Here is a 144,179-nt window from a genome sequence, read left to right on the forward strand (position 1 = left end):
CTGTGGTTTTGTTTTCATGTTCTAAAGGAAGAGCCAGGAAATCTCTCTGCTTTTACCTTAACACTGGGACCAGACATCATCTAATGAGGACAGCACTTCTTTTCTTTTTTGTGCTAGTACTATACCATGTACAATCGTGTAATTTAAAAAGAAAGCAAATTGAAGAATAACACCTTGCTTATTCTTCCACCATACTTCAAACCATCCTTGCTCCAGCCAAATCCTTCCCTTCCTCAGAACCCCTACAAGTGACTGCAGCTGATTTGTGCATATGGCAGACAAAACAGTTACACAGGTTTCTGCACAACCCTTTAGTGTATCTTCAGCTGGAACTGAACTTGGCTATGACACTCAAAGAGGCTCATTCATATTTTGTAATTTTTCATATGGTTTGAACTGGGCCTTGGTAAATTTGTCAAGACAAAATCCTTTAAAAAAAAAAAAAAAAAGAAGTATACTGATATAAATTGTTCAGTTACCTGCATACATCTTCACAACACAATTCTAGTTTCTAGTTCTACTAAATTCGTCCCATTTTTCTTTAGATGAAATTGATTACTTTTACTTTTGTGCAATAACCGTTGTAAGCAACAGTGTTTTCAAAACTGCTGAATTTTTACTAAGTTCCGCTCCATCCCCAAATCCTCATAATTTTAGAATATAAGAGAATAATTTAGGAGCAAAATCACAACACATGATTACCCAAAGATAGGTTCTGTCTATTGATATATTTTTCTTTTAAACTAAAGATACATTGAAATGCATCATAAAAATCTGAAAAGAAAAAGAAAAAAGTGAGCCTTTTTAAAGGTTATCAATATTCTTATGGTTGTATCTTCAAAATATATCTAATCTTTAAATTGTTAGATTTCCCTCCATCTCCCGGCCTCAATTTGCTTTATGCTTTTAACACAAGCTTCAAGAAATGGATGACAACTTCTTGTGCCAGTGTAAAAATCACACAGACAAAGAACAGGCTACTTATATCTTTTCTTGGTGTTTTTTTTTTAATTAGGTGATGCTCAGATGATGAAGTAGTATCATTTTATTAATTAGGCTTATATATCTTTCTCTAAATTATTTTTCTGCACATTGAGAGGGCTATTAAGTCTCTTCAACAGCCCACCCCATCATTATATGTTGAGGGGAGAAAGAGAGAAAGCCTTCCCGAAAGAAGAAATTGCAGGACGATATATTAAATGTAAATGGAATTCCATTTTTAGCATGCGGTCAGTGATGTATGAGCTCAGAACTCAACTCATACTGCATGAAAAATAGGAATGGCTGGAAATCAGCTGCACTACCAAATGGAAAATCTTAGAAGAAAGCACCACTATTGCTCAGCTCAGCTGATTTACATAAGGAAGAAAACATCTCTTCCTTTACCAACTTGCATCTATTTTGCTCAGCCTAACAGTGTGCATTAAATATTTCAACCTTGGTGCCAAAATCACTTGAAATAGAAAACATGGATGATAAAACAACAAAAGGAAATGGAGAGACTGAGGTCAAAGCAGGAGCCTATCACATTTAAAGTCAATCAAACTACCATCTGGAAATAAAAGTATGCTTACTGGGTAAATGTGTATTGAGGTATCTCAAAAAACATAGGCTTGATTTTTAAAAAAGCTGTAAGGATAACCTATCTCAGTTAGAAAATTATAACCTAGATTTTGACCTTTAATTACTCAGTGTGAAAAAATCATGTGTCCATATTTATTGTAATTTTTGTTCTAAATAGAATCAGTTCATAACCATTTTTCTCTCAATGAATGAAGATTATTTTAAACCTTCAGTTGAAAGAATACTCATAATTCTTTGTAAAATTAGTCAGTACTAAGGCTTCCTTATTACTGTTTCTTGTTTTACTCTATGAAAGCTAATGACAATACCAAGTTTTCTCTTTTCTTTAAAGGTTATAAAATATAATGTCTAATGAATCCTCTTGGCTGTTTTATATTTGACCATACCTACATTTGTCCCTATTTCGGTACAAAGCTTGAAAGTCCAAACAGGAACCTCCCTCAGTTCAATTTTAAACTGAATTGCTGCCTTGGGTTTTCACTGTAAAACTGACAACTTGACTCATCTTCAGAAGCCAAAGTTGAGAATTTATTTTATCCCCTCTAGAAAAATTTGTCTTTTCAAGAACATTTATTTTTCTGGTTGCAGTCATAGCTCTCAAATGAGTTTCAGTATTCCAGGCAAAGGACACTTTGCTGCACTCTCACCTCAACTAGAGTGGATGCAAAACCTGTTTTCTGTCTGAAGCAGCAGAATGTAAAATATGTGTTCATTTTATCATATAAATCACATGACTCATTACCTCCCCAAGATTCTACTAGAATCTAACCTCTAAATGAAGTTTATGACCTTTGTATTTCCCTGTAATAAGTCACAATGTCTTATTTTTATGACTATAATTTTGAATTGCATCATGACCTTTAATAGAGGGCACTGAAAAGTCACGTGGCCCTTGAGTAAGTATGAGTTAGGAGTTTATTTTAGCCCCTTGAAAGTGCAGAATGTATCAAAATACTGAGATGATGTAGGATATATGTGCCTGTGCAGTCCTCCAAAGGGAAGATCATCACTTCCTGTCACTTGCAGTAATCAGTAACTTGCAGCATCAGTGATTGCTAAGTATGTAGAAGACCTAATATAAGAGGAGCTAAAAGACAACAATGGCAGCTAATTGGAACATGAAAGCACAAGTGAGGGTTTTGGGTTTTTTTTTTAATATTTTCTAGGCTTTTACAAGGGCTGGTTGTCATCATCAGTTTCTCTGTTGAAAATGCCTCAGAGGAAACAGGCAATACTTTAAAATTATCTTTTAAAGGAGCAGAAATAAGGTATACATATTTTAAAATTCTAGAAATGAAAACATTTGAGGTAGCAGAACCTCAGTTTAACTGAATGTACTTACATCACTTTACACAATTATATTGTAGTAGTCTGTTTCCATTACACAACTTACATGTTACGGCACTGCACAAACAAAAGCTTTATTGGAGGGCATCTATTTTAATATTTTTAAAGGACTTTGATACCTTTGTAGGCCATCACTTTTGCTATCTCCACAGACTGAGAGCCCATTTTTCAGTTATGCATCGTGCTTTCACTGTCATAAAAATGACTCATGCCAAGTCATCAGAAGTAATACAAAGAAATGTTGCACATCACAAAAGGGAATACTAGAAAAAAATGTTTATTTCTGAATTCTTACACTGCTTGACAAAAAAACCCCAACTTTTTCTCACATAAGAAAAAAAAAGAATTCAGTATTTACAATATCTTAAACTGCTTAGGATAAATTCCTACATGGAGAGAAAGTAGAAACCAAATTTGATGAAATTTTGTAAAAGCTGTGTAATATACAGAACAAAATAGATTGTAATGGTTGTATTCTGGTACATACGGGATCATTTAAAATTTACTGTTCAGCTCTGCATTTAATTCACTAAGTTATTTGATGAGCAATCTAAGTCACAGATCAAGTCATTCCATCAAATCCTGCACAGGTTAATAAAAACTAAGTATTAAATGCAGGTATTCTGAAACCAAGTATAATCAATCCTAAACTTGGTGAACAACAGAGATGGAGTCAAATCAAGAAAAATAAGAAATAGTTAAAGTTCTGATTTATTTAGAAATTATCCTTCCATTATCCTGAATAAAATCTTTTATTTGTAAATTATAATATTAAAATAATCTCAGCACAGACAGAATACACTATGTCAGAAAATTATACATATTCACAATTTATAATGTATTTGTAGTTGTCATGTACTTCACAAATTTAATAGCTGTAGTTTCTCAGTTTTCATTTTTCTCTCCCTTTGTATAATTTCACATTTTTTTCCCCAGTTCACTTCTCTGATCTGTGGCCCATCCCTGCTTTCCACTCTTCAATAATTAAATTCCCGCCTTCATGACTGAAGCATGACTATGCTTTTCATTAGTGCAAGTCCTAACTTTGCTTTTGTTGCAAATTCATGAAATGCCTTTTGAAACTTTTCAAGATGACACACACTTGAAGAACAGATTAAAAGCAGAGGAAAATGAACAGTAATGAGCTCATTTTCAGAGAAAAGCGCTCATTAGCATGAGGTCTTTTTGATTTCTCAAAAAAACCCAAACTGGTCTTGGGTGCAGCTCCTTCTCTTGCATTCAGAGGAGGGGGATGTCATTGCAAGGGAGTCCTGTTTTTGGGGAGGGTGATTGGAGACAGGGGGAGGAAGAGGGTCTAGTTAGTATTTTTTTATTAGAATATCACTGTATCACTGAAAACCCAATTTAGAGGTGAATTAGGGGAAACAGTTCTACTAATGCTTCCAGTTTCATTTTTCCCTTCCTGTTTCCAGAATTGGTTTTAAAGAATGGTGTGGCAGAGGGTTTCATCAACATTCACAGTGGGACAAAGAAGAGCTAATGTTTCTATTCTGCTTCTGGAAAAGTCATGATCTCTCAAAAATTTCATTACTGTGTTACTTCAGATCAGTCAAGGATCTAGTTGCTATGCTCCTTAACTCAGATGCAAGTGCAGTGCCTGCCTGATGTAGGTGGATTTTGGGGGCCTCCTCTTTTTCATTTAGATGAGAAATTATATCTTGGATTAAAAAAGCTTTCCAGTGAAAGCTATTTCAAGACATACATTTTTATTATTTGACAATGGAGAATAAAAATACAGCAAATAATATGGTAAAGTACTTTTTCAGCCACAGTTCCCTTGTGGTGAAATAGTCCAACCAGCTTGTCTAGACTATTCAGTTGTCTTTCAATATAAATCTGAAGACATGTATAATATACAGTCAAAACATTTTTATGACAGAGAAAAGGGTTGAATCTTATCTCCCTCTCATTTACATTGGTGAAATCCAGGAATTACCCCAGTTTGGGGGGAAAAAAGTGACTGAAATATCTCCAATTAAAGTCCAGTTTTTCATAAAATAATCATGTGTATTATAAACAATAACAATGTGAATTTTTTCCCTACAAGTAAATTAATAATAACAATATTCTAGAAACACATTTTAAACTAAATTTCAACTGTATGTAAAGTTTACTAACTTCAATGAATTCAACTTCAATGTTAATATAGAAGATTATGATTCCTGGCATCATGAACAAACTACAGAACACAGTACAAATTCATAAATATTCAACGAGGTCAGTCTCATATGAAAAAAAGCCACCATATTTGCCACTCAGCTTGCCTACATAATCACTTTTAGATTGCTCCTATCGTTGCAAAATTAGTGTGTCACTACTAAAACAACCACCTAAAACTGGTGAAAAAAGAATCACATCATAAGAAAAATATTGTTGACAAATGTACCCTTTCATCTCAGCCACCTAGTAGCATATCCAAAACATGCACTAATTTGCACTTTTGTGGTCTATTCCCTGAAATAATTATTGAGTGTAACACTTTTTGTTCTGTCATTCAAACTCAGTGTCCTAAAAGACAGAGTAAAGATTACCTTGCTCTTATTCTTGCTTATTATCCAATAATTTACTGTTTGTTCATTATATATGCTTCTTTAAAATACTGTTGGTTGCATAGTATACAACAAATAAAAATGTGCCTTTTTTATTTTTTGAGAATGCAAGTAGCAGACATTTGCAAAACTAGCTTTATTAGCCCCACAAAGTCCTGTTTTACAAAACCCAGTTATTTTTTATTCACTTTGCTCTCCGTATTTAACCATGCAAATAAATTATGAAAATTAATAAAATAGAAAATTAATGTAAAGGTCAGTAGGCTATCAGAAGAAAAATTAACCTTTGATGCTGGAAATCTTTGGAGATTTCTCCAGCTCTGCATAGATATATTATGCAGTGGTTTACTCCAGACATTTTAATTCTAAGTGTGTGGGGGGGGTTAAAGAAACAAAAGGCTCATATGAATGTCCATATCCATATAAATCTTTTATATATCACTGTAAAAGTACAGAAGTGAAACACACTGATGATCAAGACTAAACCTAATTTTACAACACAAGAATGAATTACAGAAATGAAGTTTAGTGTTTTACAAAACGTATTGAGTATTGTTCTATCATTTTATCAGTCTCCAACAGAAAGCTTACTTGAGAAGAGAAATGAGAATCTTCAGGATTCTGCCCCCCACCCATGACATCTTCAAGAACCAAATGAAGAATAGGATTTTACTATATATCACATGAAATACACTCTTTGTTCACTTGGTAATTCCTTCCTTTTATCTTCTTGCCCACTCAAAGCAAAATGAAACGTTTTTTTTAAAACACAAAATTGAAGTAACATCATCAGTTAGTCACTTGAGGTCAGTGCTATTTTCCACACCGGTTTATTTCCAGCAGCTTCCCATTGCTTAGTCAAGAAGCCGAGATGGAATACATCCTTTTGTTTCTCCACTGCCCCGATTTTGGAAGACAAGGTGTCTAGGAAAAGCTCCAGCTATATCACTAGGGATATCCAAATAATTGTGTATCATCTAAAATCACAATTTTGTAGGAATCCTTTGTGTTTATATGCAATTTTTTTTGTAATGTGTATTTTTACATTGTTATGATGGCACATGTATTTAAAGAGCTTTCAAAATATGTTTTCAATTTCGACATATCATATAAATAGTGATTGCATATTAATAACTATTACTGACAGTGACAGCACAGCAATCAAATTATGTTTTATGAAATGTTAAGATAAAAAGAGTATTGGTAGACTTTCCTTTAAAATAAGTTTAAGTCCTTCAAACCTCCTACCTCATTCATTCTAAGCCATAGAAAGCAGAGTTCAATGTTTCTCATTTAGTCACCCCTTTCTGGCTTTCAATAGTACATGGAGTTTAGAAAAGCAAGTATGAATGGAAACTTAGGACAACAAAATACTCTTAGGAAGAAAGAACAGTTAAAAAGATTTGTTCACTTAGAAATGTTCAGGTGACTTATTTGTGGAAAATATAATAAATCATAGAATTAACTTGCACTATCATTGTAACAAATAGCACTTCAGTTTTTTCCTTAAGATTTTTAAAGTGTGGGTGATCTTGTTGAAGGACAACATGAAAACCATGAATGAAGTGGCTGGAATAAAACTAATGCCAGTGCACCTTACAGTACCAAGGAGTCCTGACCTAATCTTTAATTTTTTATACAAAATGAACCTGATCTTCAGTTGCCTTCCATGAATAATTCACACATTCTGCAATTCTTTCTATGGAAGGAAAGGTGTTTCTCAGAAATTATTCTAACATGTAAAAATCAGTGAATTCAATTACACAAGATCTTTCAAAACTTCACTCAAAACTTCCAGTAGGCAACACATTAGGTCAATCTGTCCATGTCAGAAAAAGGTCAATAAAGTCAGTATCTCGAGACTGCTATTTCCTGACTGATGTTTCAGGTTAAAAATAAAACCTGTTTTACCAAAGCTGTGACACCAGGAGTAACCAAACTCATGTCATGGAGACCGTTAGTTTGCTGACCATTTTCACTATGCATTTTTAGTTTACTGTACCCCTGAGTCTTCTTTGGTACTGAATGTATTATGAGGTTCATTTGTTATACTCTGATTTCTCTCTTCCTGTCCATCTTTTATCAAATCTCTGCTGTTTTTCCTGGTTCAATCAAATTTCCCATGCCTGCATACAGCCTGTTACATTGACGTTGCTTATGCTAAGCTCATTAAACTGCTTTTTCCCCTAAAACTGTCCAGAAAACTGTCAAACCCTTTAGCTTGGCTGCAACTTCAGTGGGTTTATTACGAAAGGTTCTAAAAAGAGAAATAATTACCTAGAAAGTTGTTTTGGTTTTCTATAAAGGTACAATCTCTTTAGTTACTGGCTACTTTTCTCCTAATTTTTCCTGATGTTTATTCCAGCTCTGAAGGAAACTATAGAAGACTGTTAAACTCCCATAAGCACTAGCAGGGTCATCAATTTCACTCAAAATGTATGGATCATATCTACTTGTAGAGCTACTTTGAGAAGCTGGCTGTCAGCATTACAATGCACAGTGGCCCCATTCACTACCCAGACTAATTTAATTATGCTGCTTGTGTACTTCCTTTGAAGCCAGTAAACTGAGGAACTGACAAAAGACAGTAGGTAGGCAATTACACCATCAAAAAACTGATAGAGATTATTTTGCCTTCCTCTGAGTCTGGGTACTTTCTAGGAATGTAAAAAACATTTATGGTGGAAAGATAAAGGAAGTGCCATTGACAAAGAGTGTTCCACTCACATTCAGTCAAGCCTCCATCCGCACAATTTTCTTGGGCCTTGGATTCCCCATCAGCTGATGTGTGAGCTTTCAGAGCCATCTAACCAAAGCAGCAGCAGCAGAATTTAGGCACCTAGTTATAGAATCACAGAATCATTTGGGTTGGAAGAGACCTCAAAGATCATCCAGTTCCCACCCCACTGCCATGGACAGGGACATCTTTCACTAGATCAGGTTACTCAGAACTCCCTCCAACCTGGCCTTGAACACTTTCATGAATGGGGCATCTACCACTTCTCTGGGCAACCTGGTCCAGTTCTTCACCACCCTCACAGTAAAAAAGTTTCTTTCTCATGTCTGAGCTAAACCTATTTTTTTTTCAATTTGAAACCCTTTCCCTGTCAATATCTATTCTTGTCTCTCCCCATCTCTGTTGCAGACTCCCATCAGGTACTTCAGGTACAGGTATCTGAAATTTGGTGCCTAAATATTTAGTACCTAAATATGAGTGGGGGAATTTTGAAGATTTTACTGTACACATATCAGCCAAAAATTTAATTCCTGCCTCATTTTAAGATATGAACACATATAAACAAGATTCATTGCTGCTATTGACTTCAGTAGCACAAAGTATGCATTGATATTTGATCAGAAAAATTATTTGGGTGAAACCCCAGACAACAATGAATTAACTCCCAACACATTTTCATGGGGGAAAAGGTTGTTTTTGGGGTTTTTTTAACCTCATTGTGTGTGTTCATTTTGAATGTAAAACTAAAACAACCAGAAAAAAAATCTATAGCACCAGACCCCAGCAGATGTTTTCCTCCTAATTCCACATAGCAGTTCCCTCATCAGCCTATATAGCTGTGGGATCATTTTTCTCTAAGGAAAGGAACATCCTGTTTATACGGAAAAAGAAATCCCAAGCACCCTATTTTGATTTCAAACCCAGAAACACTCTGTTGAATTCTTCTACCAGTTTTTATGCCAGAGGGATATTTTTTTCTCCAGGTTTTAAACATCAGACTGCAGTCTTTTCTATTACCAGCAGAGAGCAATGTAATTAAGCTGTTTATAAAAGGCTTTTCAAGGCAATTGCTGTGCGAGCTCCTCCAGAATGCCCCAGGTTTTTTTCTGCTTTGGCCTTGGGCTCCCATGCTGAATGTTTTAATAATAAAACTGCTATTGATCTTGGAAAGGTTCACAGTTTATTTCTGTTTTACTGCCCAAAATGCAAGGTACCTTCTCAATGCCTGAAAATACCTCTCAGGAAAATCAAGACAAAACCCTCTTTGCTACCATACTTTTCTTGACCTCTGTCCTCCATCTGAACATAAATGTGGTTATGGTATACCTCACACCCATAAAAAATATGCACATTAATGAATAGTTTTAAAAAGAGTCTCAGAGGTACCTCTTGAAATTAATTAATAGGCAAATTGGAAGGAAATCAACTGAAAGTACATGAAAAATGTAATTTAGTTCTTTCTATGGCTTTGCTATTCCCTCACATTCATCTGCGCCGGCAGATACTCGCATACATATGAAATGAAACCTCACTTTCAAGGTGTAACTGCAGGGAAATCTGCACTGAGAACACACTGTAAAGGGTTATTTTACAGTACACAAGTTTATGGGTCACGAGAGCCCATGCAATGTTTGTAAAGATTATCCCAGCGATAAGGCTCTGTGGTTTTATTTGCTGAAATCTAGATATATTCAGACACCTAGGAGTTTTTAGAAAGATAACCAAGGCTCAGAAGAACAGAACAGCCATCTGTCAGATTTCATAAAATCTCACAATACTACAAACTGTATTAGAGTTTCATAATTCATGAAGGAGCAATATCCCCTACTGAGATTATAACCCGTCAAGACAACACCAAAAATAACTGGTAAATCTGTCAGTGGGAGTTCCCTCTCCTTGACTGTAAGGAGAAAAAAAGTATGAAACAGCTGGAAAATAAATTCAAAGTATGATTGGCACAGAATAAAAGAGACCATAAACTGATTGCAAAACAGTATCTTTTATTTATTTCTCACCTAATTTGCAACAAGATTTGCATGTGTATGGAAACAGTAAATGCAAAGTGATAATTCATTTCTCAGTATCTATACATAGATTCCACGAAGGCAAGAAGAGTAGTCTTATGCCAAAGGTAACTCATTGCAGTGCTAAAAAAAATAAATATAAATGTTTGAGTCTTTTCCTCATTGCTTTTATGGGAAAGTATTTGGTGTCTTCAGTTCACTGTGTAGGAAATGGTAACAGCGTTTCCTGTACACCTGTATATATGTTGATGGTTTGGGCAGGAAGACGAGATTGCAAGTTCTGCTGTGAGTCAAACGCTCACAATAAAAGGCACTCCTCACCTGCTTATTCTGCAGAGAAACAAGCAGCTTATGCTTTATTAATATATCCATAGGTATATATATACATATATACTGCAACAAATACAATTCAAAGTTCAGCTGAGAGTTTTCAACAGTACTGTAATACAACCAGTAAACAAAAAAAAATATCAGGAAATCAATATTGTTAGAAAACAGAAAAACCTTTTGTACAAAATGCACATTTTCTAGTAGACTACAAAAATCTGAGGGTGAGTGTTCCTACTGGTACATCACAGGATACATGAAACCCCACAGGAAACAGCATTCTCTGTCTCTTCGCATTTCCAATTAATTTCCTCCTAAGACTCAGAACAAAGGCTTATAAAGAGAAGACTGGTATCATCTACTTCCATTTCACTCATTTGCAGCTCACTTCCATTGCAACTAGAAAATAGTTTCTTTATTTCCACTATTATAGAGGCAAAATTTCTTCCATACCCCTTGTATCTGTCATGTTCTGCTGGCTTTTGTTCACAAGAAGAAGTCAGAAAGGATCAGATGGCTCGGCACATTAGAAGTTCATAGTGGGGAAAAAAAATTTCATCTTCTTTTACTGGAGAGTGGCTGACAAGAAGCCAAATTACCAAAATGCTTATCAGAGTACCTCTATAACCAATAGGAGTAATGGTGCCGGAGAGTTAAGAAGTTTTTGTCATTTGAGAAATAGTGAAGCACAGGACGGAATGGTGAAGTTTCTATTCTTGCAGTCTATTCAAAGGTGCAACAGGTTAAACACATAACTGAGAGGAAAAAAACCAATATTGGTTTAAATCATCCTTTTCATGGACAAGAAGATAAACGTGTTCTATAGAGGTCCAGTTATATCTATCAAATTGCCATAGATCTGTGTCTTCCAGCTGGATTCTTCTTTGGTAAGATGCTAATTGAATGAAAAGCTTTTGGTTTACTTCTGTTGCTGGGATACTCACAGTCTCACTCTTTCACACAGAAAGATATTCTAGTATGTGTGAGACCTGAGACAACAGCTTAGCCCAAATCAGGATTGCTAATAAACCTTTTGGAAACGCAGTAATAGTTCAGACTTTAGATACAGCTGTGTTCAGTCAGCAGAGACTCACATTTTCAAGTGTCATTCCTTTAGGAAATAAGACCAATTTTTTCTTAGACAAAATACTTTAGATTTCAATTGAGTTGACCCTTTCGTTTCTAATATTTACTCTATGCTATCAGACACAGTAAAAGCTAGTGTTAGATTTGGTTGCGTATACACAGGCTGCACATAGAGATGATTAATGACTTCTGTTCATGTGGCATTGCCAAAACCACTTTCCTGTGCAGTGCAGCAGCAAAAAAATGATATATTGCAAGGAGTTCATAGTTCACAGAATGCCATCTAAATTAATTACCACTTTGGAGGGACTGATTCATTAAAAAAATAGAAATAATTAAATGTGTACAGCTATGCCTAAACAAGAATTACTACCAGAGGATAAAAGAACAGTCAAACACATTTTAACGTCTATAAAGTCATCCCAATCAAAAAGTCAATGTTTGCATATCTTGACCACATCATGGCATCATAGGTTGTGACATTTGGTTATACTGGGATCCAGCTGCAGCCTAAAGTCTAGAACAGTGCAGAAATGGACTGAAAAAACATCATTTCAGCATTAAAGAAATGATAGTGCAGTTCTGATTGGTAGGAACTTGGAGCTGTTCAGCATGAACAGTCACACAGCACCTGCCCATGCTTGCAAAGAGCAGTGGCTCCAACTGAATTTCAGAAGCATTAAGGACAAAACTCTCCCTGCCTCTCTCAGAAGCAGCAGGGCGTATGCTTTAAAAAGCCATCCCATTTTCAACATTGTAAAAACACTGTTTGAATAACAAGGTAGAAAATTCGCCAGCAATTCAGTCTGGACAAGGGCAAAACCAAAATATCTCTCAAGATGGATGCCAAAAAAACACCAGAAGCCCCAAACCTTAAAGAGCTAGTTAAAGGTTGACAGACTTTCTTTTCTCCAGGTATGGAACACTGCTCTGAACTCAGAAATACGAAAGATGATGAAAACAGCTATTCTACTATAATCAGTGATTTGCTTTTTTTCTGAAATAAGTTTCACGTATTCATGCTGCAGTTTACTTTTTATTAACCTTAAAATATCACCTATTTGAACCAATATGCTGATAAAATCATCAACAACAATGGTAAGAAAGAAATACACTCCCAGACACATCCTTTTGGTACCATGGGAAACCATCCATCAACATTCAAGACAATTAGGTGTTTATCTGATTTGCTGCTTCATTGCACATTTTTCCCCCTTGTTCATGCACAAAATGTACTTTACTCATGTTCATTTAAGCAATCCAGAAAATATAATTCTGTTTTCCACTCCCAAAATGGCCTAGGCAACTAGTGATTTTGTTTCATCAAAACCATTTAATTTAGAGGATTAGATATTGTATAGTTTCATTGCATTTGATGTCCAAATATTTTCATTTTAAAGGAGAATAAGTTGATCATTTTTTCATGTTTTAACCAGCTAATGTAACTTGCTGAAGTTTTATATTTTGTGGCTTTTTGCATAAAAGAAATTTGTTTCTTTTGAAGAAAGGTCTACCCTCAGTATTATAAAGACACATAGAAACAAGAATACTAGTATAGTTTTAAACAGAAACTTCAACAGTATTTTGAATGTTAAAGTTGCAAGATTTGACTGCCTAATTACACAGGTATGTGGTAGCATTAAAATACTTTATTGGGAATGTTATATGAATTTATTTTAGAACATAAATTATGTAACCTTGTTTGTCTAAAGCAGTATCAAGATATTCAGGGGTCCAGATAGAGAGATCTCTGCTCCAATATATCCCCCATTGCATTGCTCACAATTGTTAAAGCATTACCTAGACAGACAATAAACTCTGTGTTCCATATATGCACACACATATATATGGAATGTCACCTGCTGAAAGCAAGAGTTTGAACTTAACAATCATAGACATCAGTAGCTTTTACTCATTTGCCCAAGTGTTCCATAAAATGGCTGATAAGAGACACCTTTTAAACAGCATTCAACCCCCTCCTAAAGTAATAAAGCTTTGTTTCCCTCTCAAATGATTTTGAAGTTTATAGAAAGCAGTTTATGCTATGAATTTCCCTTCTCTATCAATTATCCACTGGAATGAAACAATCTACTGGAGGGAAAGAAAAGAACAGACTTCAGAGTATTCTCCCACCATCTGGTCTTTCAAAGAGATGCTGTCAAATCACCTTCACTGAAGTACTGAGATAGATAGTAAAAGTGTCATTTTTTTTTTTTTTTAATCTTCACCTGAGATTGGAATAAGGAAATCTCAGAGGTTTCATCAACAGAAAACTCATCTCACAGAACTCCTCTGACAGCATGGGTTTTTCTCCTTTTCCACTGCTGAAGAGCGGCATATTTGTTGATATCATTGTCCTTGTGACAATAACATGACTGAAACTTGTAACACCATTTTAATAATAACAGTAGTGCTTTGGCTGTAGTTCTTTTAAGCATCCAGAATATGGAGAACTGGGCCAGGGCAGGCAAAGTGAAAATTGCTCTTAGAGATTAAGATTACAGAATGTCATTCTTTTGATGTGTTTCAAAATGGACAGATAATAAAGTATGTCTCATAAAGGCCAGAAAAAGATTGGGAAGACAGGAAATCTGAGGAAGAACAACTGCTGACAGTAGAAAATCATTCAGAATGTCTAAGAAAAGGCAATATTAGATGAAACACTCTGAGACGATGTCAGGTTATAAAGCGGAAGAATTAAATAAAATGTAGAATAAACAAATACAAGGCAAGGAACACCTACAGAACTATTTCAACTGTTTCAACACATTAAATTAGATGAAGCATTTGCCTATGGCACATGGAACAAAATGATGCTATATTAAAAATCAGTGAATGTTATCGACCAAGTAACAACAGAATGCCACAAAATGGTCAAATTCATATCTGAATTATAATTCTGTATAATCTGGGGTAAACCTCATAAGCCAAATAACCCCAATAATTGTGATTGCATTTAAATGAGTCATAACTGAGCATAAGTATTCAATCAGCAGTGATAGCTACTTGAAGATATCTGCCAACATACAGCAAGAGTTATAATATATAATAAAGTGATTCAAATGTTATTGAGAAGAGATTGGGAATGACACAAATGCACTAATTTAAGTAATTTCATGGGCCAATTCCCTTCATTACTATAACTGAAAAGAAAACTGTACAAGACATTAATTTATTTTTGGGTTTAGCTGTTGTTTCTGGAACTGCAGTTACATGGTTATTGCTACCATTCTTTAGGAGGCTTGTTGTCAAATGCATCAGCTTTGACAATAAAATTGACAGGGGACAGGCAGAAAGGGAGCTCAAGGAAATCTTCCCACACCAAAAAATTACTTTCTTAGCTCCCCTTCACTACCAAAAGTCAAATATATCATTCTGCCTTATTCAGTGTTTCTCTTTTGATTGCCATTCATCTCTTCTCTTCTAGGTAGGAAAACCCATAAGTGGATTGCAGACCATCATATTCCAGTAACTCTGTCGTGCAGCCACTTATCATCTTACAGCCTGCATTGGCATTAAAGTTCCATTCTTATTTCTGTGACAGAGACTGTAACATGAATAGGATTGGCAAACCAGGAAACTGTTATGATGGTGATTGTAAAGAGGAAGGAAAAAAAAAAAAAGGCAATTTTCCCCTATTCTTGTACTCTATTACACTTGTGCTCCTGCAATGAAATCAGTGATGTTGGTAAGAAGCAGAAATGTCTCAGAATAATAATTTATAAAAATATCAGACTTCTCTTGAGCACAGATACATATGCAACCAAACTGATTTTTAATTAAAATTTATATCAGAGCTCATCAGAACAGTCAAAGTGTTACTAATGTTAAACTTTCTCCAAAGAAAATTCAAAGCAAGGCATCATCTGTGAAACTGTTGCAATGGAGCAGAAACAGGTTGGGTATTTTTTCCCCAGTGCAATTTTCTGCCTTAGTGAAGAAGCACACATTAAAAGCTGGTTCATAGCATTCCAATATCCTTTGTAATATTGTAAGTTCTTTTAAAGTTGATGTGATAGTTCTTACGTCTTTTTTTCCAATGTTAACAGAAATTATTTTCAGCCTAAAAAGTAATCAGATATTATCTCACATCTTTTCACTTGAACTAGTGGACTAAGACAACACACTAACAAAAATCAACCTGTAAGAGAATCAAAGAAGGATGTGTGATAAACAACTTTGTTACCAGTTGGACCATCCCATGTAGCATAGAGGTTTTCTGTCTGTTAAAGAACGATAAATCATTTTCACTCAATATATCTTGTTTCCTTGGTGGTTCTTTCTCACTTTTTCAGTTTATAGAACTTCATACACTGCAGTTCTTTCCCTGAAACAGAGCAGTTAATCAAATCCAGCATGACTGGATAACTGTTTTCTAAATGTAAGAAACAGATCATGAACATTTGAATTACCAGCAAAGCAGTTGCATTCATTTACCGTCAAAAGTTAGAAACATCCATTCTCCATCAGGTAATTAGCAGCATGAGTATCAGAGAGTTGTCAGCTGCACTTGAAAAATGCAACTACCCCTTTAGGTGTCTACAAAAGGCTGGGAGTCTCATGAAATGAGAGGTGTACATAAAAACAAAATACCTGATTCAATTACCACCTTTAATTAATTACCAAAGTCAGGACTTTTAGACTTGTCTTGACAGATTCCTGAAAAAGATTCAAAACAGTGGGAGTCATCAGAGAATCCAGCCCTGCAACATGGAGAAGATCATGATGCATCGTTCATGCTTTTAAACCCTGTGTTCTGAAGTAGGATGCCTACAGCATTGATTTTGTGCATGTAGCTCTAATTTATGCCTGAATTTTGCTGGGTTTCCTGAATGAAAAACTGCTGTCCCTAGGAGCTTGATCAAATACATACGTCTGTAACCCATCTCCATGACTCCACAGAAACATTTAGCATATCATCTAAAAAGGGTTTTGAGCTACTGTCTCCCCACCTACCTAGTTTTGCTCATGATTTCTCAGATGATGGATATAAGTATAGCCTGGATATATGAGATCCCACGTCTCCACTTCTGCAGGAGGAATCGTGTTTCCTACCAAAGATCTAAGGCAGAGACTCTGTAAGTAGAGCCTATATGGAATTACTAAAATACATGGAAATCTGGGAATAAATTTGGATAATTTTCATCTGATGCCATAGGATTAGTTAACATCGCTGTTGACAAACTACCTAAAAAAATTAAGATATAGTATAAAAAAATAATATCTGGGTTTTACCCGGATGCCATCTTTCCAAATTAGTTTGACTCTGCAGTATCACAAGTTGGAAGAAGCTTATTTTTTTTGTTAACATTGAAATCATCCATCAGATATCTCTTAAAGCTCTCAAAATTGTTACATTAAATACTTGTACCTTTTTTTTTTCAATCTCAATGCATAATACTTCTTGCCAAAACAGAAGAAAAAAAATATAGTGGCTTTCAAAACATTAACTCTGAAAAATCCTCAAACATTTTTGAACTCTGTCACCTCCCCACATTGCCCTGAGCAACTTATTTTGAACATGGCATCTGTAAGAATGTGAGATAAAAAAAGAGAATGGCTTCAGCTGGCCTTATTTTGGCAATTACAATATAGCAGCAGGGAAAGTTTGAAACTGTTCTAAATTATGTTTAAGACAGATGATCACATTTTTGTTCTCTTGTGTCTTTATTTTCCCTTCCTCAGGTATATTAACCAGAGCTTTTTTGAAAGTCTAGACAGAGATTACATAATAATTCATTCCAGTATCTATCATAAAAATGACCATATTTTTTATTTTATTATACATTATGAGCTGTTGTGTGTACATGAAAGTCTTTTAGAATAGATTTTACCTCTCCTGAAGTTACATGTTACCTCTCTTAACCTTACTAAAGTTATATGCATGTATCTCAGAGAAAATCAGAATATATGACTTTGGAAGCACTGTAATTAGAAAATTACAGTGTTTTTAAACCCAGAGGCCCTATAATTAATGACTGTTCTCTATATGTTTGAAAGTTTTATTGATTTTTTCTTTTAAAATGAATAAATGCCTGGGGTTTACCATTTCAAACCTATATGAAAGTACCTTAATTTTTGAATAATTAGTTATCTTACCCAGAAATGGCAAAATTTTCTGGGGTAAACATGTTTTGTGCAGATATACGATAGAAGCAATGGTGTACCTGAAATATTTCAGTACACGTGGAGACTGAGGGAAAGATATTTGAAATGAGGTATACTTCACATGGAAGATCAGTAATATTTTGCAGTGCTCGCTTACACAGAAATAATATTGCCATGATATGTTGCTAGTGAAGTTAATAACTGGCTTATTATATCTGGATTTTTTTTTCCAGATTTTTCGTTAGACTGTGACTTTCAGAGGTTTATAGAAAACTATTAGCCTTGCAGAAGCTGTCCTAAAACCCAAATTGTATTACAACTAGAGACAAAAAGAAAACAAAATGAATGCCAGAAAGTAGGTTTGCCACTCTTCTGTATATGGAGCTATTTGATTCTAATGGCATTCATTAAGAAGACAAAATTTCATTGAATGGAACAAGAAACAAACCAATGAAGATATATTGCCAGAAAACTTCTGTATCTTCACAAATGCTGTTCCATACTTGTCTGCCATTTTTTTTTCTCTGCAACTATTTAAATTAAAAAAAAAAAAAAAAGTGATAAAAACTGGTTTGGTGAATAAGCTAAAACACGAAGGAGCAGGACATCTATCTCCATAAGGTTTTATCTAGTCCTTTTAGAGGTGTGAAGATCTGTAGTGTCTTGCCACACCTAGTGACAGGGTAAACAAGGAGGACAAAATAAGATCATTCATTTATTATCACTAGAGTTTCTTTCCAGAACAAGATTCACTAAGCTTAAGTGTATGATTTATGCTATTTTTTTAGCTTATGGGTCAGTACTTTCTGATTATATTACAAGAAGTTTAGAGAGATACATGATACACCTTGAAAAAAATTAAACTGTCAGACCTGGTGCTTCTAAGGCTTTTTGACCAATATCAAGATTTCAAAGACATCAAGATTTCAAACACTGCTCCTCTAAATATAATTTTTTTCAATACGATATGCAATCAAATAAGCGCAGGCTTTGTTTCTTCTTTTCTCAAGAGAGTTAGAAAATTAGGACATCAGAAATTTAAATCAAATGTCTGTTAAATTTGTGCTTGCATTTTAATATTCACTGCATCTTAATGTCAATGCAAGGGGGAATTTCTCACCTACAACACCACGTACACCATTTTAGTGTAAGTCTCCCTTTCCCATGCTTTATATGCCTCAGCCTTTTACATTCACATCACGGGTGACTCAACAGATTATGCAGTTTACTGCTCCACTCGGCAAGATTACTAGAGCTGTTCTCATCTGTCTGCACTTTATCTGAACTAGAATAATGAAGGGGAGCTGTTTTTTGTCATAGAAGCTGCAAGCTCCTCCAGACGCATTTCATACAGTTTAAGATGTCAATAAGATTTTAAAAATAAGTGTTGTGACACAGAGATAAAACAGTCCTAGAGAAAAAAGATCAGAACTTGACAGACTGCTGGTTAAAGGTATTTTTCTACAAATATAACACCCACTCCACGTAAAAATTATCTGTGTGTTACTGAAAAAAATGTTTTATTAAAAAAATATATAAAAGATTTGTAAAATCTTTTCTTATGCTGAGACGCAGAAGATCTTTTCTAGTCCTCTCTCACCTGTGAAAAGAACAGTTCAGGGAAAATTAGTGGACAGTGGAAGAAAAGTTTGTTAGTTAATGAGCCTGTCTTCCAAAACTGAGTCTCATGGCCTCTTTGCAAATAATTTAAAGCATGATTTAAGAATTTTTTCAAGGCAAGGCATTAAAAAAACCCCAATTCCATAAAGTTATTCAAATTGCGTTTAATCTTATTTTCATTAGGGAGCACAAATAGAACAAGTCCTATCTCATAAAAGGCTGTAGGGCAAACCTGTGTGATATTTAGAAAATTGTGTAGAGGAAGAGGATTTTATCTGTCACTCTTTTAATTTCTGAGTAACAATAACATTACAATGTTTATTTTGTAACAGACATGAACCAGGATGGTCATTAAAACAGCCTGTTGGCACCAAATCTTATTAAGAAAGAAAAATCCAGATATTTTTCTTTTATTAGGGTCATTATTTAATTTTTTTTTTTTTTTTTACATGCTTCTTTTGGTTAGAGATAGAAATATCCTGTGAGTTTATAGGCTTTGGAAAGAGCCAGACAATATCCTCAGGTGGTTCTAAAGAAAACACAGAAGCTCAATCAACAGTATTTTTCTCCTAGCATACTAAGTAAATATAAAAATGTATTCAAATAGACAGAGAGATACAAAGTCACTTTTGAGAATGAAGGTTTTACTTGACAAGGGAAAATAGAAACTTTTCAAGTGCTTACTAATTTGACTTCCCCCTGAAGCGTATTGGTTTACCAGAAATTTTACCCACCAGGTATTTTTAATGAGCTACTCAGAATACTTTTGTGCAAGAGAAGTTTAATACAAAGGCAATTTGTCTTAGTAATTCACATCTGTTTTCTATACACTAAGACCGAATTCACTTAAATATTTATGTGTCTTTTATATTTCCTTTTGGCTAGGAATAAAATGGGCTAAACTTATCTAAAATGCAGCTTTACTCAAAATATGGGTTTCAGCTGTATGTAAATGTCTTGTTCCAATATCTGTTCAGAAATTGTTTCCCAACTTCAGAGTTAAACACTGTGAGAGAGCACATAAAAAATAAATTTAAAAAATAATAGTGGAGAGACAAGGAGACAAACTGCAGTAGGAAAATCAGCCCAGAAGAGACATTTCTGGCTGCCAGGACACTGTGGAACTGATACTCAAAGAAAACATTTAAATTTTTAATACTAATGCAGATGCAAAAATGGGGCCATCTGGAATAAAACAGTAAGTAAGAGGATGTAATCTTTATTTTTTCACTGTACAAGTTGCAAGAGAGAAAGAGTAAAAACATTTATATTGACCAACACAGAAGCTTTCTATTTTATCCTGTTCTTTTGCCAACAAATTTGAGACAGGAAAGCCACACTAAGACAATTCAAGAACTTGCTATTGCTCTGGTAGACTGAGTCTGATCAAGATCAATGGGTTCTAACACCACAGAGCATTTCAGAAAACTATAAAGACAACTGAATTTGCTCCTCTTTTAAGTTAAGAACAATTCAGAGGAGTCTGACCAATATAAATAGAAAAATTTTGCCAAAATAATTTTTAGAAAGGAGCCTCCTTCAATAGAGGTAGGGATCTTCTGCACATCCAATTAAAAAAAGAAAGCCATCAAGCCCATAGCATTAGAAGAATATTTTGGAAGCATTATTTATCAATGGTAAAATTATTTATAAAGTGTAAAATGCACATTAAGCAAATTTACCAAGCTGTAAAAATTAAGGAAAAAAACACAAATCATGCTGATTCATTAAGCTTTATGAATGTGCGAATATTTTGGAAGCATTATTTATCAATGGTAAAATTATTTATAAAGTGTAAAATGCACATTAAGCAAATTTACCAAGCTGTAAAAATTAAGGAAAAAAACACAAATCATGCTGATTCATTAAGCTTTATGAATGTGCATGACAATTTAATTATGAGAGATGGAAGTCATCATACTAAAACAAAACAAGTCATACAGATAAATTGCTGTCAAATTAACATGTATAAACATGTTTTGAATTTATGCTATAGGTCCATTCAGTTTCAAGTTTACCCTAGGGAAACTCTTGAATTTTGAAGCCTGAAGATAAGATAACGATTTTCAATGCATGTGCACTGTGAAAATTTCAAAGATAAGGTGTTAGTTTTGCTTCAAGCTTTACTTTGTGTTTTGGAATTTAAAAGACAAAAATTAATTTGTCTTTAAAATTCAGTAATCCATAAACATGAATGGTCTAATGTTTGCCATGTTAAGAGGAAAAAGCCTGCAGTTCAGTTTTCAATGAAACTTGCAGTAATAGTCAATCAGCAGCATTAGTTTTGCATGAAAGATTATTTTAGGAAACTAATAAAGTTCAATTAAAATTCTCAAACTCTTCTAGATAAAGCTGGTAACATTACTGAGGTATAATCAAGATACATTATTTAATAAAGAGCCAAGAGAAAGTGTATTTTTTCCAGATTTTTTAGCAAAGTACACACGTAATAATAATTTATCCTCTGCAATTTTTCAAATTAAGAAAATTTAGATATCATAAAACGTAGAAAGAAAACTCATCTTTTTTGTTGGATTTTTATGGTAAATAGAAACAATCAGAAAGGAGGACATCTAAGCCTATATTTTGGGTCTCATGAATTCATCCCTGTTTCATTTGAGCAGCATGAATCTGAAAATATTACTAAAATTCTACAGATTACCACATTAACATATTTTCTTTATAAACCATGAGTCTTACCACAATATCTGAAACTTCTTAAAATGGCAAAAATGATTATGATTATAGGCAAGTAGATCAGGTGTTCTAGAAAAAAGCATAAGGAGCATGAATACATCATCTGAGGTAAACAGAGGACTAGAAGTATTTGCAACTGCACATCCATATATGTAACAAGAATGACATGAAATGAAATGAAATGAAATGAAATGAAATGAAATGAACCTAGTGCTAATCAATTAAATACTCCAATTATATGACAAAAATACCCCAGAAATGCAGACCCATATATGAAAGGCTTTCTAAAAGATACAGTAATGAGTATTTTGGACCAAACCACTACAAGTGCTAAAAAGATTACAGCCTGTGCAAGAAAGCATAGTTGACCCTTTCTTTGGTTTAGATAAAGAATGTCAAAGGATCAAAGATCCTGGAAGGTTTTAATGGAATTGTAAAAGATCTGTCAAATGCCACAGAAAAAAGCCAACTTCTAGCTGTTCATCAACAATACCTGATTTTTAAGGTGGTGACAGACATGTAAAAACTCTACCTGCGACCCTACACATTAATATCAGTATCCAAATATCCTAGACCAAACTGTCCTTTGATATTTATGCCACCAGACACTATCTTGTAAAAATAATACGTGCGTGTAATCCAGACATATTTATGTAAATATAAGCAATAAATATCTTACAGTGAAGATAATAATAAACTAAATTAAATCCCTATGGATTACCAATAAAGACATCATTTTCATCTCTGGAGAGGTGTTAAGATATTTATGGCATTTAGAATGCAACTGACTATGCACTCAAGGACCCCAAACCAACCTGATCAAGCTGCTCTATTGATTTATTTTCTCATCTTCAGAAAAGGTTTGCTTCACTGACTTTGTTCCAAGTCATTAAAAATTACTGGGTGATATTATGGTTTTTTTCATCATAACGGTTATCAGCCAGCAGTTCCACCTACCTGGGATCAATCAATACCCCAGTTTCTATAAAATCCTGAAGTATATTAGTCTTCCCAACTACAGCTAGACGCTGGGCTTATACACCCTTACATACCTTCCTAGTACCCATCTAATGATGATAGCGTTACTCATAATTTCATCCTTGTGATGCTCATTGATGCTGACGAAGCCAAGAACAGATGATATTTCTTAAGCTAGAGAGCCAACACAGGCCTTTGCTTCTTCTGACCCGTGGGTCATCTTAGTGAAATGCATCAAACCTTCTTTTACTGACTTATCTGTACTATTTGAGACATCAGCAACTATGTCTCTTCACTACCTTGCAGTGCACATATCTGTTTTACCTTGTCCTTTTCTGACCCTTTCAACTTTTGATAAAGAAATACTGTCTTATTTTTCCTTGGGTTTTTTTCAAATGAGACACCACCTGCTTTTGCTTCTTTTCCTACCTACCACAAGGTCTTGCCTAAACATACCTCCCTTACCAGCTCTAGGATATGACCATTTTATCACCCTTGGAAGTCTCTGAACCCAGTGCATTCACAAAGAGAAATAATACAACTAAAATTGGCTTCAGCTTCTAATGCAAACAAGGCTACAGGTGTCTCACAAGAGCCATTCTGCTGTGAATCCAATGCACTGTACTGCCCTTCCTTTAACTCACAGCCTCTCCAAACTGGAATTATCTACCAGGTCATATTTCTTTCAGGCATTGTGTATCAGCAAAACAAGAAGCCCTTTACACTGCATTTTATACTTGTGTTTAAGGTATAGTGTTTTTGTGATCAGTAGAATACAATTTACGGTCAATACAGCATTTGAAACTGAAAAATTCACTATGCAGAAGTTAATTGGTCGATATAATCTGACTTTACATCTGGAGCTGAGCAGATTGCTGAACTAACAAATGAACTAACTTTGATTTAGAGTTTGTGGTCTTCCAGCCACAAACTACTTGTTTGAGTTTTGCTCATATTCAGTAAATGTCCATGGAGATGATTGACTTCCAGTATCCATTTCCAGCCTACAAGAGATGTGAGTTTCTTTACTCAATTTCTCAATGCAGATAGACTGCAATGTGAATAAGCTATCTCTTCAAACTCTCTTCTAGTAACACATAGCAGAGTATATTGTATTTTCTCCACTATTTAAAACTTTTGGTGTTTTCATTGTCTTTTGCTTGTATGAGTGCAACAGCTTTAAAAAACAGAGCTTCTGTAAAATCAGATGCAGCTTGGCCCTACTGTTAGTTCCACTGTACGTCATACAGTGAGTACACAAGACAACAAAAAACATGAAGCTTGATGTGTTTTCACAGATCATAAGTCAGAGTCAGGGGAGGTTTAGGTTGTATGTCTGGAAGTGTTTTCACCCAGAGGGGTCCAAATTCATGGGGGAGAAAAACACACTACAGGAGATTCTGTGTTCAGTAAAAGACAGAATAAGACTATGTTTCTTTATCCCTCTACACCAAATGCCTTTGAAATGTGCACATAGTATCTATCCTGTTTGAACTGAGCTGATGCCTTGATAGTCAGAAGCATTCTTCTAACTGACACAAACAGATCAGACAAAAGATCGATCTTGCACGTAGACTTTCTTACCCTGAAACACAGTTAAAGATGCTTGCAATGAAACTGGATGTCCCCCACTGCTTCTGATGCTCTCTTCTTGGATGAACCATTGCCATTCTTTGCCGAAAAGGTGTAGTGATACTCAAGCATATTTAACCAGCACCTCTCACAAGCATTACAGGCATTCAAAACACAGGTCAGTATCTCTGCTATTCAAGAAATGTATCTTATGTGATAGTTTTTTTATTATGTCATTTCCTGTTCTTACTATTGCAGCAAATGAAATATTTAGCTCAGAGTTTAAACAAACTGGTACTGAAAAACTAAATGCTACAAGACTAGAGTGTTTTCTTTCAGGTTATCTCAATCTACAGTAGAGAGAATGGAAAAGAGAAAAAAAACCAAAACAGTATCATCCACAAAGTGGAAACAAAACACAGATCTAATATAAACATTGGAATACTCATGACTTCAATAGCTGCAGGTTTATTCAAGCCTTCATTTCACCAGAGCTGGCAGTTTGTCCTAAAGCAAAATTTTATCCACATTTTTTTCCATTGTTTATCTTAAAAGGTACTGGTGATAAATATCACAAGGGCACTGAAGCAGTTCTGAACTCTGCATTATATTATTTGCTGGTTTTAGTAATAAAAGTTTCAAGATAGAAAAAACCTACCTCTAATGCAGAGATTGAGGTCAACAGCATTATACTTTGTACGAGACTTGTGTAACACACAATTTCAATTATTCTCTGTTGTCTGACAAAAATATACAAGAATGATGAGATTTTTAAAATTCTGTCTCAGAAGGAAATATTGAAGCATTTCCCACGGCATGGGTATTTCTCTATGCTACAGTTGAAAATAGTTCTTTGCCTTCCTCACAGAGATTATGTCCTTTAAGAATGATAAACTTGAAGAGATGCAAATACACTCACAGTGACTGAGAACAGGTTATATTCCTTAAAAGGTCTTATGGTTTCATTAATACTTAGCCTTAAATTTAAAAATTACATAAATCAAAACTTTTAATCAGAATAAATATTAAACCTTAAGTTATTTGAAAGAAGTAATGATGAATTAGTTGGTCAGATATAATTTCTATCAAAGACAAGAACAAATTATATGGGAGAAGTTTTCATTCATTCACTATTCATTACCTTTCAAATACCTGACATCTGTTATTGAGCAAACAAAACTATCTTGACTCTGCCACTTTTAAAATAAAAAGAGTCATTGCTCAGGAAACTGTAATTTTAGGAAGATTTTAAACTTGCCAAAATCTAAACATAATGACAATTACTCTAACAGAAAAATGAATACCAGGAAAGTTGATGAGTGTCCATGCTTATGATGCCTTTTCCTGGTCTTAAAATCAAGAGTCAAACATGGTTAGAAGGGAAAAAGGGATTTTACCTCGGTAGTTATTTTAAGGATCTTTAGGTACACTACGTCCAGGTGGAATGGGCCGAAATGCACACTCACAACAGATCAGGTATAACATTATAGGTTTTACTAATTAGCATATCTATCAAAGATTCCCCAATGAGAGGCTCAAGTGAGCCCCCCCCCTCCTCAAGGAACCTTCCCCTGGATGGTTCTATCTTAGTTTACAGAATGTGTTCTGGAGAGGACCTTGGGGTCTGGGGCACACTGATCCCTAGCTACGAAGCTTCTAAGATGTTTAGTCTTCTAGCTTGACAAACAAGTCCAAGAATGTAGGCAAAAAACAATAAGAATACAGAAGTTATAAAAGGTATAAAAGAAAAGGCAAAAATCATCATGGCATCACTTACCACTGCAAAATAATTTAATGTCCTTCCTTCTAATTTAGTGTGTCATTTTCTCAAAGTTTGTGCAATTAAGTACAATCAGTCTGCTCCAAACATTCCCACACAATTGTTGGATAATGATTCTTGCATAACTACAGGATTTTTTTTCTATATTTATGAGTACTGGGTTTTAACCCAAAATTATTCTCTATTTTTCGTTTAAAAGAAATACTTATGCTGATTTCAAAAAACTGAACAGATATGGAAGCCCATTTCATATTCACTGAATAGCAAACTATTTCTCTCTTGAAGGAACACAAATAAAACTACAGCCTTTCCCCTTTGCCTGTTCTTCATGGATTCTAGCATGCTGTGAAGTCAGCTGTACATTTATTGTGAAATACAAAAGTCTTCTACAGCACTGTTTCCAGGCATCTTTTAATAATTGAAGTATTTGTCTGGAGAGGCACTGTGCCATAAACAGTCCTTTCTCTTCACCTCCTAAGTTAACATACACTTTTCAACCTTAACCTACACTACTCATGAAGTTTGGTTTAATTGTAAAGATATACATGAGACTTCATGAGCAGGATTTCATTTTAAGAGTTAATATTTAAATGAATTTTATAAACGAAATTAGACTCTTACTAGCTAAACATTGTGCTGTTCTAAGAACAGAGTGGCAACACAGACCTCTCCTTTCTCTTCCAAATATTGTCAAGGGCTCCATCAAACATACTTTATACTAACAAAGTAGCTGAAATTAAAAAAAAAAAGTACCATACATTTCTCTATTTTATAAAAATATTGTGAAGTTACACTGATTGATATTTACAAAGCAATTCTTTCCAATGATAGTTTTCTAGTATCTTAACTTATAGAACCTTATTCATAATTTATATTACTATTCTTCCAATACAAATTGTAGTGACATTTCTAGGTATGTTTGTATTTTAAATAATTATTAAAAAATATAACTGTACAGAAATATTTTTTCAGAAGCAAAAATAATTTGTAAGAGTATTTTATATTTCTTACTTTTCTTAACATTCTGCAGTGCAGTAATTAGAGTTCTTCAATCTCTAATTATAGCTACAGTCATTCTGGACAGTTAGAATTAGTTTTGGTGATGTTTAAGAGACAATATACAAATGTTGAACCTCTTAAACCACTATGAAAAAGGTCATTCCATACAATGTATACTATAATGTATCCATATAGTTCATCCTATAATGTAAGGGGGTTTTTTTGGATTGGGATGGGTGAGGGGTATCTAACTTCTCCCATAATTTATTTCTCTTTGAGATGTTCCCATTTCCTGGTTTCTACTTTATATCAGATACTCTGATAGATGTTCTTTATAAACTCTACTCTGTAACTAGAAGTTAGTCCTCTAGAAACAAAACCACTTCAGTGAAATAACTCCATTCATCTGTCTGTGTTTATGTACTGATGCTTAAGATTTGTTCGGTTGGTTTTAAGTTTTGGGTTTAAAACTGGATGTTCAAAAAACCCCACATCCCAGCAGTATTTTTAAAAAGTACCAGCAGAGACTGCATGGACACTTAAGAAAAAGCATACAATGCATTTCTAGTCAAAATACATTGCAGTGTTTTTGCAGTATGAGTCTTAATTGTGTGTTTATCTATCCCAGTCTTAAGTAGATTGTATGACATTTATAGGATGGCCAAGATGGAGACAGGTATTTGGCTATACAGATGTATGTATCTTATAACTGCATATTTTTTTATTTTCTATAATACCTAGAAATAAAATATTTAATATTATTAGAAAAAAATATTTATGCATATATGCTTCAAAATAACAAAGTTTCAGAAGAAATACTCTTTCAGACAACCACATAAGAAAATGGTATCAATAAAACACATAGAGTTCATTAGACAGAAAAATATGATACAGTTTTTAGCTTGCTACAAATATCTGACTAGAGCTAAGATGCACTAAGTTATAAATTTAAAACCAGCACAAACCTTCAGCTGAAGACACCACTTTGCCACAGGCTTCAAAAGAAAGAAAATAACTGGCAAAAAGAGCTGAAGGGGAGAATTTTTTTTTTTTTCCTGTGGAGAGACTCTTCTTTTGATTTTGTATCCTGCTAATAGTATCTTCATGTAGTGCACTATGACTTTGTTTATTTTTAGCAGTTGTCTATCTGGTGTCACATTTGACCTCAGATTTATTGCAAATTGTACCTACTAGCTTTTATTCTTTAAAATGAAAGGCTACAAAAGGTTCATTTTATAAAGCTGGATTTGTACATTAGAAGTTATTGAAACTATTGGTGAGGAAAAAAGGAAAAGTTTTTATCAACATAGCCTTCCTCTGTCATCACAAACCCAAGGAGGGTGTTTAGATTAATCGTAGCAAAACAGAACTTTTAGACTATATATTGATTTCTTCCTCTTTAATGCTCCCATAAATCATAATCATCAAGTGCCATGCCTATGTGCCCTTGATTCTGCCAGCCATAATCTAATCTTATAACTCAAGCTCACCAGAAAAGAACATTTTGCTTATTTTTTTTTCTTCTTATACATGCATTTTCCTGCCACTCTCCAGGAATACAGCTGATTTGAGTCAGGGTGATAGAGTCATTTCAAGGTCACCCAAGAAAATTGATAAATAGCAGGATTTGTGTGAATTCCTGGGTGCCTATACATGTATTCAGAGGGCTTTTTTAAAAAGTGGTTAGAAATGGTTTTTTAAAGATTTTTTTTAAATTAACATGCTGAAGTCTTTGCCTGCTTTAGAACAAACCAATTAACAATCTGCACCTCAGACTGTTGTACATTATTTTTATAGTCTGCCCTTACATATTTCAACTACACAACTCCAAAAGAATTTGAGATTTCTTCTTTTTTTGTTACAATGTATGGTTTTGACATTTTTTTGACACTGATAGCAATTGTGAACTCTGTTTTGGCAATATCATGACCTCCCTCATATTCCTTGCAGAAAGAGAAAACCAGAACAGTGATGCACTATTGAGAAAATTTGACTCTCAGTAAAGTGAGGGACTAGACTATTTATCAGCTTTGCTGTAGAAAAGGTTTTTACACGGTATATTTAGGAGTACAAGAAAGGGAAAAGCAGGACATGCTTAACCAAGAACAGACCAAGATAGTAACTCCTTGAATCTATAGTTTTCCCAACACCTAGCTCACTTTCCCAAGGAAATAACTGATGTTAAAACTTCTTTCTTTCGCTTATGTGCTCAAATCCTTCCCAAAAGCTACTGCAGTCACTGGTATACCCTTCTGCTTCATCAGCCACCAGGACCAGAACCTGCATTTGGAGTAATCGGAATTCCAGTTTACTCTGACTGCAAATACTCTGGACAAACAGCTTTGCCCCTGGATCCTGGACCTTTGCTTATTCACTAACGCCCCTTAGAGTGCTTGAGGAATTTGCCAAACCTCAGGCTCATCACTGCAACTTATCTCTGTTGAATTTTATCAGCATCTTGACACATTTCTTCTCAGCAACTTTGAATTCTTTAATGGAAATATCACGACATTATTCAAAAGCATTCGCTAGCTGAGCTGAATGAAGTAGATGGAAGCCAATGACAGCAACCCCACAGGAATTTGAACAGAGTAAGGTTTCTAATTTAAGCAGAGATTAAAGCCTGACTTGCTAGCAAGTCAAATTCACCAAAACAATTAGGATTTGATTTTATTCTAGTCTGCAGCAGTGCCATTACCTTTCCATCAGGCTACAGAGATGTTCAGCAGAGAATTGCTTTTTATTTTCCCTCAGAATAACAATTGTTGCATTATGAGTTGCTTAAATATTCATTCAGGTTCAAGAAGTAGGAAAAGTTCCCAGACTTAAAATAAAATCTGATGAGGCTCCTTTCATTTTTGTGGCAGGGTAATCAAAGATGTAGGAAAAAAAAAATATCAACCACCTGACTGCTAAAGAAGGGCAGAGCCAACGTTGTGAGCCAACACAGATCCACAGGCTGAAAATAATAGAAATAGGAATGTAATGAAAAATTATTATGTCTGACTTGTTCATGCTGTTGATCCATTTTTTTTAAAATGCACAAACAGGTGCCTATAATTTCCTTTTAATTATAGAATGTTAAACCATTGCAAAATAAAATGGTGTATTTTCTATCCTGTGTTTTGAACTTTATATTTACTGTTGAAACATACCTTTTCTTGAAGACTAAAGAGGCACATTTCATTTAGTATTTCAGGCTCAGGTCTCCCATTGCCTAATGTCTTTTGTGGCTGTTCACTTCATCTGAGTCTATTATTCAGATTCAGTAACATTTTCAGCCTGCTCTCCACTGATAAAAAAACTCCACTCAAGGAGCGGCACAAGATTTACCAAAAAGAGAATGAGAATGCTTATGAACAAAAAAGTTATTGTTCTGGTAATAAAAATCCAGGTCACACATTTAGAAATATTTCGTTCTTGGTGTTCATAAACAATCTCTAACACTGGTCTGGTTTAAGGATGAAACCAGTTTCTGTGCACATTGAGTTCTGTCTGGCAATTTTTTCCTGTGATATGCTCCAGGTGCACAAAATATATTTGCTCATATAAGAAACATGGTGAGCTACAGAGAGAATTCAAACCAGCCGTATATGTCACACCCTTTCTCAGTTTTATCTCATCACAATTACTGACAAGATAAAAAGTGCAGTTCCAGAACAACACTAAGCACACTAGAACGCCTGAAAGGAGAAGCAATCTACACAGTCATGGTGCCAATGAAGAAAATTACACTCTTGCTTTTCCATCTATTCTTTTTATTTTTCCTCTTTCTCTTCCCCTGCCTCTGAAGGGCAAAGGGGAAAGGGAACAGGAAGTAAAACTGACTGCTAAGAAGAGAAAGCATGTAAGAAGGATTAGTCTCAAGGTTGAAAGGACTGGAAAATTTTCTCTTTCTTCCATTCACATTCTCTTCCTTTTCTTCTTCCGTAGGTTTTCCTTTGCCCTCTCTTTCCTCTTCACACTGTCCAGCTTCAGTGTACACCACTAATTCTATCAGCTCCCATTACCTCCCTTTTTGCCGCAGTAACACTTCCTCCATCGATTGTGGTCGTGATGGCTCCTCCACACTCGCTTTTCATTTATATCACCTTTATCCCAGGAACAGAGAAACAGAACAGTACACAGTTAGAGGATAGTCTCACCTAAGGGAGGAGACATGCATTTAAACCAGGCTCATTAAAAACCAAAACAAAGTTAGCAAATGAAACATCTTCACATGGTATTCAGTCATGTATATTCTCAGAACCATTTAAAACAGGGCTGTAGTATAGTACCTCATGCCATCTATGACAGACAACAGATTAAATTGCTGCTCTGCTTTAAATAATTTGGGGTTTGATTGGTCCCATTATACTTAGCAATTAAGAAAGTTATAAACTAAAGAAATATAAAATGGATAGATCAATCAAAATTCAGTGTGTAAACAAAGTGGGAGTACTTATGCTATAATTTACAGAGTATTCAAGACATTATAATGTTGACAATTCATTCAAATGGCAAGGAACGTAACAAAATATGAAAACAGCAAAACATCAATCAAGTCTCTTGAAAAGATTGCAGCTGAATAAAGGGAAACCCATTAATTTAATCTCATTTGGCCATTTTTCTCGTCTCTGAAAGAAAACCACAGATCTACTCAATGACTTCACAGAACACAGCAGTGGAAAGAGAAAGAGGGAATTAACCAAAATAAGCCTCCCAGGGAATCTTTGAAATAGATGATTCTATTTGATTCCTTAATTTCTTCAAATATAGCATGTCACACCTCAGTATCTGGAGATATTTTTAAAAACCTAGAATATTTAAAAAGGAAGAACAGATAGCAGTATTCTTTTTTTAGACCAAAAATCAAAGGCAGCCTTATTGATCCAGCCAAGTGTTTACACAGATATCTTGCCAAGGATAGATTCAGAGCCCACGTCTTTTTTCACAATATGAGCTAAAATACGTGCACTGATGACTTTTTTTCATCTAAAATCTTCATCACAAAAAAAGTGTCAAATAAATTTCTAAAAAAGTATCTATATTAAGTTTGGGAATCAAAGATTGATAATTCAGGAAACAGGAGAACTGATGTTGTCAGTTTATGTTTTCAGCTGTATTTATAATGAACAATTTGTACTATTTTTTCTCCTCAGTCATAACTTTATATGAGAAGTAGAACTTAGTACCTACTGACAAGGTGGAGCAGGTGTTCTTTTTAAAAATGTCTGTAATAAAATGAAAGAAAACAAATATAAAGTACATTTAAAATTATTGCTGGAAGTCACTTGAAAGCCTGCATAACCACCCTCAGATGTAGAGAAGAACATAGGCTTCTGGAAATCAGTGCTATCACAACTGCAGGCTGAAAGGCTCAGACCTTAAACAGTCTCTGCACGCAGTTTAAAGTGGTAAAATTCAGGTTGCACTGAAATCCTGTAATTTCCTAACTTCAGAGAACTTGACTTCCCAGTTTCATTTTTTTGAGCATTGTGGCTACTGACATAATTATAAAAAGTTTTAAAAGGTATTTAGACACCATGTCATATTTGATAAACTCATTTACAAAAGCCTGTACAAGGTTGAATGAGCTTGAGATATGTGTTTGTTCAGTGTCCCACCATAAATTAGCAAAATTCACATTAGGGATTTCAAATCTATATGGAATTTGATCCAAAAAGCAATATTAAAGAGATGGCCTCTTACAGAAGGCCAGTTACCTTTTCCCACCGACCCTATATGATGCAGGCTAGATCTTTTGTATACACATATACACCTGCTGCTCTGGTGTTTGCACTCCTAGGCAAATCTGTGACCACTCGGCCAGAAATTTTCCTTAATTAATATACCACCCTTTTATATCAATTAAACCTACCTGGATGAAGATTTTCTGGGAAACCAATAAAGAAACATTGTCTTTGAAGTCACTCTTAAGACAATGTCATTAACAGGATGCTACACACTTACAAGTAATTTTTATCAACCAGGATGAAATTACTTTCTTAGTTTTTAATTTTACTTAACTATTTTAGCATCAGAATACTCTGTGGTCTTTCACATGATCTTATTGATGTTTAAGCACATTGGAGCATCCCAAACACAAGAGTGTAACTCAATCAGCCTAATAAGAACTCAGTTTATTTGAAGAGAGATTTCTAAAGTCATAAACATTTTATCCAGCTAACCCTCTCTTCACCTCCACTTTTTAGCCATGCAGTTGCACCCTGGAGCTACAAAGATGGCAAATAATTACAGCTCTGTTAAGAGATTTGACTTAGGAGAACTTACTACACTTTGTCATCATTTCTCACGTTTTTCAGGTGGCTATAAGAAGTTTTGAAGGCATAAGGAATCTCTCAAATCTATGTATCAATAGAACCTGCTGCAAAATGGGGAGTTTTTACAGATTTTCAAATATGGTTGCTAATAGAAGGGATAGCAGAGCTACCATGGCTATTCCTGAAGGAAGAGAATAATACAAAGGTTAGGCAAAACTAACTGAGCTTATCATACGAAATTATATTCTTCCCCAGTTCTGGACCTTTTTAATGGATCAACCAGATTATTGGCCATGCATGCCAGTGCAGAAAGAGTCCTGCAGAGGAAAGCCTGAGCAGAATGAGCAAAAGAAACATAATCAGCCGTGAATCTACTACTCATTAATTCTGCAGAAAGTCAGAAGTCATTCCTTCTCTTTTGAAATATTAAAATAGATTATTTATTGCAGCCACTTAAGATAATGAACTAAGTGCCATAATGTTGACCTGTCTGAAAAAAATTTCCAAATTATTTTCCTCAATTATGATAATAATATTCCTTATACTTAAGTTTTTTACATGACATTTATTTTCTTATGGGTTCAAATAAGAACTGAAAGTTTAGAAGTATGTAAGTTTAAAAAAATTCTTTTGACAGAGGAGCAGACAATACTGATATGGTATCAGATGCACAGTAAGATACTTGCAGTGGAGTCTGTATAAAAGATATTTCACTATTTTCTTGGAGTTACAGGGTTTCATAGAATAAAACACTGACCTGCTGTGGATTTCAACATTTTGTTCATGTTGAACTTCTTAAAAATTTGCAAGCATTTAAAATACTATGGGAGACTAAGCTGAATTGAATACAAAGGACACGGACATTTCATTTCCTAGTTCTGAAAACTCACATTGGGTTCTGCAACATTTTTATCATTTTTCCATTGACTGGCACTTGGAAACACCCACTTCATTCCTAGCAGCTTCACTCACTGGATCATCTTCAATTGAGTTGAAGAAAAGCGCAGGGCAAGTCCATAGATGAAGAATCTTATCTGACTACTGTGTGACTCCTTTTTCTTTTTTTCCTGTTCTTTTTTTACGCTTTTTTTTCATCCATTCCCTGCCCTCTCTCAGACTCGGAATGGTTTTTTAAGGAGAATGTGCAATCTCTTTCTAGTAATAATTGGGAAACTTACAAGGTCATTTCAGTATTGTTTGATTTCTCTTCTCTACATGCGAAAACATTCATACAGCTTTCATTGTCTAAAGTCATACTTAACAGTAAACTTTAAATGGAGTGGTTGCCTGCAACAGGTTTTTTTTACTAGCAAATGCAACATATGCCAAAGCCTCAACAAACACAGTTTTCCAAAATAGTTAAATTCAATGTTAATTTTCCATACTTGCAGTGCCAGAAATATGCTTGAATTTTTCTTGCCACATTTGTGTATAAATACAGCATGCAAAAAATAAATGCATTCTCTTTTCGGAAGTAAAAGCAATTAGAAGTCCTCATCGATTGAGAAATTGGAATCCTTTTTAAAAATCTGCTAATTTTGTACATTTATACAAGTGCTAAAACTGTAATCTTGACATTCTCTTTGTACATATAGGTGACACATATATATATATATATATATATATATAAAAACAGTGGCAATAACACTTTGCAAACAAAGTGAGACGTAAAATAAAAAAAAAAGAAAAAGAAAAAAAGGCAATTGTCCTGCTCTATGCCACACTGGTGCAGCCTCACCTTGAGTACTGAGTGCAGTTTTGGGCAGCACAATATTAAAAAGACATTAAGTTACTAGAGAGCATCCAAAGGAGGAACACAAGGATGCTGAAGGATCTGGAGGGAAAGCCTTAGGGGGAGCAGCTGAGATTTGTGTTCAGCCTAGAGAAGCAGACACTGCGGGGAGACCTCATTGTGGATTTCAACATCCTCACGAGGGGAAGCAGAGGGGCAGGCACTCATCTCTTCACTCTCATGACCAGGGACAGGATCTAAGGGAATGGCCTGAAGCTGAGTCAGGGGACGTTTAGGCTGGATATCAGGAAAAGGTTCTTCACACAGAGAATGGTTGAGCACTAGAATAGGCTCCCCGGGGAAGTGGTCACAGCACCAAGACTGTCTTGTGTCCAAGAAGAATTTGGACAATGCTCTCAGGCACATGGTTTGACTCTTGGGGTGTCCTGCACAGAGCCAGGAGCTAGACTCGATGATCCTTCCAACTCAGCATATTCTATGATTCCATTTAACCTACTTTTTTTTTTTTTTTTTTTCCCAATAAGATGCTTTTAGAAATAAGATGCTACAGGTATAAATTTCCACATTTGGGAGCAGTGAAATTTTGAGTGATAATAACACACAGTGGAACCATACACCCATAGTTATTAAGAAAGCTGGAAAATATATCACAGGGGAGGTTCAGATTAGGTATTAGGAAAAAAAAAAAATGAAAGAGCGGTTAGAAATTGGAATAATTTGCCCAGGGAGGTGCTAGAGTCACCATGTCTGGTAGCACTCAAGAGGCATCCAGATGTAGCCCTTGGGAATACAGTTTAAGGGTGATTGTGGTGGTGCCAGGTTGACAGTTGGACTAGATGATCTTGAAGATCTCTTGATGATTTATAACCAGACCATAAGCATTGGTGTTCTTTGCATAACAAAATTGCAAATCAGTATTATTGTAAACATGAATTCACAGATTGTAATGAATATATTATTTTATAACCATTTTCTGTATTCCATACTGACTCCAGAAGACACATCACTACTGATGTTAAATAATATTGATTTTAATCTGAGTTTAGTTCAGACTTCATAACATAGTTTCAGAAATCATTATAAATAATGATTAGCTTGAGTGTGCATTATTTGTGCTTTATGGTCATTAGAGGTCATCAATGGGACCGGGAGTTATTTAGTTCCTATTATCTTGCTTATCCTAGATTATTCTGTCCTCAGGCAATCAAGATAAAGAGGTATTTTGGTCCTCAGAGGGCATTGTTCCTGTAAAAATGAAGCTGTCAACGATGATACAGCAAATGTGCACAAAGCACCTATCACCATATCTGTGCCTATTTTTCAAAACTTAAAAGTAAATGCAAAAATGATGTTTTCAGATTTGAAGACTGACTAACAGCTTTCCTCCTTCATTATGCCATTACACTTGGGTAATTATCATCAGTATTCCTGTGAGTGAAAATGGAGACATGCTTTTTGAGCCTTTCCTGCAGGGCTTTCCCAATAAATGGCTTGGGACATGTCATATTCTGAGTGCTGAACAGCCAGTATGAAAAGATAAAAGAAAGATGGAAAAGATGCTTGCCATTTTCTTCTGAGGGCAGTCAGAAGACTTGTAACTGTGTTACACTAAACTTCAGACTAATCTACATGTTTAAGCCACAGAGACACTGTTTTATAGATTGCTTCTGACAGAGGAAACCATCAGTAGCTGTGGAACAAAACCACATTTCATAACTGCAATATTTTTTACTAGGTGACAGTAAAAGAGACGAAATGTCCTCAAGTTTCTTCACCATAGTGACAAGTTTCTTGTGTATTATAAAACTTTGCCAGCCATTTCAATATTCTCTTTCACAATTAACACATGTTCTTGTTCATCAAAGGTTAATTTAAAATAGGAAAAATACCATGAATAACAAATATCTGAAAGTCACTTGGGTATGGCTTAATCCTAGCAATCAATTATATCTCAATAACTCCTAAAGTAATAGTGTAAAGAAAATAAGGAAAAACATGTTTGGACAAGCTGGAAAAGAATTGAAGCCTTTACACACAAATAAGCAAAATTGTCTATTAATAACAAGTCATCTATGTATCCATGCACCTGAGCAAAATACATCCCATGTGAACTGAACAAGATCAAGCAAAATATTTCTTAAAAGAACACAAACCTGGTAGGTGTGAGAAATGAGACAACTCTTGAAAAGATTAATTTATTGAAAACAGAAAAATTGAAAAATTACAGAAATCAGAAAAATATAAAAATTTGGGATCCTATGGCTCGGTAGATGGTATGCCCCAGGAGCGCAGGGATATGAGATCTTCTGGCTGAGACAGCACTAGACCTCAGGTAGAGAAAAAGGACTTGCAGTGCTGGGCTGACTTTAAAAAAATTACTAAAAGCCCCTTAAAAGGGGTAAGGCTTTTAATGCTCAGCACCGATGTCTCCCACAGCTAGTCTGGAGAGAGCAAGAGGGGAAGAGAGCAGAGGGCCCGCCTCTCGGCTTTGTCCTTTTTATAGTTTTTGCTCCGCCCCCAGTCTGCCCACAGCCCACCCACAGCCCGCCCACAGCCCGCCCCTTCGGTCCAAAGCGATTGGTGCTTTCCCTTTGATGGATCATCTCTGTCCACCAATGGCTCATCGTTGTCGGGGGGGGGGGGGGGGGGGGGGGGGGTGGTATCAGTTAGAGATAAGGGAATACAATACTTTCATTAAAATTCAGGTATTCAGGTTGCCATGGAACTTGCCTGCAGAGTAATGGCCGTAGCTAAAAATAGCTGCTGGCTATTAAGACTGGGTGGGGTTTTGGCCTTGGAATCAAAATGCAAGTGAAACACCTACAAAAAGTATTAAAATACATCCAACACACCTCAAAACACTTGTAAAAGTATACAGTAAACACAGGAAAGGTAACTCTTATGGTGTACCAGTGGTTTGAAGTTTGAAAAGGGCAAGTTTGTGATTTTTTACTGGGAAAATTTTAACTGGGAAGGGTGCAACTCTATTAATAAACTACTTTAAACAAATGAAAACACTGATAATGGAACTGGATTTTTGTACCTGGGCTGATGGGTTAATTGTAACATTCAATTTAAAAATAATTAACTCAAAATTAATTACTTAAAGCACTTAATACGCAAAGACCAAGCACAAATAGGGATTTCATGTATGACAGTAGGGATCGTTGTCTCCACTTTTCTCTCTGAGAACTACAAGAGAAACTGCCACTTTTTGGGTTACAGTCTCGTCACTTCAGTATAAACCCTCTTCCCATACAACCTGTCTTCCCTCTTGACTGAAGCCATTTCTGATATCTCAGCTTCTCTGAGATACCTGGAAGATATTGCCATACATTACAACAAAACACTCTTAATTGATTTTTAAGTCTTTTTTTTCCAAGATACAAAAATTGCACCGGATGGATACACGCTTGATCAAAGCAGTATTTTGATGTACCGTATTTAGTTACTAGAGGTCATAGAACCAGAAGAATGCAAGCTATGAGTATTCACTAAATGTAATAGTTTTCATTCTTTGAGTTTTTGACTCTCCCAGCCTTCTCCATTGTTTAAAAGCCTTAATCAATTTTTTGGTTTTTTTATTTGGTCCTGTGGAGTAGCATAAAAATAGTACAAAGAGTTTGGTGGCATCTCTACTTGTGAGTGAACGGTGGCCTCAACAGGTGTGCCCATAGAGGCTCCTATGAAGTTTCCACAAAAAAATCCAATTGTATGTGTTCTTCTGATTACAGATATTACCACAGTCAGTATTATGGACATAGCTCATGTACTACAATACTGAATCTGCCCTTCTAATACTGAATCTGCCCTTCTAAGCCCTTTCCAAACTAATAATTTCTTTTTTTGTTTTAATATTAACAGCAGCATCTGACCAAAGAATATACTGTCAGTTTACATGGATGTCCCAGGAAACTGGGGAAAATTTATCTCTATGACATTTCTCACAAACATTTTATCTGCCTTTTCAATTACTGTGTTGTTTTCATAACACTGGCACTAGGGCTTCTTCTATCTAGTATAAATATCATAGAAGAGGGAGTAGATATTAATGGCATCAAAAACAATGAAAGTGAAATAATTTGCCATGTTTTAGAGCTGTATTAGAATGTATAATAGACTTTTTAATAACACAAAGTGAGACTGATTTAGAAATCTCTAGAATGACATCCGAGAAGAACTTAGAGAAGCTGGTAAAAACAAATGACAACGAATGTATCTTTCACGTTGGCTGTGGCAATGATTTAGTATATTGTCTGCAATGCTAAATATACATCATAAATCCCTCCAACAGAAGCGTTATTATATTCATCCATCTCTGCCCTATGAGCCAATAATTTCTTCTTTCATAAGCTTTATTTTATAAAAAGGAACTCACTATACAAAATAAAATGTAGGCTACAGCCGGTGATCTTCCATTAACCTAATGAGGATTTTATCTCAAGAAAGCATCCTGGACAGACCCCGTGGTCATGTTTTACAGTTAAAGACTATTTATTCATTGACAGTGGGCAAGCCCTTTTGTGGAAGATAAAATGATACAGTGGTCTTTATAAACCTGCATCAAGTGATCAGTTTTCCCCGTCAGTCTAAGCTATTGCATACAGTTTATTAGCTGTATGAATTGGAAAGCCCTCAAAGTTTATTAAGGAATGCAACAAAAGGAGGCATCGCTTCACTGACTGAGACTATGAAATAATTGAAAGACGAAGGAAAATCTTAACTGGAAATTAATATCAGTGTGAAGAGGGTCTCCTTTTAGTCAGCTGACAATGAAAATTCAGACAATTAGAAAAATTTGGTGGTTTTAGAGCACCTATTCCATTGTTCAGCACACTGGTAATGGCAATAAAGCACTATGGTGGAGAAATGTTCTCTGCCTTTATCTCCACATGACTTCAGGACTTAGCCCGAGAATAATTCAAATAGTGAAGCTGAGGATTAGTATAAAGAATACTAGATATCTGAAAAATGCAACTATCACAAGAGTAGAAGTCAGTGGGCAAGATTCAAAGTGACCATGTGGCGATAGCTTCAGATGTGGTGGGGGTTTTTTTAATAGCCATGGTTTTTGAATCAAGTTGTTCAATCATTAAAAGCCACCAAAACTTCCCTGCACTTACAGAGATGTTTACGAAACTGTCATGATAAACAGTATGACTAAAAGAGGCAAAATTCCAGGCTTTCAGGGATTTGCAAGGCCAGCTTTAGCAAAAAACAGGGCATTCCCTGTGACAAGCGTCAGAGTGGAGATAAAACACTATATCCTAATGAGAAATGTGAGTGTTTTAGTCAGCTTTACTGACATCTGGTAGAAAACATTCTAGAATAGCTGTTAAAACATCCTTGTTCCAAGTACATAGGTTAGGAATGAAGAAATAAAAAGTCTGTTCAACAGTTGGAGGGAATGAAAGTTTTGCAATTCTGTGTTTCACTTATTCAATTAATAGTGTAATGTGATTTATCTTTTATAGCAGATATACAGCCACCCATTTAATCTAACACGGGCTTGGAATGCACTTTATAATTGTATAATTTATCAACACTTAGCTATTTGAATAATAAAGCCAACTGATTGGTTTTAGTAGAACATCGATTATATGTCACTGACAATATCTCAGTTTTGAGAAATGTTGCCTTCTATTCAAAAGCATTAGCATGTCTTTGATTTTATGATCATTTCTTTGGCAAGATCAATGAACCTGGGAAAGCCTACGAAATATTGGTACTGAAAGAAAGTCCACCTTGGATCATTTTGCAAGACTTAATCATCAATGCAAACGAGGCAACCTTCTTCACCAGAGTAACATGTATTTCATACATGGTAGTGCATGGGCAGCCACCTTCACAAAAGGGTTTTCAGAATGATTTCTGTTAGTATTTCAGCTGATGCTAAGTATCTCTGTTTACTGTTGTCACAAAATTCTGTGGAATATCATGCAACATGCCTCAAAAGTAAGAACAAGAGCTTTGGCTGATGTGATTCCAACTGAAAACTAGAGATGGAGATGTCAGACTTCCTCACATGATCCTTTACATCACAGAGGAGCCAAAAACCAGCAAGGTACTTCACCTTTTGTTTTGTTTTATGCATTATGTTTACTGAAGAATCTTTTTTTTATCATTCAGTCATATGACCTGAGTGTCAGGGATCCCAAAACCTGCATGATTTTAATTTTCAGAGTAGCAGCTTGCATTAGCAGGATTTAGGGGATATTCTCTAAGATTTATACCAGAGTACCAGAGACTTCTCTCGCTGTTACCTACCACTGTTTTGGGACTGTAGTAGTGAAATTATGCAATGAACAGGAAGGAATTTTCCAGCCAAACTGAATTCCAAACTAATTACAACCACCTGCTACATGGGAACTTTGCTCATGTACTAAGAGAGGTGAAAAAATGTGCTGTCTTTTTGAATGCAATCAGCAATAATGGGATTTTACTTGCTTCTTGCTTCTACTAATAAATTGACAAAAGCAAGTTTTTGGGGATTTCTTTTCTGAGGGAAAAAGAAAACTAACACTGCTCACATAAGAGAGAAAAATCCTTAAGAAAATCAATGCAATAAATTAGATTAATGCCAATGAAGTAAAGACTTTGCAGCAGAAAAGGAATAAAGAAAGAAAAAGAAAAAAAGGATAAGAGTACAAACTAGTAGCATAAAACTTTTAAAAAATAATTACTGATACAATGGGGCACAAGCACACAGGGCTTATTTAAATCACTTATCAAGCTTTTTATTTTAAGTATCAAATACTGAGGGCCAAGCTTTTTCAGTCAGGCACTGGATGTCCATTCCAGTATTTAGCTGCTACCTTATTTCACCCCAAAGCGGTTAAAAGCATGTAGACATCTGTGTTGCAGTGCAGATAGGGGAAATCTTGGCAGATTTCCAGAATAACTAGAAACAAAAAATTCAGACAAAGAAACATGAACACTGCAACTATTCCTTTTTGGTCTTCCTTCTTACTGTATATTGGGCTATACAACAAAACAGGTTATTATTACATGAAATCAGAAAGTGCATGTGTGTTAAACAAACCATACCCCTTTTGGGTTCAGTGAACAGGCTGCATGCACCAGATTTTGTCAGCTGCCGGTCAGACAGCCAAGTTGTACCAAACAAATCCATCTCGGTTTGCAAGGTAATGCGCCTGCCATTTACTCAGTGGGAGGCCTCTCTGCACAACTGAAACTGTTTCCTAAGCCCACAGTGATAAGTGACCCTGAAAAAAGCTCTACGAAAAGATGATCCAAATATCAGCTGAAGCTAAGACATTTCAAGAAACCCCCAGGGCATCAAATTAAGCAACATATTTGGAATTTCAAGACTTGTTTTCACTGTGATGCCCTGTAGAACAGTAGCGATCTCACAACAAAACCATGAAAGTGCTGATATATCTGAAAGGTGTATATGCTGACATTATGCCCTTGTGCATCTATTTTTTCCTCTCCTTTTCCACTGTAATGTGTGAGTTCAAAATGAACGATTGCACTAACCAAAGAGCAAGTGCATAAAGCAGATGCACATTAAAATGTCCTTATTTTATTATATTTGAAGAGTAAAAAAATTTTCAACAAAGAACGCAAGAAAGAGCCCATTAAGAACACTGGTTTATCAAGACCAAAGAAGCCACCAAAGAGCCCGTTTAGGAATAGCACACGTTCTCAGACAGTCTCTGTGATACATTTCCCTCTGTATTTTCCCGGTATCCACAGCTGCTTGGATTTGGGATGTTACGGGGTTTGCATACACCTGTTGACCTTAGTATCTGCTGACCATGAATTTGCAAAATCCCTTTTGAACCTCTTCATTAATCTGCTTTGAAGTTTGTTGACTATAAATATGTGTCTCTCAGAATAATCTGATATATATTCCTTTAAAAATGATATTTAATTCTACAATTGAAGATCAAGCTGTGTTTATGGAACTTTTTTATGGCTAGTGAGAAATGAAGTATTACCCCACCCATGTATTAAGAAATTCCAAGCCAGAAAAGAAGGGTGACATCATAATCTTTGGGAAATAAATTTTAAAATGTAAATGGCCATTCCTTTCCAGGTTCTTCTGGTTTAATTTTGGGGTTTTTTTCATATTAATTTTAATACATTGATTCAGATTTTACTCCAGTCACTTTGTACCAAAAATGGGTAAGTCTGTGTTTGATTTTTAATGAGGAGAAAGTTGCTAGCTATTTTTCATGGAGGGCTGTGACTAATTTTATATTATAGCCTTGGCTAATAGATAATTAAGTGTTTCACTCAAATTAGCTATAACGCAGCTAGAGGCAAAGTGGGAGGAAGCAAAAACTTGGATTTGCCATAAATTTTGTACTACCAGCTTCTGAACACCTCTGTGAAGCAGCTGATAGGAAATGCTACACTGGATAAGCATAACCTATGTTTGCATTTTGTTAATAGCAGTCTCAGAAGCTTAATTAAAAAAAATAAGAGAAGCTCAGTAAAAAAACAACAGGCAGAGGAGGGGGATCTTCCACAGAAGTAATTGAAGCTGTGCAGATTTCAAAACAAATTTCCTGGATCAGGTACTTCCTCAGGCTTTACACTCTCATCCATTACTCTTACTACTTAAATGTAATCCCCTCCCAGAGCAGCAGTGTAACCTGTGCCTTGCCTTAGTCCATCTCTTGAAATCAGCAGAATTACTGACACCTGCTTACGTACATTCTGCTGCAGAAACTGTTCCCTTTCACCAAGCACCTGCCTTTGCAGGATTTTGTTTGGTGTCCCCAGGTAAACTAACACCACGAGATATTAGTAATCCATAAGAGCAATTCTTAAGCCACCTAAACCAAGAGATGGGTTCTTGTGTAATGTGCTTAACACAGTCCCCTGGGTACAAAGAACAATGAGAAGACACCAGACTAGCACAACATGGCACTCAATGGCATCAACTCTTGTAATACACCAAAGTCCCCATTTGCATAAAGTTATTAATATTTGAAGTATTTCTTATTCAACTACCACTTTTAAAAGAGCATCACCCATATATCATCATGATAGCTTTACTGTAGTGGTCTCAAAACTTTATGATGATGCATTAGAGCAGACAACCAAGAAAGAACCATCTACATTTTTCTCCTATTTATCCGATAAATAGAAGCTTCTTATCAGAGCTGAAGGACATACCATCCCTTTTGTCTCATGTCTGCTATTTGGATCAAGGATACTGCAAGTTTGTTTTTATATTATATTGACATGAGCATGAGGAGTTCAGCTGAATTTGGAAAGTTACTCAGAGGCAAATATATAATTTCATATTTATGCAGCAGATTATATATATTGTGCTTATTTATTATGCATTTTCTGCCACAGCCTAGTAGCTTCTTCACTAATTCTTTACTGGTCTTCTGCAACTCATAATTCTTTTCTTAAAACGTCTAAAGACAAAATATGATTAGTTTCTAGCAAATACAATAGATATTTAAAAATTAAATAGGGAATCAATACATCAAAAAATACACAAAAAGAACACAAGAAAAATGGAGGCTAATCCTCATCAAGTGTACACATATCTAATTGGGAGAGATACACATAAAGAATGTGAAAGCAGTCCTTCACTCAGTTTTGGTAACCTGGTAATTTCTGCCTTCCCAAGAAGGTAGCAATACCCAGATAGGTGGAAGCCTTTCCTCCAGAATACGTGTTGCTCTAGGTACAGAATTTGCAAAACCTCAGGGTTTTAAGGTTAGTATATTATGGAAATAGGTGTAAAGTTTCTATGTGGTCAAGGTGAGAATCATGTCTATATTTAACCACCAAAATGTTCTCCGAATCCCTTCATTTGCAGTCAGCAGTCCAGTGAGGAGGAACCCAACGTGCAAACGCCTCTTTGTCAACTCTTTTCATATATATCTCTGTTCTACCTTATGATGTTTTGGATATTTGTGGAGTCAGAAATTTTCTATCAGAAATATCTCAAAACCTACGGCAATGCCATTATTCATTGGATGCAACATTAATGCTACAGGGGATTAAGTGTTTATCTTTGAATTGCACATTATAAAAGACAGAATGAGAAATCTCAGCTGTCTACTGTATGTGTCCAGCTTTGGTATTGTGACCACTTACTCCCACTGATCCCAGAGGGTGTAGACTGAAGGGTGTTTAATCAGGAAACACAGTTTGCTGGCAAGCCCACTGAAGTCACCAGAGGGTGAGTTGTGACCATGGTCATACTTTCTACTTAGAAATAATTATAACACAAAATGAAACATACAAGATTCTGTTAATGAGTCTATGATTCGATAATGTAAGAGCAACACTAAAGAATGAATTTCCATTGTTCATGTAGTGATGAGTCCAATAAAAACTCTGACTGTTCCTGATGGGCAAAATGAGATAATATTCCCATCAGTGTTTAATTAAAAGTTTATTGAACTTATTGCTGAGATTTCTTGATGAGCTTAATATAACTATATTTCATGGTTTTAATTTTTTAAGTTAAAAAAATCTTAAATGTATTTCTAAAATATTGCAGTAGCTGTTGGCAAGCCACTACAGTGTTTGGAGGTAACACAAGCACACAAATATTCCTGTTTGAATTTAATTCATCTTATTCTACGCAAAAAAGAACCTAGCTGCTAAAACACCCCTTTTAATAAAAAATCCTTCCAGAGAGAAGAGGTGAGCACCTCTCCACATCCCCTCCTCAGGAAGCTGCAAAGAGCAATGAGGTTGTCTTCAGTGAGGACAAACATATTGTCCTAAATCACTCCTCACAGGACATTTCTTCCAGCCCTTTCACCAGCTTTGTTTCCCTCTTCTAGGTACATTCAAGCGCCTCAATGTACTTATTCTACTTTAAAGTATATTTTATTTATCATTCTCTTCAGTCTTCCCATTTTGCTTGATTGTACCCCAAAACCCACTGAACTAGTGAGATGAGAAAAAAAATCAACTGCACAAATGTAAAATTAAAAACATCAGATTAGTCTGCCCTTTGCAGTTGGAAAATAAATGGATTATGAGTGAGCAATAAACTGCTTCTGCAGGAAATTATGAGACATCTCAGTAGGAACATTACAGGGAATATATTTCTGCAACTCGGGATTTTTAATCCTACTTACATGACTATGCTTGAGCTGGGTAGGGCATTTCAGGAAAAAATAAGGAAGAAGACACAAACAAGCATCTTCAGGAATACAGTAAAACATAAAAAAGCTGTTTGGTTTTTACTCACATATGAATAAGCACAGAAATAATTGGTCTAGAGAAACATATCATCAAAGGAGCACCCACAAAAATTTTCCACCATTGAAAGCCTCTTATAAAAACTGTAATTTAAGTGTTCTCCATGGCCCCTGAAGAAAAAGAAAAATCCATTATATGTACAATTTAAAAATTCTTGGTATGATATTAAGAATATACTCAGACTATTACAGAGTTAGGCAGTGCAGCAAGCCATCCTTATTTAAAGGTATGGAGAGCAGAGGGACACATAGGTGGTAGGGAAAGGGTTACATTTAAAAATTAGATTATGTTTAATACTTTTGCAGAGTGGGATGCACAACTCTTACTGCTATATATTTCAGTGATTTGCATGACTGCAACAAAAGTAAAAAAAAATATTGTGCAAAAAATTACCACAATTCTGGATTTGATTTCAATTTTTGAAGTAGCACACTGCACATAAAGTGTGTTCTTCATTTTCCAACTGTTAGAGGAGGAAAAATGATAATATTTAATGTCTCTGAAGCTGACCAAATTCTTTTGAAATTGATTTTATTTTTTCTTACATTTCTCTGTTTTTATTAGCACCTTAAAAATGCCTCTGAAACATGACCAGTGTATTACCTATATTTATTTTAATACAGCTCTTAAAAATTCCTTTAATGAATGTTTTTGTAACCTATCTGCACACATGGACAAAATATCTTACTTCTCCTTGACTAAAGTATTAAACTCCCATTAGTAATAATAACAACATTTAAAAAGCTTTCTGTTACGTTTTACAAGAACTCTAGGTGCTATGTTATAAATACTCAGTTCAAGATTAGTTCAGACTGAAAAGCCACATAATGTTCAGGTTCTGAACATTCAGATATAATAAACAGAGAACGGATCACAAGTAATTTAAGGGGAATTGCCTGAAATCAGACCCTAGCTTCGTTAAAGATTACTGGCACAGCAATCCAAATATAAATGGCATTGACTCACATACTCAGCTGGGCATGAAGAAACACACTCAGTGAATGTAGCGGGTTCAGTTTGTAACTGGGCGGAAGCACCAATTTAGTGTAGTGGTTTGGTCCAAAATACTCATTACTGTTTACCTTCTGTGAGATAAGAATTAGGAGAAATGCAAAGCAGGCACCAAACTTGAAAGAATATAAAGACGTTTATTAATACACCTAAAATAAGGAAAAAGAAAAGAGGAAAAGAAAATCATACCACACCTTCAGAACACTTCTCCTCCCCCCCCCCCACCTTTCTCCCGTCTCCCACTGACAATGTAAAAAGACAGCCCTTGAGATGTTCAGTCTGTTTACCACTTCCATAATAACCTTGTTCAGTCCATTTAGGAAGAGGAGTCTCTCTTGTCCATGCTATGAAAACAGTATCACAACGAGACAGCCGCCTGGGTTGGTTCTCTGCTCGCATGTGAGTCCCTTCCCACGACTTGCAGCTTTTCCCACAACTGCTTTTGAGGGTCCACTCTTGAATTACTGGGGTACAATTTTAAGGTTGAGCTGTTCAGAAACAAAAGTTCTCTTCACCCATCTCTGGGAGCATTTCATCTCTAAGAACAGAGGCCCTCCTCCTTCCCTGAGAGCAAAGGGTCTTCATCATCTTCATCGTTAGGACTATCTCTGGGAGCATCTCTAGGAACAGAGGTCTTCTCCTTTCCATGTGGAGTGAGTCCTCATCGCTTCCATCACTCCCTGTTCAAACTTCTCATGAAATTACAGCTGTGTCAACATCTGCCTATCTCAGCGCAGGTGCTTTTGCTCACAAGTACAAGTTGAACGCTCCACCCCCCATGCCTGCATGAAATTACGACGAGTACTCTGATATATCATAGCTTCACAAGAGAATTTAAGCTTTAAGCATCTCCTCTTTCTTCTCCCTCAGGTTTTCAGCTCTTCACAGCACTAAAAGGGTTAATCTCACCCAGGCCTTGCAGCTGGAATTTCGCTTATCGCTGTTGCTCACATGATCTTTTTGCCGGACAGCAGGGCAGCTTCAGCTGAATCTTGGCCGCACTGGAGAGGGGGAGCCGGGCCGCTCCGGCTGCCCACAGCAGGGATGGGGGGGGAGGGGGGGGGGGGGTCCACGGGTGGAACAGGGCCCATCGGCTCCAGGATGGCCGTGGCCCGGCCTGGCCTGGCCCAAGCAGGGCCTGGGCCGGGCCCACCGGCCCCCACACGGGGCCCGCAGCCACCTGTCCCAGCGCCAGAAACGAGAGAGAGCTTGGGGGGGAGTTTGTCTATTCTTAAGTGTGTATCACAGAGGCGGTCACAACTTTAAGTGGCTTAAAGAATTGTCCATATTCAAACTGGCCAGCTGCTAGGTTCTATCAGGTCACAGAGGAAGCTGTAAGCACCTCTTTGCAAGAATATCACTTCCGGGACTATGCTTTGCTAACCCATGACAGTGAAAAACAACCAAAAGTGCTTTCTCTATTGTTTTCTGCTACACCATTGAAATATCAGCTGCAATAAAATGCAACAGTTCTAAGAAAGGATAACACAGAATCTTGGAGGGGCTCAGTTTGGAAGGGACCTAGTCCACCCCACACTGCTCAAATCAGGGCCAACTCAAGCAGGCTTGCTCAAGATTATGTCCGGGGACATTCTGAATCTTCAAGGAAGGAAACTCCACAGCCAGTCTGGGAATGTTGCTTCAGTGTTTGACTGCCCTCACAGGAATTTTTTTTTTCTCAGTTTAAGTGGTTCTTATATTTCAGTTTGTGGATTTCGCCCCTTTTTGTCCTTTCGCTGGATACCACTCCTCTAATTCCACACTTTCAGCACTTGTTAGGAGAATTAAGGAGATGTGATTTCACATGCACAATCATTTATTTACAGCATGAGTTAGAGTTGAGTATATTAACCTAGAAAATTATCTTTACCATATTTATATATCTGAGTCAAAAACTCACATGATATACATAGATAACACTGCTACGCTGAGGTGAGCAAACAGTATCACTGTTCCCATTAACAATGAATACATAATTGACAAATTAATGGCGTGAATTTCAATCATAAACAACCAGAGAATTTGATTAGACTCCTCATATATATTACTTTCTAGTTAATGTTACCATAATTAAAGCAGTTGCATCTACTGAGCTTTAATAATTTCTCTGAGATTTATAAACATGGGTAAAAAACACTGCAGCTAGAATTTTTAATTCCATATGTAGCTGAAGTGAATCCATATCACAATACCAGGATTTGTATTATTTCACAGACATTTCAGAACTATCAACTTTCCTTGATGAAAGAACTTTAAGATTGGTATTTGGCTAACGCATGAAAATGCCATTTGTATTCTAGACATGGACTTCAACCAGAAACACAAAAAGAGCTGTCTCTAGATCCCAGCTGGGACAATCAAGAACCACTAGCAACCTGTGGAGATTTCAATTATTGAAGCAATTGACAGGTTAGTTGAATCCTAATTATTTCTGAAGCTAGAATAAATATCTGTAGCTTAAAGTGAAATAGCTACTATTTTAAAAAATAAAAAAAATAATAGAATTAGGAAATTGTTCAGTTTTGTCCAGAAATCATTCATAATGAATAGGGTAACATCACACTGGTGACTTGTCGTTAGTGGGGTTCCACAGAGCTTCATTTTAGGCTCTTTGCTCTTCAGCATCTGCATAAATGACTTGGACTGAAAGGGATACTGAGCAAGTTCGCAGAAGACACAAAATTGGGAGGAGCTGTTAAATCCCTCAAAGTCAGAGCTTGACCAATTAGGCAACTGGACAAACACCAACCAAATGACGTTCAACAAGGAAAAGTGCCATATTCTACACCTGGGATGGGGCAACCCTGGATGTACATAGACTGGGGAATGAGAGGCTGGAGAGCAGCACTGCGAAAAAGGACCTGGGCATCCTGGTCAATGGCAAGTTGAACATGAGTCAGCAGTGCCCTGGCAGCCAGGAGGGCCAACCCTGTCCTGGGGGGCATCAGGCACAGCATCGCCAGCTGGGCAAGGGAGGGGATTGTCCTGCTCTGCTCTGCACTGGGGCGGCCTCACCTTGAATATTGTGTGCAGTTTTGGGTGCCACAGTATACGAAAGACATTAAGTGTCCAAAGGAGGGCAAGGAAGATTGTGAAGGGCCTTGAGGGCAAGTGGTCTGAGGAGTGCCTGATGCCATTTGGTTTGTTCAGAAGAGGAGACTGAGGAGGGAACCTCATCGCAGTCTCCAATTTCCTCGTGAAGGGAGGAGGATGGGCAGACAGTGATCTCTCCTCTATGGTGATAGTGACAGCACCAGAGTGAAAGGCCTGAAATTGTGTCAGGGAAGGTTTAAGTTAGATATTGGAAAAGATTCTTCACTCAGAGGGTGTTTGGGCACCGGAACAGGCTTCCCAGGTTCATGGCACCATGTTTGCCAGAGTTCAAGAAGCATTTGGACAATGCTCTTGTGCACATGGATGTCATTCTTAGGGATGGTCCTGTGCTGTGACCACTTCCCTAGGGAGTCTGTTCCAGTGCCCAACCATCCTCTGGGTGAAGAACCTTTTCCTGATACCCAACCTAAACATCCCCTGACTCAGCTTCATGCTGTTTCCTTGAGTCCTGTCACTGGTCATGAGGATGTTGAAATCCACAATGAGATCTCCCCTCAGTCTCCCCTTCTCCAGGCTGAACAGACCAAGTGACCTCATCCACCCCTCATATGGCTTCCCCTCAAGGCCCTTCACCATTCTCGTGGCCTCCTTTGGATGCTCTCTAATAACTTAATGTCTTTTTAATATTGTGCTGCCCAAACTACACACTACTCAAGGTGAGGCTGCACCAGTGCAGGGTAGAGCGGGAAAGTCAGAGGCAAATAAAACTTGATTGAGTCATATACCCAAAGGAATACATTACATGTAAGACCTTGAAAATAAAAACTAGAAGTCTGACCACGACAAAAAGCACAGAAGTTTTTCTTACTTCTGAAGAATAATGCACTTCTATATCTATCACAAACCACCTGACTGATGTACTTATTTCACTAACCAATGCTCTTGATATTGCTACTGCATTCATCCCTAAACCTCAGGTTTTTTCACCTTCCAGCTCAAAATTTTCTGCTCTCATCGAGCTAAAATAAAGAGGTAAATCCAAGAATTGCTCCCAGACAGAAGCTGCCAGGAAAAGAAATCTGGCTGACCTTTACCTCCCCTGGGCAGCCCCTCACCTGCATCTGAAACACTGGGGCTACATGCTTTCCTTCCGATGGTAAAGAACTGTCATTCTCTTCCAGCAGTCCACTGTTGAAATTTGGATTCCTACTCAAAAAATTGAATACATCCAAAGGTTGCTCCCAGAAAAAAGATGCCAGGGCAGACTCTTGTAGGAAGGAAAGCACATAGTCCCAGTGTTTCAGGTGCAGGTGAGAGGCTTACGTGTGATTTCATAAGAAACATGCTTGCAGCTATGAAATACACAAGACTGAAGAAGCAGTTCAACTCTTTTACAAAGTCATGAGAGTTCCTTCAAGCCTTTTTTAGTTGGGCCACCTCTCATTAAAAGTTTGTGTCCTTTCAAAGGTTACTGATACACGTGGGCCATGGAAGAATTGCTTACTTTCCTAAGAGCAGCAGCATGCTGAATCACCCCAGAGGACAGGAGATTCTTTGCCACTCCAGCTGAAGCGCTCCACTTATGCAAGGCAGACACAAAAATAGATGGCACAAGGAGCCTTTTCCACACCCAACAGCAGTTACTGTGACAAAAGAAAAACAGTAGTGTTAAGTAGACTAAAGTAAATGACTTTTCCTTCTGTTTTGGATAATCCCAAGCATACAAGAACAGACAAGCTCTTAAGGTGCTTCAGGTTCTACTTTAAATAACTGTGTTTTGAGTTTGTGAGTGATACAGGTCAATGCCTTAATAATATACCTGACAAATAGAAGTACAATCTCAGCAAATTCATAAGAACATAATTATAGCTGTGCCATGAGGAGAAATAGAGAAAAATATGAACGAATTCAAGCCAAGTATTCATCTTGTTTGCAATTCTCTTTTCAATTTTCCAAATCACCAGATTAAAGTACCACAAAAAGGAATTAGTGATGAGAGAAAGCTTGTTAGATCATATTGTATTTGTCCTTGGCAGTATAAAATTGCTCTCTACAGCAGGTATCTCAGTGCTTAGTTCTGAACAACCAAAAAGAAAGATGTTACTGATCTACAGTGAAAGAAAAATACTTTTATTGAAAAGAGTTGTGATTTATACTTCATCTAACATTTCCTTTGCTCAGTTTAATCCTATCTTCCACATCTTCTCCAACCTTCCAAAATATTTATGTCTTGCTTTTGACTGCCATTTATCTGAAGTAAATAGTTTTCATCTTACCATCTTACCAGATGAAAGAATTGAATAATTAAACATGTAGATTTTTTGGGGGGTGTCTTTTATTTTTTAGGCACAGACAGATCTGTAATAAGTATAATGCAAATGCAGTTTTTTTCTATTATCTTAACATTTTAACAGGGGAAAACCTATTAATTTGGAATTAATACCCACCAATATCTGTGAGAAATATAATTTCTTAAATGCATTTGACTTTTTTTGTGATCACACCACAGTGGTAATTCACAGTCATCTTCATTCAACCCTTTATTTTTCTAAGGCACTGATTACATTCAGTCAAGCCCACAGAATGTTAGCTGATCTTCCTTCAAGTTATTATTTTTTCCATTAAAAACCACTTTTTAGGCTTGCATAATACTAAGAGCAGACCACCAAGCATGCAGTTACTCAAACCTCATTGACTCTTTCATAGAGTTTAAAAGGTTAGTAACGTGAGCTGTATTTTTACAACTTGAAGTTGTTAGATTTTTTAAAGTAGCTTTTATTCTACAATTAAAATATAGATCTTGTTACGAACACAAAGTAAGGTTGGCAAATTTTTATAATGACCACATAAATCATATGCATAATCACATTATATTTTTATAACTAGCATATAATTACTTTTTTACATAAATTTCCACTGGTTGCAAACCTTTTACTGAAATAGTACTTGAATTTTAACTATCCAATAAAACACACAGATTTTATTACTCATCCCATTTTTACCCTATAGAAGCTTGGCTCAAGGAAAAGATGTTATTTCCTCAAAGCAGAAATATTTTCCCCATGAGCACTATTTTTAAGACGGGGCAATATTAACCTGCTTTTAAAACGAACCACTAGCCTGTGACTATCCTTATGGTGAAGGGTTTTCCCTTCTCTGTCCTCAAAATGAAGGTTAGCTGCGATGAGCTTTTGGCAATGCTTGAATTACTAAGTCTCCCTCAGAAGCTGGGTGAAGCATTTTAACCCCAGTCCTCCAGAAGGATATGTCTAAATCCCTTACAAGGATTTTGCCTCCCAACTGCATGTCCAAGTCACAGACAGTAACAGAATTTTATATTGAGTGTGTCTTTCATCTGTCCTTCATTAAAGAACTTTGTCTTGGTCTTAAACACCAATTAAGAAGTTTTTTTCCTGTAATATTTTTGAGTATAAGTGGAATGAGAGACTTGTAATAGCATGCTATTGAAACTAAGAATACACAGTAGTTTGAATGCTATTTGAAAAAAAAGTCCTTCAAATTATAGAAATATCAGTAATATTGATGAATCGCCTAAATTTTATAGTCAAATAAACTAACTATAGAAGATGAATAGCAGTTCTTGAAGCATCAGTGCCGCCAACAATACTTGCAGTTATTTTTCTTACCGAGAGCTTCTGCCTCCCAATTTTCCATGCAGTTAGTCTAAAAGAAACGTTTGGGAAGTAAGAGAATTCTAAGAGCTCTGTAGAACAGAGGTCATACATTATGGGCTCAGATCCTTTGAACAGCTGAATTCTACTGGAAATAATTGTGCCAGTATATACACAAGTGTATTCTCAGTCTGGCCCACTTCTCCCGTGTCCTGGGTGTTCTACACCATAAAGTACCTTTTGTTGTACCACACAACATTGTCTGTCATTTTATGTCCATAGAACTTGGCATACGTATATTGAACTCTACTTCATGTCTCCTGCCTATAACCAAGCTGCTTCTGACAAATCTGACCTCTGGGCAGTTTTAACTATCATCCAAATGATAGAGAAAGAAAATAAAAAGAGTCTATTACAAAAAAAGGGAACCTTTTTTCTTCCCTCTTCAAATATGGAAACACCATTCTATGCAGCCATGACAACAATAGACATCGCTTTGCCAGCATTCTCTCATTACCTGGGAAAAGACAAAAAATATCACATCATGGACTATGGGACGCCTTTTATCCTGAGAAAGAGTAATCTAATTCAGCTGGGACTAGTTACACAGCTCCTGTTTTAGTGAAAATCTCGTATCAGTGCACTCAGCTAGGGAACCCTCGAAAACAGATACAACTGTCATCAGCAATCTGCCAATAATATGATCACTCTGACAATTTTTACTACAGTGCTCTTATATTTGGAGGCTTTACTAAAGCATCAGCTCTAGGAGTTAGATGTTTCATGAGGCTCTCACCTTTTATTTTCAAGCTAAGTTTTCAGATCTCACAATTCACAGACTAAAAACCAGAAGAGCCTAATGTGATCATTTGTACCTCTTGCATATCATTATAGGATTTCCCTTAATTTGTTTGAACTTGAAGCTAAAATTTCTGTGATAGAAATTCCATCACTGCATAATTTCAGGCACAAGTGTGAGAAGATTGAGTTCATCTGCCCAATTAAGAAATGAGAAAAATAAATATGAACATGTAATTTTGAAAAACAGAGTGTTTTTTAATCTTACTTATAATTTTATTTTTGGAAGTGGACATTGTTAGGTAGATTTTATTCATAATTTGTTAAGGCTGCCAAAGTTTTGGGTGAGAACAGTATGCCAGTAAAGCTTTTAAGAAACATATTCAAAAGTTAGCCCTGTGCATTAGTTCTTTTCACTAAAATATAGGTAAGAGGCATATAAAAGATAAAGATTTTTTTGAAGTCTCAAACTTTTGTCACCTTTCTGCTTTTATGGATTATCCCATTGGCTGCTCCGGTATTACAAAGTGAGTATTTGATTACTAGCAAAATTATTTCTACTGACAGAAAATAGAAGAAATTTCAGACTGATGAATTTTATGTTCCTCATTCAAATCTAACAGGTTACGATAATGAAGAAATATTTTCTACACAGATATGTGGTAAAAGATTAAAAGTAACTGACAAATATTCACTAAGTGAAGATTTTGTAAACAATTTTTGCAGCTTACATTACAGGTTAAAGGAACCTGTAATGTTAAAAGGATGTTAAAAGGGAAGCAAAACTTGAAAGTAATTAAATTCTTGATTTGAGTTTATGTAAAGTCAGGAAAACATAATTGAAGCATTTGGGTTTTTCTCCATATTTGTTCAATGTCACGACTATGCCAGAGCCTTACTTAACAATTCCCAAACTGATCCAAGGATCTAGAATACTGAACACTTTCTTGATAACTTTCGATTTCTTCTTATATAGGTTCCAATCTCTTCTTTGGTCTGGACTATTTTATATAAGGCTAGAAGTGTTCTTAGACTTGCAACCCATGGAGCTTCCTGACTAACTGCATAGTTCCCTATGACGGCAGCAGATTAGATTCTATAATGGCTTTTTTTCTCCAACAATCTGATCTTATTAGTGCAGACAGGAGTATTGGGATAATGAAGGTCCTATTATTTTCAATGGTTACTGAAGAAGAAATTGTTTTTCCAGTTTGCAATTAACTGTGAACATATTTTGGTATGAATTACCCCTTCCTGCATAATTAGTCATACAATTGTAGCAGGTTTTCCTTATACAATAATTTTCACTGCAGATTCTGACAATCCTTTAAAGTACAAATAAAATCTTAGTGCACTGAAAATCCTTCTGATATTTTACGCAATACGAAGAATCTTTCCCTCTGTTTCTGAACATCCTTCTCAATAGACTATCCTGAAATTAAGAGTAATGCTACATAGGTACATGAAAATGCTATTCAAACAGAAGGCAACAGCTGTTTTGCCAGATTACAACAAAGGTAGGATTTCAGCTTGCATAAGTACGGCAGGGCAAAAAAGTAACTCACTTATTTCTGACACTGTTATCTTCCCACACTTAAATTAAGAAGAAATCACAAGAGAAATACACATACATATACATATACATATACATATAGTATCTCTGTTGATTTTCTAACTACTCAAAAAATTGCTTTTCATAATGCTAGACTTTACTATATCAGCTCCTTCAATTCTATGATCATTAAAAATATATAATTCAATATTTCCCAGCACACTACACTCCCTTCTTTGACACATAACCTTTTGTAAAAACAGGAGGACAAAAATTTGAAGATAATAAGGTGATGAGTCAGGTGTTTATCTGCTGGAGAGAACAGGATGCAATTCTTCACATACACTGGAACTTCTAATATCTAAAACCTTCAGAAACTGCTGTTACAGATAAGAAAATGTGAGTAATTTAAGCAAGTAATCCATTTCAATTAACAAGAACTTTAATTAATATTTAATAAAGTCCACACACTTGATGACTTAACTAGATCTAATGCATCTTTTCTGTAACAATTAGTTTACCATGACAGTGATTAGAGTACCAGCATCTCTCTTATTCTAGCTGTATTATTGTAAGGCATTTGTGAAAGTCATGCTCTTCAAATGTATAATATAAGGGCACATAATTTAATTAAAAGTCAAATTTAGGCTGAGAGAATAAATTAACACACAAGCCAAGCAAACTGTGCAATAACTGCAAATGTCATGTAAATATTAAGAATTATTGATCTTGGCTTTCCTTGCTAAGTATTTTCTATGTATGATGTTTCACTAGAAGATATTACAAGAATTACACCTTCCTAAAAGCGCATATAACTGCTGACTTTGTTTTCATGTTGTCACTCCAGTTTTCCTATGATGAAAAAATAGTACTCTTCAGATCAAGAGGAATACTGAATGAAAAAAACTTTATGCTACAAGCTAGTTTATAGGCTTTTGGATCCCTGGAACTATGCCTAGTTTGTTAAAAAGGAGAGAGAGAACAGCATTTTCTGTAATTTTCTCTGTAGGGTTCTGTTATATACACACATAATATATTGTTCCATGTTCCTTGCTTTTTTCTTTTCCTCCACTCCTGGAATTTGATCAAAATTTATATAAAAGAAGTCCTCTATAACCATATGAATGTGAGATAAATGCAAGAATACCTGAAGTATTTCATACAACATTGTTTTCTTTATTCCATAAAATCACAGAGCTCTATTACTGGTCAACAGTCTCAAGTAAAACAGCTGCTTCTTTTTACTTTTAAAAGAATGTTTGAAGGAAAAAGAGTGTTTGAAGCAAGCACCTTTCATCTTGAACCATGGGTTGCCAGGAAAACGAAACTTGCAACAGTCTCCTTGAGTCGCTTAATGCAGGTTCACTTAAGTAAAAGTGAATCCTCCTGATATGCCTTTCAGCGTTATGAGCTTTAATGATGCCTAGCACAGCAGTGTAATTAACAGTACCATTGATATATCACAATCCTGTGCTTTCCAGTGGCAGAAACAGAAGGCTAATGCCAGATTGCTTATTAAAGGTACACCCGGCTGCAAAAGTGTACCAGATGAAACAATCCCCCAGTAGCCATGTAATGAGGTACAGACATCTGTAAGATTATCTCAGAACTCTGAATGTGAAGATTAAAATCTGGTGATGCTGCAGATGTTTTTATCATCTTTCCCACAGCCGTTGTCACTGAAAATAGATCAGCCCTCCAATGAGGCTGGAATGCAAATGGCTCAAACCTTGTTTTTCCTTAAATGCCTTAGTGCATTGCTATCCCTAAATTACTCAAAGTAGTTCAGACTAAGATAACAAAATAAAAAGTTTTATGAAACATTTCAGAAATATTTTTAGGCCTGAAAAATCTGCTAGAAGTGAGCATTTTTTGGCTGTTTTCCTTTGTGGCAGTACCCAACCTTAATGTACTGGCAGAAGAAGAGAAGAATCTATTTGAAAAATAATCACACATTGTATCAGTTGTGGTAGAATAACTTACGCCCTCTTTCAGACCTCTTTGTATTGGCACTGTGATGTAAAGTAGTCCCAGTGCAAGCATGGGACAGGGGTATAAAAATGTTACCCAAGCAGGTAGGAAAGTTTTACAGGAATGTATAGAAAACCAAACAGTATTTGACAAAAAACATTAAGTTCCTGGATTCCTGAAGTTCCTGATTCTGTGCTCTCACTTTCTTCTCACACAGGTGATGTAGTTTTCAGCTAAATGAAGTGTTGACACTTTAATACTGTAATGAAATATAAGCAACAAGGTCTTTTTTAAGGAAACAACTGGTCTCTTTCCTGCTTTTTGTCCTGTAAAAAGACAAAAATTGTACCATTGTTTTGCAGTCCAGCCCCTTCACATCATTTCCTCCTGATTGCATAGGCCCACACACATCAGCTGAAAGTAATGAAACAGCTTCATTTAGTTAAAAGCAAGAAAATGCTTGTGATTGCCTTAAGCTGTTCCTTTGTTGAGGCATGAGCAAAGAGACCCCTTCAATTGCCAGTGCCGGGAGCAATCTGAACAATCACATCAAAAATTTATGGACTTTCACTTTGCAACCTGTTGAGTATCCCAGTCCAGGTACTACTTTGGCTGATTCAGGACTTAATTCCTGAGAGGGTTAAAATGTGTAAATCTATTTTACATTTACTTAATTCAGAGAGTTGTTGGAGTTGAAGTGAGGTGAGCTGGTGAATTTAACCTCTTCCTAGCAGCATCTCATGCCCACCTGAGGCAGACTTGGTTGACATTCCTGGAGTTTCATTTTTTCTATTTTTCTTTTCTTTTCTATTACTCTTTAAATGATTATTTTAGTCAGGCTGAACTCTATGTGATGTTATTAACATAAAATGAAAACCAGATATAAGTAAAGGGGACAAACAGCTGATTCAAAAAATAATCCCAAAGATAGCAGAAAGACTACAAGATGGTTATCTAAACTTCTTTATTAGGAATATATGTTTTCACAATGACAAAAATATTTTGTAAATATTTATAAAAGAAAACCTTTTCATGACAATCTCTACAAAAGGACTCAAAAAAAAAATGCAAGCTTTATCGTCTCAAATATCAAAATTTAGAAGAACCAATTGTAACAACTCCCCAGCCTAGTAGCATACTGTTTTAAATAACTAAGAAAGAAAGATATGGTCCTTCATAAAAATAGCTCCTTTTTTTTAAAGGGCGGAGGGGAGAGAACAGCAATTGGTTAGCTTCTACAAAATAGTAAAATCGTTACCTAACTCTGATATTCTGCCTTTAGTTTTATTATTTTTGCATTGCGCCCATATCCCATATTATCTTCTAATCTGTATTCAGAATCTTTTGATTATTTTGACGGCATTTTCTCTGCCAATGCAAACTTCAGTTTGCAGAACAAAAATATAAAAAAATATTCAAAGCTGTATTGTATCAATTTTTCAATCTTTTCAAAGGAGTGTTTCTTCATAAAAAATATTAAAAAAAAAGTTCATATATTACAAGTTTTGCACATAGAGTGAAATAAATAAAAAAACACACACAAAGGAAAAATTCAAGACAAGCTTGCTGTTGTTCATTTTTGCCCTGGATGTTACTTGTAATTTTTTAATGTTCCGAGACTTGATCAAATCTCAGCATTTTTTAGAGCTGAGGAATTCATAGGATTGGAAATTTCTTTATTCCTCAACAAAAGAGCAATAATTCAAATGTAACTCGAAGTAAAATCCTCTAACTTTATTTAACAAAACCTACTTTTTTGAAATGAAACATTCTAAAAGTGCTATATTGATTTTCTGAGACAGACATTTTCTAAGAGTAAACATGCTGAAGTATTTTTGTCTAAATCTACAATTTTATTCTATCTTTTGCAGGAGTTTCCCTCTCAAGAGGGAAAAATAGGCAGTAAAACTGAAAAACATGTTGGCAAAGGTGTAGAATCACATATGGCTACAGACTGCAACATTCACCATGGAGTTATATTTTGGTGTCAGAGGAACAGAAAATGATCAGAGAGACTACCCCAAATTTCAGTGCTGCAAGATTCTTGCTTCTGTAATGACCACAATGGAATACATTTCATATATCATTGGGACTAGATCAGGTCTAACTACATCACTACGACACATTTGCTTACACCTCATGGTCTGCATATCGTCCTTGGTTTATTCAGATCTAACTAGAGTCTGTTTTCCATAGCAAACAAAAAAGAACCTCCAGAGAAAGGAAGTTATTTAAGATTTATAAACATGGTCCTTCCACTGTGTTCAAACTCAGCTGCACTGAAACCAAACTTTGATTTCAGGTATTTTTATTCAAAGCAATTAAAGCTCTACTGCACTTCTGAGAACAAACATGTGCATATCAAAATACTTAAAACTGAAAAGAAAACTTTTCTCGTCACAATAGCAGGCACTTTTAAATTGCTTTGCCATTTCATGCTACCTCAGTTGCACACAGAAATTAAGAAATCTGCTTTCAGACGTCCTTGTTATTCTTCATAACAATCCCAAAGAAGTCTCAATGAAACTAGAGTTAAAGCATGTTAAGTGCTTTACAGGAAATCTGTTCCCAAACACACAGTCCAATTAAGTGCCAAATGATGTCTTCAGGTCATGTAAACCATACAAGGCCATGGAGATTTTTGCAGTTGAAATTTAATGGGAAAAAAACTATTCATTATTTGGTAAATCATAAGTATAAATTTTTTTTCCTAATTGAATTCTTTTCATTTTGAAGCTTATGCTATGCAAACAGGTTGAATTACCAATGAAAAAAAAAAATCTCTGTAAGCCAGGAATTGTTGAGGGGCATGAAGGATGAACAGATTTTTATTGTGGGATTAAACAGATGGAAATATGTAAAGTCGTTCCAAAACAAGCTGTGGTCTAGATTCAGAATGCCTTTTCCTGAGACTTCAGTTTGTGTCTCCACTAGCTACTGATTTGATAAATTTCCTTAACACAGCTGGATTTGCATACTAATACAGTAAGGGTAGTACTGTGCCTCTAGTTTTTTAATTCACCAGGGAGCCTTAAATATTTGCTGCCCACAGGACCAGTATTGAATTAGATAGAAAACGCAGCAGAATTTCTGCTTATATGTTGAGTGATCATCAAGCAAATATTAGGCACAATAAAAGTTAATTTCTAAAATGCTTAAACCCAGCAAGCTATAAATTCTAATCATCCTCTCTGGGGCATTTGTAGTCTAGACCCCTCTTTTAAACTGCTTCTTAAACACATCCCTTTGAAATTAAGAATTCCTTAACTGTTTAGTCTTCCATGGATAGTCAGCTGTATCACAGCTCTGACCATCCCTGGTTGCCTTTGTTTTTTTGAAAGGGATTCTTCCAAATGCCATAATGAGCAGCGAGCTATTCACAACCTGGTTAAACCCTTTTCCAATATCTACTCTCTTTGATTAGTATCTGATCTCTGTATGTTTTGGGCCTGGACAGTGTGGAAGTTTCAGTGACTCTTTAAGTCCTTCAGTTTAGGATTTCTAACGTTTCACTTGGCATTTGTCACGGAGTCCGTTTACATAAAGACTAAACGCAATTAGAAAAACTATGAGTTTAAAAGGCTACCTGACCTATTTAAAGGTCTGTAAGAAAAGAAAGAAAACTGCTTTGTACTTCACCTTGTTAGTATGAAGGAAGCCTATGAAAGCACTACGTAAATGTGTTACAATAACACTCAAGGACCGTTATTCAAAACCAGAAGAGCGTTCACAATGAAATGTGCCCCTTACAAAACTTCCAGCTTAATTTCCAGGCCACAGATGTTTGAATAGTTTTTAATAAGTAATGATACCCTCAAGGCACCATCTTTAAGTAGGTGATACTGAAAGGAAGGCTGTCTCACTGCAATTTCCATCAATTTCCAAGTGTTAAATATATTCACTTTTATGGGCAGAGGACACATTTAGATCTCAAAAGCACCTTTCAGAATTCAAATGTCGGTCTCCTGAAGATTTTTTGTGTCCTGGTTTTTTTTGGTTTGTTTGTTTGGCTGGTTTGGTTTTGACTTGTTTTAAAGAGGTTACATTTCAAAATAAGGTAAAATATCACAGAAAAATATTTATTTTAGGAAGTGCTACAAAGCTCATGAAGACTACTGTTGACTACATCTACACCTTACAGCAAGAAGGAGTAGATTTTCATACCCTTATTCAACTTCAATGCATTTCACTGTATGAGTAAAAAGAAACTAGATTGGACCCTTTACATTGATAAGAATATTTTTTTTTTAATTAAACACATCCTTAGTAATCCAGAGTAATGGTAAAAACTAATGGAATTCAGAAGCCAGCAGTAATGACACCTTGGAATTTTTGCAGCCTTTTACTACTGTCCTCCTTCATTTTTGTTTATGCAAGTTACTCTGCACCAGGCTTTTGTAACCCAAAGAGTAAAATCCATATGACATGTTGGAGTGCACCCACATTATCCACATTGATACCTGGAAAGAACTTGTGGACAGGACAGAAGTTCACCACTGAGTCACCTAAAATATAGAACTTTTTACTGAAAAAGCAGGCATTTGAATGATAGTTAGGGTACACCTGTAAAAAAAGTGTACAGAGTGAAAAAGATATTAAAATCTCAGTACATATGTTAGGCACAGTGGACTTAAACTGCAGAATTAATTTTCTAAAATAATTTTGATAAAACTTTGTTCTCTGCTTCTGAGATTGCATAAGAAAATTGAAATCCGTTTACGTTAACTAAATAGACTCTGCATTTTGTTGTTTCATCTCAGTTCAAAGCCTGTGCAATAATGCATAGGCTGTAAAATAAACCACTTTCTCGATGCAGAGATTATTATTCAGTTTTTTGTTTCTCTATGTTTTTTTCCCTCTTTTATCCCCTCCCTTTTTAACTACAGGAAAGGTGACTCATATCAGGCATTTTGCACTTCTGTCTAAAAGCAGTGATAGCTATGCCCATTCTCGTCTCCTCAGCATTCAAACTCATGAATGGTTGCAGGAAAAATCACTCTTTTCAGTTGTCTCCTTCAGGTTAATAGTTCTAATTCCTAGGGAACACAATACCTTGATGAAGTCATAGTCATTAAAAGGGACCGGAATTATTTTAGGTCACTTCCGTAGAGATCTAAGGGATTTTAACATCCATAATATCAAAGCACAAATTCATTAGCATAATCAAATAGGCTAGTTCACGTAATTACTGTTCAAAAACCATAACAACAATCCTTTAACTAAACCTCAAGGCCTCTATAACCCACACAGATACAACAATACAATAGGCTTTCTGTCCTATTGTGGCTGGGCCATAAAAGTATTTTATGGGTCTTTTGCTGTGTAAAAAACCATAAAATATAAATTCTTTAAAAAGTAAGAGTTCTACAATGCTTTCATATACTGAAGCCACGATTTCCAGCTCACAGTCAGTGTGCACAGTTAAAAAGCATGATGGATTAGTTGAGGCAGTGGAAATTAGCTGCAGATCTCTTCATCGCTGTCAGCCAAAGTCACTTCAAATTGCAATGCAATATATGAGTTAAAAAATTCACCTCATTATTGTACACAAATCTTATCCATGCTCCAAATTTTAGGGACAAATATAACCTAAACCTCATGCAATAGATACTAATACTGTTAAAAGTCCAGTATTGTTATTAGATTTGAAGGAGGCGCTGGAAGAATATCACATTGCTCAACAGAAGTCAATAAATGCACACTTGAATGATGGATTCTTTTACCAACTCCCAGGCTATATTTGGTTGGATTTTCTAATGCTCAATTCATTGAAACAAAAATATACATCCATAGAACAAAAGTAAAACCTTTTCCTACACCAATTTTTTTCTATTAAAAAGAAGAAGGAAAAAAAACTTAGAAAAAAATCAAACTAACGATACATAAAATGATTTGTCTTATATAATCCTACTAATATTTGGTGTCCCAACAAGTTGGTCTCTATGAACACAGAAACAAATCACAAATATTAGTAACTGATAATACAGTTATCAATTATGAATATATTATGGGGGCAATTAGGGGGGCAGTTAAAATTTCCATCTGTTTCTGTTAGCAGGTTCCTATGAAAGAAGAGTGAAAATTTGGAGTGTTGATTTCATTCTTACATATAGCACCAAAGTAACCACAAGTTAAAAAGTGCTTAAGGGAAAAATTATTATCTTCTGTTTCTGGCTGTTTGCTATGAGTTTTCTCATATAAATCTGCTGGCAGATTCCCCACTTGGAACTCATTCCTTTGATCTTCAGTGGTGGGTTTGCTGGCATTCCTGGAAAAAACAACACCACGAGCTTCCCTGGAAAGTTATGCTTTAGTGATTCAAATTATTTAACAGCTCGGGCTTGATATTTCTCAGGTGGAATCCCAACTTTTATTCTATTAAATGTTCACCCCACTGCTGTTTCTTCCCTTTTTTTTTTCAGGGGGGTTTCCTCTGGTTTGAGGCAAGTGCAGCATCTCAGTCCTGCAGTAGTCAATTAAAAGTGCATTGCCCTTTCCCCACCATGCAGGTAAGGGCTAATTCAGCCTTCTCAGGTTTCTGGAATGGAATCATAAAAGACATATATTTTTCACAACTAGGGTAGTCACCCACAAGTAGGAAGCTCTCTGAATTTGAGTTACCAATTCCACAAAACTTAGCTCAGCAGCCTTTAAGGGAAAAGTATTGCTATTCAATTTCCTGTAATAAACTGGCCAGATAAGAGAATTAGAAGGGAAGTGTAAGGCCATCCCTCTACTGTTGAAGGAATGTGTGCTAGTACCAGAAATTCTAATGTTAGGTTTGCAACACTTAATACTGTAGCTGTTAGTAGATCCAAATTAGCCATAACTTCAGAAATTCTATTTTGTGTTGCAGCAAATATCCAGCACTGTGATAGAGCACTCTCTGGGTTTCCTTCAGGGCTAAGATCAGCAAATTTCCTTTTCTCACTTGTGAGACATAAATTGACCTTGGCAGTTTGTCAAATAACCCTTGCTCCAGTGACTTTAACTCTTTGCTGCCCAGAAAGCACACATTGCCTTTCGACATTCCACTGCAAAATTAATACTGACTGGGTTTCAGTCTCACCCAATTCATGTCCAGACTTTCCCATTTCAGCAGCCATACACAGCACCCTTTCAGCAGCAGTTTGCTCACTCTGCCAATCATTTGAGGTTTCAATTTTAATTAAGGGTTGCAATGCTCCTTCTTCGTCATCAGATGCCAATGTAAAAACCACATCTTGCTCTTTATTAGAACAACAGATTAGCTCACACGTGTCCCAGCTCCTCCACACAAAAGGTCTGAGTCAAAAGAACTTATTTATGAGAATATTACTAGTCCTACACCCCAAAATTTTTCCTGTACTATTCTTTTTCTTTCATGCGCTGTCTGAAAATCCATTTGAGGCTCCCTAAAACACTCGTGCTCAGCAGCAAGCAGCCTCTCTGCCAGGGGCCTTTTTTTGTTTTCCTCATTTTGCTGACACTACAATTCTTTCACCAAATCTTGTAAAGATAATATTATTTCATTTTCAGATTTCTGAGTAACCAGTCTGTCACTATCCCTATTTTCTTTAGCCAACTCCACCCTAGGGGGAGTGTGGCAACTAACAAAATTTTCAAGAAAGGAAAGCAAAATATTTTCTTTACACTAGCCACCCCAGGATAGTGATTTTCAAAAAAAACGACACAACTTCCCTCACAAATTACCTCAGAGGAGAGGTTGTGGCAAAGTTTCCAAAAGTTTCTACAGAAGTATCACTCAAGGTTTCCCTTAGAGGGAAATGTGGTGTCCAAAGGCACTTCAGGTCAGAGGACAGCATCCCACTTCTGACAGCAGTGAGGCCACGTAACCATCCAATATAACACTACAAAAACTTTAGAGAAAGTAAATATTGAGCAGAAACATGGGAAAAAACCCAAGTGACCTTAGATAGATGTAGCGGGTTCAGTTCGTAAACCGGGCAGAAACACCAATTAGAGTGTAGTGGTTTGGTTCAAAATATCTATTACTTACTTATTTTCTTTCAGTGAGATAAGAATTAGGAGAAAGCAAAGCAGGCACAAAATTTTAAAGAATTTAAAGAAGTTTATTAACAGACCTAAAAGAAAGAAGGAAAAAAAAGTCAGACTAAACCTTCAGAACACTTCTCCTCCCCCCACCTTTCTCCCTTCTCCCACTGACAATGTAAAAAGAAAACCCTTGAGACTTCCAGTCAGTTTACCACCTCTATAATAACCTTTTTTCAGTTCACTTAGGGAGAGGAGTCTCTCTTGCTCATGCTATCTCCACAAGAAACAGTTCTCTCATGGCTTCAGTGTCACAGCAAGACAGCCACCCGGGTTGGTTCTCTGCTCGCATGTCAAAGTCCCTTCCCCCGACTTACAGCTTTCCCCACAACTGCTTTTGAGTGTCCAGTCTTGAGCTACTGGGGTACCATTTTAAGGTTGAGCTGTTCAGAAGCAAAGGTTCTCTTCACCTATCTCTGGGAGCATCTTCATCTCTAGGAATAGAGGCCCTCCTCCTTCCCTGGGAGCAAGGGTCCTCATCAAATTACAGCTACTGTCATTTGCTTATTTCAGCACAGGTACTTTTGCTCACAAGTACAGTTTGAATGCTCCACCCCCCACGCTTTCATGAAATTACAATGGGTACTCTGATATATCATAGTCCATCACCACCATAGCTTTACAACAGAATTTCAGCTTCTAGGTTTGAAGCATCTCCTCTTTCTCTTCCCTCAGGGTTTCAGCTCTTCCTGCTTCACTGACTTTGGTGTCTCTATGGTGTTTTCCTCACTTGCCTCCACCTTTCCTCTTCCTCCGACTCAGGAGAGGATTGGTGTCTGCAGGCTTCATCTGTTCTGGAAGAAACTTACAGCACTAAAGGGCCTTGCAGCTGGAATTCACTTATTGCTGTTGGTCACATGATCTTTGCCAGGCAGTGGGGCAGTGGCCTCAGATGAGTTTCAGCCGCACCAGGGGCTGCCTGCACGGAGCAGGGCTGTGGGGGGGGGGCGTGGATGGAACAGGGCCACACCACAGCTGACCCAGCCGGGCCAAGAAAGACCTGGCCCAGCCCAAGCAAGGCCCGGCCTGGCCCCACTGGGACACCTGCAGGTTCCCACCTGCTTCCTGTCCAAAAGCCAGAAGACAAGAGAGCTTTCCCGGGCTCTGTTCGTTCTTAAATGTGGATCACAGGGGCATGTCAAGCTTCTTAAGTGGCTCAAAAAGTTGCCAATATTCAAACTAGCCAATTGCTTGGTTCTGTCAAGTTGTAGAGGAAGCTGTAAGCACCTCTTTGCAAGAGAATAATTTCTGTGGCTGACGCCCTCTTTACTAAAAACCCAAACTATACTAAACCATGACAGTAGACAACTTAGGTAGTGACTTAGGTAGATCCTTAGGAACATAAAAATTGAACAAAAGATTAAGACCAAGGTTTTCAGATATATAAAGTTATAAAAGTTTGAACTCTTCAGGATTCCCATTCTCTATTCATGATTGAGTACTCATAACAAGGTTATACTTACACTACATCTCTAGAAAAACAACAAAGGAGTCATGCTGTTGACATCTGCTTGGATCTCACTTGGTAGAGACGTGAGCCTCCCCAGGGAAGCCACAGTCACAATTTGAGAACTGCTGTGTGCTAAGGTTAAAAGTACTGAGTACAAGAGTTCCTTAGAACAGGCAAACTCATGGTGCTCTGATGATGCATTCAGCACAAAAGAATTAAATTTTTACAGATCAAAACCCTGATTTCTACCCTTAAATTAAAATATGAACAAAGCACTAACAATTACATGAGTGTAGGTTTCTTTCTAAACAGCAGGACTCAAACCACATCCTAGGCTTCCTCACCACAGCCCTGTCATTCTTGTCCTTTATACATGATTACTTACATAACCCTTGCACAAAAATCTGTCCCTCTAATGTTATCAAACAAAATTTTACCTTACAAATCTCTCTGCAATATACACCGCGCTGATAAATGCATGGATCTCCCTACTATGTCAATTTACAGAGGAGACAAACCATGACAGCTCCCGGCTACAAGGTGTAGTTTCTCAAAATGCACCTTTTTATGCTCTTTTCTCCAGAGTCGTCTTGTTTAGACTTCAGAATGTCATTCCAGAACAAGGCTGATACATGCACTGAGGAGTGCATAAATGCCTTTCGTTTGCATTCTCTTTTCCCTAAGGCAGTAGCTCAGTTACAAACCAATTGTCCCCATGCATCAAATAGAAATCCCTCACCAAATAGAAGAGATATATTCTGTAAATAGCTCCCCCCAATCTTTATATGAATAGAGGCATTTCCTTCATCTTGGAGGCAACTGCATAGCTCAATCCAATGGCTAAAATTTGAAATCTGCGAAGCTAATAAAATTAAAATAGCAATTTACTTAGGAAGGTGATTATAAATAGAATAAAATCTCAATGTATTTTTTTTTAATGCACACTATTCTGCAAAGTCCCTTCCTTGAAAATTTGTGGTGCTTACTGTGGACAAAAAATCTTGGGAGAGAAAAAAATATTCTAGATATTTTTTCTCTTCTTAAACAAATGTGGGCATATGAGATTCTAATCAAAATGGTATTAGGGGTAATTATCACAAAACTTGCTCCATTTCCAAATTCAAACACAGCAGTACAAAAATCTCAGGAAAGTTCTAAAGTTGCAGAATATACATTTCTCACTAATTCCTGGGCAACAAGTCGATAGCCCAACTTTATACTTCCTCCCCATCCCTCAAATATAGAGAAATTCCAGGTAAGAGAAAGGCATTCCATCCCTCCTCAGTATAAAGTGAGCCAAACTGACAATCTCTCTGCGCATGTTTACTTTTGACAGAAACTTTAATGCTAATTGATTTAAATAACTTTAAGTATGATCTTAATAAGATGCATCTTCTTTACTAAAGCCATGTAGGAATATGCCAAGAAGAACTGTATTATCCTCTACTGGAAACCAAATTAATTTGTTTGGGGGGTTTTTTGTGTGTAGAACACTGGGCTTGTTAGAGTGCCTAAGCATTCGTGTGCATGTATGAATAATTACAGGTACAAACTGTTCTCAAGACAGCAAGTAGGATGCGCTATTGCTATTAAGGTTCATTCTGATCTCCTTACTGAGCTTGGCAGCCAGAAGCTGCTGCACTTTCATAATATCAACAGCATTTGTGCCTACAGACACAGTCTTTCCAAGTGTCGTGCAATTACACAGAAAAAATGTTTACAGCTTCCTTTGTGTTCAGTTACAGGTCCCCTGGTGTGTGCAGTCGTTTTTAATCAGAGTAAGACTTCCTCTTGTGGATAATGTAGGCCATCACCACAGAGCCAAACACAGGAAATAAGCAACATCTTATCCAGGACAATATGAGAATGAGGAAGCATGGAGCACTTAAGACTAAGATAGGAAAATGATTGTTTGAATACAATGGAAGCTATGACATGAGCCAGCCTAAAGATGGTGCCAGAATGTGTGGAGGCATGTCCTGTGAATGTGCATTCAGGGAAGGAATGCCTTGAGCACCATAAGTGTTCCATTTGCAGGTTCTGGTGGAACAGGAGTAATGCATCTGCAGTTTCATCATGCAAAAATATTGAAGCTAAGATAAAACAAACAAGGATCCAAAGTTCCAAATACATCACTTTTGACAACAAAGGTAGATGAAAACTAATGCATAGATTCTCTTGTCAACAGACCATGCACTGCCCTCCCCAGAGAAGGGCTGTGCTGCAACTGCTATTCCTTTAAGAATAAGAGAATGAGGAACATAAATATTTTGTTTAGTAAGTAAATACTGGAATAATAGAGATTTGGAAAATATAACCTGTTAATCAATATCAGTAGAAATCCCTTCTGTAGTTTTCATTTTATCATCTTAATCTGCCCCAGTAGGAATATTTGCCTGTCCATTTAAACACTATACATGTTTTCTTTGCCATAGCAATCTGAAGAAATTGAACTGTAGCTTGCAATGATTCATGGTCACATTTACTATTCAGATTGCATTCAGCTAAAAATTATGGTTTCCATAAAAAAGAAACAGTTTGTTTAAATTTTAGTTTTGTGAATTACGATTCTGCCACTGAAGCCAAACTAAAAACCAATGAATGGTGTCCATAAAGTCTGTTACAGAACCAGAAATAGCACATGGCTATCCAGCAAGGAACCACGTCCAACATCCTTTATGGTGCTTGATCCATCAAACTAGGATTTTATGACCACTTTGAACAGGTTTAAGGTAAAATCTCACCTTTTTCTCACAACATGTATCTTAGAGAAGATGGTTGAAATAAGTGCTTGTACACAACAAGATGAAAGAATATGTTTAAAATATCATATGATAACATTTTATATATAGGCCACAATCTTGTCAGCCTTATTTCAATAAAAATATCCTAATGCCACAATAGTTTTATGGTCAAGGCAAGAATTGATTGATGGGCATCACCAGCATATAACATGGACTTCAAAGAAAAATGAGAAACAAAATGTCATGAGGAACAAGTTTTCTTTATGTACATATGCACTGGGGTAGATGATCCACTCCTTGTAAATATCTAGCTTGCCATCACTTATGAATTGCAGAACTTAGTGTTCAAATGAGGCTTTGCTCTTTGCTAAGAAAGACTTTTCCAAAAACTCAGCAGGGTACAAAAAAAAATCTTGATAAACAGGAATTTTCCCATAAATCCTACAGTGTTCTGTATATATCAAAAGCTTACATAACCTAAAAGAAATGCTAGCAGAGCATAACATAACTTGGAGAGTATGGCACAGTAGAGTGGGATGTTTTTCTTTGTTCATGCAGTGCTAAGAGACAGAAGGCAGATTAATCCTTCTGAATATTTTGCAGAAATATTTCCATAACTAAAGGCTACTTTCATTTCTATCCTACACATCACATTTTCAGTATAAACCCAATTCCACCGCTGATCTCAAAAGTATTTTTATCTCTGCCCTTGGCCTTTTTTTTTTTTTTTTTACAGAAATACTTTTGGACACCTCTGGTTGTCTGCTGCCTGCCTATTTTTATTTGATGAGGACAGTGTGAATTGAGACCCGGGGTCTGAACGTTACCTTCCATTTGTCTAGCTAGCAATCAAGTATTTATACTAGAAATGTATCTGTGATACTGAAGCTAAAAAGTTATGAGATTTCCCTCAGTTTTCTTCATCTTCAGCATATCCTCTTCAGAGAGGGAGAAGGTAGTGGGCCAAACAAGTCTAGTCACATTGCTTCAGAAGCAGGAAAAATTTAATGACATTTAGGGACTCTAGGTTTTGCAGCAAGCAGTTACTACTTCATTCCCCTTTTAAAAAATATGGCATATGTTCTATCTAATCCTTGAGTTCCATTTGAAAAGTGTAAGTTATACCCAGCATGCTTATTTACCCTTCTTAAACCATTCATCTTTAACTCCTTAATCCATAAGATTGCAAATAAGAAATTAACTCCTTAATCCATAGAATTACAAATAAGAAATGAGGAGCAGAGGAAAACAAGTATTTTAGCAGACTAGATATAGACCAGAATTTATTTTTCCTTTTTTTTTTTTAATCTAGTAACCTAATGGCTTTATATGATAAACATATATTATATTATACTCACAATAAATGGGGTTTGCAGTCATCAACTCCTCAGCTTTCATTCTGTGTTTAATCAATCTTAAAAGCTGTTTAACACTTCTTATCCTCTTTCTGCCATGAGCATTATAAGACTCACAGAACACAAGTGATAGTGTTCAGCTTTTTGTGCTGTACATCCTAGTTATCTGAAAGAAGCCTGAGCTAAAAATGTAAAGAAAAATCTTACTAGCTCTTGAAATCATTCTAACTTGCTTTATCAGTTGTTTTCTTTGCACTTGTATAAATTCCCTGTACAACTACCTAACTATATCAAGATGTTTGAATGTTGTGCTTTGTTTTTGGGTTGGTTTCCAGTTGTCATTGGGGTTTCTTTTCCCCCCATGTCACCCACATTCTACAGGAACACCACTACATGCTATGCAAAATTCACCACCAGATTTGTTCCCCATATACTTAAAGTTTTTTGAGCATGTGCATGGCAACCAAAGTATACTGAATAAGGCTGGTGGGGCTGATGATGCAATATGAACTAATGCCTTCATTACAGCTCTCATTTAAGTTAAAATCTATTTCATATAAAAAAATATACAGAGTTGTAGTATTTTGAAACCAGTATGAAAAATATTTCAGGATGAGAAAGGCATCTGTGATTGGATGCACAATATAGCAATTTTAAGAAACTAAGTTTCTCTAAGAGTCGGACAATGTCTTCTCAAAACAAGAGTTTCTGAAATTCCAAAGGATTTGTCTTAATATGAAAGTATGTGAGAACTGAAGCAACAATTACTCATTAATTTTCAAAGTTTCATGTACATGAGGGTCTTTTTATTAAGAGACTAATCTAATTTTTTATTTCTGAAAGTAGAGAAAATGCACAGAATGAGGAAGTTGAGTTGAAAAGCTAGTAGGGTTCCATTCCCTGAGAAGAAATTAAGAATTCCTCAGCAAAGCCAGAATGTCTGTTCAAGAGCCATCTATGTGACATCAGACTACCCCTAGCTTGGAGTGCATCACAACATTACAGAACTGCCCACTGCATCTCTGTATTGTCCAGTTTATCTTTTGATCCTGAACCCGTTCCAGACAATGCAGGGTCTCGAAACTTCTGCTGATAAAGCCTCCCATTTATCATGACACTTCCCCTGGACTGAGTCCTTCTGGTGAGTGCTCTGCTTGCCTGCTGCTTATATTGTTTTGCTTTGTTAAGCTTGAGAAGTTTTCCTACTGTCTCTGACCTTGACTTTTCATAGTTTCTTCTACTACAACATTAGTACATCTGATTCTTTTTAAAGCGTTTTATTCACCTCTTTCCGGCAAAGTTGGACTCAGTGAGCTAAAGCAGATGAGTTCAGTCTTTCATTCCCATTTTGCAACCAAGAGAATGTAATGTGTTGGGTTCCACTGTGTAGCAAGCATTGTACAATGGCTCTACAATTTACATAGAGATATGGGAAGTTGAATCACATCTGTAGAACAACTCAAAATAAGTTTTTAAATTGGAATAAAAATATAAATTCATCTTTCTTCTCAACAAATGCAAATATTTAGTGACACCTTCCTGCTGTGTATTTCTAAGGAGCAGGTTCCCTTCAGCTATGATGAAAATCCCATCTAAAACAAGTATTTGATAATGCCATTCTTCTCAGAGAAGGACAGGTGGATGTCTAAAGAAATTTTGAGACTTCTTTTTTCACCACTAGAATTTTTTTTTTTTGCTTGCTTATAATTTGCTCTCCAGCTATTGTATTCCTTCAAAAAAAAAAACCACTTATGCTGTTTTATCTCTGCAATACCACTGAGGTTTTCTGCAAGTAGAATGGAAAACAAGTCAGATGAATTTATCCCAAGTGTGCTCATTCACCATAAATAAGGCTTTCTAAAAGGTTTTTGTCACATGTTTAGAAATACACTTATATCATCAATTTCCCTTGTATGATGTACAGTCAAACACCTTGCATATAAAGCTACAAGAACACATAGGAAAGATGGATAAAAGACAAATGCCTCAAGATAATGAGAAAACTGAACGTACTATCTAATGGAGTTCAAAACAATATATTTTTAAAGAATCGTTATTTTAATATGCAAATTTCCTACCACCTACACATCTTTAATTGAAATTGCACTCGAGCTTTTATAAGTCATTATCATGTCATATTTGAAAAACGCTGAAATTAAATTAATCATAAATTAGACATTTCTTTACTTGAAAAATGCAGTTCTTGTGGTGATAAGCTAATCACCGCCAAGTATCAACTGCCCTTAAACACATCATGTTAGTAATTCCATGAGGTCATTTATCTTTCCTTTTTACCCAAGAATTCAACATGTTTCTTGCATCAGTCTGTTCTGTTTTGGCTTAGTGTCATGTGTACAGCATCTGACAATTTGTGCCTTTGCATGACTGCTTTGATTTTTGTCCTGTGGCACTGGCTGGTTTTTTTTTTTTCTAGACACACTGAGAAGACTGGTTCACTTTTGTTTATATCAGGCATTGTGGCAGTTTGCAGTGGGCAGGAGTTACTTTCCCAGTTCTTCTCCTCCACTTCTAGCTGGTGCATGCCTTGAGGCTCTTTCAACTCAATCTACAGCTGTCAAACCTGCAGAGCACTGCTCCACCAGCTGTTCTGCACTCTGACCTTTACTAGAGAGATTTCCATCCATTTCAGTAATCTTTTACTGTCTTCAAATTTTTCTTGCTCCCAAGAAAAATTCTCCTTCTGTCAAAGGCAGACTGAACATTCAGTTTGAAATGTCCAAATCTGAGTAAATTTATCTGAGTATAAGGACTATATTTTATATATTGTTAAGCAGTTTTTTGTTTTAGAAGGTGGATATCAAATCAGCATCTCCCATATTTTAGAAGGGAGAATAAACTAGAGAAAAATCTTGCCTGCTGGATTTCTCTTGCTTTACTAATTGAGTACAGATTTTGCTTCTATATTCTTCTGAAAAGAATATTAAGTTTATCCTGCACATTGTTGAAATGATGAAATAACTCAAGAGTATCTATGACTGACTTGCTGATAGATGCAAAAAAATTCTAATTTTTCCCACCTCTGTGGAAATTCTAAGGCTACAAGTGGCTTGAAGGAAGAAAAGGTGCTCTGGGCTGTCACTTCTGCAGTTCTGAGAAGTTTCAACTGGCACAAACTCTGTAAGTGAGGGACTGGGGAAACCAGAGGAGGTAGATGCAACTGGAGGTAGATCAGCCCAATAAATGAGAGCTGCTTTAAAAGTATTGTGTCACCCCTTCTTGTTCATTCTCAGCCTGAAATCTGTGGGCTGCAGACTTAACCAAACTATGCATATCAGCACCAAAAGAGAGGTGAAACAGAAGTCACTATCAGAAGCAAGTATATATTATATCATCTCATACTCCATCCCTAAAACTCAGCTTCACATGCAGCAAAACCCAGGGGAAAGAATAAGAAAGATGAGAGCAACAAAGCAACAGGGAAACTTCAATGAAATTGTGTGACATTGCTCCTACATTTAGTTCTTTTCCTATTTTCCTCAGTAACTAATTGGGCAGAAAAAAACTTGATCAAAGCTGGCACATACTGCTCTGACTTAAAAGACTTACTCAAAGATCTATTTGACAGTGATCACTTCAATAATGAATTAACTGTAGTTTGCGTACAATTAAATTGGTCAGTGCAGTAAGCAAAACTAACCTGTGATGTGAAACTTCAACTGCTATCCAAAATTCACACCAGCTGTTTTGTTTTGAGAGTTTCAGTTCCAAACTATTTTTTCAAATATATGTTTGTAAATTGGAACAGAAACCTTTTCATTAATGCCATGTCAGGAAGAACAATTATTAGCACCGACTGAGTACAACATTCCCTTTACCCACTGGAGTACAGCTCTTTACAAAACTGATAGATCAGCATAAAATGATCTAAAGAAAGTGTGAACCTTGCAGATTTATTTAACTGTTGTTAAATGAAACTGAAGAAAGCACACATTTTACATCACAAGTGTAATTATTTATATTTTAGTTTTGTGTGTCAAAGCATGATTTTTCTTTACTTGCTAGTCCTTTTCAGTTTTTAACGTATGTCTTGATCATAGCAGATAATCTTACCCAAATCCCTTTGAAAACAGCAAAAATCCACTTGTATCTAATAGTAATTTATAGAGGAGCACACTCACTTTTCCATCTCAGACAGCAAAAATTCTTTAAAATACTTTTAAGCTTCTTGGTTAGAGTTTTCAGCCAGAATTTTACAGCACAGATTGAGTTTGTTATATTTTTAATGCATGCCTGAAGAATTTTACAAAGGTTTGCAACAACCCCTAACAACCACATCACGCAGCAGGAACCAACAAAGTTGGTTTGTTACTCGGTGTGGTCAGGATTATGTCATCAGAGGTAACAGAGTTCTAAACATATTCTTAAATATCATTCTCCATACGATCCTTCCTGAACTATGCCTGCACAAGGAAATCCTGCAGCTGAACAGACATGTTCAAAGTTTTAATATAGTTTAAAGTAACACCCACTTTAGAGAAGTTTCTTTACATACATATTAAAGGACAATATTTTCAGTCATTGCCTGTTTTTGCAACATGTATCATGGTCAGAAAATCCATATTACAAGAGTATATTAACTATCAGAGATAAGAAAGAAAATAGGTTGTCAAATTAACAGCTACCAGTTCTTACACAAATGTTTAAAACAAGACCAAAGACAGATCAAAAGGTTAACATTAACTATCATATTCGTATTCAGAACTACTCTGTGAGGGCAAACTACTTTATCCGGTATCAGTTTTGCCTAGCCTTGGTCAGAGTTTTTTTAACTCCTTCGAGCCAAAACCTAAAGGCTACATCTTAAATTTCCATATATTTACTAGTAGGTGTCACAGAAGTAAAAGTCATCTGTTTGGCTACGAGGGAAAAGCTGTCACCCACCATTCCAACTGGAAAGAAAAGTCATTTACAAAGCAGATTAAGTGTATAAGCAGAAGACAGGATACCATTTATTCACTAACATTGTAAGTTATTGAATATTCTACTGAAAATAGAACAACTGATAAATGTACCTCAAGGTCGATTTTCCACTCTCCAAGAGGTTTCAGGTTTTCAGCCAAACTTAATTTTGTCATTTTTCTCTCATGCTGCAAGACTAGTGAGGAAAGGCAGCATCACAGGGCACCCACCCTTTCAAATGCACACTCACTTGGTACAACTGAAGGGTGAGGCTTTAAAAATCTCTCAGTCATTTCAAGTTAAATGCTAAATAAAACAGAATTATGGGTTTGGATGAAGAAAAGGACTGTCTTGTTTTGCCCTTATCCCAATATCTCTGGAAAGGCTTCTGCACAATTGTATCAGCAATACTTTTCTCAGTCATACTTTCCTACACATTTGTATTGGAGACCTGCTTTCACCTTGAAATAAAGCCAGAAATATGCTAATTTGTAAATGATATAATGCAGTGCACTCATGAGGAAAAAAATAATGACTTAACATTCAGAATTAACACATTATCACATTTGACCATCCTGTTTTCTCCCACACTCCAAGCTTGTAAATATCAGCCATTACAATCAAGTAAGGTTAACTCATGAGGTTGATCTTTAATTGTGCTGACTCAGCTGATGCTGATGAGATTTTAAACCTTGGAACTTTCTTGATTAGATTGCAATGCTGAAGCCTGTTAGTATCACCAGAAATCTGTCTAGACACAGAGCCACGTTTTGGGGGTGTTCATGGTATTTTTTATTCTTTGTCTTCTGTGCAGTCTGACCACATTACTGTTGTACTGAAAGCAGCATCAGCCTATTCCCTATAGATAGAAGCACCTCCTTCCAGATTCCAAGAAAAATCCAGTCACTATCAGAGAGGAACAAAAAATGAGCTAGGTTTAGAAATTCTTTAACTTGAAAGTGGTGAGTGATTGGAAGAGGCTGCCTAGAGAAGTTTTCAATGCCCCATCGCTGGAAGCCTCAAGGCCAGGTTGGATGGGGCTTTCAGCAACAGAATGTCATACTGCTCATCTGAGGTGTAATCAAATAATTTAAGATACAAAGACATAGTCAGAGATGAGATAAGTAAAGATCAGCTCTTAATAGTGAGGTTCTTTCACAGGCCTCACCCAGCCAAAAAAAAGTTTCTCAGTGTAATCTAAATCCCAAATGTATTTTTCAAGTTATCTGTAAAATTCTGTGTTTTTCCTGGGTATTTTTATCATTCTTAGATCAATCTATGCATACAATTATACTTAAGAAATCAATGGTCTTACAGTGATACAAAATTAAAGCAGATAGAAATCATGTCATTGATCATATCAACTAAAGGAATTTTCCTGAAATGCTGATATTAAGCAAGCTGGTCGTTTGCACACCACATACAGCCTGTTCTGTCAGTGAGAATGGCTTATGAAAGGAAAGGTTTCTTTAAAATTGTTACCTTTTTTTAGTTGCCATGATAGAAATCAATGCACAAGAAAGTGGTATTACAAGTCACACTCTTCCTAGACTTAGGAGTAAATAGAAAGTATTTTTCTTGTTAAGAAAGTGGTGTGGGGAAAAAAAAGTTCTGGCTTATTCTGTGGTAATGTAGGAGATACAAATAACAATATGCACCCAAGAGAGATTAAACATTAAAAGAGGCCAAGTTTTGTAGAACTTGAGCTTCTAAAACATAAAAGACAGACAAAACAAACAAAAAATCCCCTCACACAATAAAACCAAATAAATCCATATAAAAACTTTGAAATAACAAGTTTGAAGAAAGTAAAGAGTTTATGAAAGCAAAGAAGAAATGTTTGTTCATAGGGTATTCCTGCATAATGTGCTCAGTCTTTCTGCATTTTATGTGGCTGAATATGTGAGAAAGGAAAGAGGATCCCAGCCTGGATGAAATCAGACCTGCATAAGGTAATCAAGAATAGAAAGGCATTATATATTAGACATAATATAAAACAGGTAGAAGCTGAAATAAGGAAAGATAAGTCAAATATGGAAAATGGACAATAAACTGTACAAGAGGCTGAGGTAAGACTTTTCCCCAAGTACATGAAAAACATTGTGAAGAAGACAGATCAGTGAGATTCAGAGAGATGGCAAAAAACAATGTGCTGACAGCAGAGATATGAATGAAAATAAATACATTCATTAATTCCATATTCACAACAGGCCAGGGTCATCAAGAGGTGTCATTTGTGGAGGATGAAAAGTTGTTCTTGGGAATGATATGACACCAGAGAATGTTAAAGGAATCCCAAGACATATAATGACCAAAAAAACCCTACAGGGCCTCAATAGAAATCTAAATATATTGAGATGGCCTCTAATCTTTAATTCATTCAGAGACTTTTCAGTAATATACTGAAAATAAAAGGAAATCACCTTGAAAATCCAGTCCCAATATAAATAAATTAAAGTGTACATTTAAATTAAAATTTTTCTTGAAGAAATCAAGTGAAGATAAGCTGTCATAGTGACCATTAAGATCTCAGGTTTTGTTACATTGTTTTCTAAACAGAGGATGGTTATTCTTTGTAATGTATGTATCCATACTATCCCAGGTTTTATGAACAATGCCTTAAAAATAAATATATATTAATTTAGGATTGCTGTCGTGCATTAAAATATAAAATAAGGATATAGAGATTGATGAAGCACTAAAATAGTATTGTGTCTGGAGTTAAAAACACTACCCATCAAATCAAGTCCCAATTCCAGCACTACAGGAACACTCCATCTGCCCACTGCTATGATCATTCACACAGAAATCCCTACGTTGAACAATACAGCACTACAAAAATCACAAGTGCAAAGGGAAGGCCTCCCCAATGCTCTTCCCTGATTTGAATTAGGAACCTCGCTCTCTAAAGTACACAATTAGTATCAACATCCTTAAATACCCAGAGATTGTTTTTTTATTATTTTCTGAGGTAATTCCTAATGTGCTTATGTTATTTTTTTAGACAATCACAACCAGCAGGAACTACAACTCTTGACTGGGTAACTGCATAATGAATTACAGTTTCTCTTCTAACACTAAAATCAGAACCCAAACCTGGCAGTTATGTGGGTTGCAGAATTTACCAGGGGGGCTGCTGGCCCTGTGCATACATTTCAGTGAAAAGCCCCCAAATCAAGGAAGGACCAAGCATACACTTAATTATACTTAAGTGTGTGCTTAAGCTTGTCTTAAATTGGCATTGTAAGTAAGGTTAAATTTTCTAGGATATCAGTCTGACACTAATTGTAATCAATGCAAATTTCTTCTCTTTGGTATTTGTTCACAGAGCAATCCTGATTTCAATTGAATGCATCTATTGCTCTCATAACACAACTCAGATATTTTCTGTCTGTGGGTTGAAATAAGCAGTTACTGTTTGTGAGCATTTTTGGATTGCTTACATCTCATGGAATTGTTTTTTTCTGCTACAAAACAGAAATTTTGAAACATTAAGCTGGTCATATGGTATGAATACTTAGCGAAAATATTTATCTAAAAGTAAAGACATGACTGATAAACTACAGTTCTACCAAAACTATTCCAATCAACAGCTTTTAAGTCGAAGTCTCTATGCCGTATTTGTGCTATACATAGCTGAACCTGTCTCCACTCTCAGCTGCCTGGGTAGCTTAGCTGAAATAATTTCAGTGCTCAGAGACAGATGTTGAAAAGCAATTTTTCTTCTCTCTGCCTTGGTACTATAGACAATGCAAAAGCCAGGGATCACTAAGTGACTTTTTTTTCCCTTCCTGCTGTGTACAGTTGAGTTACAATGGCTCCCTGCTTACCTCACCAGAGTTTGAGGGCTTATCTCTTCCATGAGTAAAAGGCCACACTAGGGAGTTAAAAATGGAGGAAATTGAGCTCCCTTGAGAGAACAATTATTGTCTATCATGCACCACAGGAGAGCTGCTTGCACACAGCCCTAGCATGCTGATGTTAGAAGAGAGGGAATTAGCATTTTCCAGCATCATCTTTAATAGCTCCCTAAATGTGAAGTGCCAAGTAGTTTTGCCTGCAACAGCTTGCAGTTAGCTGAATTTAGAATTATTTCCTGCATGACAAACCAAAGAGCCTATATGTGTGTGTGTGTGTGTGTGCATTTGTGTATATAATTAGTCCAGCTCTTTGATTTACAACTCACCTTTGGAAAGACATCCAGTCTTACATTTACAGACTTCAAATAATAAAATTAATCTAGAGACTTCACCACATCCTCAATTAATCTTTCAATAGCTGCAGTACTTTAAGCTAAAAATATGCATTCAATTCTAATTTACCTAGCTTCAACTGCAAGCTGGATCTTGCGTTACTTTTTCCTGTACCATGAAGAATCATGTGCTGCTGGATAGATCATCCTCAAAAACATACTTGTTATGAGTACTCAAATTGTTTCTATACCCTCGTCTCAGTAACTTAGATTTTCCTACTAACACAAAACTCTTCCTTTCCTGAAAGACTCATATTTCTATTTTTTTTCCTGAAATCTTATTTGCCTTTTGCACAAATCTTTTAAAGATCTGGGCTGAAAAGAGAATCTGAAAATGGTAGTCTAGCACTACGCTCAATAATATCAAATAGCAAGCTCAGACTTCCTATTCTGAGCTTATTTCATATTTCACACTTTTAGCTTCCAGGCTTTAGTGAAGTTCATATTAATTTGGCTAAGACAGGCTTTAAAATCCAAATCCATACATTAAGTCTAAAAGTGAGACTTACAGATGGCTCAAAAATTTAAAATTGTAATCTCCATACAGCTACACCAGCCTAGAAAGATAAAAACGTCAGAGGCCTATCCACTTTCAAAACTCACATTCCTTATGATTACCAAAATTCTGGTGGAGAAGACTAATAGTGGCTTATGTCTTGACACAGCTGAGTAACCTGGCGTTTATTTCGTGCTTACCTCCCACCACAGTTGAAAAACTAAACTCTGTATGCATCCTGAAATGTAGCACAGTTCTGATTCCTTACAAACATGGTTGGAAAATGTGGCATTCCTGTTTTATTTATAGTTCAGTTAACTCACCAAAGATCTGAGACATCAAGACTTAGTCCTCCCTCTTTGAAGGAAATATTCAAATGCACCTCTAGAACCACTCAGAAAAGGGTGTGTTTAATCTTTAGGTAGTTAACCTCAAAGTGTATATATAAATAGAGACATACGTGAATTATAGAGGGTTCTGAAGGACTGCTCTATAAACACCTCCAGGAAACGCTTCATTTGGTACCTATGGTTTTCCCTCCTTAAGGATCAGAAAGTGAACATAATTCTTGCTTTGTTCCTAATTTCTTGAGCTATGAAGAGACACCCAAGACAGCTTTCAGCTGTATTTTCTAATTTAGAGATGCATGCTGATGTTCACTTTCTCTAGACCAATGAATCTGCCATTACACCATGCTGCATCCCAGAAACCTGCAAACAGAGAACATTATCCTGATATCACTGATGAATTCCTCTAAATCTCCAGCAGCTGGAATGATTTAAAACATACACAGCACATGGCGGCTCTTAGGAAACTTTTTGCGCAGGAGTTATGCATAACTTGCATTCAATTCTTTTGTCCCTATTTTAACACAACTTCTAATGGGAACCATGAGTTTCAGCTTCTTTCAGCTTCAGCTCTGCAAGTACATCCCCTTTCTTACACAACATCATCGTATTCTGTTATTCCCATAGTACAAAAAAACCTTCATGTTTTGGAACACAGTATATTACCTTTTCTATAGCAATGATCTTTAAATTAGTCTGATAATTTATTTAAAATTCCACTTTTTTTTTCCAATCTGGATATCACTGTATTACATGCTAGAAGTACACGTCTGTGAAAACCCAAAGAAACATCCCTGCTGATGTACCCTTTTTCCCAGTATCTTGAGATACACTGCTTTGCTTCCCAGAAACTCACAAAGTCAAGTTTAGCCACCAATTTGCATTTCCCCAATTTTAATGTAGAACATTTTAAACCAGTATTTATTCTACTAGGGGATGGTCACTGTTGTTTATTTGCTAGCCATCCATAATGTGGATAGGCTCATATTTATCTTAAGTTCTTCCATACAAAGCTACTCATTAAAGCTGTTACAGCTACATGAAAATAATTCTCACTTCTAAGAGATATTTCTTCAGCATTAGGGACACCAGAAGGGGTAGTGTTGGACAAGAGGAGGATCAGTCTCCAGAAATAACAATTGAACACCTTTCACAAGCACTAAATTCAGTTGAATAAAAGCTAAAAAGCAGAAAATAGACTAACTTGAATTGCAAATGTAATCACTGATGCCAGACACTAACCTTAAAGCTTTCAAGGTGAAATGCACCCATCCCTGCACCACGCTGAGGGCTGAGTGCAGTGCCCTGAGTAGGCATTGTGAGAATGGAAGTCATCGACCCCAGCTGTGCACATGATAAAGACTTGCCTCAAAGACCTTCTCACTCCAATTCTATTCATAAACTGACAGAAAAGCTGCATTTTTCTCCTTCCTCCTATGTGGTCAGAAACACATGATCTTCATAATAGGGGAAATGGAGGCCTCTCCCTCCTCCCATCAGGACAGCTCTCAGTCATACAGCCAGCTTGGCTGAGTGCCATGAAAAGTCAGGAGTCAAAGCCCTCATATCAGGGTTGCATCTTATCTTGTGGAAGATATATTGTGCTCTAAAGAATAAACAAGCTGGCTCTTCAATCATTTGGAAATGGAGAACAAAACATTTTTCTTCCAGCATGTGATGCCACTTGTTTCAAGTAATGAACCCCAATAGCCTCTTTCTTGTTTTTCTTTCTTTTCTCAGTTTTACTCACGATACGTACTTGAGTGGCTCAAGCCGACTGCAGTGCAGCTAAGGATCAAACACTTAAACTTTACTTTCAAGCATCAGACACTAGACATGCTTATTAATATTCACCAGATAATTTCCTACTTTGCTGATAAAAGTTCTCTCAAAAGACATTTCTTTGGTGAAAAAAAAAAATAAACCATATACAGCAAATGAGCAAGCAAACACTATGAATTATTTGAAGGCAATCGTATGCAACAATGACCTTGAGAGCCAAGAGACTAAGCATTCAACATTCAAATAGTTTAATCCTGCTCTTTCTACAGCCAGCATTACAGCTGATGATCTATGACATATGCAATAAGGCTGAATCATCAATCCTTCCTATGCAGGCAGGTGTATATGAGTGCATCTACCAGGAAACCACAGCTGCTTTTTACAGAAGATGCAAGGTTCTGAATAGAACTGGAAAATGCCCTCTGACCATAAGTAATATTTTTCCCAAACTGAGACTTTAAGACTGAAATATTTGGTAAATAATGCACTGTTACACAAAAAGTGGAACTATTCAGAGGTTAATACCATGTCCAATACAAATACCTTTCCAGCTGTACACCATTCCATGCCCAAAAAATCCAGAGTTACTCTCTGAATCATGATAATAGACTTCATATGTGAAAGCAGATTTCTGGCATTATGTTTGCAGAATTCAAACAAATCAGTTGATAAAATTATTTTAAGGCACTTTGGCATGTATAGGTTCAGAATAAATGTTCTGGGGTTGGGGAAGGTTCTGACTAAGCATCCAACTATAAGCAATGAGAGACTCGTCTCTCTCAAAGGTAACAAAAATTTTCACTTGTCAGTGACTAGAAAATAGCCAAATGTACAAAATAAGTAAGAAATAATGTCTTTTACTTTTGCTGTCCTCTTTTTATTAAGTATCATGCAGTGAAACATCAGAGTTAGATTATGGACGAGTTGATGAGCCAGAGAACCACAAGGATTAAATGTCATAAAAAGGAAGAACAAGTAAAACATCAGAACCACACCATATCACACACACATATTTGCAAAACTTGTACCTTGCTTTTGGTAAATATTAAAGCTATGCAAAGCAAGATAACTCTCCCCCTTTTGCCAAAGTGTATGTGCTACATAGCCACAGCAATAGTCCTTTTGCTGAAGGGATTAATTTTGTAACATTAATTTTATAAATATATTTAGTAATGCAACTTTGAGGAAATAATTATCAACCTACAAACAAAAAAGAAAGCAACTAGGGATGTTTGGACATAATTTGCTTAATTCCATATGTTGTGTTATGACATTTATGTGAAGTGTGCAGATGTTAAAATTACGTAGGACATTTAAAAGTATGTCTTGGTTGAAAACTGAAGGTGAAAGATGTGGCTTTACTCAGAAATGTTGCTGCATTTTTTATAATGGCTTTTCTTTTCTGAAATAGTACAGCAGATTAGTATGGCAGAGAGTACAAAGTACTAATTCTAAACACTTTATTAATAGTAACAAATGGTTAAGAGAAATTGCCTTTATATATTAATGATTATTTGATGTGTTTGATATGTCATGAGAAAACCATTGTAGTTAACTAAGTTTTTCAGTTTATAAGTGGGTTTTACATTTGAGGAGGAGGAAAATAATTATTACGTGATTATGAATAAAATTACCCCAAGAGGATAAAAGAGTTTAGTAACTAGGAGGCTAAACATAGATGCATGAACAAGACTGGATATAGGTGTAGCAGAGAATAAGGAGAAAAAGAACTTGGGAATAAAGAAAGAAGAGTTGGTTGTGCTGAAAATGACTTACAGGTCATGGAGGACCCAACTTGACTAGGAAGGGAGTAAAGATGACTTAAGCCAAACTTAACCTGAGGAAATGAAACCAGTGAATAAAGAGGGTCAAGGATAAAGTCTGAAGAAAAGCACAGATTGAGTTTAGCTTAAATATAAAAGGGAGAAATGTGGATGCTGGGGATATAGATAGAGAGTTAACTGGAATAAAGGAAAATGCTGTTGTTCTTAAAGGCTGGTGTTTAATTCTTTGTGTGTGAAAGAAAAGAAAAAAATAGGCATTTACAATAAAAGAAGAGAGCCAAAGAGAGAAAAATTAATAGAAGCAGAAAGCACATGGAGCATGAGAGAAATTTAAATTGCTGAGGAAAAGCAATGAAATAAAGGAGAATATGCAAAAAATCTTCAGTATTTTCACCACAAAAAAAACAGATCTCTGAGAGGAAGGAAGCTCATATCAGACTTTGTGTGTAAAATTATTGGCACTCACTTTCAAAGCTTTGGTATCAAAAACAGATAAAAGTGATCTATAGAAGTGTGCTATAGCAATATAAATTGCTACTAAAACAACTGTCAGCAAGTAAAACTAACAGCATCACCTGAATTGAAGAATAAATTACATAATGAAGTGTTTGAGAATTATTTTTAGGAAGAACTCTTCCCGAGGAAGGGCAGTGTTACATAATCCTTACAGAGAAAACTGGCATAATTTCCTCTACCAGTATTTGCAGACAGATGTTCTGCTAGTCTGCTACACCACCAAGAACTTTACCATTGTTAACATTTTTATTGTTTACATTTCTTTATTTAGGCATCCAGTGACCTTAATTCCTGTTGTCATTTAGATATGCTATGCTCCAGTTTAGTACTCCCACTAAAACTACGTGCTGTTTTCTCTTCCTCCTCCAAGTGGAGGCACAAAAGGCAAAGATCATGAGTTCAGAGAAGAACAATTTGCTGGAAACAGCAATGAGATAAGAAAATTATTTGTAACATCAACACTACTAGTGACAGAGGATCTAAGAAAATAAATTATTCCTATGGAAAAAAAACATACTCCTCCCCTGTCCCCAGACAATACTTGATGGCTTCCTCTGCCACATTTTCTCAACCAGAAGGAGCCCATTCTCCCTGGAACAGAGTCCCTTTCCCCCATCCCCAGAAACTGATGTAAGGTGGTATAGAATGTCCTAGCCTTGTCCTGTCTTAGTTACTGCAAAATATTAACCCCATCATGGCCAGAACCAGGACACTTCCTGCTCACTGGAAGAGTCTGAGTGCAACAGACTTCTCCCGAAGACTTTGACTTGTGACATTGAGTAGAAAACATGGAATGGGGGTCAAATAAAAGCAAATGAGAGGAGTATGGCAAAACAAAGCATAGGGTGTACAGAACCCTCTGCCAAAAGCAGAGACTACCCTCTTCCATTTGTCTGCCAACTGTCGGGTTTCGATTTACCAGGAATATCTTGCAAAAGAAAGTTTTGAGGCAGAAGAGGAAAAAATATAAGATGGCTTCTTGGTGACTCCACATTTTTTCAAGGAGCTCTCTCCTATGCAAAAGGCAATACCAAAGAAGAAAACAGAAGTTCTGGGTCAAGAAAAGGCAGAGGCTGGTCCTCTCACTCTCAGTGGTGAGTGGGAGGGGACAAGTTCTTAATGTTCTTCTGTGTGCTCATTCTAGATTACTCCCACCCAGTGGGAGAGTTCCAGGACCTTCCAAATAGAAGGGATGCAATGCTTTGGCTAAGTGAAGTGCACAAGGTCTAGAGCTATCAGGCAGTGCCACAGGAGTAATGACTGGGTTAAACCTTGAAGACAGACCACAATGTACTGTAAAAATAGACAAAGTCCAAGCATATCAGCGTAACTCACATTATCCTCTTCCTGACTGTTTGCTTAAGTTGCATCAACAATTAATAGTGTCATTTCCATCTACATTTGAGACTGAGAAATAGAGACTTCAAGAAAATTTGTGCCAAACTTGCAATCAAATTTCTACTTTTGGTTTGACTTCATTTTGTCACAAAAATTTCTTCAAATGCAGGGAAATTTTTTTGTCCAGACTTCAAAACTTTTTTCCCTGGTAAATGTGAAGTCATTCACAAAATATTCCCAGTGAAGTCAACGAAGACTAGTGATTACTGGTTTGTTCTAGGCCCAAAAATCAGGTTCCTTATGGATCCATCTTAGCACCTATTCTGTGTAATAGCTTTATCAATAAATTGAAGAAGAGGCAAACTACACTCTCTCTGTCAGATCCCTTACTATGAATTCAGCTGTCTCAAGGCCAGCACTGATAAGGCGCAGCCATGTAACTCTCAGAAGACCCACAGATTCCCCCTACACTCTTCACAGAAGGAGAGAAATTAAAAGAAAAATGCTGGCATAAAGCTTAAAATGTCAGATATATATTTCTCTTTCTCTAAGTAGTAAAATACTTTTTAAAAAAAATCTGAAATTAAAAGCTTGTTAAATTGATAAAAAGTCATAATATCAGCAGAGTTTATCACAGGATATGTAATAGTAGAAAAAATTAGAGAGGGAGAGATTAGAATAGTTATGCATTCAAATGTCTTCTGAGATATTATATAGAGCGCAAATACCATATGATTGTATGTACCGGGGATCTCGCTCTCAAGATTAACAAAAAGGTCTCATGCATATAGAGAACTCCACAGTACAGCACGGTTCAGTAGTGTTGAAAAGATTATCAGGATGAATTAATTAAGCAATTAGACTGTAAAAGAAAATACTCAGGCATCTCACATATTCATCGAACCCTAGGTTCAAAAAACATGACAATTTATTAGTCTCAAATTCTGTCATCTGTAGCCTTTCTGTCACCAGTGCATGTCACATACTTTCAATTTATTATAAATACCAACAAAGCACCAAAATAACTGTTTTAGCTTTATTTGTAAAAACTCCCGTCTCTTTGAGTCTAGATACTCTTTAGAACAAAAACTATTTCAGAAATAGGTACATGTAATACTAGCAAGAGCAACGGGAGTCAAAGTCATCCTCAGAGACATTACAGTACATGGCAAGAGCAGAAAACAGAATGACGAAAGCCCAATGAAAGAACACAATCTGCAAAATTTCATGCAAAATGCCAATCAGTATGCACTAAGCAAGTTACTTTGGTCACACCTTCAAAAGAGAAGACATCGAGTTTGATTGGAAAAAAGCATATCAGTTACAGTCTACCAAGATCTACAGAAATAAAAGCACCGTGATGAGAAAACAGAAGTGTGACAACTGATACTGCAGGCACTATAATAAGGTATACTTCAACTAATGTACCATCTCTCTAGGTAGTACAGAAACACAGGTTCTCTTCCGGATTTTCATTCTGATGACCACTCAGAATTTGAGTGTGATACAAAGGAAATAAATTATTTGATCAAGACTACAAAGGAAGAACACAGAAGAAAAAATATGGAACCCAAGCCTTGGCAATATACTCAGGAATTGGTTTTGTCTTTTTGGCCATGCTTGAACTGAGAACAATCAATATATACCATAGATAGAAATTCAACAAGATTAAATTGCACAAGTGGCCAAGAGGCCCTAATTTGACCAAAAATCAAAAATTCCTTTGTTGTAGTGAGCAAGGAGGAACTTGGAGGAGCTGCAAATTGCAGTTGCACAATTAAAAGTCATAACCGAGACGTAGTCTTACATTCCACTGGTGTGCTCAGGAACAGCCTCATCATTTGATTCTGTCTTCTCTTCTTAAAAAAAATTGCATCTCAGAAACCAGTGAATTCTTATCACTATTTAGCAGATAAAAATACCTCGCAAGCAGATAGCTCTCTTCATGACCTTTGACACTAATTTCCATTTCATGAGCTCTCCATTAGCTACATAATAAAAGAAGCTTTTAAGGGGCAGAGTATAAAGCTTTAGATGCAGTAGATAATCTCATTTTTTTTCTTTTTCCCCTAGAAATTCCCTAACAATCATACAAAGAATTCTGCAAATGCTATAAAATAAAGGTTGGCTCACAGGTAATCCTTTCCCTGAATGACAATACTCCTGTGATTTTTCTTTCAGCATAACTACAACATGCACATGTGACTGCACCAGCACCATCTATCAACATTTTGTACTAGGTGATTAAGAGCATCAGAAATATTCGTCTATCTTGAAATATCCCCAGTCACGTTTGTTCAGGTATTCAAGGCCTGTTCATCTGTATGCAATGTTCAGGCTGATTGCCAAAATCATAAATACAGAGACACGATTTGTAAGCAGGAATACTCATATTCAAAACAATGGTCCCAGACAAATGTTCCTGATATTGTATGTTGTAGAGAACTTTGGGTAAAGATGCCAGATTTGGCTCCTTTCTGATCTAAATGAACAGAGAAACTCCCCTGTGTGTAAGTAAGAGTGTAAAAATTCTCTACAATCCTTAATGCTGACAGTTTCGAAAAAGAACTTAAAATCACATCTTTTTATTCTGAAAATAAATAGAATATACCAACCTGCAGAAGCTCTAAAACCTCTAGGCTGTAATAACCTTCCATCATTTCATATTGATGAAAATATTTTTTCTCTAATTAAAAATTTTAAAAGGACATATACCGTGTTTGTATGTTGCATACTACAAGGTTTACCTCAGAAGTGTTTATCAAACAACATGTCATACATTCCCGAAGCAATTCTTCATGCGTATGGAAATCTGCCTCATTTTTAGTCTTTGAAGTGAACCCTAAGGGAATATTCACACACATACCCTAATGCTGATTATTTTATCGGCCACCAGAGCAAAAAATGCTTTATCACAAAGACACCAATTAATACAAAAACAAAAAGCCCTTTGCTTTTGTCTGGTTTTGAAAGAAGCTCAGTTACGAAAAAATTAATGAGAAATGTAACTTCTGTAATACACTTTGTGAACACATGCCCCTTGATGCTTAGTTAAAAAAAGTACTCCTTTACGATTACAAAGGAAAGATGTATTTTGTTTTTCTTTTCTGCTGCTGAAGTATTGCATATGTATCTTTATCCTTTCATGTGCCATACTCAGCTGCACGGCGTTTTTATGAAACACAAAATCTATGGAGTAAATGATATTGTAAGTCATGTAAGTAGTGGTTTAAAAAAAAAGCTGTTGTAACACGGTACTGATTACTCAAAGTTTCATTCTAGAGACCCATATTAACATTTTGCTATTTTTCAACAATTATCACAAAATGGACAAAGTCTTAAAAAAATATATAAAGAAATATTTTCAAGTTCCAGAAAAGTCAGTGTAATTTCTATTTTATTTACTGCTCTTCGGATTTTTTAGGTGACTGCTTAAATTGCCCTCACTTGGGTTTTCTGGAGTCTGAATTGTCCTGAAACCATCAGCCCAAGGACAGTAAACTGCTGTGAATTGAAAATTAGATGCATATCAACATAGGGCAGCCAAACCACAGACTCACAATTTTGTCAAGGGAATGCTGTGTCACACTGCTTGGTTTGTGGGGGAAGAATTCACCATGCGTGTAACAAAGTGATAATTTGAGTAGTTCTTTGCAATGTCTTGGGAAAACAGAAGCCTAGTGAAAGTCCTGGAAATGCACTCCACCTCTCCTGCTGGAAATCAGTATGTGTGCAAGTCTTTACCTCGTGTACATGAAGTGGCAGTAACCAACTTTTGAAAACTTCATAGAGGTTTTGGTATGCATTTCTGTTGTTGATCATCCTGAGGAACCAATCAGGCTAAAAGTCCCTTGTGCCAGAGTCTGCACATCCCAGTGTTGCTCCATAGAGCTCACAGCCTGAGAGTTTGCCTTGCCAGCTGACTCTTCTGGTTTTGCTGCCTGTGATACTGCTTGGACTGCAAAAAAATGAATGTCCCCTGCCCCAAGGTGCTTCCATGGGTAGAAATATGAAAGGTGTGTCTGCATGGCACAGGGGTAACAGCAGAAGGTATTTTGTAGGGAGAGCTCTGAGTAGTAACTTGTGTCAGAACTACTGACCTCTACACATCCAAGTTGGAGGAAGCCAGATTGGAGTCTCTGAACCAGCATGCCCTTTGATGATTTACAAATATGCCAGCCGAATTCCTGACAATGCTGCAGAGAATATGGATGCTGTCAGAGCATTTATATTTCAAATTTCTCTCAGCTATTTCCATATGAATCAATTTTCTAACTCTGGACCACAGCAATGCATAATGTTGCGAATATGAATATACAACATTTGCTTGACACACAGCTAGGAAATATAAACAACTTTCATATGCTTACGCAAATATATAGCCTAGTACACCCGTTAGTTCAAGACATCAGATGACCTTTATGTTATGCTGTAAAGGTCAAGGAAGGATACAAGGGAAAGAAAACAAAAAAAAAATCCTCAACCAAACACCAGAAAGATTTCATATAACTTACTAACTAGGACTGTACAGGTCAGAATGGATTAGCCTTCCAACAAACATGTACCCCCCCAAAGCTGTGACTCAAGATCTTTTTCCTTCTTCTTAATAATTCATTTTTCTTCCACATGATTTCATTTCCATTCCACCTGCCACTATTTCACCCAGCACATAATCACTTGTGCGACCCAGCCTCTCTGAACCTGCATTTGTTTCTGTGGAAGGAGTTTATGAAGGGTTGACGAGAAACTCATTAAAGCACTTGATTTTACCTTTATTCCTTAATGTTATTAAAAGATACGTGTTGTACCTATTGGATTTATTACAAAAAACCCCCGATTTTTCTAGCCCAAAATCTCGTGGTCACATACATGGAAGTAATCCAAAACGAAGTAGGTTTTTTCTCGTATATGTAAGTAATAACATTGATGTCACTGTTATTGATCAATGATATACAGAAAATTCAGTTATCACTAGCTGGAGGGAAGAATCAATATGAAATTATTATTATAGTTATTATTATTATTATTTCTTCAAGACAACTGAACAACAATTTAGACTGTTAATAAAGTTGCAGTATTTCAATCAGAGCAGAATAGCATTCCAGATCAAATTAAATTAAATAATTTGTATTGCTGCTAGACACTTAACTCTGTAGAACTTTTACTGAATGACAAAATCATTCTATACCACAGTAAGAGCTTGCAAGAATCAGACGCAAAAACCAAAACATCATATTAATCTATTATGTTGCACTAGAAAATAAATGCCAAGTGAAAGTCTGTTTAGCACAGTACACAGAGAAATAAAATCTCATTATTTTGCATTTATAGTCTTGTAGTGACAGTGCTGTTTCCTTAGTTAGAATAAAGTTTCAGATTGAGATAAAATCCTCAACTGTTATGAAGCCATCATAGCACTTTCTTCTCTACTTTTGCAAAACTTTCTATGTGTCTCATGTTACAGAATGAATTTTGCAGCCATCAGTAGATTGCTCATCTGCTGAATAAAAATGTAACTTCCAATGAGTTTCCTATATCAAAAAATAAATTACCTCTGAGTCGTTAGTGTTGACTGGCTGATTGGTTGAGAAGAATATGCTATTAGTCTGCAAGAGAAATATTAAAATAAATGAGTTCAACCACAAAACTACTTTATATTCTAGAAGAACAGCATTTCAATGCTTTGTTGGTAATATTTAACCATCAGGAGCTCTAGTCACGGACATTGCTAGAAAAAAAAAGATAACTTTTGCCTCAGAGACTTCAAACCTGAGTTCAGGCAAAGGCATTATAAACTAAGACTATAAAGAAAGGAAATATTGTGGCCTTTATAGTTCATCTTGTGCTGCAACCTTATGAAAAAGGATTGGTGAAATTATCTGGGGTGCTACAAAGGTGGTTAGATATTCTAGGAATGAACATCTGTAGATGTTTCCATTCTAGACACTTGAGACACTTGGTTCTTATTATGGTAGACTTGCCATTCTGTTTTAATGAATGTGTCTCTGAAGCTTGATTTATCATCAAAGCTTCACATCCATCAAAGTTATCCTTGGATCTGTTTCGGAGCAAATTATTGTCTCAAAGAAAAATAGAAAAGATGAGTTAAAGGGGGATGGATTGGCACTGGTCACCCAACTGCTCCCTATGCATATTCAGTCAGAGACACATTGTGTAAGCAGAAGATTGTGCAAGTGTCTGGGCACAAACATCTTCACCCTCATGAAAATAAAGGTGCACAATCAGGAACCTTAGTTTTGCAAAATTACTACTTTCCTTTGATTAGTCAGAACTGCACTGCTGGCATATTTAACATGATTCTTCATTCAGATAAATTACCATTAATTTGAAAGCATAAGAGATTTAAATTCCATGAAGGAGGCTATAGGTCAAAATTAAATATGTATTGGCCTATTTCTGTTGATTTCTTCATACTCAAATTGCTTAAGCACCTACAAGTAATCACAGGGAAAGGAGAAATAAACTAAGTGAAGTACAAAGAACCACAGTGGTATAAAGCAGTTGAGTCCATTTCAATTACTTTTTTACGGTCATTAGTTAAAGTGAAGACATCTATATTCTTGTAAGAGACTAAATGATACTGACATATTATTAAACATACATTATGCCAGAATGACAAAGCAGTTGACACAAATGTGATGCCAACTTTGCTTTTTCTTTTGTATTATTAATGTAATTACTAAATGTGAGTTCATGCAATTATTTCTTTCTAATGTTAATCAGATTTTACTGATATTGCAATCTAGGGTGTATCACTCATACTTTCCAGCTAATGCTTCAAGAAACTTTGACTAAATATTGCAAAGGTTCTTCTGGAGTTAGAATATTCCAAACCAAACAATTTGAAGTATTTCCGAAAGTACCAGATAACATTTCCTCCATCTATTATGCCACCTGGACACTAATGCATTAGGTTTGTGACTACAAGAAATATCATTAAAAATGTGAATGTGAGAACAGAGTCAAGCTCTAATGAGCTTTAGATATTGGTACTTTCCAGCTGTGAAGTAAGGTGTGGCAGGCAGGCAGAAATGCAACGTACGGACCAGAGGGCAACAAGTCAGTACAGGAATCCAGGTAGATTAATTGTGCAGCTTGATTTGTTACTCTATTCTGTGTGTATTCATGCAAACCCATCTTTTGGAGCTCTAAATAAATAGCTGATTAGGTGAAACTAAAACTATAGGTGGAACAAGGCCTTTGCCCAAGGTGCTTTGAAATTGAGGCTCAACAAAGGAACAAAAAAGATACTTCCCAAAATACTGTAACCACAAAAAAAGCAGTACCAAGTACATGTCTCAAGAAATAGGAGTGGGTAGGTGAAAATAATATTTCACCTGCCAGAGTTGCAGATATTCAAGTTAAATAATTCCCAACTCCCTCAATGGGAAAATAAAATAAAAGGAAAAGGAAAAACTGAGAAGTATCTAACTTCAGGTTCTTCCAATAACTTCTTCATTTTTTGAAAAGTCACACATTTATGCAAAATATATATCTAGTTTTCATCTTTCATTAAGGGAATTTTCTGTGAAAGCTAGTGGAGCTGGAAAATAGAAGCAATATCCATAAATTTCCTTCTGCTTCTTTCGAAAACAAAGTAGTATTTTTTATTATTATTGCATATAATTTTCACTTTTGGCTATCTAATTTAATTTATAAAAATAGTTATAGAAGTTCTTTATTTCTCCATATGGTAATAAAATGGAAAATCTATTGTTTTGCTACATAGCCTCTCTTAAAATCTCTTACTGTTGTGTTTAATCAATGCATATCGAGGCTAATCTGTGTGAGTGGATCTTCTCTCTTGTGCTCCTATCTTTTTTCTTTCTGTCTGTCACAGCTCACTGAAAACCTCATGTCGAGAAAGGTAAAAATCTGTGGGAGAACACAGCCTTGTCCACTCAACATCCCAAGATTTTCACACAATCACTATTCAGAGAGAGAGCAAGGAACGTGCCCTTCTTACTATTAGTGAGTACGCCTTTGTCAGTCCAAGGTCAAGACGTGCTTGCTTCAAAGGGCAATCTGGAAGAGCAAACAGCAAAAGTCTATGAAGTCTGTCTCAGTAAAGAACTTGTGGACAGTTTAAAAGACTAAGAAGGGACCAGAGGAGTTGACATATCTGTGATGATGCACAGTCTCATGCATGTTTACCATTCCTGCTGTTGATTTTTATGCTCTTTACACACGTTAAGTGAGCCCATCTGCTCAGACACCTCCAGCTACCAGCACTTCACAGACTTCTAAGATCCATTCTTCCTTCTGCAAAATAAAACCCTGAAAGCAAACCATCTGAAAAAAACCCCACTGGCACTGCAGAAAGGGAAAAGACTAGACATGGTGTTTGGTATGTTAAAAGACAATTACTATGGAAATGGGTGTTCTATCATCCCAGTAATTCCATTTGTTTTTTGTTTATGGAACAGTGAGACAATAGGCTTGAAAATAGAGAATACCTATGATTCATATTTACAAACAGTGGGAAAGAAAGAGATATTAAAGAAGCTGGCTTTTCAAACTCGGATAACATTAAAATGATATCTAATAATAATAATTTAATAATAATTTAATGATAAAATTTAAAATGGCAAAACTAAACTGAGTGGAAATGAAAAGTACCCAATGCACTGTAACTCATCAGTGTTATATATTGCCATCACAGGGGATAAAGAGTTCTGGTTTAATCCTTCTCCGAATGAATTTGGTAATTTAACAAAAAAACCCCAAAACATATGCAAGGAAAGGTTTGTCTTTATGTTATCCTAAAATATTTTTCATTTTTGTCATTAAGAAATTTGTCATACATGCCTTAGACTCAAAAAGGCACTATGATGTGTAAATTTATGTGTGTAACAGAAGTCTATACACACACGTGTTCAGAATTACGCACGTGTTCAAATGTTTTGCAAACCAGTTCCTTAAATATTAATCCAGTGTTTTCTAGAGCCCAGTGCTAATCTCAAATTATTCATACTTATAATATTCAATGCATAAAGTACATTCACCCTTCACAATCAATTTCTATCAGCAACTTTTCTAGAAGGCAGTCCTTTAGAGAATATTTAAGTAGATCTCACATGAACATTAAAAAATAGAAAAGCAATATTTAATATTTAAATCATAATTACAGAGATTAGATGCCATTTATGCAAGGGCTCATGTTATTTATTTCAACAACAGATATTCAATGTAATTCACCTAATCAGGTCTATAAGGTTATTTAACTACCTTAAATTAGGAATTAAATTAATGCCATATTCTATAATACAAAGACTTAATTAAATTATTAAGAGCTAACTCTTCCAAACTGATTAATAGCCCTGAAGAAGAAAGAGTTTGACAAGTGAAAAATATGCTTTTTGGACAGCAAAATAGGGGGAATATATGTATTTTAGTTGATTAAGCTCAGTACAGGGATCTAAATACTCGTGACTGCTCTGGGAATGACACCACTATTGACAATTGTCAAAAACCTACGAAATTACTAGTGTGCTCATTAAAACAAAATGCTTAATAAGCAATCTTGAAAATGCCAACAATGCTTCCCAAATGACATTTTCCTTCTTTCCATTCACTTTCATCCCCCTTGGGTTTTAATACAGGTAGTCACATCACAGTAGATATTAAATTCCCCCACTTTGTGCAGACATAGTTTTCCATAGTTCAAATTGCCTTCATAATTTTTCCTCTGTGGAATACAAGAAATCAAAAAAACAGTGAATAAGCCTACTGGTCATCATCATAGTCAGTAAGGAAATATCTCTTAAGATTATTTAATAACAAAAATGTCAAGTGAATTAAAGCCATTGTTTGGTGCTGTTAAGGTACTCTGGATATTATTATTATAAATAAATGTACGTAAGATTTTTGACCAACATCTGTCTGAAAAAACTATTCTCTTTTCATACCAGATAAAGCAGCTCCTTATACATAATATTCACCCAGTGTGGGAATATTAATAAGCTAGTGGATGTAAATTTAGATAAATAAAAACTGCTTTAACAACCTTAATCATAAGCAAGAAGACTATTTTGGTGGTTAGTAGATTATCTGTAATATGGATAAGCTGTTGCAATCAGCCCTGGTTCATGCCTAAAGGGGGAAGAAAAAAAAGGAAAAAGAGATTAAAAAAAAAAAAAACTTGCATAAGAAATCATCTGGAAACATTTATTTACCCAATGGATGGCTGATGTCAAAATACTCAGATCTTCATGTTCTGAGAATTACCTAGTTCATGTGATGATTTCGCTCTGAGATTCCCCAACAAGTAAACTCATAATGACATACACAAATTATAACAATATAATCAATCCTTCCTATCATACCCTTCTATCTTTTTATCAAAAGATTTTACAAAATAGCCCCACCTGGGCACAACTTTTCTTTCTAAAAGAGGGTGGCAAGCGGACAGGAATCCTCTTTAAAAATGCAGCCTAATTCACATTTTTTGAAGAAATAGTAATCTTTCCCTTCCAGTTTTGATCAGCATACACTTCATTTGTTAGCATTAAGAGGCCAAATTATTGCCTTTAATGCTGGACCCAGTTATTCCTCAAGTGCATTTTACTGAACTCCTCAGTTAACAACTTGTCATTTGAAAAAATCTGAAACAGCTTAGGGACCACCAACACAATAATTCTGGAGACTGAGCTCCCTCCTCTCATCTCCTCCCACCCTGGCCCAAAACCTTTCCCCAAGAAGTTGGCTTCTCCTGATGGTTGCAATCAACATATTTGTTCCTGGAGGTCAAAATGAGAAAACTACAAAAAAACACTCAAAAAACTAAAAAGAAACCCCAACATCCTTTTACTTCCCCCTTACCAAAAGCCAGGGAAACAGGCCACATCATAGGAGAGAAAATATTTTTTTTTAACACAAAGTAACAAATGCAATGTATTTTAAACACAAAACAACTGAGAAAGAGCACGCACTAACTGAAGAAAGAGATAACATACTGCAGCAAACTAAACACCTACAAACAACCTGATGACAAGATATGCAATTACATGCCTCTGTTTTAAGCAGAAAAATGTCCCACTAACTATGCCCTCACTGCCCTCCTGTCTCCTCCTTGTGCCTTCATTTTCTCTGCCCTATACAAATTACCCTCTCACATTCCCTTGGAATATTTGCCCCTATGCTCTCTAAAATCTATGCTGCTGTTATTTCAAGCTAATACTTTAAGAAGAAAATTTAAGCCAGGCAACAAAACTACTGATATCCAATTGACAGAAACATCATCTGTCTGTGAACCAGTAAAGAAAACATCTTTACAGAAAAGTCTTACTAAGCCTTACTTCCAAACAATAACACAAAAGCAATCCTACGAGCTCTAATGAAGACTGGTATCTTATAGATTTGTGACCTGTAGTTGATTGACCTTGATGTGTATTGAAGATGTGAGCTCCCAGTAAACCTCTCCTGAGCCTAGGACATTTATCACATTTTTACTGGATAACCAAGTAATACAGCATTTCTCTCATTTGGGCATGTAATCCATCTGCTTATTTCAATGTGATTTTGCTTTTGACACTTTAATGCATTGTCAAATATGGTCAAAACAAGTTCCTATGACCAAAATGCATCTAAAATGTATTAGAGACAGAAATTCTGTGTGACTGCAAAACTTCTGCTTCTCTGGCAAAACAGAAAAATTGCAAAAACCTATTGTTTCTACAACTAAAATGGTGTCTCCTCAGCAGGCAAGGTCATCTTGAGTTCTTCTTGATTCTCACAACACATTTACTCCATTAAATATTCTACATTTTATTAATCCTCCAAAATTCATATAATCTATCTCTTCAACTTGATCTTCTCCCCCTGTTTTTTTAAGTTTAACTATACCATAGTTTAAATCAATATAAAATATCACATAACCATTAAGGTCATAAAAGTCCTCCAAGGTCATCGAGTCCAACCTTTGACAGATCACCACCATGTCAACTAAACCACAGCACTAAGTGCCATTTCCAGTCATTTCTCACATAATTCCAGCAATGGTGACTTCATGACCTCCCTGGGCAGCCTGCTCCAACAATTTACAACCCTCTTTGTGAAGAAATTCTTCCTGATGTCCAGCCTCAACCTCCCCTGGTGCAGCTTGAGGTCATTTCCTCTTGTTCTTTCACTTGTTACCTGGGAGAAGATTAACCCTACCTCACTTCACCCTCCTTTCAGGGAGCTGTAGAGAATTATAAGGTCTCCCCTCAGAAAAGATATTCCAATATATGCCAATAAATATATGCCAATTCTTCTGTAATTCTATAGTTCTTAACATTTTTATGAGTTATGGAAATATTGTCTAAACTTTTGTTTCAAAATATAATTTTTTTAGGTATGATCTTAATGTGCATAGCAAAAAAAGGGAAACAATTTTTCTCTTTAGCATTTTTTTTAATGTCTATGTAAAACCTTAGGCATTATATTCAAGAAGGTATTTAAAACCTTTAGAAGTCTTAGGTCAGCTACAACAATGTTGAGCACGATCTACAAAGCAAGAGATAAAAAACAAATAGCTACTATTCTTGTGTACAATCTCCATAATTTTAGTCCCAGCTTGATAAAGCCTGATTGGCAACTTTTTTCTCATTTTCACAAAACACACAGGTTGCTCAGAAAAATGAGATAAAATAAAAATGTTAACCACATAGCAAAATTTTGAAACAGAAAATCAGAAAATCTCTATTTGTCTGAAAATAGTCATACCACATTTCAAACTAACTACCGGAACAGGAAAACAATGTGCAGTGGAAAAACATACAGAATTTTCATGAATGGGGAAAACTTTTGAAGTTTTGTGAGAGAGAACTATAGGGAATGCTTTCTCAGTAAACAGGAGTAGCAAGTAAACACTACTGAAGCTATTTGAAGCTACCTACACCAGTCTTTAACATAAATCCTGAAAAACAAAAAAAATTCCCAGAGAATCTATTATCCTTCATTTCAGAAGAGCAAAGAAAATGATAAAGGAGACAAATACACATTTTTTCATGAAAGCTGGAAAAACTAACTTTATGATGCATTTTCAGCTATTGAGACATATTTGTCCCCTCACAGTTGCACAGAATATTCTGTTTTGTGTCTTAAAATCTTTTGTTTTCAGAGCAAAATCACTGTATCTAAGGAAACACAGGACTGTAAATCCAGTTCTCCATGGGTACCTAAATATGCAGTTCAGGAAAAAGTTACATATCCAGTGACAGTAACGAAAAGTACAGAATATCCCCTTGCTCCCTTTACAGAGATAGTGTAACATATGGTTATCATGGGGCTTTTCTCATCAGCTCAGACTGAGAAAGAAAGATCCAGTTAGACTCAATTTGCATGTATAATATCGGAGCAGAGTGTCTACAGATCTGTAAGCCAAAAGAAAAAGTATTCACAACTTTAGGAAATTAAAACTTGGAGCTGCAGACAGCTTTAGCTGATCTCAAGTCCCATATAGCTACTAACTAATTCTCAGTAAGGCACACAGGGAATTAAATATTCAACTCTCATCATTATCAAAGATTGCAGCTACTCAGAGTCTTTATATGCTGAAAACCTACCCTGTAGTGTTCCTAATCCATTTTTGTACCGCAGGTGAAATGCTGATTACTTAATTTATCTCTTAGTCATTTGAAAAACTCCCACTGCATTTATTTAACATACCCTGTTTTTCTTCATCTGTAGATGAAGGCCACTGAAAAAATTCTCAGGGATACAACATGACCGTGGCACAACAAATGAGCATCGCAGTATGAATGCATTACAGGGCATCAGGGTGCAACATAAAAATGTTCTCAGCGGTCCATTTACACACTGTGAACTAAATTCAGTCACTGTATTTGTATATGAAACTTCTACCTACCCCTGCAGGGCTAATACATGTATGTTCAACAGTACACTCCAACCTTTGATCGTCTCAGCATCTAGTTTGTAATTTCACCGATACAAAAACACACCATTCAAATATTTTAGAAGCATTACATGAACGAGAGGGGCAGAGAAATAATTCAGTACATCAAGTTTTGATAAGAGGCTTTCCTGAACAAGGGCCAGATCCTGCACATTCTCTCATCCTCACTGAGAAAGCAATGTCAATTTGTAACTGGAGAAAAATAAAATCTAAGTCATTCATTTCTGGCTCATGCTCTTTAGAGCTGCTTTCCTATTTCCTTACGAATGTCATGCCAACTCTTTAGAGCTGCTTTCCTATTTTCTTTCTAATGTCTGGAGATAAACAGCATTTGTCAAGAATACATACTGATCAGAGTTTCCAAAAATAATGAATGAGTTGACCTACAGAGAAAAAGGAAAAGTGATGTTGTCATCTGGATGTTGTCTCTTTCAATGCTGACTTACACTAAAGTAAAGAGAAAGAAATTCCTTATGCATGGAATGCAGTTCTTATTTCATTCTGCTTTATGAATACAGAAGTGCAGTGCCCAAGAAAAAAATATGCAAATTTAAATTCAGGAATTTTCCATAGTACTCATCAGTATATTACCATAGTCTCTGGTCTTCCTTTCATTTCCTTGATTATAAACAGCTAAATTAAATGACTTGTAGCTCTGGACATTCTTCTCAAAGGCAAATGTCTTTCTACAGAAAAACCTAAAACGTTTTTGGTTTTTTTTTTAGGCATTTGCAACCCAATTCCCAACAAAAAATCTTACAGCTTACTTGAAACAAATGGTTTTACTAATAGAAGCTGTGGTACAATTCAGATACAGCTGAATTCCTTCTTTCCTCCCTTCCTAAAGAATTTTATCAGCTTTTTCCACCTCCTCCATCTCCACACACCTGTTTGTCTTATAATTAAGTGGGAAAGATCTGCTTACCTATTAAACAGCTATTTTGTAGCACGGCATGCAGCATAAGAGAGGTTGCTTAGCAGACTTCTGTCCTTCTTGTTCTCTGATGGCTAAAAAATAACTTCACTGGCTTTGCTAAGCAGCATAGGAATCATGTAAAAAAAAATGTGATCAAATGAATACTTTTCAAGGACCGTTTGCCACCAAATTTATTTTATAATTCATCTATTCTCTTATACCAGGACTTACACCATCCTGTAAGGTACAACTGTACTTCCAATGCATTGCTTAAATGTTAATAGAGTGAAATTGCTCCCATCCATATTTTAACAGGCTTAAGTACATCAGCTCACTCACTCCTGTAACGAAACTCAAGAGAAGTCTACCAGAGAAATTCAACGAAGAAATGAGCTCTGAACAAATTATATAGGGTTGGCTCAACTTTTAGGGTTGGAGGCAAGGTTTGGTTTTTTGGGGTGGTTTTATTTGGATGTGGATTTAAATAAATTTTCATATTAAGATGTGTTTCTTACTTTAGTTCTTAATAGTTTAATTCCTAACAGTACCTTGTGAAAGCTTATATTTTTGAAAACTGCTTGTGCTATGGGCTACAAGAAATTTTTTCTCCCCCTCTAAAGCCACTGTTATATATATAATGTCTATTCTTTAGCTTCCAGTTGTTTCAATTAGACTAGATTATTTCAGTCAAATAATGGTGTAATGCACGTGACATTTTGACATAAATAGTTCATGCTGGGCTTTCAGAGAGAAAAGAATTGAGAGACTTGGGGATGTAGAGCACCCCATATCCATATGTATATATTTATATAAATATGCAACTATATAAATAAGCAACTAAAGACAGGAATCTACGATTTTTCTAAGCAACAGCATAACACTAGAGGTGAGTGTGGGCCAGGGAATTCCTTTTTGGATAAATATTACAGTTTTCTCAACCATCTTATTTCATCAGTTTGGTTAGATTCCTTGTGGTCCCTATTTTCTTGTATGCTAAGCAAAAGATTCTCCTGACTCAGTGGGAATGAAACACAAACAATTAGCTATCCACATGGATGAAGGCCATTTGAGAAGTGTTTTTCAGCCACTGCCATTGCATGCAAGAAAAGACAACATAAAATGGATGTGTGCTACTTCTACAAGAAGAGTCACTTGACATTGCACATTCTCTTGGATGTAACACAGAACCTGACATCCTCTGCTGACAGTGTGTCAAATGTGGAGAAGTAGTTTTAGACAAAATTTCAACTTAATAGATCAGGTGATTATAGTCTGTGAAACAAGTGATGAGCCAAGAGCCTCAGAAAGTCACATTTGGAAGAAAGAAAATGATACAGACCTTCCATTCAAGTGAGATCGTAAGTAACCAGAAAAAATGGCAGTAAATGGTCACCTGGACAATGCAATCCAGAACATGAAAAAGGGAGCAGTAAAGACTTTATAAAATCTATTGGCTGTGCAAACAAGACAACAGTTGTCACAACCTTCCTCTATGAGAGTTCAGTGTGTTTTACACTCTGTATAGCACAAGGAAAAAATTAACATTTTTAATGTGAATTGTGCTGACATAAAGCTCAGATAATCTATGTTCTTTGGGGCATACATAACTATTGCTGAAGCGGATGAAGAATGTAACAAAGAGATTAAAACAGTGTAATAAGCATGATAACAACAAAAAATATCAATGCTTCATACAGCCAAAGCAAGAAAATATAAATGATGTGATTTTTAGACACAGTACTCAGCTGAATTACTTGCTCAGCTCCTTATCAGTAGCAAACATCAATTCCTCTCTAAGGTCCAAAGAATTCCTATAAAATATATATCATGAGGGACAAATGGTAAAGGATATATTTTAAAAAAAATGTGTTAGGGTATTAGTTTTTATTGGCTGAGAATATATTTTGAAACACTGAAAAAGTCCCTTCTAAGAAGAGCTTGGGTAGTACATACAAGTATGGACAGAAATCATCAAAAGTATACCAAAGAAAGGATAGGCTTGAAGAAAAAAGCCACCTTCAAGTAGTCTCATCCCATAAAATCAGAGAAGAAAAAACCATTGCTTTCAAGCATAATGTATTACTTTGGAATATTTTTCCATAAGGAACTGTGGAATTCAATTTGCAGATGTTTTCTCCTTGCTCAGTTACTTTGTTCCACAGCAGGAAGGAATAACATTCCATACAGAAGTCTGTATCGTGAACTTTGCTGCAAATGAAGGACTGACCAGGTGCATACATGTAAAGAAACATACCCCCTACTTACAATTTTTAAATCCAAGTATTTCTGTCTACAACAGAGACAAGTCTGAGCAATGAGCTCCTTAGAGTTTTTGAGTCATTGAGAGATGTTTTGATGATGAGTACTTTGGAAATAGAGAGCAAAATTTGCATTTACAGTGTAGTTTCCCCAAGACAAACACACTCCTCCACAGACAACTTGAAGCACTTTAACTGTTGACCTCAGTTCAGCTACTCTAAAGTCACAGAGCTGAAAGGGGTAAAACAAGTAGCTTTTCTTGAGATTTTGACACAATTTCACCTAGGATGTTTGGGTCAGACTTCAAAAGGCACTTAGCTATCTAATTCCCATTGCTTTCAAAGTGAGGAAAATAGATAAACAACTTTCATAGTCTGGCCTTTTGCGTATACCAAATAACCAGGGCTTTCTTGTTTTGTAATTTTTAAACAAGTTTTACTTTTAAACAAGTTTCACAGTCTATTTCCAAAACTTTTGCTTTTATCTTCAGGGAAAAATCTTTTAGATTTTGCACTTTTTGCTCTAAGGTGTTTAAGGCAACAAAGAATGTATTTTTTCCCTCTTCAGCTGCAGAGAGCAAAGAAAAAAATTAGAGATGTCAAAGGTTGTTATATATATGTTGATTAATGACAAATGAGAAATTATGAAGAATATGTATCACAGATTTAAAAAACTATATTACAGTTACAGATAAAATAAATAAACAGTAGGATACAAAAAGAGCAGGTGTCATACTGAAACATTTTCAATTTTGTATGTAGTACACTAATGGGCTGCATATATAGTACTTAATTTTTCCTTCCAAAAGCAATGACACATTTCTCATGGCTGTTTTTGAATTAGAGCTGAATATCCTACAGGCAGATGCACAGCAAGATTTCCAGGTGAAGCCCGGAACATCACAGACTTCACTCTAAAAGACTTAGAACAATGATTTTTTTCTCTTTATATATATTAACTTCTCACTACTCAATTTTTATTGATAAAAACATTTCCTCCTACATCAGCTAATGAACCAGTACAGTATACTAAATATGCACCAATGACTCTGAAGATACTGTCCTTGTCTTCCTCTGCGAGACTGACAATACTGAATGTCTCAAACAGAGGTAAAAAGCCTAATTTCCCAGCATCAGTGTTTCCCAGCTCCCAGGTTATTGCCATCATATTTGGATATATTTTTCTAGTTTTTATCTAAACAATGTACTGTTATTTTAACAGATAATATTCATATACAATGCAAAAGGGAAAGTATCTGCATGTATTAGAAAATATTCTGTAAATATTGGAATAGCACATTTAGATGAAAATTCAAAGCCTAATTTGAACAGTTTCACTTATCTCTAATGACGTCTGTTACCTTCTGTTAACTATTAAAACTTAATTTTTTTTTTTGCTCGTTCTAATGCACAATATTTAGAAGATAAAATTTTATGCTTATGGATCACAGAAGTGCTGTACTCTTTTAGGCATTACCCACCACCAAAACCCAAACCATTATAAACTACAAGTCTATTTTTTCTCAAAAAAAGATTTCAAATATTTCTGAAAATGAAAAGTATGGCAAAATCAGGACAACCTTCCTCAATACTCATTTTCCACATAACCTAATCTTTTCATAAATTTTCGCTGAAACCAAATAGCTTCTAAGGAAAATGAACAAGAAATCACTTAACAAAACTGAAAGTAGAGAGGTTTACAGAAGCACACCAAATCATTTCTTGACATGAACTAGAATAAGAAAGCAGTAGTAGGCACAGTCTACATAGGATCTACAAGCACTATTTGCTGGACTTGATCCTGTTCTCCAGATATATTTTAATAATCTTTTATAGCTTTATTTTCTGGTATGGTTAAAGGGGCCACAGCAGAGGTTTACATGACCAGCTATGGGATCTTGAGCAGATTGTTGGCTTTCTTCTGATCTTAGCTCTACACAGTGAGATAGAGCTCTGATCCTGCCTTAGCAAATTATTAATCAGCAAAGAAATTTCAGATCAAAATTATGAGCATACTCCATTTGTCTATCTTCTTGTCTTATAAGTAATCTGCAGAGCTTAATAAACAGCCAAATGTCTTTAGAAGTAGTTGAGAGTGTAAATGGGTTTGTCCCTATCTAGAGAAGTATGATATTTTCTGTGTGGTGTGCACAGAAACATCAATTAAAACTCCAGAGAACACATATAACATATCTGATTCCTTCAGCTTTTACACTTATCATACAACAGATGAACCATATCCATAGTTCAACTTACTGTATACAAAGGAATATACACTCAGCAGAAATATTTAGACGTTCAGGCTGTAACATAACACATTTTCCCCCAACACACCTTTAGGTATTCATCAGTGTCCATTCCCCTCACAAACATTTACCTTAGCCTCATATCTGCCAACACAGCTTCAACACACAGTTAACTCCATGAGTGGTATCCCAGACAAGATCCAGGAGTAAAAGCCAGGGAGACCCCCTGCTTGCTTTGCCACTTTACTTTTGACACACAGAAAACTCACCTCAGAATGACTCACCTATGTGAAGCCCAGTTTCCTATATTATTTTTTATTAAATTAAAAATTAAATTAAATTATTAATATTATTATTATTAATTACCTTTATTTTCCCAAGACAAATAATTTCCACTGTATGGAAATTTAGTCATACTATAATCAAATCAATGAAGGATTAAAGAAATATATCTTTGCCAGTATGAATAAGTTGGAGTTTTGTTATTTATTATCTTTGAAATATGCATTTATTATAATGCATATTTCAAAGATCTGAAAGTTCTATTGTAGTCACTAGCCCATGATGTCTCACACTGCAGCTGTAATTTCCAACTGGATAACCTAAGCTAATGATGACTTTGAAGGACTAAAACCAAATGGCTACAAGAATTCTTTAACTAATAAAATTAACAGTCATAAAATTAATTTAATTAGAACAAAGAAAAAAAATTACTTAAATGATCTAAAGTAATACAAATTTATTACTATCAGCATCTCAGTTATTCTAAGGAAATAAATTAATAATAAAAGCCATGAGTGCTCCAAGTACCTTGCAAGTTTAAGCTGTTAGTGTGTTTCACTATTTGTATTTGTTTGTTTTTATTTTGCAGTAATGATCTTGAGTAAAATCTAAAACTTCAAGCTGTGCAAACTAACAGTATAATTTAATGGGTATTAATTTAGACAGTAAAGCTTCTTCAGTTTAATTTTTGAAGTTTCATCTTGCTTTGTAACTGCTATAGGCTTAAGCAGAAGAAACACCTTTTTTCTGTAGGACTGACATAATAAAATAAAAATAGATTATGTTATATTAGTTTTTGTTAAGCTCTGCGTTAATGCATACATAAATTAAACACAAAGGTAAACAGAAAAGTGATGCACTGAAGAATGGCTTATATGGAGAGGCCAAAGCGATGAGCAGGAACAGTTTGGTAGATTTCTTTTCAGAAGCTAATATTGTTTATAATAAACCTGAGGTCCTTATAGAATGATATCTTTCAATAAAAAAAAAACTCATTATACCTTTTAATGTTGAAAAGTAGTTCATAACTTCAGATGAGGTGGCTGAGCCCTGTGGTATTGTTCTCTCTGTTGGTTGAGTAAACCACTGTGGAATTAATTGCTCCTTACAAACTTCATTCAAAAGTCTTTGTATTACCTGTGACAAGTTCCTCGTTTCTTCCTACACACAGCAGCTTCTGCTTCGCTGTGCTGGGAGAGCAAGCAGCACAGTACAACTTTCACAAAGCTCCCATTTGAAAAACACCTCGAGGAGGATGACTCACACTGCTGCTGTTTCTCCCCAGGATTTCCTCCAGTGAGACCAACATACCCAAATTCAAGAGGGGTTTTGGAAGGAGAACTCATTCTCCACTGCATGGCAAGCCAGCACACTAAAAGCTGCTAGACAGATGTTGATCCAAAGGGTAAGCAAACAAACACAGCAGCCAAGTGGCTGAATGGCAAATACTTATTGCCTAGGAAACAAACACCTTCTAAAATACATTTTCTTCAGAACTGGGGAGGAGGAAGGGGGAAAGACACATACAAAAAAAAAAAAAAAAACCAAACCCTGAAAATTATATATATTTTCATAAGAGACATGAGAAAAAAAACAGAATGCTTAAAACACTGAACATGGCAGGATTTTGTCCCTAAAATCAGAATGGAAAGAGTGCCACATCATTTCTGAACTCATTTGTTACTCTCCTGCTTTCATCCGTTTCTTCTCGGTAGCTGTTACAGTGCTGGTTTTTGGATTCGGAATGAAAATGTGTTCACATCACACCAATGTTTTGGGATTTATGCTAAGTTGTATTTATCCTAAGTCAAGGGCTTTTCCTTTCCTTGTCTCATGCTCTGCCAGTGAGGAGGTATGCAAAAAAAACCTCCAAAAACCAAGACCAAACCCAAAAAACTGTGAGGGACCATAGCTGGGACAGGTGACCCAAACTGCCCAACAGAGTATTCTACACTGGAGAGCACCATGTCCTTTATATAAACTGGGGCTGTTACCTGGAAGAGAGGCCAATCTGGGTTGGGGAAGTGAGATTTGGCACCAGTAAAAAGGTGGTAAGCAGTTGCATTGTGAATCACTTTGGGGTTTTTTTCCCCTTATTCTTCTTCTTATTATTATTATTTACCATTATTATTGTTATTTACCATTATTATTATAATTGTTATTTACCATTATTACTGTATTTTACTTTGTTTTCAATTATTAAACTGTTCTTATCTCAACATACACGTATTACTTCAATTCTCCTCCTGCTCCACTGAGGCGGGGGAGTTGAGTGAGCATCTGTGTGGTGTTTCATCTCCAGCTGGGTTTAAAACCATGACAGGCACTTACCACCATTTCACAAGAAATGATGATAGGCAGTCCTAGCCCCACTATACATTACTGCTACTGGCACATCACAGTGAGACTACATCAATTCAGACATCTGATTTATCCTCCTTATCATGCTCTTGATAACCTTAAAAAGTTTTATTAAGCTGTTAAGAGAAAAAAATATTAGAGAAATAGGAATTTACAACAAACATTTCCTGCATGTTTACACTTCATTCACACTTCTAACAGCTGCACTGTAAAAGTACCTGCTTTTTGTCTAAGTCACAGTGGAGATCATGTGAACATTTTACATACTGTGTATAAGTGTATCTCCCCATCTGATTTTTTCCATTCTGCCTCCCTCATGACAGAATGCCTTTGCATCAACAGCAAAATCCTTCCTTTGCTCTTTCTTATAGAAGTTCTCACTTAAGCTGGTCTGAAATTTGGGTAAAGACTGGCACTAACTCTGGCTCTGGCACTGTCACTTGGCTGTGAGCTCAAGCCTCGGACTCAGAATCCTTCTGCTTTCAGAAAATCTGCTGCTCTTTACTACAAAGAAACCATTTTCTCTAACTAATCTTAACAGAAATCACAGATGCATTAAAAACACCCAGCAGCATTAATCTAAGGAATGCATGGAGCTCTTTCACGAGTACAAGGTAGTGTCAACACTTCGGAGCTGTGAAAATATGGAATTGTCAGAACACATCTACCTGTCTGTAACATCTGGCAAGTTGTTATACTTATCCCCACTACAGGAAGTGTTGCAAGTAAAGGTCAGAAGGCCAGGGGACTGGACACTGTAAAAGAGGCCATGAAATTAAGACTTAGAATATCAACAGAGTCAGAACAAGGAGTTTGGGTGATCAAATCAAGGTCAAAAGATGCCTTTGCCAGCTCCCTCACTCATGGCTTGCACAAGCCCTCTGTGGAGGTATGGCATGGGATTCTCACCCTCCCTCAGGCAAATCTGTCAGTGTTCTGCAAGGCTGAATGGGCACACTGTGTAGTACATTCAGTAGTCAATCAAATATTTCTCATGAAGATATAAGGAGGAAATCTTCTGATTTCAGAAAATTAGCATTTCCAACGGAAAACTTAATAATGCCTTAATAAAATTGATTCAACTGAAGAGAATGAATGGAAAAATCAGTGAAATGCAAGAAGCATTGAAACTGACTAGTTTCCGTTCTGTCAACACAGCAAAGGTGACTGAATTACAATATACATCAGCCAGATAGAGAAAATTACTCCTTGGTCAATATAGATTTTAGATATATTCACATAGATACATACACACAGCACACCGTATATTTCCTTCTCTCTTATTCTGTGTACATATATTTTTCAGAGATAAACCTGAAGTTATTTCATACAGAAAGAGTTTCCAGATGCTGTAAACCACTATGGAGAATTCACCTTACATAAAAGATGGTTTCATGGTTCATGCAAATTTTCATGTCATGCCTTTCAACTCTGAGGCATGCATTTTCACATTTTTTCCTCTTGGAGATTTTAGTACTCACATATCAGCCATGAATGCAGAAATCATAGAAACAGGCTCTCATGAATAGGTCTTGTGAGCAGAAAAACTTCCTTGTGATTTGGGAGAGTCAAACTTGTGGTCTTTCCTCCCAAAGTACTTTCTGCATATTTATCCATTAGTTATAAACTGCAAAATGTTTTAGACCCTCTGAAAGAGGAAACAGAATTAGATAGTGCATTAATCTAATCACTAAATCTTCTCTACACAATCAGTCCAGTTCAAAAAGGATAAGAGTGGACATTCTCATAAAAAAGTCTTCTTGACAATCAGACAAGTTAAATATATGATACAAGGATAACATACATGGTATGCCACATAAGGAGGGATCTCATCAATGTGTACAAATATCTGAATGCAGTGTGCCAAGGAGACAGACCCTTTTGACTGCTACCCAATGACAGGATGAGGCAATGGGCATGAAGTGAACTAGAAGTTCACTTCTAGTGTCCTTCTGAACATCAGAAAACATTTTTTTTTGCTATGATCATGAACAAGAACTGGCACAGGTTGCCCAGAAAAGGTGTAGAGTCTCTATCCACACAGATACTCAAAGGCCATAAGGAAGTGGTCCTGGGCAATTATCTCAGGGTGACCTTGCTTGAGAAGGGGGGTGGGATCAGATGACTTCTGGAGGTCCCTTGTAACCTCAGCCATTCTTTGATTGTGTATCAATCACAAAATCATTCATGCATGCATTTCATAGTATCAGAGGAACTGGCTTATAGATGGAAGCAAATGAAAGAAAGGTGACATTGAAGGAAGACTTTCCTCTGAAACACCACTGAATGCACAAACATACACATCGTTAATCAGCAATAAAATCCAACTGCTTGGACAATGTGACTTGGACAATTAGGTAGAGCATTTGCTGACAGTGTGCATCAATCAAACATTTTTAAATAGTTAATCAAACACTATATACAGCTGGCTATTAATTCTCAAAAGGTTTCTTAAATCATGTCTTATTACCCTGTTTATAGTCCTTCAAAAGTCAATGAGTGGTGAGTACTTAATTCACACAGCAGCATCATACAGAGACACCCTAATGCCTGATTACTGGGTTAGTTAAACCTGTAAGGTAGGCTCATGTGCCATTTACAGACCCTTCACAATGCCTGGTGTTTATTAGCACCTAACAACGCTAGCCATCCTTGGTCTCATGCATTAAGGTTTGAGACAATATTTAATGTCCATTTTTGCTATGAAGATGCTAAGGAGATGGATTGAAAGAAAATTAAAAAACACACAAAATAATTTCCAAATACTTAAGGAGAAAATCTCAAGGAAATTTTATAAAGTAGGTATATTTTTACGTTTTGGCAAATACAGGAGACAGGGCGGGTCATCAGGCAACACACTTTAAACATTCGTGTTCCAAGTATACACATTTTTTATATATACACATAGAAAAAAATTTTATATATGTATTATGTAGTATAGTATACTCAAGCAAATGTTTATCTCTACAGTCAGTATAAGAGTCAGCCTGGTTATGTTTTAAATGTAAAGCTATAAAAAAATTGGTTTTAAATACTATTTTTTATATACTACTGTAATTTTTTTTTGTGCTGCCCTCCTGATAGTGGACTTGAGTTTGCCCACACTGAAGCAGCACAGCTGGCTTATGCTAAGAACAAGTAATCAACTTAGAAGACCTGTCCATAGAATATTTTTCTGAAATAACTATATATATATAAAAAATATAATCTCTAAAATTGTGATATATAAAATTTTAAATTATCTATAGTTACAGGTTATATTATGTTTTATTTACATCTGTAAATTTTGTAAATATATATCAACAGTAATCCACTGGTACATTAAGCAAGAGAAATTCTCCCTGTTTACCATCATATATTCAGTACCAGATGTACTCTGAACTCATAGCAGGGCTGACAAACCTCCTCTCAACATTAAAAAACCCAAGGCTGTATAAACTAGAGTTTAACTGATTAAAAGACCCAAATCTTCAGGGTCATTTGTATGACTTTGGGGTGCACAGCTAGAATTTACAATTTGTTCAAAGACATACAAAAAGAGTTCATTGTCAAACAGGAATTTAATCATTTGTATTTGGTTTTGGGTATACAAATGATGTATTCCTCGTTTTAGCCAGAAATGTGGGGGCAAATATTTTTTTCCCAATAGAAAACAAAGATTTGTTGAAACCTTATTATTTATTAAAGTCATTAAAATCATTAAAAATGTATTAAAAATTTATTTTAAACTGGAAAAAATACATTTTTAGCTGAAACCTAGAATTTATTGTAAAAAAGACACTTAAATTACATTTGTAGCAACAGAAAGAACAACTTTTTGATTTAATGTGGAAAACCTAAATTCTACTCCAAAATAATTAACAGTCTCTTTATGATATATTGAATCTCTGTATGATATAGTAACATCACTTGGGTGTTCTATACTTCAGATGAGATCTCCAAATCTGTGGTATTTAGGTTTTTGGTTTTGTTTGGTTTTTTGGGGTGTGTTTTAAACCTCCAGTGGTGTCGCCTGCAGGAGCTGCTCCAAGCCTTCACTTTCCAGATGGAAAGCTTTTTCTAAACAAGTTTGAATTTTTAAAAAAATTAAATTACTCTTTTTTATTTCTGTTAGCAAAAGCCCTCAACAAATAAAAAAAAACCCAACCAACCAAAATCAAAACCACAAAGAACCAAAAGAGCTGATGATCACTACTTTCTAACAATTTTTATTGCAAGGCTGATATCCCCACATCACCCTCAAATTTTACTGTTTATTTAGTGAAAACATTTTTCATTATTTTCCCTATCCAAAATCATCATTATTACAGGTATCTGTCGGCCCTTCACCTTCCCTAGCTGAAGCCTGAACAGCCCCAAATAGAGTACCATAACTTTTATACATTAATTTGGTGAAAACATTTCAGAATGACTTCTGGCTTTCCTGGAACAGCAACATATTGCTGACTTGGACTGTGGTGCGCTGTTATTTTTTCAGCAGCAGTGTTGCGTACCTAATTATTTCCCATTTTATCACTTGCATTTATCTTCACTGATCTTCTTCATCATAAATTTTTTTTTTACCAAGGTCATTTTGATTTTTTGACCTGGATTCCAAGCACTTGCCAGCCCTTGCCCTAGAACTGCCCCTTAAGTTTTATCTTTTCTATCACAGAAGGGACTAAAAAATACCACACTAGGATTCAGCCCATAATGAATACCCTTCCAGCTTCACAATGAACAACAAATAAACTTTCATTTAAGCATGTTGGGCATTTAATTCTTGGTGATTTACTTCTGAAATATATAGATGTCAGCTGAATAAACCTGTCTGAAATCAAACTGTATTGGAGCTGCTGCTTGTCACCTGCCCACGAAAAACGTACATCTATTTAACATGACTTCTTGAATACCCATGTTGGCTGTATCTTAAATCCTTATTAATCCCCACATTAGATGGATACCAGAATATTAAGATCCAGTTATTGAGAGATGCCTCTGACCAAATTAAGGTGCAAAAGAGACCACATGCTGAAGTCAATAGTATGGATTTTATTTAACAATAAAATGTGAGGTAGAGAGATAGAAAGATATACAAAAAGAGGAGAGACAGAGAGAGACAGAGAGAGGTTAAGCAGAAGTTAGTCACCACATGTGGATCCACTAGCATCCTGTTGCTACTTCTTCACCCTAGGCTTCTCGGTGATGGGGGCTCCCAAAGTTGTTCAAAACTTTTCACTATGCATACATTTTTGCAAACAGAGAAATTAATGCTCATTGGCTACACAGTTCTCTTAATTTATTGGTTAAATGATCCCCTCGCTTCTAATGCTAATTAATGTGCAAGCTTAGTCTCTGTCTTCTTTTGAGTTTTCTTGAGCTGTGGTCAGTGGTCATGATCTCCCCCTGCCAGAATTACCTTTTACCTTGTCCTAGCTGATTTCAGCAGAGTTTCTCAGTTGGCTTTCCTTGTGGTCCATAAATTGTCCATTATCAGTGGTACATTCAAATGCCCCAGCTTTGTTAACCTCCCCCAAGGTGTGAGACAACGATAACACCACCTTTATTTTAACTCAAGTTCCTGACATCTCCTGGCAGAGTCCTTCTGTGTCCTAAACAGTGTTTGAGACAGTCACGTGTCATTCTTGAACGTTTGTAAAAGTATTTATGTAAATTACACATCTGTAGTCCACTTTTTATTGTGAATAATCAAACAAAATTTTTTGCAATCAAATATTTGGTTACCTTTCACATTTTCAGACCAAAAGTCTTTACTTTTCTTGACCTTTCCCTTTTAAGAGAAGTTAAAGAAACCTATTTTTTTTATGTGTTTTGATTGAGAGGTCTGCATTTTATCCTATCAGTTTATGCTATTCCTTTACACTTTTGCAGCAGAGGTAGACACCAAACCTCAAGACTGCACCAGCTGGATCTAAGACAATTCAAATTATCAACACCTTACTTCAAAACTCATATCTTCAAAAATCAATATCCATAGCACTGTGACAAGCTTTCTAAGTAGATAGCATCGATGAAAACTATTCACGTTAACTACACAGTTCTGAAGGCTTGAAACAGTATGCAAATATAAAGGACATCTAAATGCAATAAATCAGACAGACACAGCCTTTAATGAATACATCCCTTAATGCTACACAATAATTTCAAAGTATGGTATGTTTAGGCTAGATAGTCTAATAAGATTTTATTTCTTCAACTGTCGTAATTTAATTTTATGAAAAATTATCTCCAAAGCCAGCACCCATAAAAAAAATTAGCATACAAAAATTCTAGATAACCAGAATAAACCACCAATTATTTAAATAGTTCAACTTCACTGTGTATAGGACTATGTGAGGGGGTTTTTTTGTGTATTTCCTGAGTGGCAAAGAGTGGCATGAGGACCAAACCCAGCAGGGCTGAGCTGTGACTCACAGTAAATTTGATCGTTGCTTTCCCAGTCCCTTATCTTCAATAAACTGAAGTAAATTAAACTTCCTGTGTGAGGAAGGTGACAGTCAACCAGCTATGAACACTGATCCCAATGAACACAAACTCACTGATCCCAATTCTTTCACACAAAGAAAAACTTTTCTTATCCCGTTTAGTTCTCAGGCAAGATGCAGTCAGTACCTCACTTGTCAGACCTCGTGGCAGCACAAAATTAACACCTTTGTCGTGGGAAATTAATTGTTTCCTTCTCTTTTTGATTCATATAAATAGAATATATTCTAAGATTTTAACCAAGAAAGAATTAGAAGAAAAGGCAATGGAATGACTGCATAAAAAAATTGGCTCTCTCTTTATAAATGCCACATACATCAAAAATAAACAAAGAATTATAACATCTACATTTTCCTCATAATTTTTCCAAAAGTTAAACATGAAAAAGAAACACAAAGATGCAGTATTATTCAAGCTAAAACCTTTTTTTTAGTGACAAAGGTTTCAGAAGAGATATCCCACACAATTTTTCATCCCTAGTATGAACATTTCATTTGCTCTGATCATCACAATATCTGCATGCTTAATCCACTGCTCAAAACAGCAGACTGGTTTCTGAAAGTCGAACAGTAACGGCCTACAGAGTGAGTGCATTCAAATCCCCTGCCACTAAAAATCAATAAACTGACCAATTTTGAAGCTGAGCTGTTTTATTACACAGTAATGAAATTTAGAATTTTGTCAACCAACACATAGTGCTGAGACCTAACAAGCTGTTAAGGGCAAGGAGAGCATATATTAGAATTCCAGCATTCATTCCTGTCGGACTTTTCAGTGTTGACACCCAGCATGTCACTCAACAAACTGAGAGGTTGCCTCTTCCTCCTCCCATGAAACAGGTCTGAAGGTATATTTCTGTTGCCTATAACAAAATATCAACAAATTCATTCTATCCCATGGCCCCAGAAAAATAATTAAGGTGTGCTTCCATTTGATGGAAAATAAACATTTCTGCAGGAAGACACAGAAGACAGATGTCTAAAACTACTTAAAATTGCAGAATGAAGTCAACATCCTGTGTGTGATGGACATTCTGATGATGCTCTGAGAAACAGTAGGTTATTGATATGATCTGGGAAATCTGTTTTCTGAAACTGTACCCTTTACAGATCCATTTGTCTTGTATTTCTTCAATCACTCATTTTATCTTGGCATATAGCACTAGCAACTTACAGCTTTGTTTTGAAGTTCCATGGCTACCTCCATGCACAGAATTACGTGTTTTCTTCAAGCCTCCATTTTCAGGTTTGTCATAGAGAAAAGAGGGAGAGCACTTAATGTTCCTGTCTCCCGTAACACTCAAGCTTTTCCCAAATTTAGTTGCTGCTGCTTGCTGCATTTACTTTCTTTGCCTCATTAATTTCTGATATCTGCTGCATGGCTTATTGCACAATAACATATGCTCTCTGATATCCCACTTTCTCCTGCAACCTTTTCAAGTACACTTAAAAAAAGAAAGCTATTTTGATTGTCGGTTACCTCTGGAAGAATTACATTACACTTGGCAGGAGTGTGAATACTCACTCAAGGCTAAATGTTATTTGTGCAACAGAGTGAAATTGAGTCTCACCTGATTTGATGGTGCATTTGTAAAGGTTAGGTGTATTTTGATCACTATATATGCCATATATATATATATATATATATACACATATATATAAGTAGTATACTTCTCAATTACTATTTTTGCTTGTTCAAAGATTGCAGTGACTCTCTCAGCGATCCCATGGCTTTAATTGTTTCTGATGCTCTATACTTTCACATATCCCATTTCAGTCCTTTACATGGAGATTTGTGCATTTTTGAGCTTCTGTCTCAAAAAGACTTTTAAAAAACCATGGGAGGCCCAGAGAGTTTAACAGCAATATGAAATGTTCTGAGAAACATACAGGTGTGTTATCACTTAGGAAGGCAAAAGTGAGACTGAGACATCTGCTTGTGGGTTCAGCTGCCAAACCCCTAAACTGGAAGGTAGAATCTTCAACACCACTAAGTTTTATGCTTTGTCAGTGAAAAAGGGTTTTCTTATTTTCACATCTTGAATAAATATGTCACTAAATCAAAATAACTTTTTTTTTTTTTTTTTTAATAAACAGATGCACACACAGACAAGGCTTCATTGTAAGCACTTGCTGGAAAACTGAAGCTTTTATTTCAGTAACTTCAGTAACACACACAAAAGACCCTTGGTTTACTACCATCATGGAATATAAAAAAGAGTTACATATTCTTACTTTTGCCTGTGAGGGATTCTAGATACTGAACAGCATTTACAGCCCCCCAACATACAGAGAGTACTCACCTCTCACAATCAGTTTACAGTCTGCAAATAATTGCTGTGCTTCCAGAGCTTCTGCCCAAAATTTTATTCAGGGCTGAACACTTCTAAAATATTTGAATTTTATCTCAGGTTCATAATTTCAATGGTTTGCTATTGCTAGAAATGTTAAAATATTGCTCTTCTAGAAGATTAAATATATATTTTGTGCTAGATGTAAAAAAACCCAAAACTCTCACCCAAGCAAAATCCCTCTGAAACAGAAGATTTTGAGGGTTTTTTAAGTACTGTTTTGCACAATATTAATACAGAAAAGGCGGTTGTGAATTTTTTCATCATTTTTGATCATCAGAATAATAAGAGACCATGGTCTTTTCCATGATTCTTTCTTATGTGAACTAGGTTTTGAATTCTTAGACAGCAGGTACAGAAAGCTTCACAGTACTGCCCATGCCTCACTTTAGAAGCTCTAACTAAAAATAACAACAAAATAACTTCCTCCATAGCTAAGAATCACATTCAAGCCTTAAAAACCTTCCTCAGGTAAAGTATTCTTTCCCTCTGTGAGGGGGAACCATGTCCATCCTCACATAAAGTTACCATAATACTCCAGATGAAAATGTTCTAAAGAAAATATGGTGAAACAAATTAGAATCTATTAAGGACAAGAAAAGATAACTACGTAGCATGTACAAAGGGGATGGGATGTGTTTCATATTTTGTAATTTATAATCTTCGCTGGTTTAATATTTTAGCTGAACATTTTATGTGAGAAGGTTCACACACCAAGATATTTTTCTGATTAAAGAAGATGGAAAAAAATAGCTAGAAATATTTCTCATAGCATGAATTTTAGGTTAAAACAACTAAACAGTAACCTTGTATGCAATTAATTCCCCAAAGTTACTGTAAAATGTGTTGTGAGAGCATTCACCTTACAGTGACTGAAGGAACCAATGACAAAGCTTTTGACCCCTCCAACCCTCCAGGGCAGCCTTTTTTAGCAATCACTTCTCCCCTTGCCTCCCTGCAACACTTAAAATAAATCACAGGCTGGATCCCCATTCATATCTGTCTAAAAATCTAAAGGGAGTGTCGGAAAAGCTCTAAAATATATATATATATACCACTAAAATACTACACAATCAAAGCAGTAATGATAGATGAAGGGCATTATTCAAGCAGTGTCACTATGTCACAAAAATCTAATGGTGCTACTGGACATACTGCTGGGGCAACTCCCATCAATAGTATGGAATATATTTTCACCCTTCTAAAAGCCACTGCTTCACCGTTCACATTCTCTGCTTCAGGAGTTTTAGTCAAAAGAATGAGCACAGTATTTGAGGATATAGGTTTCCACTCAAGAACCACATCTTAAAAGGAGAGGTTTCACTGTAAAAATGTTTCTTTTGTGGTAGAATCATATGTTCTCCATAAACCATAAAAACACAGAGGAAAAAATGCCTCATTTAGTTCAGCACGAGCTGAAGTAGTTTCTACAAATCTTGAAAATTCTATCAACCTAAAATTCAACTTAAAACCCAATAAAATTGCAGCCGAAATACTTATTTGGGGTTTTCATCTCATGTCATTGTTCTGTCATATAAATTCTAATTCAGGAATCCCTACTTTATTGAGACTCAATGCTGAAGAACTCCTTGTCTTTCCCAGAATAATGTCAATCAGAAAAATCAGGACTGATCCATAATTCAAGCACATTTAATAAAAAAGCAGCAGCAAACTGAATGCCTTTTTCCAATTATTTTCTAAGCAAAACTGTCTGCTACAGTAATGTTTTACTGCAAAGCATAGGGTTATAAAATAAAACAGCAACAACAAATCTTAAAAATGCCTAACTCATTAGAAAGTTCAACTTAAAAGTATTCAAAATAAGAAGTAATAAAGAACTTTTTTCTCTTGCTATTACCTGTATCTCCCCCTTGGAAATATTTTACTTCACTCTGTTGCTATTCTTTCTCCGACCTACACATAAATACCTTTGTAGCCCAGTTAACATCACACTGTAGATAGAGTAGCTATTCCATTAACTTCTTGCCATTGCTATCTCCATTATCTCAGGGAGCTTTCTCCCTGTGTACACATGATTCAGAGAAGGAAGCACGAGAAACAAGTTGTGAACTGTGAACGATGTACAGTCAAAAAGGCTTCAGGACCAGCAAACGAATGGCAACTAAAGATATTTGAAAATGGATAAGAGATTTACAAAGGGCATAAGAATTACTTGGCCCCTGATGAAAAGGGCCTAAATAAAGAAACAGGTTTTTTCCCCATACTCCAGAGTTGTTTGTGTAAGCACTGGTACCGTATTTTTACTAGAAAGTAATTACATAAATTAAGGGAATAATGATCTGAGAAAAGCCTTTATTATTAACATCTTGCATGAAAGCTGGCTCAAATCTTTACACTGCTTAATATAGAAAGCTAAGAATATTTTAGGGGAAGGAGCATTCCATATTTGTTTTTTATCTCTATTATTTTCCTAATCATCCCTTCTAATCACTGCTAAAACAGAAACAAAACAGTGAGTTAGGAAGGCCTTATATCTTATATATACTGCTATGATCATTCTTCTCAGTACAGCACACATGACTTTACTTGCCATGTGACTAACCAAGCAGGATACTACTTCTATTCTGGAAGTTCGTATGTTCCAAACCATTAATTCATTATCTGTGTTTCTTCTGAGTTCACACAGACCCCACACTAGACCAATGTCAACTACTGGTATGAAAAAATATATGGAGCTTTGCCTGTGCTTTCTTGTTCCTTGTCGTATTCAACTCTAAGATAAGCAAAATACTTAGCAATCAATCTACACCTAAAGAAAACCACTTATGATTTAGAAATGGTTTAAATTTAACATTTCTTACACTTTGAAGCAATGGACTTTTTAAAATTTATTTTTTACACTGAAAAACTCATGAACACCAAATACCATATATATGAAGCAAATAATTCATTGCACTAAATAAAGTCTTAATTACATCATCAAAAATATCTATTATTAGTTTCGTTACTGCAATACATAGTCTCATACAGAACCTGCCATAACTGCCAAGCACAGAAAAAGCCTCAAGTACAGGAGAAAGGCTCACGAAGGCTGCCTGCACTTCAGGCGGCTCTCTTGAAAGCTCTTTCTTGCATAGGCGAAGTTACAGCGTTTCAGGGAGTGGGTATGCAGAGCCAGCCCTACAGCTGTCAGCTACAGCTCCTAGGCATACCGGGAGCCGCTTTCTGTTCAAGTTACAAAGCATTCTATAGTTTTCTTTGCTGAGTATCTTAACACATAACAACCAATAAGCACCATACACAATACCTTTACATTTGCCTATAGCCTATCATAGCTACTACCATCACCATGTTATAGTCATTATTATCCAATCGCAAGAGTAAGTAAGTTACAATTTAAGCTTACAGTGGAAAATTCTTAGACCTTTCTTCTTCTTGCTACATCAACATTTCTTGTTTGCCTGCCATATCTTTCTTTTTGGTAAAGACATGTTTTCTATTGACTTATGCTCTTCTTGAGACTTACTTACTTGGTGAAAAACATGTCTTTGTTTGTAATCACATACCTTTGTCCTGCTCCTAAAAATCTCCTTCCAAATCTCCAACCTTTGCCTTCTCAGTTACTCAGCGATCACTGTTTCAGCAAAACATCCTTTATTCTATATCAAAACTTGCTTTCATTTCTACCTCATCCCCAGCTTCTACATTCACAGACCTTTCTGCCAAGCCTACATACCTTACCAAACTTTCATCCTCCCCAACACTCAAGAGTAATTAAGATAGCTTTGTAGAGAAACACTTAATAGTACCTTGGTACCTATAGTACCTATAGTTTTCCATAGGGTTTCTCTGGCTCATCCCATGATCTCCCAAGTCATAAGGCTGACACTGACAACCTTCTCCAGGTGTAGGTAGAAGAATCACCAAAACATCTGTCTGCTGTCAGCAGGGGACAGCAGAAAAGACCTCCTGCTCTTAGGATCTGCTGGAGTTTATCCAAATATGACTTCTTAATACAGCCTCTTTTCTTTTCACTGATTTCCAGTTAAAGTCTGAAAAAAAAGGTGGTATGCAATTTCCACTTTTGATACAAAGATTTATAATGAGCAGATCGCTTAATCTGACTTTCCATTCCTTGACTGCAAAATGGAATTAAAACACTCTGCCGTTTAAGACAAAATAAGAGGTGGATACTCTGAAAAGAGTTATCTCCCCATAGAGTTTTAGCCCTTTCCACCAATAAGGAGAAACAAATACTGGTAGATATGAATGATATCAGTAGATCTAAGCCTCTACCTGCGCTGCCTCAGCTCTCCTGGTGACAGCGACAGGTGAAGGCAAAAGGCAAGAGAGAGAAAAAAAAAACCAAGCAAAAAATCCCACCATAAAACAGAGCCTCTGCCTTAGAGCAAAAGCCACAAGGCAAGAGGGTCTGCTTGGTAAGTATCTGAGTTGTATTCAGGACACACAGTCACATCTCACAAATGCATAAAGAAATCTCTATGTAGTCTAGAAGAAAATATTAACTCAGTTGTCTGTGGGTTTATTTCCTACTTTTCAAGACATATCTTATAAACACATTTCTCTACAGAAATAAAAACCATCAAGGTAGGCTGGTTAGTTTATCAAAGAGTCAAAGACTAAGACTGTAGAAACAGAAAGCCTCAGATAAACAGCACATGAATCCGCACTTTGTAATTCATATCCAAAATTTTGACTTAAATTCTGGATTATGCAGAGACTACAAATGTGATCTTTCCAGCATGCTCTGTGCACCTGCAGGCAAGAGTGATTTTCTGATTCTTTCCACCTGAAAAGAATATATGTGATGAGCTCTGAAAGAGTTCACAATTGTCTTTGAGAAGGTGGACATAAAAAAAAAAGCAAAAGGGTGTCAGACAGATCTCTGCACAGGATATCAACTGATGCATATATGAGGTGTGAAGCTGCAGATTCTTGCTTGAAAAAATATACATTGGCAAAATTATTTGTATCACTTTGTGCATAGCTACGGAAGCATTACTGAAGCTTCTCCACAGTGTACTTGCATTCTTTTCAGTCTTGCTGGATTTATAACAGTGGTCAGAGAACCTTCAGAATTTAACTTCAGATAATAATCTCAACATTAAGGGGCTTATGAAAAGTATCACACCCTTTGCTACTCTTCACTGTGAGTTGTATCTTCCTTGTTTCTCCATCTGCTGTGATTGCTGTTTCAATGTCCTCCTTCCCTCCGCACTATTCTCTGCCAGAGCCAGCAGCAGCATTTCCCTAAAGAGCTGACAGTTCTCTGGTCTCCTCTCCTCTCCCACCCCCTTCCTTACACCTCCTCCTCACCCCTGCAATTTACACAACGAGATGCATAACACACTTCAGTCCCTGGTTTATTTTCCTTCCTCACAGGTCTCCAGTTTGAATTTTCAAGTATTCTGGCATCTAAGCAAGACAAATCCTTAAACATGTCAGATTAGCTTGCTTAGTTTATACAACACTGAATAGCTCGAGGGACTCCTAATGGCTAGGGAGCCTTTTGTTGACAGGCTGTGGTTTCAATACCAAATCACGTCCATGATGGCCTTGAGTCAGCTTTATCTGATGCTTGTTTTGAGGATACATAATATGAGTTGTTGAGCTCAACATCCATTTTTATAATAGAAGATGATCACAGCCAGCACTTTTGTTGTCAGTCTCGGGGGAAAAAAAGGCTGAGTGCAGGAATGGAAAGTCAGGGAATGCTTTACAGGTGCAAATGTGCCTGAAGAAGTAAACACACACATTACTCATACTACATGCTGCAGCACACTTCAGTGCCACCAAAAATTGCCAGCTTGGTCCCAGAAGGGATACACAGCTATAAATACAGCAAACTGGATTTATTAACCCAGGCACAACATCTCCTTAACAAAGGTGTACTTCAAAACCTAATCTGAGCCCTAAGCTTCTGTATTTCCCCAGAAAGTGCAGGCACACTTGCAAGTGTGAGTCACTGCAGCTCCGGAGGAGCTGTCCTTATTTTGGGAGGACAGCTGCCTTTGGATATGCTTCGATTACCCCCACAGCAGCCTGGAGCTCTGCCATCACCAGGACTCAATTCACCCAACACAAAGAGTAATATCACCTTTTCTTGAATAGCTAAAACATATGTTTCTTAATCCTTAAGACACATTAAAAAAAAAAAAATTACATTCTCCTAAATATTACCTACAACTGGGTTGTTGAGATGTCCATTTGCTTGTGTAAGAATTTACTGTATCAAAACAAGGCTCTGCTAAGTTCACCATCACAACTCCAATCGTGTTGGGTGTAACACCAGGTGTTAGGAAGGAGTACAGGCCACACAAATATAGAGGGATGCTTCCCTTGCCAGTGCTCCCACCTTCAATAATCTGCCCTTCCTGAACTTCTACACCTGAAGATTGCATCTGAACACTGGACTTAACAGCCACCAATGTGGCTACAGATGTATCTGTAACATCCCTCTTTTTAAAATTTGGTTGTATAAAAAGGCACAAGTGACTATGTCAGCAGATTTCTATATGTGTATTGAACTGTATATCAAGAATGATAACTAGAAAACAACAGCCAAAAAACCCCATCCAGCATAGCTCCTTAACTTTGAAACAGAAAAAATCAAGAAACTGGCTATGTCCCACGGGCTCTTCCCAATCCAGATCCCTTCAGTTCTGAGAGACTGCCCAGCAAAAGGGGGAACTGAATTAGTGTGCTAAAGAAGTGATGGTCTTGTCACTGGGCCAGAGTTAGTTAAACACAGGGGTGGGAGAACAGTGTGTACAGCCATCAGGAATTTTTTTTAATACTTTTCCCCAGTTACAGTTAACTGGAAGAAGGCACTTTATTCAAAACAGAAAAATTTTAGATCTCTCTGAGGAGAGAGTATGAATAGCTCACAGCTGCCTAAAACCTTCCTGTGATATGCATAAACTACATTTTTATTAGAACTGGATTATACTAGCTGCTATCCAAGAGGTTCAAATGCCTAACCACTGGAGACAATCAGAAGCACAGAAAGATCTCTGCATAATGAACATAAATATCCTTTCAAACAGAAAATCATAATCTACTCTGCTGTAATCAAGTCTATATTGTTGTATAAAGAATTTTAAGCAGAAGAGCAATAAAAAGGACAAGAAAAAAGAGGAACAAAAGAAATTTGAATGTTTCTTCATGATCACTTTGTTTTAATTTTTTTTCAATAAAGTAGTTATATATGATAATTTATTATTAGACAGTTTCATCTCATAAGTATAATTCCAGAACTAAAAAGGTTGTCTTTCATCTTCATATTTTAAATGAAAAGTTCTTTCAGAAGTTTCAAAGTGTGATTTCAGCCTCCATTTCTGAGACTAGTGCCTGCAATCATACAGTCACTGCTTCTTGCCAGCACTATGGCAACTGCTTTAAACAAATTATAATCCTTTCAAACAAGGACAAGCCCAGTGACGAATTTCATCCCAGGTGAAGACTTGACTATCAAAGATGACTCAAGCAGTTCTGTATTTCTTCTTCCAATACTTGCTCCCCTTTTCTGTCGTATAACAATTTAACTGGCAGTAGAATTTGTCAAGTGACTTTTCAACACTAGAGTAAAAATATCACCATTTTGAATTTTGTATGCCTGCTTTGCAGTGTTCAGAAAAGAGGATCATACAGGAAGTCTGGGACCAACCCAGAAAAGGCAGACAAAAATGAATTTATTGAAAAAATTTCAGTAAATTCACATCCTGAATATTCTGAGGAATGGAAAACATATTCAGTTGTATTAATACAGAACAGATACCAACTTGGTTTCTTGGCAGCAAAATAAATTTAGAGGTATTCTCCTTACTGGATCCAGTGAGTAGGAATTACATAAAATGGAATAGGATGAACAAAAACATCAGCATTTGTTCCTAGAAAGGGTCCTGCTTCCAAAAGAAAGTACTGAAAGAAAGCAACTGAATGTACTGTAAAATAGTGAGAAGAGCAGCTGGTAATTTTTATTACAAAGACTTGTCTACCATCACTCTAAGTATTTTCACACAAATCAATTGTTTATTGAATGATTATCTCACGTTCACAATTTGTGCCTATGAAGAACACATCTCCAGTAAGTGCTGTTTAAGGAGCACAAATAAATTCACTTCTTTTTCCCAACATTTCTGAATAGGACCTCAGAGTATGCAAAGAATTTCTTCTACATGGCACAGCCTTTTTTAGGATAGGTAGAGATAACTATGACCAAATGCAGAAGTGACTATTCAGGCAATCTATAAAAGTAGCAGTGATCTCTTCCCACTTGTATTTAATACTACAGTTGTGGAAAGTATCAAACCTTTCACTAAGGGATAAAAATTAATCCAATGTAGAAGCCAGAAACCTAACAGTAATCTTCATTAAGGACTTATTTCTACAGAATATGTAAAAATAAAGCCATTGTAGAAAAACAGTATGTAGAAAAAAAACCAAATACGAACAAACAGAGAAAATGAAAGCCAAAACTGAAGTTCAGGTAAGCTAGCAAGGCATGTAAGTCTATGTTACATACTAAATAAGGGAGCTGCATTGCAAACTCCTGAGCAATCCTTAGTCATCTATCCACCCTGCAAGTGTGGCAATATTTCCACTATCTTATTACTGACAAATCCAAAACCCAACTTAAAACAATGAGATGTAACCCTATACAGTTTATGGATTTTAAGAATATGCTGGAAATGCTGCTTAAAAGAAACTTTGCAGAAAAAAACTGAGAGAGAGAAAGAGAAAAGGAGAGAAATTTTGGCACAAAATAAAAATGTCCTAATACTGGGACCCACTTGGCTCTGGATAACTTTCCCAAGATAAATTCTGAAAGCCTCATCACTTGATTAGTTAAAATAAAGCACTGGGAAATATACATCATAAATATACCAAGGCAATCTTGCAGTGGATGAGATTGAACAGAATGGCATAATACATATTTTTCCAATTCTAATTTCCATGACTACGAAAATATTGCATTTAAAATGGAAAGTAATGGCACATACAAAGTTTAATAATTTACTATCCATTTTTATGTTGCCTAAACAACCCAGTATATCATTTTATTAATACATGCAGATCCTGCCAGAAACTAATCAACAGGGGAGGGGAAAAATATTCTAAAAAAAAAATCACTTTGTTCTTCAATAATTTAATAGCTATTTACAGTCATAAAGCACAAGTACAGAGTAATAAGGAATAGCAGGTTCTACAGCTTGTTAGAAAAGAACAAAACTCAGCTTTGAGAAGGGGAGGAGGAGGAAAGATACATAGAACTGCTATAATATTAAAAAAAAACCAGTCTTAGATGTCAGATGACAAACTCAAGCAACATTAACTGATTCATGTCTGAAGTCTTTGAAATGGGGGCTTTGGCTATATAAATGCAATAGCACAGTGCATATGCTATCTAATTTACAATCATCTAATCCACCTAGTGCTGATGCCCATATCACTGAGGGAGATCCCCTACAGACAACTCAGTATCTCACACAGACATTCAGGGGGAAAAAAAGAAAGGAAAACTGAAAAAGTAAGGAAGAGGACTCTCCTTTCTTGAACTGATACAGAAAAGAAGAAAAGCAAAGATGAATTTAGCACAGTCAAAAGTTAAAAGGGATCCTTTTAAGCTGCCTTTTACTACTGTTACCTAGAGACAAGAGGATGCAAGCACCACCCAGCTGCACCAACACCCTAAACATTAAAAAACAAAAGAAGAAAAAAAAGGAAAAGGTAATGAGATAACAGCTGGATACAACTACACAGCAGCTGGTACTAAATGCCCAGTATTTTTGGCATTAATACAAAAGAGAAAACCACTTCTTAAACAATATGCTAGCTCATTTACAGTATGTATCTTGTGACAAGACTCAGTATGTTTTGAGCACTCATCACTTCTGTATCCATGTATATAAATTCTTCGATCGTGCTCCACAGTAGATTCCTTGACAGAAAGGAGTTGAGCCCACTGCTTCATGTTTGCCTCCTAATCAGAAAATATTTTTCTTTAATCACTGTCTTAGAAAATTATGTGCTGTGAAGACTCCAAAATGACCTAGTTTTAACCACTTCCCTTTCATCAATAAGGAGAGATGAATGCGAGAGGATATAAGTGAAAAAATAACAGTTTATTAAAAAAACAAAACAGCAACAAACAAGATAACAGCAATATCCTCTAGATATGAAAGTGCTGAATCTCATGGACTCCCCAGAAACAAAGAAAACAAGAGGGGGAAGAAGCCTCTCACCCAAGTTGGTGGCTGCAGTAGCAGACCACATGGTCCAGAGGAAAAAGACAATGTGATGGAGAAGCCTTCTTGGTTCAACCTTCTCCCTGAAACAAAGAAAAAGTGAAGGTAGGAGCTTACAAAGCTCTTCTGGTGGCAGATACAGGGTGCTGGCTTTATCCGGGGCAGCTCCAGGCCTGTGGTGTTAATTTCCTTCTCAGCTGGCTGGACTTGGTTGGTGTTGGCGCTTCAGTTCCATGTCGCTGCTGCATCACGGGGAGGAAGAAATGGTCCCACTGAGCACTGAAAACCCCCCCAAACCACAAAACAGACAAATAAACAAAACCAGCAAAAAAGTGAGATGTTTGCTTCTTAAAGTGACAAAGTCCAAAACAGTGGCTTAGTGGTACTCTTTATCTCTGAGACCTTCCTACAGCAGCCTTGCAGGAAGCACTGAATCTTTAATGTTGGTACATCATTTGCATTTGAACCAAAAATTGCTTTATAATTCAGTATGCCTTTCTGCATAAAGTAGTCCAGTGGGACAATTATGTAAAGGCATCCACTCTGTTTTGACACTTCTTTCTATAGAAAGAAGATACAAATATATAAAAAGAAACCAAATATTTTAAAAAATCAGCAAGGAGCATTAACCAACACCAGCATTTGTATAATTTCACTCTAAAAACATGGCACTTCTTGACTGAGTACATTTCTGTCCTCATTCAATGCAGTGGGCAGAGTTTATTATCCCATGTTTCAAAGATAAATGCTGTCAATGAAGTGAAACAATTCCAGATTGTCAAATACCTGTTTAGATAACATAAATTACACCTCCCTCCCTGCTGCTCATCAAGAGAGTATTGTGTATTCTGGGAAGGATGCATGTGATGATATTTTGCACGAATGGAGCGCATTCATGCTTCCTGCTTCACACCCCAGCAATTTGATTAACTAAAGTTACTTCAGATGTCATACTTCAATTCTCAGTTCTCATATTCGGAAGAGCCTTCTTTCAGGCTCTCCTTCTACCCTTTCTAACCTCATTTCCCTTTGCACATAGACACATGTTACTGTAGGGACTGGAGGACAAGGACAAAAGCCCTAAGCATGCATTAAATTAGCTCATTTTAAATTTAGAGTTGCATGCACACACCGAACTATATAAGACTTGGTCTCAGGGGCAACATTTTGTTCTGCCACAATGTACCATTTTCACTGTAGTGTACTTCCAAATGGCAGTTCTATCTCTAACCTGGTGTCATACACTTATAATTAAAGGAAAATGTCTCAAGAAGGAAGCAGAATTTTTTTTTTTTTTTTTTTTTATGGTGAAATGGGCCTATCTTGAGATGGGTGTTATTGTGGAAGGGAACACCTATCAAAGTATTTGACAGATAAAAACGTTTTTTCTTTTTTTAAAGTCAGGATTATACTTCAGTTAAGTGTATCCCATTGGAAGGCATGGGATGTTCCAATAGTGCTCCCCCCAAAAAGACAAGCTAGAGAATTTGAATGGTTAAATACAAATATACATAACTACCATACATAGACACCAACACTTTTTAATGCAAAGCTGATTTTTCTCCTCCAGACTTCTGTAGCCACTGAGTTGCCAGAACTGCAAATGGTTCCCAGAAAGCAAAATGTGAAGAAACCATCTGTCTCATTCAGAAAAGTTTTAAGTCTGCCATATTGTAGTTTTAAAACTGTTCCCACAGACAAAAGTAAGCTTAAAAACTGGTAATTGCAGTGTCGCAGTTGTGGCAACATTCAAGTTGGGGGTGAAGTGGTGCTTCCATTGTTTTGTGATGTTGTCAGAAAATAACATTTGGACTAAAACTTCTTATGCTTGGTCTCCTTGCAGCTATTCATACTTACAGATTTCTGTTTGTTTGAAGGAAAAGGGAGAATTTGGAATGGCAGAGGGTAAAAAGGAAAAATAAAATGAAAACAGTAAGTTGCAAATGCAGCTTTTATCCTTAGGATTAATATTCCCAGAGTTTTTAAGTGCAGACAAGGTAAAATTCATTGTCGGTCACATTCTACCCTCATTGTTAATCCTACTATGCTCCTCTGGACAGAATTCAGACTTTTAATTTCAAAACTGGAAAGTAACTTCTGTTTTTAATGTGACATTTTGCTTTTACCTTATTTTGATGAGAAAACCCAAACTTTGGAAAGCATCACACTACTTACAAAAGTTGATCTTAATTTAGCATCACAATTTTTGATGTAATTTTAGAAATTATCCATCAGCGCAAATCTATGACTAGAAGTAATGAATTCTCAGCTTCCAATCACATGAATTTTATGTATCTTCACTTAATTTCTTCAGTCAACCTGCTTGTGAGAGACAGGAAGGACTGCTGGTTTGAAACATTTCATGTGTGTGTTTAGGTGAAGGGGCAGGTCAGGTTTTGCTCTGGTGAGGCAGTGCACTGCCCTGTACAGCCCATCCTCTCTGGGCCTGTATCCCAGCACCTGCAGTGGCTGCCAATCCCTGGCACAGCAGAGGCAATGCTCCACACTCACCTCTGGAGCCCCTAACCCAGCTCCTGAGTGGCCAAATGACCAGAAGTCCCACCTGGGAGAAGGGCTCAGGAAGGTCAAGGGGTATTTAAGGCTGAACACGAGGCAAGAACATGTCTTGACCCTACCTCCTCTTGGAATTTCTATCAGCTGAACACCACTGCAACCAGGAGTCGTAGCTATGTTTCTTCTTTTCTGTATCTTTTCTGTCCTTTCTTTCTTTCTTTCTCCTTTTTCTAATTCCCTCTTGGAATTTTTGAGTAACTTAAAATCGAATGGGCTTAGATTTTGCAGAGTTGAATGGGCTAAATTAATGCTTTGAGAAGTGTTTTATGTTGACTGAATGCTGCTCTAAACCTTTTGCCAACGTTCTCAATTTTCTGGGGTTGCCATTAAAGTATTTTTTGTTTTGACCTCTTGAGAATGTCTTGCCAGTATTTCTCCGACGTGTCTAACTCAGAGTATGCAAGAAACAGTAAATCTCTTTTAAAAGTGTCATCGAGTGCATTTTTTGGGGTCTATACACTGCTAAAGCTACTGACAAGTTAAAATGGCAAGGTAAACTACTTGACATATAAGGATAATATTAATAGTTTATAATTATACATATATATGGTAATATCCATGATTTCTAAATACCACCAAAGTGCAATTCCTCCATACTTTCCATGAAGTCCATTGATTCAGGCGCTCCTGAACAGCAATATATGTTGCCATGCATACTTTTCACCACAAGCAACAGAGCAGTCTCTCCAATATAATAGCTACAGCAACAGGCAAAGAAAACTCGGCATCCTATCGATACAGGGATGTTCATACTCTATTAAGTGTTTAATAGTAATTTTTGGCTTGTTTGTATCATTGTGTCTTAAGTTAAGGCAACCAGCAGAGTTACTCTGTAAATGATCTTGTAAATATAGCTCTTTATTTATTTTAATATTTATGTATTCATGTGGTGCAATTGTAAAATAAAGTCCTTCGCTGTGGTGAATACACTCCGGGGGATGAAGATAAGGTAGTAGTGGGTAATTTAACTGTGAATTTCTTGACTTGTGTAAAATAAAATATCAATTTACACTTAATTCTGTAATTGTTTTAATTGAGGAAGACAAATTACTGAGGGAGAAAGTGCCTTTTAGCACACAATAAAAACAACAGATTTAAGTACTTAATTTTGAAATGATGTCTCTGCTGGTTTTCATTGAAATTTCCACCTAGGGAGACTACTGATGTTTTCAACCCGCTTTTTGAAAACTGAAGAAGTAGTTTTCATCAATTATACCACAAAACTTGAGGAACTTTCGTGGCTTTCTAATTTAAGTCAAGTTATATGTTTGCAAGAAGGTGAGAAATTCAAAAGAAACTACTGCTGATATTTTTAAGCATAAGTGACATCTGCTTGGTGCTTCATTGCTATTTCATTTAGCCTCTGGTAACTTACCGAGCAAGCTATTAGGAAAAAGCAAACTATTAGAAAGAGAGAGGTGGCACAATTATGTGAACAAGCACTTTAAAAATCTTGTCATGTAATTTTCTCTCCCATTTGTCTCTTCTTCAATGGAGAGAAAGGAAGAAGAGAAAAATCTTTCCTGAAAACTGGCACTCAGTTTTAACAGCTAAAACTATATTCTTGGCAATAATTAATATTATAACACAGGGTTACTTTCAATGTACTTTCATTTATATATGGACTTAGTCCACACACTTTCTCCCCTATTTCCTCTAATGATGTTTCCGCTGTGAACAAGTCCTCAAGTGGCAAAGCATCTATCCTAATGGAAAAATAGGGGAAAAAAGCACAACATCATTTTGAGAAATGAAGAATTACCCATCCCATAAGTTTAAGAAGACCACAAAGAAATATGCTACTAAATGCCTAGGAAACAAGGATTAATACTAATATAGTCTTTGTCAGCATCTTCAAAATACTTTCTATCATGGATTATTTGGACTTTTTGAATAACACCATAATTTTTACATGGAAGAAGAACAAATCAAAGCAAACAAACATAAACCACCCCAAAAAAACAGTACTAAATGGAATATGCAGAAGAGCCATTTCAGTAAACACCTGCATCACAGGAATATGTGAACAGAAAAGAAAATCTTGAGGAAGACATTTGAGAGTCTAAAACCCCCAATTGCTAATTTCTGACAACTTAAAATATGTCACGATGTGCTAATTAGTAATGCCAGAAGCAGATGGATGAAACTGTGACAAGCTATCATAGCCCTCACTTCATGGCATGGGCAAATAGCCACTCATAAAACCTGTCCATTACTCTTCCCTACATCTACCAGCTTTTCACCCCTTCCTTCTAAGGCACCTTCAAAGATGAGTGCAAGGTCTTGATGACATTTATATGGAAAAAGACATTGTTTTTAACAGGAAAGTTTGTCCACAAAGAAAGATGGGCTGCCTACTTGGAAGAGGTGGCAAAGCAGACTACAAAATGCTATGTCTTTTTAAAATAAAAGTATTTTACTATTAAATGCAAGTGCTTAATGTTTTAAAATAGTGAAAAGTACCTTGTTGCACTTCACTGTGTGTCACAATTGATCTTGTATCTTAAGGTGATCACTTTGTATGAAAATTTTATTATGAGAATAAAAGGGAGACCGGCTTTTAGAGAGGTTCTTTTGCATTGGCTTGGGTTGTTTCCTTCATTTAAATATGTTTTGGCTTTTATTTAACAGAGCCTTCTATACTCCTGAAATATGACAGTCGCTGTGCAGGGTGATAGTGTGTAACTGGCAACACTGAAAAGACACCTTAAAGAATACTAATAGAGAAAAGAACATTTCTCAACCAAAAATAAATAACTTTAAAAAACAATGAAGAAAAGGATGACTCGATAATAGGATAATGATATACGCTACATCAAATCTGTTAATTGAAGGCTTGCCATGACCACTGAACAGCATTCATTGGAAATATCTTCAGACATTCAGACTGCTAAAAGTAGAAAATGATCAAGAGGATAGAAAATTATAAAGGAATGAAAATCAGTAGACTTTACATACTAAAATATAATGGTAGTGCTCACAGCCTAGAATGGCAAGCTAATTTTGCAAATTAGACTGGTTAGTTAATTGTGCACTTCAATGTGCCAAGAATTTTTGAATAATATTAAAAATGATCACAAGTTTGATAGGGAATAAAAATCATTTAAGAACTAGACTCGCTTAAAGACACACATACACAAGACAAAGATGACAGAAGCCATCTATCAAACACAGACCTGTATCGTCCATGTCACAAGTGATGACAGATCTGTGGTTCAGATCTGACCACAGGTTTAAAAATAAAAATAATTTTAAGTGTTTTTATATCACATCTGACCTGTAAAAAATGAAAAGCAGAAAACATGGTTATGACATTGAATAATGAGAAAATATCAATTTGGAAAAAAAAATTATAGATATATATGTATATACACACATATATATAACACCTAGCATCCAGTATTGTAAAATTTAAACCACATATATACATTTCCTTGAATTTGATTTGGGTTACTTGCAAATGTAGCCTTCACAATGAGATACAAACATGATTTTAAAGCACACTGCAAAATTTACTATCTTTGTTTTGGGACAAGTTGCCAGAGACAGAAAATATTTTAATTCTTAGTGATTGGTATTTGGAAATGCTACAAAGATAATTATATATTTAAAAGATGTTATTAAAGAGTAACATATGCACAAAACCCACAGATTTTAAGCATTTTTTAAGTTTCTTACATTTAAACAACCCTGAAATCTGCTCATTACTACAGAGAATGAAAGGCTGGTTTTCTACAATGCCCTAGAGTACATAGAAAACTGTATTTCAGAACAAAGAATGGAGGAGAGAAAAATTCTGAAAAAACCAGCATTTCGAGAAATGATGTGGCTGTGACCACTTGGGAACCTTCAAGATGGATAAACTAATCAGATTTGGATATAGAAAAATCAAAAAGGATTCCTAAGGAATGCTGAAAACCTGCTTATAATTAACCAGGCAGGAAAATAACCACTCTGTAGGTGACAGGCTCGATATGCCTGTCCATGTATGGCAGAAGACATGCAAAAGATGTGATATTAGCAAACTGCTCTCAATAAACCAATTCAGAATTTCAGACCACCAGAAGGTGGTTCCAGTGAAACTGAAAAAGAAAAATATTAAAAGAAGAAGCTTATCAACATGAATGCAAATAGCTTTTGGAAATCTTTTTCACAAGGTATAACTGAGGTCAAGAGCTTAAAAGGATTAAGAATATTAATGCAAATGCATAGAGATAATGAAGGAATGCAGAATTACAATAGCAACTTAATTTGTTTATTTCATGCAAGGCATTTTTCATCTCCTAAAACTACAATAGTATAATTTCTACATGTATTGGAAAGCAAATTTTTTTCTTTTCCTGTGTTGAAGCAATGATAAATGTACCAAGAAAAAAAAAATGCTGAGAGTATGCTTTGCAATAAAAGGAACAAGATATGAACTGAACATGGAATAAAAGAAATACATCACATGCCTATGATCTGCTAAGATTTCCAAATAGATTCTAATGCAGAGATTCCTGGAGAGGAAGAGACTGATGCAGAGATTCCTGAACAAGATACCTGATGCCAGTAATACATGAGATCAGATTAAATTAACCAGGGGGTCCGTCTCTGTCTTTAAAACTTATCAATATAATTAATTCTAGGGCTTTATAGATGTATATTGGAGGAAGACATCAAGGATTTTGCATTCCCTACTCTAGCAACGTATGGCATACATGTGACAGGGAACTAGCCACAAGTTTTCCCTCAATATTCATGGGCACGAGGAATTTACAGTAGGACTAAGTATTGGATATGATTCTGTCCTGGTCTAGCAAAAGGATATTTCAGGATAGGGATGATAAGATGATCTAGGCAGTATTACAATCATCCCAGGAACCCAAACTATGACCGAATTGCCAGTTCATGTCCACTCAAGAACTACTGAGCTTGTTCGCCTCATTCTGCTGACTTCTAATAGTTGCAGCCTGCAGTCTAGGTTGGAGTTGGAAAGTACTGAGAGAATGACCTCAATATCAGTTAACTATCTGCTGTTAAAACACATTATATTTTATGCTGATTATTATAGAGTCATTTCCAAACTGGATATCTACACTAGGCTCTGAAGGTCAAGTTTTTCAAAGGTGAAGATTTTCAAAAGCACCTTAGTGGTTTCAAAGCACATGTACATTTTTAGGCACCTAAATAAAATACTTTAGTTTTTATACTAGAAAAGAAAAAGTACAACATTACTCTCCAGAAAATGCATGCTAGTGCATAGGAAAACAAAACAAACTAGGAAAATTACCACAGAGCACAAGATTGTGCTATTTATGAATTTTATTCAAGCTAATTACTTATGAAATCAAAAACTATCTGCAACCTACTATAGGTTAAGGTTTGGGGTGTGCTGAGGCTGGCTTGGGGGTGGCGGGGAAGAATAAGTTTCAGAATGTTTCTTTTTTAGTCTGAAGCTTAGTTTTGGTTTTATGTTACCCGAAGTATTGTGAAGAACACAGTTTAAGATATCTGAGATTAGTAAGACATCAAATAGCACATAAATCAAGTGCATACAGTCCTTGCAGTCCCTAGTAAAAACAGTTCAACAGCAAACTAGAATAACCTGACATGATTACTGTTTGTGTAACTCGCTACATTCAGAATGGAAATACTTTGGGGAAGAAAAAGGCTTACATAAAGTACTTATATAATTAATCTAGCATCCATTAAAGACAAGTTCCCCACAGTGTACTATTCATTTGCATGTTGTCTAGCCTTGATCCTACATATATCAACTGCTCAGTTCCCAAGAATTTCCCCTATAGGGATCTTTCAGACTAACTATGAAACCATTACAAAGGTTTTCTTCATCACATTATAAGGCAGTTTCAAGTAATTGTAGTATACATTCTGATATATATTCTGATTACATTCCTTCAGTTTCATGACTCTCCTTACTCCCTGTGATTATTACCCATCAGAAATCACTTTACAAATCTATGAGTGAGGGCAGGAGGGGCAGTCTGTGAATTTTTCACATTCTTAAATCTACATTTAAGCTTACATTTAGAGGGTGGAAAATTCAGATAAATTAGCCTAGAAGGCCATCTATTGTGTTTCTCGGATATGACTGTGACTCTTCAGGGACTTCCAGATCTGAAAAAATGCAATCTTTACTAGATGGGTGGGATAAGTACAGAGACACTTTGAATTCCGGTTGTAAACTCAGTTTAAACTGGTATCTCACAGGAGAGCTTTCCTTGGAAGTTTTTCTTGTTTGTTTGTAACCATAGCAATTACCAGTGTTTTCTGGAAGATACTCATTGAATGGAAAATACTAAAAAAATACTCTTTTTTTTTTTTTTTAAATAGATCTTACTCTAAAGGGTAGGGCTATGTTCTAAAATAGACATTTCCCAGGATGTAAGGTAATATGAAACAACCCTTCATCCATCCCTACCCATGCAACATTGCTATCTACTATTAAAAGCTTAAATCAATTAAACCCACAAACACAACATAGAGGTCTCAAGCAAATAAAAGCTACAGAAAATATCAGAAGGCAGCATGAACTGCAGTCAGTGCTGATCAGGTAAGGATTTTTCTGCCTAACAATATGCAGGTTCCTTAGCAATGCACCACGTACGAATCTTTTTTGGCTTGCTGTGGAGAATCATAAGGAACTGGTATGCTACTCTGACCTAACGTCAGCTAATACTGAGTGAACCCCTTTCCATCCTTTAACACCTGCTGATAAAATCTGATACTGTCATATATAAGGCAGAAGATGTGTCTTGCCTGAGAGGGGATGAGAGCTGAGGTATTCATCAGAAAAGGCTGAGCTCTTGGTCAGACCTCTAACAAGCAAATGCTGATGGGAAAATGTGTGTTAATTACTGGCTCGCTCATTTCTGAAGGACTAAAAGGAACAGTACTTACTGGTGATTTTTAACATTCTCAGGCAGTCACCAAGTGGACTGATCAGAAACATTTTAAGTACCACAAATCCCTGCTTCAAAAAAAGGCACATTTTGCTGATATTGCCCTCTCTAACACATACTACTGAACTAAAACCATCATGCAATCAAAAACCTACTTGCTAAAATAATATGATGCACACGCTTGCTCTTTTGGTGTAGAAGAAAAGAAATAATAGACAATCATATAGAGTGATGCACAAATGAAAGCTACCTGCATAATATAGGGATAAATGAAATACAAAGTTTAATCTTCCTATTTTAATGCCTCTCCTCCAGTATCTCTCAAAATTACCAATATTCCCCCTCAGAAGTATCAAGTGTATTAATGATGAAACATCTTTTATAATATTGCTATAGTAAAAGTACAGAGCACGGCACAGGCACCGGCTGTGGAGCTTCCCAGAGCTCCTGCAAAACAAATTTTAATATTAAAAATTTAATCTTTTGAATAAATAACTTTTTATATAGGAAAGAATCATGTAATCTGGCAAACAACATGAAAGGAAAAAGGGCGATCTGTGTCTTTCTTTAAAAAACAAATTAAAGGATTATACATCCTGACTCTAATTTAGTTTCTAATGTAAGAAAAAAATTCCATTTGAAAAATGTTGATCACTCAAGGGAAGCCTCTCAAGGACACACCAATTTCAAAAATACTTCCACCAAGAAAGATTTACTTTGATTTACTGGTCAAAGGCAACTGGAGAGGGGCAAAGAATGGGTGTCCCCTTTTTCAATGGTAAGACTGGCAAACCCAGATGATGAAAGGCTAAGAGGGAAGATTTTCTGTCCAATTTACTAGTCTACATATTGGCCTTTGAGGTAAGTTTACAGCCAGGCAATATTTTTTTTCACTTGAAATGACCAGTCATGCAATAATATTTAAGTATTTCAATTAAGAGTAATAAAGAAAATGCACTGGTGTTGCAGAGTAAACAGATTCCTTTTATGGTAAATAAAAAAGAAGGGCAGAGGAGTCGTGAGATCTGGAGTAGAGAGATTTGCTCTACTTTGCTTATCAATACAATTCAAATAACAAGAGTCTGACAACTTGTCTGTCCTCAAACTAAAAATATAAATAATAATAATATCAATAAAAATGAAGTCAGACACAGTTAAAAATTGAGGATTGCATGTATGGTGGAAATTAGTGTGCATCATGAACCTAGACAGAAGGTAGAACAGCTGATCTTTTCCAACTAAGAATATGCTACTCTATGCCCCGAAGCACTGAAAATCAAGCTTGGAAGAACTCATTAGCTCTCAGCTTAGCTGTGTTTCCCCTGATCTGATTGCCTTCTTGTCTAACACAGCAGAGAGCTTCCAGCTATTGCCAGCCTTAAGTGCTGTTCATGAACTCTTCTTTCCCTTCCCTCCAAGACTTCTCTCTCACACATGCTTTCTCACTCTGATAAGCTAAAGCCTAGGAGTGGCGCTATAAAAAGCTCTGTGAGTTTTGTTCCTGTCTCCCAGCACCCTGCACCTCCCCAACACATTTGCCAAAGTTAATCACAGTGTTGAGCAAGCAAAAGTAGTTTATTCTTCAACAAGACCACACAGGATCTTACACAATCATACCCTCACTTCTCAGACTAAAATTAAGATGCAAACAGTACAGTAAGAATGCACTTTTCAAGAGCAGGTCATAGAAAAATCTGTCCATCTAAATATTGTGGGAACCTAAATAAGGTTCCCATAATAACCTTTGGGGTTTACAATACTGAATACTTATTCAGCTTTATTTTCAGATTTGCTTGACTGAGGTTCTGTTACCCTCCCAATCAAAGTGCTAGACTTAATTTATGCTCTTGATGCTCTAAAAACGGAAAGTAAGTTCTGTAAAATAAAAGGTGACATATTCAAGATTTTTACCTGAAACTATATATTGGGATTGAGAAATATGTCTGTGTATACTGTTTTTTCTTTTAATTTTTTTATAGTATTTATTTAGTAACAAAATAGTCTTAATGTCTATCCCATCCATGCTTCCTCCTTGCTAGTTTAAAGCAGAAATAGGTAGTGAACTTGAAAAAACACAGCAGAACAACATTTATTCGGATAATAACTTTCTGCTAAGGTAATTTACATTAACTCTAAATGGCTAAGTACCTTACGTCAGTCTCCTGAAGAGCTATGCTGCCATCTTTTGGTGTTGAAAATACACTTCAGCTGTTTAAGAGCTTTGGAAAGCTAATGTTCTATTTAAAACCAACTTTCCTGCGTTTATGTATCATTCAAGGCTATAACTCTCCTCCCCTTTCTCGTTGTGGCTAAGTACATAAGTAATTTGGATAGAATCATTTGTACAATACATCAACAATGAAAGTGTCACAACATCTAACACTCACATGAAGATTGTCTCGGTCAGCTTCTCTACATTTACATGCGTACAGTCAAGGCATATTTTTTTCTTATAGATGTGATCATGTCCAGATACATTCAGTACTAAGGTATAATGAAAAGGTCATTGTGAAACAGGAGAATAATAACAGCAACCAGTCAAACAAATATATGCACATAAGAACAAGCATTTAATAAAAATGAGGCATCAACATAAGTTATTTCAGCAGTTGCTAACCACTCACCAAAGAAAATATGCAGCCAGGGAGCTGCTGTCTAATTTACCTTTTCATGATAACCCTGCAATGCTTGTGCATCCATCAATACTTATAAATTCTGCAAATTTCAGTAAATTCAGTAAATTCCTGATACTGGCTGCCATATTCTTCATGCTAACAATTATCTAATGGATAAAGATTCAGTGAGTTATTTGAAAATAGTAACTGCTTTAAAAAAAAAAAAAAAAAGGAAATTAAGGTTGTTATTTCTTTTCTTGGTAGAGCAACCCATTTGCCATGTCATTCCTTGGTCTGTTTTGGGGTTTTTTTAAATCAGACCAGATGCACTTGGAGGGAGCAAGACCAGCAGCTGGCAGGAGGGATCCCAGAATACTTAGGAAACATGGAAGCTACATGCCCAGTTCTTTTCTTTCCTAAAACCAATATGTTCTTAAAATCTTAAAACAAAATAAACATTATGCGTTATACCTGAGCAACTAAGATGCCTGATTACTTGCAGTCACCTTTGCTAAAGAAAACATTGGAAAATATCTCCAACTTAATAGATTTTTGTTTTGGCTTTAGTAATGTCATTTAGAATTTGAATTCCAAAATTGACTTTACAAGGCTGTGTCATTCTATTTAAGTTATGTTTCCAATAGGAGCAAAATTTTTATCTGTATTTTCTTTTCTTACTTGTGACATGCAGTGCAAGAAGTAAATGCTGGATACACTGGAGGCTCCAGTGCTTTTTAGCTGGTGGCAATCATCCGCCACTAACTCACCACTGTCTAAACCACTGTACTTCAATTGTAGAATGTTCTGGTCCCAGTCTGCTATGGTTAGCCTAAAAAATGGTAGCTCTGAAGATTTTACTTGGGGATGAAGTTCTGGTGGGGATGAACTTCACTACCCCCCACCCAATGGGTGCATCTGCTCTTCTCCTCTTAGCTCTGACCAGGATCTACTCTCTTCTCCTCTGTACAAAGATTCTAAAAGGAGTAGTGAAAGTTTGAAAACAAAAACCAACCTGTCTCTTTCACACAAGTGTTGAGTGATACTTGCATGCATAAACTGAACGTGAACTGGCATCCCAGAATGGAAGGTTCAGCTTTGAAAAGTCGAGCAATCAGCACAGCTCAACAAGGGATGGAGGGGAAGCCTGGAAGGAAAGAAGGTGGTGAAGCCTGTATCAAAACAAGAAATGTTATAAAATGCTTTCCAGGATCCCCATGTAAGAAGATAACATTTATTTGTTTCTGCTCTCCTTACAGCTGATAACTAATGTTGTACATCAGGCATACACATTATTTCACTGATGTAGACCTGCTCAGCTGCTGTGTGCCCAACTGGTTTTAATAAGATCATGCAAGCCTGGATATAATCACTTGAAGAAAGAGGAACATGCAATCAGACACACAAAATGTAAGGGTGTTTAATGAGATTTTGGTAGCGTATTTTCTCAACCTTGGGAGGCAAAGGTTCTTTAAAGCCATTTTTCACCCTTTGAATGTACACACTGCAAGTTATTATTGCAAAGCAAGACAGGGGAATCTTATTTGATACACTTCATTGTACTTTATATTAAAATTCAGGAATTCTAAGCCTTTTTAATGCATAGAAATGTGAAAGAATTTACATCTTCTACTCAGTAATCAGCCATGTTATTGTCTGTTACCCTTAGCTGAATCTGATGTCAGAAGAAATACCCTTATCAATGAATCATTGGGGATGAAACCAGCAGTTTTTGCTTATGTAAAACTACAAGTGACTCCAATGTCTAGAAATTGCTGCACAAGAAATATGCAAAGCTACACAATTATCTAAGACCTTTGCCAAAATTATGCCCAAGAAGCATACTTACTTCTTTTTTAATATACATGATAAAAATCTCACTATTTTTAAACACAGTTAAGATACTAAATCCTTTGTTATCAACATTAAAGGGATCTTTTCTTAAATAAAATTGATCTCTTCATACTGACTTTCTAATCCTATTTAAGTACTTTCTTCAGTGAGCTTTCTATTCTTAGACTTTCATGAGATAATAATTGATACCACCACAGCACTTGGCACAGTATAGCATCATTTCCCCAAAAATCCTCATCTCGAAGGAAGGAAAGAACTGGCTTAATTTACAGCAGATTGGAACTGAAAGATACAGCCATAGCAGCACCTAAGAAATATGAATAATTACTTTTTGTTTTGTGTCTCATTCTAGAAAGTGCTATTAGCTGTCCATTATTTATACTATTTAGGAGTTTTTTTAGACAAGTATTTGCCTGCAGTTAAAAAAATGGCAAATCCTGTCCACAGGAACAAGAAAGAGGCATGTAACACACAGAATTCACCAAAATAAGAAGAGCTTAGAAGGCCAAGACACAAATTCCAACCCATGGAAGAAGAAAGGATGGTCACTGTTACTGATGTAGGCGTGCTTCTTTTTTAGTCAGGTCAAGGGATGTTTTATTTCCAAAAAAGCTTTTAAAAGAACAGATCAAATGGACATATTTTCAAAGCAATGTATGTGGAGGATTAAGGGAGACCATGGAGCTTTGAAAATGTTCCTAACTCACAGATTCTATTTCTGATACAATGATTTTATTTTCTTCTTTTTCATGTCTGAGCCTTCTTTCTCCCTGTTGTTCCAACCCCTTCTTTATCTGGATTCTCTTGCTGTACATTTTTCTCCCCTACTCCAATTTGGAGTTACTCATGTCCCTGTTGCCTCTTTTCTCTCTGTTTAATCTACCCACTGGCAGCCATGCTGTACTTCTTAAATTGTCTCTGTTGTTCAGCATTTAAAAGCACTTCCAAATTCATGTTTCATATGGGGGGGGGAGGGTCCAGTAGCTGGAGCCAAAATGAAATTCCCCTGAGAAGGTCAGATATTTCAAAACTACTTTATCTCTAGTGACTTCCATATACTCTGCATGGTGGCTTCAGCTGGCTGGCACAGTGCAAGTTGTTAGGACTGAACACCACTGCAACAAAGGAATACAACAGAGATCTTTTTTTTTTTTCCTACTGTGGTAAAAAGAATACATCTCAATTGTGTTTTGGAAACTTCATAAAGCAAGTAGCAAAATTCCCACTGCTCATAATCTTTCAGGTCAGTTGGCTGCCTGGCAAGGACCAGGCTTTTGGTTTAAGTTTCTGTTGTTACCTATACATCTCACAAGGAATGTTGATGCAAGCTACTTTTTAAACTTTAAAAAGGTATTTCTAGAGTTAATTATCATGCTCAAGTGGCCAAAACCAAAGGCATCAGAATTAGAATCACAGTAAAGCTTTGTATGTGTAAATATGTTAGGCTTGAAGGTTGCTTCAAAACTGCATGACAGAAT

At 36.0% G+C, this 144,179-nt stretch overlaps 2 long non-coding RNA genes across 2 annotated transcripts; one reads left to right on the plus strand and one right to left on the minus strand.

Annotated features, from left to right (window-relative positions):
- The first annotated feature begins 16,671 nt into the window (after positions 1-16,671).
- Positions 16,672-108,742, plus strand: LOC125326340. The gene is made up of 3 exons (XR_007203768.1): positions 16,672-16,753; positions 49,971-50,079; positions 108,619-108,742. It is a non-coding gene; the product is annotated as an uncharacterized LOC125326340 (long non-coding RNA).
- Positions 93,261-95,990, minus strand: LOC125326341. Its single transcript, XR_007203769.1, has 3 exons — positions 95,889-95,990; positions 95,701-95,759; positions 93,261-93,319 (listed from the first exon to the last, which is right to left on the minus strand). It is a non-coding gene; the product is annotated as an uncharacterized LOC125326341 (long non-coding RNA).
- Positions 108,743-144,179: the final 35,437 nt, after the last annotated feature.

This window comes from Corvus hawaiiensis, chromosome 5 (genome assembly GCF_020740725.1).
Source record: "Corvus hawaiiensis isolate bCorHaw1 chromosome 5, bCorHaw1.pri.cur, whole genome shotgun sequence".
Lineage (NCBI taxonomy): Eukaryota > Metazoa > Chordata > Aves > Passeriformes > Corvidae > Corvus > Corvus hawaiiensis.